At 39.3% G+C, this 104123-nt stretch overlaps 5 protein-coding genes and 2 long non-coding RNA genes across 16 annotated transcripts; 5 read left to right on the forward strand and 2 right to left on the reverse strand.

The window, feature by feature from the left end:
- Window positions 1-2402: 2402 nt before the first annotated feature.
- On the reverse strand, window positions 2403-22647 carry rps6ka5 (ribosomal protein S6 kinase, polypeptide 5). Its single transcript, XM_018663666.2, has 17 exons — window positions 22343-22647; window positions 19012-19083; window positions 18654-18872; window positions 18406-18521; window positions 18190-18291; window positions 17674-17757; window positions 17423-17526; window positions 17177-17327; window positions 16840-17001; window positions 15352-15477; window positions 14148-14281; window positions 13118-13211; window positions 11982-12152; window positions 11458-11649; window positions 9473-9632; window positions 8964-9127; window positions 2403-8249 (listed from the first exon to the last, which is right to left on the reverse strand). Exons 1-17 carry the CDS (start codon window positions 22410-22412, stop codon window positions 7944-7946), a joined length of 2427 nt encoding a protein of 808 aa, XP_018519182.1. The 5' UTR covers window positions 22413-22647; the 3' UTR covers window positions 2403-7943.
- A 1972-nt stretch (window positions 22648-24619) lies between these two features.
- Window positions 24620-32425, forward strand: hadhab (hydroxyacyl-CoA dehydrogenase trifunctional multienzyme complex subunit alpha b). The gene is given in 21 exon segments (XM_018663461.2): window positions 24620-24785; window positions 25541-25582; window positions 25692-25762; window positions 25844-25948; window positions 25950-25978; window positions 26148-26286; window positions 26393-26512; window positions 27030-27132; window positions 27301-27423; window positions 27513-27631; window positions 27967-28023; window positions 28116-28225; window positions 28449-28583; window positions 29538-29709; window positions 29814-29900; window positions 29994-30134; window positions 30383-30451; window positions 30569-30764; window positions 30879-30993; window positions 31214-31359; window positions 31532-32425. Coding segments are annotated over 21 exon segments (2292 nt in total). The 5' UTR covers window positions 24620-24718; the 3' UTR covers window positions 31678-32425.
- Window positions 32426-32561: 136 nt separating this feature from the next.
- On the forward strand, window positions 32562-39021 carry LOC108874896 (kinesin-like protein KIF3B). Its single transcript, XM_018663449.2, is given in 9 exon segments — window positions 32562-34312; window positions 34427-34528; window positions 34730-34852; window positions 35172-35290; window positions 35931-36030; window positions 36032-36048; window positions 36844-36958; window positions 37424-37596; window positions 38148-39021. Coding segments are annotated over 9 exon segments (2301 nt in total). The 5' UTR covers window positions 32562-32911; the 3' UTR covers window positions 38299-39021.
- Window positions 39022-39163: 142 nt separating this feature from the next.
- Window positions 39164-53309, forward strand: asxl2 (ASXL transcriptional regulator 2). The gene is given in 13 exon segments (XM_051078127.1): window positions 39164-39362; window positions 40714-40796; window positions 41854-41962; window positions 42211-42309; window positions 42311-42353; window positions 43601-43719; window positions 44736-44856; window positions 45151-45210; window positions 45968-46128; window positions 46396-46492; window positions 46636-46741; window positions 47530-48262; window positions 48711-53309. Coding segments are annotated over 13 exon segments (3630 nt in total). The 5' UTR covers window positions 39164-39305; the 3' UTR covers window positions 50553-53309.
- Window positions 53310-53332: 23 nt separating this feature from the next.
- dtnbb (dystrobrevin, beta b) lies at window positions 53333-88568 on the forward strand. 10 transcript variants are annotated; one of them, XM_018663456.2, is made up of 21 exons: window positions 53469-53987; window positions 56418-56464; window positions 57998-58065; window positions 58337-58417; window positions 58565-58778; window positions 60639-60724; window positions 61031-61185; window positions 61309-61414; window positions 61986-62152; window positions 64112-64236; window positions 71594-71668; window positions 75454-75544; window positions 77470-77558; window positions 78343-78456; window positions 80645-80741; window positions 81101-81121; window positions 82521-82680; window positions 83650-83739; window positions 83952-84015; window positions 84177-84200; window positions 84697-88568. In XM_018663456.2, the coding sequence occupies exons 3-19, from the start codon at window positions 57999-58001 to the stop codon at window positions 84011-84013; spliced, it is 1800 nt and encodes a 599-aa protein (XP_018518972.1). In that variant the 5' UTR covers window positions 53469-53987; window positions 56418-56464; window position 57998; the 3' UTR covers window positions 84014-84015; window positions 84177-84200; window positions 84697-88568. The 10 variants fall into 10 exon arrangements, with proteins under 10 accessions (XP_018518967.1, XP_018518972.1, XP_018518971.1 ...); XM_018663455.2 differs by having other exon boundaries at window positions 83952-84005; XM_018663451.2 differs by lacking the exons at window positions 53469-53987; window positions 84177-84200 and adding an exon at window positions 53333-53406 and having other exon boundaries at window positions 83952-84005.
- A 3848-nt stretch (window positions 88569-92416) lies between these two features.
- On the forward strand, window positions 92417-99685 carry LOC127143591 (uncharacterized). Its single transcript, XR_007815155.1, has 4 exons — window positions 92417-92708; window positions 93216-93662; window positions 94841-95308; window positions 99477-99685. It is a non-coding gene; the product is annotated as an uncharacterized LOC127143591 (long non-coding RNA).
- Window positions 99143-103887, reverse strand: LOC108901995 (uncharacterized). Its single transcript, XR_001963990.2, has 5 exons — window positions 103609-103887; window positions 102600-102663; window positions 101877-101953; window positions 101080-101141; window positions 99143-99500 (listed from the first exon to the last, which is right to left on the reverse strand). It is a non-coding gene; the product is annotated as an uncharacterized LOC108901995 (long non-coding RNA).
- Window positions 103888-104123: the final 236 nt, after the last annotated feature.

The raw sequence follows: 104123 nt of genomic DNA on the forward strand, positions 1-104123 counted from the left end.
ATCTGTTCAGGTATCTGACTCTTTACCTACCTAGTTAACTGTCCTTCTAGCTAGCAAGTTTCAGGTCTGGGTCTTTTTCTAGTTTGGAGTGGGCCACTTCCAGTCTTGGGAAAACTTAACATCAATGCATGGAACTAACGTTTGCCAAACAGCAGCAATTCCAAATTTGGCCACAAGAGTTACAGTTACAGGAGAAGAATGAATGTAAAAACAGAGTGCAAAGATGGCACAAAAAGACAAGAATCATACAGTCAGAGAGAAAACACAGTGATCTCCAGTACACAGCTATGTCTATCTAAACTTAGCTAACATTAGTCTCATTATCTCATAGTCAAAACAGTTTGACGAAGGCCCTTTCCTTTTATATTCCAGGTCCATGGCCCCCTGAGTTTGATGTAGAAGAGCTGCAGAGAGCCATGACCTCCTCACCAATATACACAGTGAGTGTAAAATAGTTTTGAGTCAAGTCCTCAGTTTGTGATAGCCTGTCTAAATATGTTTTTGTAAAGCTGTTCATTTGCATTCCCAAGGATTCTTATTGATGTCACAATTACACATATTTGCACTACAAATGCCAAAAACCTTCAACAAAACTTTGTTAGAAAATAAGAAGACCAAGAGAGTTTGCGGGTGTGAATATGAAAGAATGTCACTGTCAGATGTCTCTTGGAAATAGTTAAAAGTTAAAAATGAACATGAACCAGAACAAAAGTGAAATGACTTTAGCCTGTTGATGCAGTGCCTTGAAGGACAAAAAAAGGTTTGTGTAAATAGAAAAAAATCTGCTTTGTAGCACTAGAAACAAAGATTCACATTGTTCTGACTTTAATGCTGTTGCTTGAAAAAATAAATGTCAGATTTTCCTATCCTTACATTTAAAAACTGCCTGTGCAATCAGCACATCATTGTAAGTAAGAATTAGAGTCAACTATTAATGTAGGCACCAAAAAAAAAGAAGAAAAGAAAATTAAATCAAATGACCATATCTTAGACTTCCCTTTGAGTCCGCAGCAGGGGATTTTAAAATGTTTGTCTTCCCATGTGCATTTTTGTCTTTCTTGATGTATTAGCTGATGGCCTCCTTCTAAAAATCTCAGTGATGGATTATAGAGTGCAGACCTTCCATCTGGATACTTGACCACAGCATACAACACATTGTTTAGTAATGGATAGCATGTTAGTGCAGAGAGATTTCAAAGAAAAGAGGTATCATGCACACATGTGCACACACAGAGAGGACACACTGAATAATGAGTTTCTCCTGCTGAAGGTCCATATTTGTATCCGTATTGCAAAATTAGCCAGGCGAAAGTGCTCTGTAAGTGCACCATCTCTATTGTTGCAAGTAGTAGCAAGTGGGGTGAAACCACAATAAGTGGACTGAAAGCCATGCATAAAAAATGTGTTTTTGTTTTTTAAATATTGCGCAGCAGCTCTGTATCAACCTGATTGTGGCAGAAGAAGACAGAAAAGCCAACATACGCTTGAAAACATGACCTGTGTGGTAGAAATGAGGTAAAAGTATCACTTAAAAACCCTACAAATTAAATATTAATATTCAGGAAGAGATGCCCTCTGCATCCTCTTCAGATAAAAAGAGCAAATAATTCAGTAACATCTTATCTTAAATTAACTTAGAAACTGAATTTAATGGAAAACTGGATATACACATGGCATGTTTTTGATGCAGCAGAAACACAGATGACCTCTGACTTTATTGATGTATTGATCCAGACTCTCTCTGGTGATTACCTGACCAGGTCTTGATTGGGAAATGACTGATTTGATTTGTGCATATCATCCGATTTTTGTCATTGTAATGGAGTTTCTGTCTGTGTGTCACCTGCTCAACACTTAGGCCTGTTTCTATGTCACTTTTTCACTAGAGCAGATGAATTTGAAAGTAGTCAAACTTCAGCTGACTAAGAGTCAAAGAGCGTCCTCTACTGTTAGTATGTGGTAGTACACAACAGCTAAAATTGCGTGTAGCTTCATTTTGGGAGGGAATTGAGCCATAACGATTAGTCAATTAATTGATTAGTGGATTCAAGACAAGTAATCAGCAGCTAGTTTAATAGTTATCATCATCATTATTATATATATGTATAATATGTATATTATATATATATACATATATGTCAGTTTTGGCTTTGAGAAACTGTAATAAGCATTTTCCCACAATTTTCCAATATTTTGTAGCTCAAACAATTAACTGATTAATTGAGCAAGTAATCTTTAAATTAACTGATAATGATAATAATCAGTAGTTTCAGTCCTAGTGGAGAAGAAATGTAATGGTAACATTTTTTATTGTAACATGACACAAACAGCTCAAGACCCTAAAGCCCTTAACCTCTAAAATAAAGATTTATTCACAGACATGACACTGAACAGGCAAAATCTGCAGGAAAACACAAACAATGTACATTTATTGTTACTCTACAAGTAATCAATAAATCCCTTCTTAGCCATGTTACATGAGTTCATTCAGTTCTTCCACAAAAAGACGATTCCTAAATCTCACAATAGTATATTTACAATCTTAAAAATAGATTGATCTTCAAATTAAAGAGACAGGAAACCTTTTGTCAGGTCAACTGTATGTGACTGTTTTAATCAGAGCATGAAATTAATGAATAATAATGACTGGACATCTACAGTACTTGTAGTTAACTTTTTAAGACACTAATAATCTTAATTTGGTTATAACTGGTTTAATCGACCTGATACATAGACATTAGTCTCTAGTCCTGCTAGACATCATGAAAAATGATCTTTTATGTTTTAAACATATTCAACACAATCGTCTATTTGACTCATTAACAGGTAAAACATAAAGGCTGAGTGGAGTCAATGCTGCACAGGAGACTCTCCTCCTAGTGGTGCTTTATTAAACGCTGCCATCTAGAGACCGACTGCTGAAATAAAGTTTCCATCTATGCTGCTAACATGCTCTTCAAATTAGAATACCATTTTTAAATATGCAAAGGTTTGTACCTAATTTATTAGTCAAGATCAATAAATGAACAAGAAACCGTACATTTATTGTCCTTCTGACAACTCACACAGACAAATCCTGGTATCACAAAATATCTTCAGTAATGATGTAAATACACTTGAAAATACAATGAAAGCCAAGGCTCTATTAAAAGACTCATCATGTTTCAGGTTATTAAATGTACAGATGTATTCAGCCAGCAAGTAAAGCATTTATTGAAGCAAATCAAGTTATTTTTTTCCTCATATCATCAATGGTTTGCCTGAAGACCTGAATGATGATGTTCACAGTGCCCTAAAAAAAGCAGGTATGCACATGGTGTACCCTTGCAATAAGTAAAAGTACTTTCCGGTGTTGAGGTTCGTATTAAGAGAATCATATTGGAAATATTGGACAACAGCCATCAACAGAAACAGACGTCTGAACCTGCACAAAAACAAAGAGGACTTTTTTTTCCTTTACAAAAAAATCAATTGCATGATTTAAAATAACATACAAGTGCAAAGTTTTGCCCTTAAAGCTTGATTGCGTGTTTTGAAACAGTTAAATATCGACCAATCTCAAAGGGATTCATTGCTACAGTACTTTTTGACACGCTTCAGTTAACGATATGAACCAGTGAAGACAGAAAGATCTACAGGAATCAAGCTGTAGCACATGCATGATGGTAGCAGAGGTGACGACGAGGATGATGACGATGATGCCTAAAGTGGCAAAAAGCATCAAGGCAAAAAAACACTAAACTTTTTCATGTAGCATTAACTTCTGTCACCAACATTACATAGATCAATACTGGCTGAGTAAACCTAATAAACTAAACAACACATGTTCAAGTCCCTAGAATTTCCCCATAGAGAAACATTTCACGATCAGTTCACCCAAATTTCCCCCTAAAATCCATATTTTTCACGAAAACCGGTATTTAGCTTTGGTTTTATTAATCCAGGTTGTGACTCTATGATCAGTCTATGAAATGTCAGCTGCCCCACCAGTATAATAGGGGTGAGTGGAACTTAGTTTAAGTGGAACTTAGTCTAAGTTTGATTTAGTAATTTTTGTATTTTAAGCTAGCTCACCCTTTATAGTAGTGAACCAGCACACACATTATTCATTAATCTGGATGTTATTTTACACTATAAATCATATAAAACTGCATAACTTGATCCAGAAATTGTTGATGTTTAGGCTTTGTCGATTTTTCCAGTACATTTTGGTTAAATTCACATTGATAATACCATTTCAAGTGGCACAAACCACTGTGTCCTTTGCAAGCAGTTTTCATATCTGGTAGTTTACTGGAAAGTGTGACATGTTGTATATATACTACATACAAGTTTATAATTCTATTTGTGGATTTATTTTCCTCTTTCACACAAATTCTGTTTTTTGTTTTTCAGTTTGGTTTTTTCCCTTTTTTTTCAAATTGGCTCAGCTACTGCAGTACTCCTGGTTGCGAGTCACTGCTTTAAAGGATCATATTACTAGAACTCTTTGTGGAAAGCTACTTGTTTTTGGCCATTTCAGCACCGTGGACAGCTCCACAGTAAAAGTGACCAAAAATAACACCACCAGTCACATCTGTTCAAAATCACTTTCAAAGACAACTGCATACACCTAGCTAAGTGGCACTGTTTACCATACAAGATGTCACTTTGGCAACCACATCTTGTCTCTTTAGCACGTACATGAAACCTCACACAGAGCCATACAGAGGCATCCCAAGCCTGACCCCTTGACTCTAAAACGTACAACAGCAGTCACTGGTTTATACAAAACAGTTCAGCCCTCTAATTAATGCTGCAAAAAGGTATAAAGGTTTAGCTTAGCTGCTTAGCCAACAAAAAAAGAGGAAGCACTGTAGACAGACAAAGAACTTTGATTCAAATTCCAGGAAATCAACACATTAATGTACCAAAGTCAACAGGACCTCAACTTATATAACTGGTCTCCCTCCCTCTCTCCTCAGAGTGGCATATTGAACATTGATTGTTCATCAAAGGGAGGGAGGAGCTAGTTTGAAAAATCAACCCCAAGAGACACTGGTACTAAACCAACCCTTTCCTGTGATACACAATTATTTTCCCTACAAAGAAAGTGAGCTGGGTCCCACAGAGGCAGTGAGTGGAGTATGGTATTTTCTTTGGAACAAACAGCACTGCAGCACATCAGCTAATAGAGCCTGGCTCCCAGAGGGGAGCTCAATATAGGACACTCTTCCTCTTCCTCCACTTGAGCTATTAATACACCCAAACAAAAGAAAAGAGGCTTAATGAGGCAGCAACGGGGAACTCATGCGAACTAAGTTAGACAAGAGCTTTGTAGTGTTTAGCTCCAAGAATTCCAGCTTTTCATATGGGCAATGGATCCTACTTTGCTATTTCTATTGTGGCTGATGCTGTTTGAGTAACAGTACAGTGTATGTACATCGCGCTGCGCCCTTTTAAGCACTATGTTTGAACCTATTTGGTGAGAGCTTTTTGTAATGGCAAAAGCAACACAACAGCAAAAAAGAGATGCATAGTTCTAAGCATGATAATGTGCTGGATATGGATATTATAGATCCTGTAAAGAATCTCTTAAGGAACACACTTACAAAATTATCTGTTCTAGAGACATCAAACATATTTTCACTATTTGGACAAAACAAACAGAAACCATGATATATGAAGCATTTGCATATTTGCATGAAAGGAAATATCTCATGCAGCTTAGAGCAGCTACCTTGAAGTTAATGCTTTGGTTCAGATTCAGAGTGCATTAAAATGGAAGAAGATGAGGGAGTGTGTTTAAATGCACACAGTAGTCCAACTAAGAATTTGTATCCTAACCGAGCAGGAGAAACTGTTTCTAGGCAACTTCACATACTGATCACAAATACCCCTGTACAACAGAATACAGCGTTTTAACTATTACCATGGATACAGACTAACACATACTTGCAAAAAAAACAATTAACAGAGCATGGCATTTCAATCACCTAACTACTGTATCTGGCTAACACCAGTTTTGTAACAATGGGACATTACAATATTCAGGCTATTGTAAAGGGGGTTTTGGTGTTTACATCCATCACATTTCAAACAGTAAAACTTCAAAGTCCCCAATTAAATCGGGGACAGTCAAAATATGCAAGTAAACAAACTCACAATAAATCAAGTAAGAACTGCCTAAAAAAGAAAAAGAAGAGGCTGATGTTTCGGTTCACATCATGCACTGAGGACTTAATACTAACCAGATATCTGCCTCAAAGTGAGAGCTGTCACACAGTGCAAAGATCACCGTTTCAGTCATGCAGTACAACATGGTAAATAGAGCGAGGGACGGTGTTGAAAGTAAAAGGAGTGTTTTTTTCTTTTCAGGTCTGTCCTCAAAAACTTGATGTTTTCATAAAGGGAAGTAGTTTTAAGACTTAGGGCAGTGACACAAGGGACAACTTTTTGCACTATATTGCCTTAAAACATCCTAATGATAATTCATAATTTTGGCACATGAACCTCTCTTTTTCTGAATTATTTAATCTCATTTAATCTGAAAAAGGAAGCCACATGAAGCTGCCCTTTGGCATCTTGGATATCGGGAAATTCAAACTTCTTGACGCGTTCACCTTGCACTAACCTGATCTGCATATGGGACATTCTGCTCAATCCAATTGGTCATGGTGATAATGAGACAAGCAAGTCTTACACCACACAAATCCACTGCTGGGCTAAATACTAACTTGAGGATCAGACCTATGTGGAACCGAAGCGGTGCCGAGTCTTGAAGTAGTCATACTCCCACATCTGAGGCAAAAATAAGTCTAAATATAGCTCTTCTTGTAGGGTCACATCCCCACAGGCAGCAGTATTCCCCATACAACAATAAAACCACAGATATGGCTGAACAGACTACATCCACATTTGGTTATTTCTACAAAAACATGTTTACACTTTTGCTTCTTTAAATCCTTATACATAAGGAAACTGCCTTTTTTGACCACTGGACACAGCTGCAATTAAACCCCAAAATCCACCAGGCTCCATAAATAATTTCAAAAGTCTGTTATATAAATTCAACACACTGGTTTACAATCATTAACCAGTGGCTAATGGTGTTAATCTCTTCTTGCTTATAATAATCTTACATAACTGTGTCTCCAGAGCTGACTAGAAGCATTGATATCTATGAAGATTACAAAGAGATATGAACAACCATCTGACTACATGAAACAGTCTTTTGAGCTGATAGGGAATAACATACACACATACACAAAATATCTTTTTTTTTTTTAAAAGACTCACTGTATCCATTATTTCTTTTCAGATCAGTCTGAACCATAAATAAGTTAACAATATAGCTTATCATAAATAAATTTCAGTCTGTAAAATTCACATATAAATACCCTGCTCCATCTTGCAGAGACTTCCCAGAAAAGACAAGTGGACCCACGTTACGTGAACGCTGCAGCACACTGCATTTCTTCTCTCCCTTGACAAAAAAATACAAAGCATCCATGGTGTAAACACTACGACTTTCCCTTTAAAACCTCTGGAGGTGTCGACATAGACAGGTAAACGGAGCAAACAGAGCTGTGATTTTATGACGAGACTGAAGGTGTCTCTCCATTGTCTGTCTGGACCTGCGGCAGTAGGGCAGCCCTTTTCATTTTGGACACCGGTGACAACTTCTTCCTGGTCCAGTCCCTGATTGATACAGTCTGTGTGTGAAAGTGAAAGAGAAAGAAAGGGATAGGCTATTGCTAGTGATGATTGACTGATTGATACTGAGGTGACGGTTGCTGCTCCTGCTGCATGCTTGGTTTTGGAGACGTGCGGACGTCCATGCAATTGAGCCAGAGGCAGAGAGCTGCCAGGGACAGAGAAAGAGAAGAGAGCTGTCTCTACACCGGTCTGAGCCTTCCCGCTGTTCGTGAAACTGTCGGAATCTCCCTTTTCCTCTCTCTGTCTCACTGTCCTTCTGAGAAATGAAAAGCTGGAGGCGCCGGTTGGTGCTTAGAGTCTGTTCCAAGGGCCACGGGTGTGTTGACAGGGGTGGTGAGAGGAGTGCTGTTGGAGGGCTGTGGGTTGGCGTCACCCTCGGAAAAAGTCTTCTCCTGAGACTGGGAGGAGGACGACGAGGAATGGGTGCTCTCACTGGAACTGCTGCGGGTCTCTGTGCTGGTACTTGTCTTCTTCATCTTCCTCCTCTTGGCGAGCGGCGCCTTGTCCACCGTCTGCAGACGGAAACCTTCCCGCTTACATTTGTTAAATGCCTGGGACAAAAAAGGGGGGAGGGGGGTGACGGGTGAGCCAGTTAAGAGTTCTCTGAATTATTCTTTTTTTTTTTTTTACAGGGTTCACTGATCTAATTCTATAAGACCACTGGCTGCTGTGACACTAAAAACAGTGACTGAATTAATGTAAGTGATAGAATAAGCACTATATTTTTATAATGACGCTGACAAAGAAACTGTATCTATACGGATTGGTTACATCATAGACGTCAGCCCACTTATGAAGTCAGTATCAGCTCCGATATCATTCCATCGCTATATTTTCCTATCTTTTCTGCACAGTTTTTAAACTATTGCATACATTTTGTTCTATCAAGTGTATTTTTTACAAAAGAAAATACAGATTTAAAGCAGTTCATTGGACAATCTGCATTCCCTTGGTTAATTATGAACTAAGGTAATTGATTGTTAAAATCAGTTTTTCAGTAAAAATACCAAAGTAGTTGCAGATTAATTATCTGTCAGTTGCTTAATGTCAGCTTTACTTGGGACAGATCTCTTCATAATACATGTAAATTCATGTTAATCTCTGTAATTTATCTTTCAGGTTGATCAGTTTAAGAGTGGTACAGGCCATGAGCAGCAGTACGTTGACAGTTTAAACAGCAATTGTTCACCACAACCTCAATTTTTTCCACAGGAAGCAAAAAAGTTGAGAAAGGCCGACCTACATCTAACAGTGTCATTTCTTACATTAAAGGTAGCTTTGACGTAAGTGTGGACAGAGGCAGTGGAGGAGCCGAGAATGTCTGGGGTCATGAGTGGGTTGGAGGACAGCTGGCTGTCGTCCTGGAGCCAGGCATTGTAACGGAGGCCACACATTTTAATCCTCTTGTTTGGGTCCACCGTCAGCAGCTCTACAGGAACAAGACACAGATAATTACCTTTAGTGCTCTTAATGCGCCAGTGAGAAGGTGAGCCATGAGTGACCGACAGAGAGGAAGTGATTTCCTCTTCAGCTAGTTCAACCTTTGTGAGCTACTTTGTGAGTTAAAGGTTCAGTCTGTGATCCATGCTGATGTTCATAACAGAAATATAGTGTATGGGTCATTTTTATGATCAAAACAAGTTTAGTAGCTTTGAGCTAATGTGCACACAACACAAGTTGCAGTCTTAACGTGAAATAACATCTGATCTCTGCTCTTATATAAAACAAAAGTTCTTCATAGTTTAACCCAGCGAGTCACCATTTCCTTCCTTACCTTGTATCAGGTCCTTGGCCTGTTGGGACACATTTCTCCATGCCTCCCCCTCAAAAGAGAAGTCCCCCTGTTTGATTTTCTTCATAATTTCCTCAGCACTAGTGTGGGTCAGACTCTTCTCCTGACACTGAAAAGGCACCTGGCCAGACAGCATGGTGTACTGCAGACAGAGCAAAACCACACAATCTGTTTTCAAAACAACAGGAACACATAGTTTCCAGGATTAAATATCTACAGTGTAAATATAATTTAAATAATTTGTGCAGTCAGTGTGAAACAGAAACTGTTACATGATCGTTTTTGTTTATATCAAGTTGCATCCAATGAACTGGGAGAGTAAGTAGGCATTAGTGTTAAAATGCATCTATTGTTAAACTAACAACAGGCAGTAAAAGAGCTCTTGACCGATCACGACTGTCCACATTTTTCCACTGTTATGCTGTATGTTGTTGACTGTGGTTGAACCAGCACTAAACAGAAGAGCGGTCTGTGCTCAGCTGAATGAACAGGATCCTCTCACCTTGGCCTGCTTACATCTGCCCTCACATTTCTCATTAAAATGACAGTAGTTGGGAACAGCCCTTTTGGCAGTAGAGGATCTGTCGTGCCCCGATCTCTCTCTCCGTCTCTCCCTCCCTCCCTCTCTGTCTCGGCACACTTTGCTTCCAGGCATTGTGCACACAGCTTGTCAGTAGCCATTTCATCAAAGCTCCATGAGGCACACTACTCCCATATCCCCCCAGGGGGCGACAGTGCAAAGCAGCACTACAGAGACCAGGCTCAGTACGAATGACTGGCCAAATACAGAAATCTCTCTCTTAACCCCCCCCCCACGTGCCCTCTCCCTCTCCTTTCTACCTCTCCTTCTAATTTTCCTCCTCTACACAGAAAAAGGTTGAATTAGGATGACATTTCCGCTACCGGGAAGCAAGGTTTCATATGAGTGCAGCCTTTACCAGCTCTGAGAGCCGAGGCTGGTGGCGCCGTCATTCTGTGGTGAACGGTAAACTGTGTCAGCTCACCACAGGATCCTGAAAGTCGTAGCGCCAAACGAGAGCGAGATGAATATCATGCAAAACAGCTTAACCAGATACACATGCATACATATATGTGTGCATGCATACACACAGTGAAACAGCCACAATCAGTTAAAATAACAGCTGATTGCTTAATCAGAATGACCTGCAGCAAAATGTTTAATCCATAAACTGGATAACATCAGCAAATCAACAGAGTATGGAGCTCATGATTAAACATTAATTTGGTTTTAGAAATGTTTCAGTTAAAAGTATTATGAATAACAACTTTAAAATGGAGCTTTGAGCTGTGGATTTTGAAAAGTTTTTTATAAATTATATAATCAGGTCACTTTCCTGGGGCATTGTGGAAGTTGATAGTCTAAAGTACTCCTATACATGTTAAGATTGTGCAGTCACAAATAAGGATGTTCCTGAATAGGGCTAATCAATGATTATTATTATTTAGTCCTTATGTGAGCAGCATCTATGTCATCAAAGTGTTTCCTCCTTGGTATCCTATAACTACTATCCTCATGATATCAAATATTTAATAGTGTGCTCTAAACATTTTGTTTACGGTTTTCAAGAGTTAAAAATATATTGAATTATCTGCTAAGTATTTTCTTTTACAGACTAATCCTGCTAATCTACAAATACACTGCAGGATTTAGAGGTGAAACTGATTCTCCGTACATAAATGTTAGCAAACTGATCACTGACTGATTAATAATTTCAGCCATAGCTTTAATCACCCATTTTCATGCCAAATACGTACAAGTTGTTGTACAATAAATTTCCTTTCCTCTTAATACATTTACTTTTTTTCAAACTGGTGTGAGAAGTGGAAGTGTTGATGTGTTTATTTCCCCTCAGAATAATGTTGAGTTGACTAATCAATTGCAACAGTCCAGCTACCAGTATTTTGTTTTAACCTGAGCATGGTTCTGTCGTCCCACAGCCACTCACCAGAATGACCCCCAGACTCCACAGGTCGCAGGACTCATCGTAGCCATCATATTTGAGTATCTCTGGTGCAGCGTACTGCAGGGTGAAGCAGGGAGTCTTCAGGAGCTGATTGTCTGGTGGTTTGAGGCGAGCAAAGCCAAAGTCTATGATTTTTATCTCAGAGTTCTCACTCTCGTCTGTGAAGAGCAGGTTCTGCGAAGTAATTCGAGACACGGACAGCAATCATTTCTTTCTGCCAAGGAAAACTGGTCCATTCAAGAGCTTGCTAAATTGGACATCCAAGACTTGTCTGACCAGGTACTTTTGACCCATGTTAGGGTGAAAACAATTTTACTCTTGTTTTGTAGAAAATTGCAGAGTCAGAAAGACAATACGACAGCTCATACAAGTTCAAAAAACACAGTAATTCTCTTTCAAAAGCTTATGATCCAGTCTGTCTGTATTTGTCACAAAGAAATGTTGTATTCAGACTGAAAAGAATTTCTACTAACAGTCCTGCTGCTCCCTAAGTATAGGTCCAGTACCTCCGGTTTAAGGTCCCTGTGCACCACTCCTACGTCATGCATGTGACTGACGGCAGACACCAGTCTGCGCATGATGCGGCTGGCCTCTGTTTCACTGAAATGTTGCTTTCTGCGGATCCTCTCCAGCAGCTCACCTCCACCGAGCAGCTCCAGAACCAGGTATGTGTGGAGCTACAGTGAACACACACAGAAACACAAACACACAGAATATATTTACATTTCTCATCAAAGTCTGTTACACCCATTTCCAACCTTTATTCTTTAACTTCTTTAGCTCTGAAATAGTACAGTAAACATTACTAAGAGTTGCATTTGAACAAATATTGACAAGTTTGTGTTAACCAGTCTATCATCAATCTTACTTTCATAGCCTGAACTGCAAGTGAAAAGCAGCTGCATGTTAATATATGAAATGGTGGATATGATTTTTTTTTGGTTGCATAATAAGTACAGCAAAAACAGCCCATCCCCGATCCCACGATGGTGAGATCAAACCATCATGGTATTGAGTAAAAGTGAAAGGAGCCAAACAAAGTGGGAAGGGAATAATGTGTCTGGGCAGCGGGGTAGAGTTTCTCATTAGTGCTGGGTCTGGGGAACAAAGGCAGGACTCGGTTGAGGCGAGGCAAGGCAGTGCCGCTTTGATCTGGGTCACAGGCCTCTGCGATACAGTAATAACCCCACTGAGCTCATCAGGACTAAAGTGGTGCTCCTGGGCCTGAAGGGCCGGGGCTAATGAACCTGTACACAGTCAGACACACGGGACACACCTTCCCAATAACTGAGGTGAAGCCACATTTGGAACATATGCACACTTAGTTTGGGGTTGAGTGTGCGGCTCGATTAGCAACACAAGTGAATCTAGGCTGTGTTTTGTGTTTCAGTATTATAAAATGGGTGTTTGTACAGCTGCAGTTTAAAAATATGTTTGGTGTGAAATATCGAGCACACATAGAGATGTTTATGGGACAATACGTGATGAGATAGAGAAAGACCTTGAGGGCTTCCAGCATCCCCATTAATCTGCCTTGTTCCAGTTCCAGGACTTAATAAGGCTGCAGTCCCCACAGGCTCCACACAGAGCCATGCAAAACAGAATTCGTGGTGGCCAACGTTACTGCTGCTGTGAACCTTACCTGGTCGTGGTAAATTTCATGTAACTTGACAATGTTAGGGTGGCCATCACAGAGCTTCAGGGCTGCTATTTCCCGCTGAGTCTGTGCCTCCATCCTACAGCAAGCACAAGCCAAAAGCCAGAAAACTGTCACAAAATACACAACATAAATACACACATACAAAGCAGAGTGAGAAACTTATCAGAGGGCAGTTTTGTCTCCTTTAACTGCCTTTGCATTACATATTAACAAATGAAGAGTCAGTATAATGTGCCAAGATTTTCTTCAAGCAAAAGCAGGGTTTTAGAAAAAAGAGTAGAGAAGAAAGTATCACAGCTAGTGCATCTATCACTCCTTTTTACTTTTAGTATTTGTACAATAAATTTTTTTGATAGTCCAACAGGTTGTGTAAGGTTGGCCATTTTCTTCTGCTTGGTTTATTCCCCACAAACCACTTTTTAGTTTCAGGGGCATTTCTATAAAAAAAGTGCAGCACTGATTTTTTTACCCCAACATGGACAAATTGCAACTACTGCATGGTTAGAAAACATAATGCTGCTGTGAGTAAACTTTCTAAACATCCCTATCAGGATTTAAGGAACATGTGTTTGTGTCAGGAGGATTGCGCCAGCAAGGCTCACCCTTGTTCGAGCCATAATATTTGGTGCCATACAGTCAGTAGAGACGTGTGGGAGTGTAGTTCACACACATGATCAAAGCTTATTTTGTAGCAGTTGCCAACAAAAACAACCCGGGTTGTGAGCAGAGGTGTAAATTTACATTTATTTCACCAACATCTGGCAACAGAGTAACAGGGCAAAAAAGAAATGTAAGAAATTATGTAATCAGGTCAAATTATGACATTATTTTGCACTCATCATTAATATCATATTTTCTGTCAATTGTTTGTTTAAAGTTGGCCCAATTTCCACCATGGAGAGGAGGAGGGTGGCTGTCTGATGTCTCCAATAAAACTATAAACACCAAACATAGCCAAAAGGATCTATGACGGCAACCACGTCTGAGTGAGCAGCAGGCTGTGAGCTCGTACCTCTTGCTGACAATTTTGACTGCGTACTTCTGTCCAGTCTTCTTGTGTGTGCACCGCCTGCAGATGGAGAAGCTGCCTTCACCCAGCGCGCTGTCCTTCAAGTCCATCTCATAACTCATATAGAAGGGTGAGTCCTGTAAAGGGGAACAGTGGACCAAAAAAAGTTGTCTGGCCAAATATTAATTTTAACTGACACCAACATGTCTGACAACTGCAACTGACCTCAATGTTGTTATATCTTTTTAGTAAAATGTTTTCTTTGGTATGACATATATTGTCTACAGTACACAAGTACAGATTTGATACACTCCTTTATCCCTGGTAATCGCATACATGTACAGAACAAATTAATCCACTGCTTATTTGAACATGATCTCAGCTCTCTTGCTGCCTTTATCTTCTCTTTGGAGAATACTTTAATGTAGGCCAATGGCACTTGGACCCCTGGCAAACAGCTTCATGTTCACGGCAAAAATAGCTACTTACAATATAAACTTAATGTCCTCAATAAATTTTTCTTCAAGTACCATATTCCAGTTCCTTTCTCCCCCTTAAGACACAATTTATGTAGGTGTGTCTCTAGAGGCACATTTCAGCATTTGTATTAAACATCAGTACTAAAATTAATGTTTTAAAAATTACAACAGCCTGAAACCTCCAAGCAAACCTCACTCCTCCTCCACCAACTCTCCTTACTGCCATGTTTCTGCTTATCACCATTACCTTACTATTGTATGAGGAACCCGGTAAAGTTCTCATGTTGTGTAACATTATCAAAATTAATTTTCATTCAAAAAGAGAAAAATGGGAGTGGCAAATATACACAGCAACCTGTGTAAAACAACTGTGATAACAAATCTTGAAAACGGTTAAATTTGTGAAACAGACCTACTTCCTATCGCTAAAATCAACAGAACATATCTACACCAGCAAGAAAAAAGGATGTTGATGAGAAAGCTTGAAACTAAATGACTGCAGAAAAAGCAATGCACTGCTATCTCCTCAAAAAGCATGACATTACACATAGTACACAAGTGCATTCATGAACAAAATTCATTACATAAACCGGATGAAAACTGAATTTGAGTACAGTAGAAAAAAATTCTACTGGAATGGAGAGGAGGGAAAAAAACTCATCTGTCTGTGACAGCAGCCATTAGCTTAAGTGTGTTTGTGCAGGGGGATCCAAGTCCATTTATCTTACCTTCATCATGGCGCTGCGGGCCACCGCAGCAGAGCCTGGCCTCTCAGAGCCCCCACACAGCTGGACAGGGTCGTCCATCACCACATTCCTCTTGAACAGGATGGAGGGGGCCATGAAAGAGTAGCCCTGCACAGAGAAACACATAAACTCTTGATGTTCACATTTTACTAGGACATAAAGTGAGGGTCAGACTATATGGACAGAGGAAAAGGAAACTTCCATTGATCCAGTTCACAGCCTGGGAAAAGACAGCAACATTTTAATATTACAGACATTTACAGACACTTGATGTGTTTTATATATATTTACTGCATAACTTCAGACTGTTGTGAGTTTCTCTTCAAATGTTTCCATGTCAAGCCAGCCTGTCAGCTCCACAATAAGCCCAATTCAGTTAATTTGTGAGTGACAGCGGCTGTCCAGCTGTTCCTATTGTTAGACCTGTCATTGTGAAGCACTGCCTGCATAATTCCAGCTGTGGGGAGCCCAGAGCTTTGAGCTGGCATTAATCTTTCTCTCTCCCTTTTTTCACCGACACACACACAGCTGTGTGGTATGTAGTGACAGCCATGGATGGACGGAAGGATGGATGTTGAATGAATGAGATGCCCTAAATTGCCGGGCTTGAATATTTGATTGCTCTGCTGTGAAATTACATCTTGGCGCTCTTAATGCAATTTTAATTTTGTTTTGTGAGGCACTGTGGGGGAGCAAGTGCACGGTTTAAAATTGGGATTGCTGTCGTTATCTCAGAGATTGCTAGGCTTGCAAATTATAAAGACCACAAAATTTCAGACTATGTGAATGGCAGCTGAGAGCGAAAAAAGCCAAGATGAAGTTGGCAATCAAAGACTGAAGGCGTAACCGAGACAGACGTGGTGATGCTCTCAAAGTGTAACCTTTTATTCCATGAGAGAAGCCCGTTAATGGATCTATTGATCTACCGAGCTCAAGGATCCAGAAGGCAATCAGAGTTGAAATTTCATGCAATACATCAGACAGCCATCAGCTGGCACAGAGTTGTGGGCCATATTATGGTTCAAAGCTACATCAAAAATAGTCATTCACATCTGTTACTTCAATAAGAGCTGCATATGGCAGCAATTACTTCAATAAAAGACCCTTTAGTCAATTTGAATACCAATGCACACAGACAGACTCATGTTGACTTACAGCAACCTTTTGAGGACATTCAAAACTTCACTTGATTACTTCAATTGCTGTGGAGTATGTCAAATATAGTCACAGACAAAAAGTGGATAATGTATAATGCGATTTTTCATCCGTGTCAACATTTCACTCTGCCTGCAACCAAAGCCCAGACAAACATCAGCACAAAACGGATGCAAATATAAATGTTGTCCTGTGCAATGACCTGCAAGGAACACACAGAGTATTCCTGTCTGTACACAACAAAAGCATGAGTCACAACAAAAAAACAGTCTGGTTGGTTTTCTAACATCCCTTCTCTCTCTCCCTCTCTCCCACCTGGAAGATGCGGTCACAGTTCTGAGGCAGAGCCGCAGGGGAGTAGGTGGGGTCCATCTCTGTGAACTCTTCTGCAAAGTTGCTGACGTCCAGCTCATCCCGAATCACTGGCTTGAATGGGGCCGGCACCTTCTTAGCTGCCAAGTCCTCCCAGTTAATTTTCTAAAGTGAGTGTAAAAAAAGAAAAAATATTGTAGTCTGGCCCAACTTGTATTAACAGAGTTTACAGAAGTATTTAGTTTTCCTAAAGCGGCCCCATTATGTATAAGTTACAGCCCACCCTGCTATGTAGTTTTTTAAACACTGTGAAATCTTCACAATAAGCAATGAGATCCACCTGGTAAAAAGGGTGTTTCTTTACATTCTCTGCTCCATTAGGACCTGAGCCTAATCTCGTCTTTGGATCTTTGATGAGGAGTCGCTGGATGAGGTCTTTGGCCAGTGGTCCCATATCTTTGGGGAAAGGAGGATCCTTCTTTGAAATCCTCCTGCGATGAGTGAGACAAATATGGTAAGTGTTGTAGAGTGATCATAACGGAGGGCTAACTAAATACTGTGGCTGGTGATGAGGGAGAATCCATACTTGGCAATGTCTGTGTGTGAGTTCTCATCTCCATCAACTGTGAAGGGTGATCCGCCAGTCAAAAGCTCGTACATCAACACGCCGAGGCTCCACCAGTCCACTGCCTGGAATGCATGAAAGCACCCACCCGAGACTTAGACTTAACAGACTAACAGAAAAAAAAATTTGCTGGAGAGCACACACATTCAGGAGAACAGAGAAGGGAGTTGGATCGAACAGATGACAGCATAAAACATAAAACTACAAATTACCTTGTCATGTCCAGACTCTCCTCCCTCCACAATCTCTGGAGCCATGTATTCAATTGTGCCGCAGACAGAGAAAGCTCTTTCCACCTGTTTTAAACACAAATAGACACATTTTAGAAGCATAATATAACACAAAATATAGAAGACTCTCTGCAAGTTGCAAATGCCTGCAAGTGACCAAGATTATGAAGATTGAGGTCCATCTAAAACCTGGCTTCAAATCTGAAGTGAACATTTAATGATCATCATTTAAAAAGCAACAAAGTTAAAGATCAGGAAAAAAGTTAATATTTATGTTTGATTTATCAAGAATTTACAGAAAACTCAAACACATAATTACAGATTTCTCTAAAATGAAATAATCAAAACTATTGTGGCATAAAATAGTTTAAAAATTGAGTATAATAGCATCCCACTGCACATAGAAAAATGCTGAGAGAAAATATTTTTTAGTGAAAATAGAAAAGCCTCTTTTTTTGATTAAGAAGTTTTAACACACATCATTGAGACATACTGTACCTGATCAAATTCCTTACTGAGGCCAAAGTCTGTGAGAACTATATGTCCATTTGAATCCAATAAAATATTCTCAAGTTTCAGGTCCCGATAGACAATCCCAAGCTGTACCAAGAAAATGACAGAAGGGGGCTGTGACATGTGACAGATAAAGCACGTAAACAGCAACAGATCACTTCAGAACAGACAAGTTAGACTAGTGTTGAACCTGGGGGTTACCTTGTGTAAATGCTCCAGTGCCAGCACAATCTCTCCACTGTACAGAGCTACTTCTTGCTCCTTAAATCGCACCCTCTGCACCAAATGTGTGAAGAGCTCCCCACCATTTACATAATCTGTAACGAAAGATAGCATGTATGTCATGTCTCATCCAAAATAATATAAGCAGAGTTGTTTTTCTACATTCATTAACATTCATTTTACTGTTATAAACATAATACAGAAATGGAAATATGAAAATATCTAACCGAGAATGAGGTGCAGCTTGGTATCTGTCTGGAAGGCATAGTGAAGTGTGACGAGGAATGGAGACTGGCGGATGTGCTCCAGCACCTGCCGCTCTGTCCGTGTGTGCTCAGCAGTCTTTGCCTTTTGTACAATAGTAGCCTTCTTCAAAACCTTCATGGCATACAGCTTTCCTGCATCATGACCACTCACTTTCCTCACCAGGAACACTTTGCCATAGGCTGGTGATTAAAATAAACAAAGCCAGAGAGCAATGTTCGGCGTAAAGCAAAGACCTGAGCAGAAATGACTGGTATGACTGGCATGCACACTATCGTGTGACTGTCATGTTCTTTTCAATGCAGAGACAGTTTTACTCACCTCCTGTGCCCAGCACCTTTAACAGCTCAAAGTTTTCAATGCCCACCCTCTCTACATGGCCCGTCAGGTTGGCTAAAGTCAGAACAGAAATTAAAAAAAAGATTCCTTTTATTATTCAGTTCATATAACAAGACAAAGGTGGCTTGAATGACATACTGTACAGATACTCTAACAAAATTAAATAACAAAATAATGTATCAGCAGATTATATTTATGGCCTTAAAGGTCACTCCACCTCATTGTTCATCTCTACAAAAATATATCATATGAATGAGTAGCTAGACCTGGAAAAGCCCCCATTCCACATGAGGTATTTTACCAGTGATTAACCACCTGAGGCTTATCTGGGACATGGGAAAATTTATGTTTATATTCACTGCACTGACAATAGTGACTAGTGTTTGTGGCTGCAGTTGCTGTTTGCAATTGCATTAGAAATCTCCCGCCTACCATGACTGGTGCCACATTAGACAATTCACTGGAGAATTAGCATGACTTACAAGCCATGATTCACTAATAATGGTGACATACAAGGCATTAAAGATCTGAAGAGGAACAAGTTAAGGCTGCAGACTGGAATATAAAAATGTAGGGTCTGATTCATTAAAAAAAAAAAAAAAAAAAAAATTGGTCTTTAGACCTCCTTTAATCTTGGCGCTCTACAGTACTGCTGTTCCTGCTCCTAAAAGAAAAAGGGTGAAAAAAACCAGTGAGCTAATGAGCTGACATTTCAGCAATAAAAATGGCCTCTGGTTAAAATCAATGAAGACATTCTCATTCAGCAATGTTGAGATAGCCAAGTTGTAAATACATTTGAGGCTGATCATCTGTCCTTAACTATTGTTACTAACAGCTATGGACCTTGCATGGCCACCAGAAGGTACATTACATCAGCTTATAGTCCTCTGTACTTTTTGTTTTGTAACTAGCACCTACTCATTAATAATGTATTGTTATATTATGGTGCAAAGAGACTCTCACTCATGTTGCTTTGAGAAAACTTAGAGCCACTGAAGTCAAACTCTGCAAGGCTAAAAAGGCTGGAGAGGAGAGCTTTAAACTAGAGGATCAGCAATTTAAAACATTGTGCCAGTCAGGAAAGTCTGGGTGGTTACAGTGAATGCATGGCCAACAACAGCACACTGATACAAACGGCATCTTGCAGTGGTGATTTTGCCTAATTGTAAAAATGTGCAAATAATGTAGAGAACACATGCATAATCAATAGACTTCCTTCATGTAAACAAAGATAATTAAAAACAACACAAAAACATGCTAAAAAGCTGACTGACTCTTCCTAGCTTGCGTTTAATTATGCAGCAGTATAAGATAATCTTCCACGCAACTACAAGCAAACATGCTACATTAACCAGCAAAAGGTCATTATCTTCCATCAAAGATCTTCAGTGAATTCAGCACACACTGTCTCACTGACTTCTCATGTCTTTCTAAATCACGGTCTGCCAGTACAGCTGACTGAGCATAGCACGCTTTTAGACATGCATATCCATTGTAGTGAACACATTCCTTCTGTCTCACACTCTGGAAATAGGCTACTGAGCAATTACAGTGGCTGATTTCATCTCTGCATGTTTCTCCTGTTACATGTGAGAAGAAATGCTGCAACTATTAGGCAATTCGAGTGCATACGGTATCATTTCAAAACAACAAGGCTGTCCTTCACTTTTAAGGTCAGAGGTTCAAGTTGCATAACACCCTTGTCAAGCTCACCCTGCCAAGGCCAAGTTTGATTTTGGTGTTTATTAATAGACTGACAGAGGTGTCCAACCAGATGATGCCTTACTGCTAGGCAAGAGGAGCCTCTTCAGTTTCAGGAGGGAAATGTTGCTGTTCCTCAAAATAAGAAATTACAACTGAATTTTAACAAAAGGAAAAATGTACTGACTTTTATTGTTTAGAGCATTGTCTTAATCATGTCTTACATTACTCAGTTTGGGAAACTATAGCAATTATGTCCACTGTAGTATATTTTTACAATTTTGCAAACAAAAATCCTTGATATTTAACAAGGATTAAGACTTGCTATTCCCAATTTGCTTGAGAGAATGAACTTATTTGCAAAACTATGTTTTAAAAAAGTCTGCTCTAGTCTGAATGGACCTCAATGAATGGCTTATCCTTTTATTTTGCTATATTGTCTCCACTGGGTCAAATGCTACAGCAAGGGTGCAAAGCAGGGTTACGTTTATATAGCAGCCAAAATGCTGTATAAAAAAAATGTGTGAAATTTGACACAAAAAATTAGTGCCAGTGACAACTAGACAGACTGCATATTTAGGGCAGGGCAATAAATCGGGGTGCAGCATAGTCATGTTGCAGCCTGAACAGCGGCACTGTGTCATTATAAACCAGTTACAGCTGAGGCAGTGTCCAACTTCATTCAGCAGCCCTCTGCATTGAATCAGCAGACTCACCCCTCTACTCAACAAAACCACCATCACAGAAGTGTCAATTATAAATAACTGAATATTATAACAGCAACTAGAGCTGTATTTGCTGCTGATTCTTTTTGGAGTCATATTTTAAAATGTTGCTGGTACATGTCAATACTACTTATTCTACCTCGTACCATCATTCAGTGAACCGATTCAAACAAAAAACAAAAGCCTGCGAGATTCTGCACAACTGTCACAGTTTCACCTTGTGGATGCTATGAATTGTAAAGTTAGCAAGGTTAGCCAAGAGACAAATACATTTACCTGTCCGTCACTATAACATGTACCAACAGTTGAGGTACACCTCTGTGTAATGTGCAGACTGAAACCAGGCTAACGTTAGCGCTTGTGACTTGACAGCACTGCAGCTGTATCTGCTCTTCAGTGGCTAAGGGGAAGTTAACTGTGACCGCTAACAAATCCAGGCGATAACAGGAAAACCAGCTCATTTAGTAATTATCGTTAAGTTAAGGCGTTGACAAGGGCACCAACTTGGTGAAATATATGTCGATGGTTTAATTTTACCTAGTTACACGTTAACAACTGGGTTAAGCTAATGTTATTACCTGGGTTGACCACGGTTATTAAGTGGCAGTCAGCTAACGTTAGTGTAATGGTTAGGTAACATTAGTTTGCGTGAGTTAGCAGTAACGTTACAAGTAATGAGGGCAGTCGGCTAACGTTAGCCTTCCTCTGCCATTTTTGGACTTGAGTAACGTTAATGTTAACGCTCACTACAAACGCCCATTGACAGTGACAGTTTGCTCCTCCGAGCTAGCCAGCTAACATTTCTCCCTTGACACGTGTCTCCAAAGAGATAAATGCCAAATAAAATGTGCAGCATCAAGAGTTTAACCAGCTCGCAGCTAACTTACCATTTTTCAGCTCATGTTTCACAGTAAACAGGTCACCTTCTCTGGAAGATCCCTCCATCGGGGATGGCATCGTAATTTCGTGCTATCAAAGATGCTTTTCAGACAAGGTTAGGTTCACCTCGCAAAACAGTTTGCAATAAGAACATGTAGAAACTATAAAATATAGCAAGGGAATGAAACGCCTGTGAGATATGCGCCAAACTTGACAGATATAGACAGAATGTTGTGGCCAAACCTAACAGCCAGCTAACCCAAAGGAAACACTTGCTCCCTCCAGCACACCACCACTACCACTACCTTCGCAACCAGGCAGTCCCTCTTCGCTGATTGGTGTTGCTATGTGAAAATCTGATTTCTGATTGGATCTTTTCGCGTTAACGACACACAATCCCGCCTTCCTCAAAAGACTGGTGCTGCCTTCAAATGTGCCTCGTACAACATCACGTCAAAGGTCAGAACTGTATCAAACAATTGTACTTTAAAAGACAATGTCAAATTCAGAATAAAGTAGTAAATATTACAAAACGACGTTTTGTTGTGTTTTTAAAAAAGGCTTGCGTTAAGAACTTTACTGAAGTTCTGTACTTTATTTCAATTTTGAGGTACTTTCATTATACATTACTTCATAGTACTACTCCAGCACATCTCACAGGCAAGTACCACCTCTTTGAGAGATATAGTCACTACTTTGAAGATCAAAACAACAGCAACAAGCATTTGATCAGTTCCTGTTAGGGTGCATACATCTGAGGTCCTAGAGATTAGGATCATGATTCAGTTATGTATTGAAGTGGATTGAGATATTTCCTTTTTTTTTTTTGTCATTTTCAGTCAGTGTTTTCATTTGAGGCAACTGTGAGATATGCCCATGAGTCTTGTAAGCTTTGACCTGCTACAGAAGTAAATGCAAAATAATGTAAAATGCTGCTGGTGATGAATAGCTACATCACTAAAGGAAATGAAGTTTAATTATCAGTGTGCAACTATCCCTGTCCATCCTAAAACCTGAATAAACATCATGGACACTCAACATTAATCAGCTACAGTGCACCATGTATACATGTGAAAGAGCCATTTCCCCAAGAGAGGTCTGTGTAATGTAGTTCACCAATTTGTACACAGGGTGTCACCTATGTGCTGTGATCAATATAGAATATAGGTTAAAGGTTAAAAAAAAAAAAAGTATTAGACAGCAATGGGTCAAAAGAAAACAATCTGAAACGATTAATACGTTTTACAACTCAAATTTTGATTCACTTGTCATACTTTTCTTATATCTTTTTCTGTGAAATACTGGGTGATTTGACCTCTTTCAGACGGGAAATATCTCTGGTAAAACTTCTGACAACACAAAAACGTGAATCATGACAAGTAAAATTTCAGTTATGTGCTTCTGTAATCCACATGAAGTGATAATTTAGTATGAAAAGCTTGAAAGATTTTGAGAGAATCATTTGAATTTGTTTGTTTACTCCCAGCAAATGTAAAATTTGAATGATTTTGAGATAAAAGGAGAGGACCAGCTTGCACTGGGGATAAGTAAAACAGAGGACTAATATATATGCATGTATGTATACAAAATAATAAATAATCTTGTGCTTTATTGTTAAATGTTCAGGTACAGACAGTTTAACACACACACACACAGAATTATGGAAAAAATAGAGTAAACATCCTAAAAATATTAAATAAAATCATTCAAATGATACAAAAATATATGGTGCTGATGACCTTTTCAAACTTTAATTTGTGTGGAAAGTATTTGCTCTGCATCTACCTTACTCCTATTAAAACTTTACTCATCAGTTCAAGCAAAGTCGTATAAGTGAAAGGTGATTTTTTTTTCTTCCGAAATATAGATGAAGGCTTTGTAACAACCGGATGCAGTTACTGTGACATAAAGTAATTTTATTTTCAGTTTGAAGCTGTGGCGTGAAGTCTCATTTCTGCCTCCGCCTTGTGGTAACATGCTGCCATTGCTTTAATTTAGTCTAATAATAATTTTTACAGTACACGTGTGATGACAACAGTGTCTTATATTTGCTTGAAAAATTCTATCTATTATAAAATAATCATTTGATTAACACAGGGAATTCAACACAAACAGGATTTTTCATTTCATTGCAGGTTAAGGAAGTAGCCGAGTTAAGAAGCATCTTGTAGTCCCTGAACGTCCAATGAGCTGCGATTTCCTCAGAGTCAGCCAATGGGATGCGGGTATTTTTAACGAACGCCAATCAGCGTCTGGTCCGATTGATCCGCATTTCAGGAAGTAGGACGGAGTCGCCGATCTTGCTTTCTTACCAATGATAGCACACTGACAGTGGGCTAGTTAGCTTCACTTCAGACAACTGCTGACTGACCTCCGCTCCCAAGATGGCTGGTGTTCGAGCCCTTGGTGTTCTTTCCAGATTGACAGCAAGAAGATATGCTCTCTTCACAGGTAGAAATACGTTTAGTATTTAAAACAGAGAGGATGATATTGAAAATAGTGTATTTGCCTGGTGCCGTAAAGGGGAAATTAGCCCGTTAGAGTAGCTGTTAGCCCCGAAGAATAATGTGCAGAAATGTGCGGTAGTGCATCATAAAACACGGTCGTTACCTCTTTTCAGCCCACATACACCTCAGTGAAAGTTTGCTTAACACATTTATTGAAAGTGAAACTTTTTATTACAGCGAACCAACTTAATGTAAACTTGCTATCTGTGCTAGCTAGCTGGCTGCTAGACACGTAAGTTAACGTAGTGAGGAGCGGTGCCTCCCGAAATAAAGGTTTTGTCTGCTTCCACCTTTGACTGCAAGATGTCCCTGTCACGGCAGTTTAGACGGGGTTTTTACAGCTTAAATAGGGAATTGAATACTTGTGCCATTCATTCGCCATTGTGATGGCCACAGTCTGTTTCAGCGGTAGGCGGGGAATCTAGGTGAAGGGTCATTTTCCACTGGATTGCACAGCATGGCCGAGACGATTTGAGGTCATGGCAATATTGTGTGAACGTCTCGGGTATACATGTCATGTGAATATTACACACGAAAATTTTGTTTAGATACAGTTTTATGGCTTGATATAACGCTTTTAAAATGGATGGTAACATACATTCTGATTATGATTCAATGTGCTGCAGGCTAGGTGAATTATAAAGTATGTTTAGATGATGACTGATTATGTATTGTTTACACTCATTTTTCTTTTTACAGGAACTAATTTTCGCACCTTCTCAGTAGCTCCTGCCATGCTAGGTAATTCCAATCACTGCATATTTAGATAGCATATGTTTAGAAATAGGTCAGCCTCTCAGGTGGCACAATTATTTTCTCACTGTACACTATCTTCCCTCTCTACTTTTAGCCCGTACACATGTGAACTATGAAGTCAAGGGCGATGTTGCTGTCGTACGGATCAACGACCCAAGCTCCAAGGTGTGGGCTCATTAAAAACTCAGTGTGACAATTTTCACTTCTGGAATGAAATGTGAGCCTAATGGTCATTTCTCCTTCCAGGTTAACACCCTGTCAGTACAAATGCAGAAGGAGATGGCAGAAGTAATGAATGAAGTGTGGGCCAACAATGCTGTTCAAAGTGCTGTCCTCATCTCCTCAAAGCCAGGGATGCTTCATTGCAGGAGCTGATATTAAGTGAGAACAAACCTTCTTAAATTCACTGCCTTTTTTGAAAGTGCGTCTAGCACTTCAGGCCTGTAATTATTGTACAGTATAGTTAACCCATCTCTGAATGAAATGTCAAAGAGGGTTGTCGTGTCTTGGATTTCCTGATTTCTTATTATACACTTTACTTCCATTACAGCATGATCCAGGCCTGCAACAGTGCAGAGGAGGTCACCAAACTTTCTCAGGAAGGGCAGAAGATGTTCGAGCTGATTGAAAAATCTCCAAAGCCCATCGTTGCTGCCATCAATGGCTCTTGCTTAGGAGGAGGTCTAGAGGTAAATAATAACAATTTCGGCAACCAACTACATGTTTGACTATAGTGGAATTATTTGACTAGCATGATAATAATGAGTTATCTAATGGGCTCCTTTTGCATTTCAGTTTGCCATTGCCTGCCAGTACAGAGTTGCAACAAAGAGCAAGAAGACAGTTCTTGGTACTCCTGAAGTAATGCTGGGTCTTTTACCTGGAGCTGGTGGTACACAGAGACTCCCCAAAATGGTTAGTACTAAAATTACATACTTATATTACCTCAAGTTGAAGGATATAAGTGCACTGCTGTTTCTTTCCTAGTTCTGCGTACTTTAATTTCTACATTGATATCAGAGTGTTTCGATCACAGGTGGTCTGCCTCAGGTGAAACATTTTCAGTTGAAACATTTTCATGTAAAATATTTGTAATAGTTATAGAGTGGTAAGTTGCATCAGGATAAGATCTCAAATGGCTAGGCTGTAATGCAGAATAGTCTGGTTAATGCTCATAATTGGTTTAAGATGTTAAGGAGTACCTTTAAGACCCTGCAAACAGATTATTCCCCCCTGCCCATCACGTCCAGTTTTCAATACCCCTCCCTGTCCTTCAACGTGCAGGATTATGAGTAACTACAATACAACTCATGCTCATAACTAGAAGAAAATATGGACTGTACACAGCACAACCCTCTCTTCATATTCATGATAGATCAGTTTACATATGTGTTTTTATTTTGTTGTTGTTGTTTTTTTTTTTTACCCCCAGGTTGGTCTACCCAATGCTTTCGACATGATGCTAACAGGAAGAAATATCCGAGCAGATAAAGCCAAGAAGATGGGGCTTGTCCATCAACTCGTAGACCCTCTGGGTAAAAAGCTATATTGACTCAAATATTATTTCGAAAAAGTTCTGAACTGCCTGAACATTTTGTAATCTGTGCACTTTAGTCAGCATGAGTTGGTATTATTAAAATGAATCATTTCATGAATTTGTTATTTGTGAATATGAATGTTATTATTTCTGCCTGTATTCCTAGGACCTGGGCTGAAGAGTCCAGAGGAAAGAACAATAGATTACCTCGAGGAAGTCGCCATCGAATGTGCCAGAGGAATCGTCAACAAGAAGATCCCCCTCCGGAAAGAGAAAGGCACGATGCAGAGTAAGTTGTGCTACATTTATTGAGCATTTGACTCTTTGTACTCACTTGTTTAATCATAAATAAAAATACTTGATGTTCTTTCTCCATAGAAATTCAAGACTACATTATGAGCTTTGGGTTTGTACGGAATCAAATTTACAAAACTGTCCATGGTAAAGTGATGAAGCAGAGCAAGGGACTTTATCCAGCACCCCTGAAAATCATTGAAGTAAGTGAGGTTTCCTTCTAAGCAATAACATTGTGTAGACATGTTTGGAAAAACTGGATGGTACTGGGAGAAATTAGCCTGACTTAATATTTGTAGTAAAAGAAGTGTAGCCACTAGTCTGTGTGCAAATTTACTTTATCTGTGCAGTGTGGGAAATAGTACTTACGTGATTGTTCAATTGACAGAAAAAATATAATGTGAATGATGGGTTTGGGAAATCTTGTAGTAAAGTTCCTGTCTCTTTTGTTTTCCATATCTAGTCAGAATGTTGTAGAAATTGGTTTCATATTTAACATGACTTGAAATTTTCATTTTGTTACCATTTTTCTCCTCAGTGTGTGAAGACTGGAGTAGAGCAAGGCCCTGTTGCTGGATACTTGGCTGAGTCTCAGGTAGGGTTTAGTGGCATATGTCATTGGCAAATTTAGTATTGACATTAGTACCTTGTGTAAGAGAACATCACCAGTTTCCATGTTTGTCTTAGAATTTTGGTCAGTTGGCAAGAACCTCAGAATCAGCGGCCCTGATTGGTCTCTACCACGGCCAAGTTGCGTGCAAGAAGAACCGCTTTGGAGCTCCTGAAAGAGAAGTGAAGTAAGTGTTCGTCACTTTTATGTACAGAGCTTGTGTGTGATGTGGGACAATGAACAAAGAACGGTCTTGTTAGTTCATGTTGACACTCATGTTTACACATCTACTCTGATGTTAAACGGTTATCTTGCATCTTTGCTTTGCCCTAAAGGAATCTTAGGATAAATCCACCTGTCATTTAGTATCTTGTCTGTCTTTGTTTGTTTGTTTGTTTGTACACCACCAGGAGTCTTGCCATCTTGGGAGCAGGTCTGATGGGTGCAGGTATTGCCCAGGTGACTGTGGACAAAGGAGTGCACACAATCCTGAAGGACACAACTGAGGCTGGACTGGCCAGGGGAGAGCAGCAAGTTTACAAAGGGTGAGTTCTCGGCAGATGATTTAGCATTTTACACATTTGAAGATTTGTTTTTTGTCATGGAGAACAGATTAAAGGTCCTATTTTCATGGCAGCAGAACAACCAGCTCAAACAGTGACAGTTTGGTGCTTTTAATGTGCAAACAGGTGGGAGGTTAAGTCAGATGAGGCAGCACAGAGCAAGTTGTTTGTATTTTGGTGGAATCGTGTCTTAGCTGTGTCTCAGTTCGCATATTTCCATACTTACAGTTGATATTTTGAGTACAATATTGTGCTCCCACTGAGAAGTATGGAAACGTGCTGTGCACTCTAAGTACCAGGGACACTTATCACCCATAAGGGCTGCCATTTTGGCTATGTAGAAGAAGGTGAGAAATCACCAGTGTATTTACAAACTTGTGAAAACGGTGGCCAGAGGGCACACACAGGAAAGTAAAACATTTAACTTTTTTTTTTTTTAGTCAAATGAGCAAAGCAGCCTGCAGATATTTTCTGTAGTTAGCGTAGAATGACTGTGTTTGTCTCGAGACAACACGATCCTGTCAAAATTCACACACTACACCAGTGATTATACTGTGTACACAGTGTACTGACTGAAGTATTTAAGAAACAGCAATTGACTTTCTGGCTGAGAATAGGCGTCTGTTTAGCACAGGGTCAATTTGCTCTCACTTTGGTTATTTTATCAAGAGCATGCTAAATACACGTAGCAAATGTAAATCAACCATTTTAACTAATTACTAATTTATTGTGTTTAAGGCAGGAACATTGGTAAATCAGTCTTCTCTTCCATTATCTGACATCAGTATGATTTCTTGAAGAAGCCTCTTTCCATTTGTTTAGTTGTTGTTGTTATGTTTCACTGTGATTGCCACTGCATATTTCTCTCTAAATATGGTACTTAAAAATGTGTGTATGTGTATGCTGATTAATGATTTGAATTTTGTTTCTAACAAGGCTCAATGACAAGACCAAAAAAAAGAACATCACGTCATTTCAGAGAGACTCCATACTCTCCAACTTGACTGGCCAGCTAGACTACAGTGGCTTTGAAAAGGCAGACATGGTTATTGAGGCTGTGTTTGAAGACATTAACATCAAGCATGCAGTCGTGAAGGAGGTGGAAGCTGTAAGTGTAACTGAAGAGAGACTTAGTAAGCCTCTGTTAGGAGGAAAATATACTCATTATAGTTTCATAGTTAAGTGACTTTGAGCTCAAACATTTGCCTGCAGATGGTCCCCCCTCACTGCATATTTGCCAGCAATACATCTGCTCTGCCCATCAAGGATATTGCTGCTGCCAGCAAGAGACCAGACAAGGTTTGTGCCTCAGGAGGCTTGTAATTGTAAACCTTTGTTTACCTCTAAATTAAAAAGAAGCAATTTTGCTGAATAATCTCTCTGTGTCCTTAGGTAATTGGAATGCACTACTTCTCTCCAGTCGATAAGATGCAGCTCCTCGAGATTATAACCACTGATAAGACGTCGAAGGACACAACTGCCTCTGCTGTGGCAGTCGGACTGAAGCAGGGTAAAGTCATCATAGTTGTTGGGGTAAGTTTTAGTGTCATGATTTGTTTTTTCCTGTGTTGTTACAGACCAATGAATACTTTGGAACACCTTTAAATCCTTCATTAAATATTCAACAAATGACCAATAAAGTTGTAAGTGCCTGAAGGTGATGCAGCAAAAATGTGAATCACAGCCGTAGCTTAAAATAATCACCACCATGATTCGTGTGTGGATACATTCTTATTGTAACATTATTTCTCTGCAATAATAAATTACACACGTCTTTTCAGGATGGACCTGGATTCTATACAACAAGGTGTTTGGCTCCAATGTTGGCTGAAGCTGTACGAGTACTTCAGGTTAGTAGTATTACTATTTGTTATGTACCAACACTTTAACAAAGCATATTTATTGCTTTAGGATAGCTGTTAAACATGCCGAACATCCAGTATTAATTTATCCATGTGCATTTACAGGAAGGGGTTGACCCCAAGAAGTTAGATGGCCTCACCACCAGCTTTGGGTTCCCTGTGGGTGCAGCCACCCTGGCTGATGAAGTTGGTATTGATGTAGCTGCCCATGTGGCAGAGGATCTTGGCAAAGCCTTCGGCTCTCGCTTTGGTGGTGGAAATGTGGAGGTTCTGAAGACCATGGTGGACTTGGGATTTAAGGGTATGGGTGTTCACATTCAAGGATTTTGTCTTACTTTTGGTTCAAGTACTGCACTGTTAATTAAATGTAAGCATGTATTGTATAAGTATTTAATTGATTTTATTTCCCTTCAAGGCCGCAAATCAGGAAAGGGTTGCTACGTCTACCAGCCAGGACTCAAAGTCAGAGAGGTCAACCCAGAAATTGGAGATATCCTTGAGAAATACAGGCTGACACCAAATCCTGCTGTGTGAGTTGACAACAACTGCAGAAGTGACAACGCAGCAGTTTTAAGTCCCAATATTTACCTTGTCTTACACAAAATAGATATTGTTCAGCGAGTCCTACAGTACATGCTGTTAACTTTTAATTTTGCCAGTTGTTACTAGTTTTTACTTTTAATATATTACATTATTTAAATTTGTTTAACCATTGAAATACTCTGTTCTTACTTGTGAATGTTTTTACAGTTCATCAGACTCTGATGTGCAGTACAGGCTCGTCTCTCGATTTGTCAACGAGGCCGTGCTGTGTTTGCAGGAGGGTATTTTGAACAGCCCTCTGGAAGGAGACATTGGGGCTGTGTTTGGGCTGGGATTCCCTCCCTGCCTTGGAGGTCAGATTTCAACCTTAGTCATGGTCATCTGAGCAGCTTATGCTCAGTGTCTGTATACTCTCAGTGAAAAGAGCATTATTTCCCTAAAGGGCCTCCTTTTGTTTATGTTTCAGATGAATTTGACAGCCCAGGAGTTTATTCTAACTAATCTAATATATCTTACTGCTTCCAGGACCTTTCCGTTTTGTGGACAGCTTTGGTGCTGACAAACTGGTGGAGAAGATGAGGACGTATGAAGCTATCTATGGAAATCAGTTCACACCATGCCAGCTCCTACTGGATCATGCAAAGGATTCTAGCAAGAAATTTCACAAGTGACCGAATCACCACGTGTGCCAGTAGCTCATAATAACACTCTCGCCTCCCACTAGGATGTGCCTAACATTTATATCCTGAGTGGAGGCAAGCATACTGAAAATACACTCAGTTGTCAGTTTATTAGGTACACCTAGCTAAAACTGGTGTCCTGCAATTTGTGCTACATGAAGGTTATAGTGATTAGTGTTTGTTGAAACAGTTTCAGCTGTATGATCATTTTGAAGGCTGCAGATTGTGCTACTTTATTACATTAACATAGAGGTGTCTGTCAGTTGATATAAATGGGATTCACAAAAGCCTCCAAAGTGATCATACAGATGAATCAGTACCTTCTTTAGAAGAGGTACAGAAAAAATCACTGTAACCTTCATGAAGGAAGCATTCATTGCACAACTTGTATTACAGCATTAGTTTTAACCAAGTCTACCTAATAAACTGTCAACTAACTGTATATTATCAGCAAAAATTGATGAGTTTTTTTTATTGTACTTTAACATTATTGATCTACTTGATGGTGTATAGATTAAGGAGCATTTGAAGCCTGATTATTCACACAGTGCATATGTAAAGGCAGAGGCAAAAAGAATACAATTAAAATATTTTCCAACTCGCAGATTTTTCATTCTTGGTGAATGTATAGCAGTATGCTTCAGCAAGTGTCTTTCTTTTTTGTACATTAAAGATTTCCTGGCCTGGTTTGAACGGTGATGTAAATGTGCTGCTTGAATAAAAAAAAAAAAATTTGTTATTGAATCAAACTTGTTTTATTTTCCTCTCTAGGTGCGTTCACGTGCTAGTTAGAGGGTAATTTATCACGATTACAGAATTAGACCGTAGCTATGGACGATGAGAAGATTTGCTCAAATTCAATTCGTCGCGCAGGTCACATGTCTGTTTTCTATTGTCCGCAGAGCAGGGTGTGTACCGCGGGGAGGGAGGCTGTGTGGGCTGGGCCGGGGCTGGCTGGCTGGCTGGGTGTTTTTCCCTTCAGCAGCATCCTTTAAATATCTTGTGACATCGCATCCTTTCCGAAAGATGCTCAGGGCGGAGGAGACGCTGCTTCATCCGGATGATAAACGCAGCTCCGACTGGCTCACATGAGGTGTGACTGACGCTCTCTGCTGCACCTGTATGGAGAAAGGAAAGGCGCAAAATGTGTGTATGGCCACCGCCCGAGATGACGGCTTTTTAACGTGGTGAGGATAGTGGTGCTTTTTGAAAAATTTTAACCAAAATGTCTAAAACCAAACATTGCGAGGCGGTCAGGGTGGTGGTCCGCTGCCGGCCGTTCAGCAAGAGAGAGAGAGCGGAGTGTGAAAACATTTTGGAGATTGATGACAAACTGGGACAGATCACCATCAGGAACCCGAAGGCACCACCTGATGAGCCGATGAAAGTATTCACGTTTGATTCCGTGTATGGCTGGGATTCAAAACAAAGCGACATTTATGATGATGCGGTGAGACCTCTCGTGGAGTCCGTGCTGCAAGGCTTCAACGGGACTATATTTGCCTACGGGCAAACCGGGACAGGTAAGACACACACCATGCAAGGGATTACAAACGACCCAGAGAGGAGAGGGGTCATACCGAATTCATTTCAGCACATTTTCACACAAATATCCAGAACTCAGAATCAGAAATACCTGGTGAGGTCATCATACCTTGAGATCTACCAGGAGGAAATCAGAGATCTGCTGTGCAAAAACAACAACAAGAAGCTGGAGCTTAAAGAAAATCCAGACTTTGGGGTTTATGTGAAAGACTTGTCTGCTGTGGTGACTAAGAACGCCACTGAAATCGAGCATGTGATGAACATGGGCAACCAGTCCCGGTCTGTGGGGTTCACCAACATGAACGAACGCAGCTCTCGGTCTCATGCGATTTTTGTCATAACTGTGGAGTGCAGCGAAGTGGGGCCAGATGGCGAGGACCACATCCGAGTTGGGAAGCTGAACATGGTCGACCTGGCTGGCAGCGAGCGCCAGAGCAAGACAGGTGCCAAAGGGAAGAGGCTGAAGGAGGCGGCCAAGATCAACCTGTCTCTCTCAGCGCTGGGGAATGTCATCTCAGCTTTGGTGGATGGGAAGAGCACCCACATCCCGTACAGAGACTCCAAACTGACCCGCTTACTCCAGGACTCACTGGGTGGCAACGCAAAGACTGTCATGATAGCTACAGTGGGGCCTTCGCACAAGAACTTTGAAGAATCCCTGGCCACGCTCAGGTACGCCAGCAGGGCCAAGAACATAAAGAACAAACCTCGGATTAACGAGGACCCTAAAGATGCCCTGCTGAGGGAGTTTCAGGAGGAGATTGCACGCTTGAAATCCCAGCTGGAGGAGCAAGGGATGCTTGCAAAGGAGAGGAGGAGGAGAAGGAACAGTAAAAGACTGAGTAAAAGCATGGCTGGGATGGAAGAGGACATCTTTAAAGAGAGCCTCACTGAGGTTTGGAAGGCAGTTCAGGAGGAATCAGAGGTGAAACACTACACGAAAGAGGGAAGCGATGTCCCCAAGAGTCTGACCTGGCAGGGAAGCAGTGAGAAGTTAAAGCCCCTGAATGAGCACAGGAAAAGTATGGAGGACATGCAGTGGGATCAGGATGCTTTGGAGAAGATCATAGAGAAATATAAGGTACTGGTGAAGATCATGCACCTTGTTATTAAACAGCCCAGCGTCTGATAAATGCGACGCTGGTGGAACAAAAGAAATTTGCATAAATAATTTATTGTATGTCTTTGTTCACAGACGATGGAGAGCAAACTGTTAGTGGGAGGGAAGACTATAATTGATCACACCAATGAACAACAAAAAATGCTGGAGCTGAAGAGACAAGAGATTGCAGAACAGGTAATTTGTAGTTCACAAAAACAATAACAATTAAAGTACTTTTTAATATGTTTTTGACCATTTATTAAAGAAATATTAATATTTATAATTTAAGTATAATTGCAGGTTGTCTGAGTACACAGAGATGTTTGGAACCTGACCTGACTCCATTTTTAAAGGGCACAACTTTAATTGAGCTGAATGTTTGTGTTTGATTTGCAGATAAGACGTGAGAGAGAGATCCAGCAGCAGATGATGCTGCAGGATGAGGAGACCTTAGAAATGAAAGAAACATTCTCCTCCCTGCAGCAGGAGGTGGAACTAAAGACAAAGAAGCTGAAGAGGGTAAGATGACTCAACCGCTGATGTGCTCCAATGTCATTATCACAAAAGCAGTTAACTATTATTCAATCAGTTAATCTTATTTGCAAAATAAGGATCCTTTCTCCAAGAAGACATCACCAGGAGAGGTAGCACTTATGAGTGCAGGTTTCTCTGGACAAAGCTCTTACGTTCTGGTGTTTAGGAATAATTAAATTTCCCATTTCTGGTTGGTACAAAACATATTTCCACTTGTGTTTTTATTACAGCTCCACACTGATTCAATATTGTCTGCTACAGCTTCTGGTTGCACTAGTAATTAATATGTCTCTGCTCTGTACAGTTGTATAACAAACTACAGTTTGTGAAGGGGGAGATAAGAGATGTCATTGATGAACACGTCATAACCAGACAGGAGCTCGAACAGACGCAGCATGAGCTCACCAGAGAACTCAAGTACAAGTAAGTGCACCACCCACATTAATACACACACACACACATACACACACAGATACATGATGTTATGTCCTCTGCACATACTCATGCTCACATCCTGGTGTTAGTAGGTAGATTTTATTTTAGATATGTCGATGACTTGCACAATAGTAGAATGTCTCTGTATTCTTTACTGCATTAGTGACATATGGTAACATATTGAATAGCAAACCTTAAAACTTCAAATGCAATCAACGCACACTAAACATATAATTCATGTAATGGTTACAAAAAATAACATATTTAATGTGGCCTTCTTCTGTATTCACAGTGACCAGGTTATATAAGCCTGCTTGTTTGTGTCCAAGATTATATACAGTAAATCACATTGTGACACAGTATACAAGCATATTAGTATTAAAAGCATTTAAACTTTTTAACCTATGTCTACAGAACACTGAAATATTTTTTAAAAAATCAAGAGACACAACTACAAGTATATGAGAGGTTTCTGCCTCATCAGAAGGGAGAGATCTATGTATATTCCATCTAATGTTATTTAATAATGTGTGTAATTCCTTCAGATTTTTTTCTTTTTTTCCCTTGTGGTATTAATAAAATACAATGGGTGACCTCAGCTGACACACACTTGTATTGCATATTGCAGATATCTCTTAATTGAGAATTTTATACCTCCTGAGGAAAAGAACAAGATTATGAACAGGCTCCACTTTGACAGTGAGGAGGATCAGTGGAGACTCCAGCCAGGTCATTCCATCAGAAAGGTCAGTGAATTAATTCCTCAGTGCTCAGAGAGAAAAAATATCCTGAAAACCAACTGTAAACCAGCACTCATAATGTAATGCAGCTGTATGATATACTGTATTTTGTAAAGCTTGCAAATGTTGTTTCATTACAACTGGACAAACATTCACTCTGCTGTAGCTGTTATAGTTCTTTTGACCTCTATATATCACACCTGAATGCACCTGCATATTCCTTCTCTAAGAGCTGTCAGCTGTCAACTTCCTCTGAAACATAGGAAATCAGTAAAAGTATAACACTCACTGAAAGAAAGTGTGCATGGCAAAAAATAAACTCACCAGTCGACCTTCAGTAAAAGTCACAAACAGACGACACAACAGAGTTTACGTTTGTAGAATCTTTATGTGATTATACCATCTGTCAAATTGCTCGAATGCCAAAAAGTTTTTATTACTGTGAGATGCTACCACCAGGGGACGGCAAAGTCTGAATTTTTCCAACCCACAGGAGCCTCACATTATCAGACTCTAACCTTACATGCATAGATAATTTATGTATTCTGCCTTTCCAAGAAACAGATATATTTTAATACAAAGGAAACCAGATACTCTGGCCTCCTTGATTCTTTCTCTGAAACAGCTGAGTGGAACAAGGCACAAGGAAGATAATCGGAGTGATTTTTCTGGTGGGAGCTGATCATTTGATCGTATATGCAGCTTTTGGGGTTCCAGAAGTTTTTCTTCTTAACTGCCAAACAAAGTCTAAGTGTATTTAACTGAGTCCAAATCTTTTCCTCTCCTATGTGTTTATCCCAGTGTACCCACTCAGGTCAAGAGAAGGCCTCTCTCGGCTGTGGGATACAAGAGGCCAATCAGCCAATATGCACAGATGGCTGTTGCCACGGCAACTGGGGCCCCATCTAGATACCAGGTCAGCGCTCGGACATTCACGGGAACAGTTGGGGAAAAGTACAGCAGAGGGAGAGAGAGATGTGAAGTATTGGTCTGTATTTGCATGTTCAAAGACACCTTCTTTGCTGGAGGATGTGAAGATGGTTGTAGTCATGGTAACCATTCACTGCTTAAACTGTTGCATCTTTTGCTTGTGAATAATCAGTGTTAATGTCACAAAGCAGATACTGTAAATTCATAAAGGCAGCAGTCAGATAATAGCAGGGGATGCATAAAGTCCTACCTGTACTATATGGGTTAATTTAATAACATAATAATTATAAGCCATTTTAGCATAATCTGCATTTACAGAAAACCGATGTAACCAAAAATTAACATAGCAAGTAGGAGCAAAGTAGAAAACATGGAGGCATCTAACAAAAAAAATGCATGCAAATGTAGATGTGTTTTAAAACTGCAACTTTACTGTCATCTCTTCTCACAGGCTGAAAATATAATGCTGTTGGAGTTAGATATGTCTCCACCAACCATGTTCACCTTGAACCTTAACGGGGCTCACCTGGAGAGGGCCTTCTCTCCGGGGCTGGTGCGGGATCTTCCAGTGAATATTAGAGAGAGGGCAGGTTCATCATCCCGGGTCAGGAAATCCCAGTCCTGGTGAGAGAACAGCTGAGAAAGGCAGATGTTTTACATGCACACAGATGCTGAAGGTTCCCTTTTTTAAGTGCATTAACTCAGGATAAAACTGAAACTAAAAAACTAAAATTGAGAATTGTATGAAGTTTTCAAGTCATATTAACTTCCAGGGTCAGGTAAATTGTAGTTTCTGAAACATCAGTCATAAGAATGTTTTAATGGTGTCAGTTAAAGGGACGCTGTCTTTTTTTATCTTGTAAATATTTTGAAATTAAATATTTTTGAATTAAATTTAAATTTATCAGTGAGTTTTAAGTTCTACACATGTATTTTTACACATTTTCTTCTTCTTTAACTGCAAACCTAATATACATTTCTCTTGACCAGTTCCCCCCAAAATATCAGTGGTTTTTTTATGCAAATCCACTGTTGTGGACTTCAATGCCACAGCTATCAGCAACTAGTGAAATCCTGTAGATACATTAGGTCATTTTGTGATGTGGTACCCCAACAAAAATCAAATATATGTAATATATTTAATAATAAATCAATCTGTTTTTTATGGTGTGTAGGTATCAGGCACCACAAGCAGCATCTGTCACATCATCGTCATCCTCCACCACTCTGACATCAGGATCTCAGAGCTCCTCTCCCTCTCACAGACAGAGACCATCCTCTGCTGCCTATCTTCCACTGGGAGGTCCAGTTCAGACAAGCCCCTGATATGTGTTGATAGACCTGTATTGTAGGACTTGCCTTAGTTCAAAGGTGGCACCAAGTACTGAGGACTCGCTAAAGGGGTGTTTTGGAGAGGTGGGGGGAAATGTTATGCCTTGATTTTACATTTATTCCATACTTTTCTTTCTCTATTTTTGAGTAAGAATTGCTTTAGTAAGCATGTATTCGGCTTAACCAGAAAGACGAGCATCCTCCGTTCATTTCCAAAGAATGTCTGTCATGTGAATGCAGTGGAGAATCTGTGGAGCTTTTTCAGCTGATCTTGCCCCGTTTGCTGGCTTTTTCCTACTGTTGCCTAAACCATGTAGTTTCTCTTGGCTCACACTGGCCTACCCAAATAGCACAGCTAAAACATGCAGGTTTGACATACAGTAAACTGTTTTAGGGATCTTTTCAGACCATTATTTTTTATTTTTGTTTTGGTTAATGAATTATTTACCAACAGCAACATCTAAGTCTACGTTTTTCTTTATATAAAAGTGGTCTTTGCCTGAACGCTGGGGGGTGACTGCAGAACTGGGGGCCACCCTTGTTTAACCTCTATGCTTGATGAATTGTTGCTTGAATTAGTAGCTAATGTAATTGTGAGCCAAAAAAAATGTGAAGAAAGCTTCCAGTGCTCTCTTGATTAGCTGCCTTATTTTTTCATAGTTGTGAAATCGTGCAAAGTCCATTTGCTTACACATGGAAATAAACAGACTGAAATGATCTTGAGCTGCCTACAGTATTTTTGACGAGAGCTGCGGTTTAGCTGCAGATTTTCCTGTGATCCCGGTCATAATTGCAGTTGACAGCTAAAATAAATATATGTGGGGAAACCTGAGGACTTTGAAATGACAGCTATATACAGTAAGATGACGTTTCCTTCGGAGTCACATGACCCTTTACAGTAAGTCCAACATGGCAGACGGAGTGGATCTTACGCGGTAACTAAAGCAACATTTCAACCGAAACAGACAAATTCAACACTACTCTGCAACAAGACATCCACAATGCGGGAGAGACAGAAGAAAAAGAAGGGGAGGACGTGGGCGGAAGCCGCTAAAACGGTATTCTGGGTGTTATTGCGTGCCGTTTGTTGTGGTTGTTTTCCTTGAACGCTCCCACTTGTACAACTGTGTTTATGAGTTCATGACCTGCTGGTGAAGACGAAATGTTGCGTACGCCGCGCAAGGCCTGTGTTGACGGTTAGACATTTGAGAGCCGCTGTCACTAGCTGTCTAGCTTTTGCCCTGTCTGTCACCGTTGAGAATAAAATAAAAATGCAGCGTGTTGATTCTCAGCCGTGTGCACTCAAGCATGCCTTCAAAACCCTTCTGTGTGTTATGTCTAGACGGCATGGGTGACATGTCTGTCAAGGTTTGAAGTCGAGTAAAGTAACCGTGAAGTAATCACGACAGTGTTGCGCGTTAGCCAGGTTAGCACGCTAGCTCCCGTGCTAACGCAACTCAGTTCGTCAACAAGTTTGTTTGATACCAGTTGCGAAGTGAAATATGGGAAAATGTGCAGTGTCCGTATTAACTTGTTTCCCCGTAAGTTACCATAACCACACAACAGATACACGTTTGTAAATCTAGTACATGCCAACGTCTGGGGAGATATAGAAATAAATGTTGCTAGCATCGTAGCTAGCTGTCTAGCGCAGCATGCTAATGAGTACAAAATAGCAAACTCCCAGCAAGTATTTCATAATGAAAGTGTAACATTATTGTTTGTGTGGATATCAGTTGTCAAGCGATGCATTAGCTCCGAGTTAATTACAGTAAATATTCTGCTCACGTAACGTAGCTAATTCCATAGATTATTAATAATTATTTTTAATACCCATGAAGTCCAGCAGGCATCACAGAAATATACAAGATGGGAGCAAAGTTAAAACGACATTGTTAGCTCGAAATTGGATGTCTTATTTTTAATAATGGAGAGAAAGTTTCTGTGATGTTTCTGTACTGTGACATGCTCTTGCTGACATGTTTTGCCTTTAGTTAATATTAAAGTGTCTGGGATCTTGCTACATGCCCGATTCATGTCATAACAAGAATGACAGTAGCCCCAGCCTTATGTGAACATTACAGCTTAGTAGTTAACCACCTGTTATATATTATCAGCATGTTTCTTTTCGTGCATATGGCCCAGAGAATGGAGCAGCATCATGGAATATTTCAATCTAAATGTAATACAGTCAAAAAGCCACAGTATTTGTACAAGCTTTGTGGTCTTGATTATTCTGAGCATCACAGTCAAGGGAATCAAGATTTTAAAGGATGGCTTCAATATGTGTAATCTCAGGCTTCAGCTTTAAGTTGTGTTAAGGCCACATCATGTTATATAAAGACCACACACGTTTGAACTATAAAACTGTATTGTGTATTTTGTGATCATGATGTTTTGTTATTGTAGGTTTTGGAGAAATACCCTAACACGCCTATGAGCCATAAAGAGATCTTGCAAGTGATCCAAAGAGAAAGGCTTAAAGAAATAAGGTAGGTGTTTTCCCGACATCATATCTTCATTACAGCAAATGCCCTTCTGTAAGGAGACATTTTCATGAGAGAGAGTATTACAGCACTGATTGCCCATGTCATGTACATTCCTTTCTCTTGATCACATAGTCGCAATTATTTTATTCAATTAATGATTGTTTCATTTCTTTTTGTTTCATTGTCACTGTTCTCATCCAGAAGGTAAGAAAAAGCTAGCCCCCCCACCACCACCACCCCTTACCTTAACAAACTCACTGCAATGCCACTTTGTTTGGTTTTACCTTTTGCATGTTATTAACAATAACATGTCCGAGGTTCAGTTGCATAAAGAAGCAGATATACATAGACATCTAAGAGCCACCTGTTGCATAAAAATATTATGTTGAATTTTCCAGTTTCGTCAAATATTTGTTGTTCTAACAAAATAAAGCATGGCAGCTAATGTCTTTACTGATGGGAAAGTTCAATGCTGATACACAATATTATGCAAAAGAATGACAATTTAACGTAATGGTTCTAAATATCTGGCAGATTTTAGCCAGCACTATTTGTAAGCCTAAGCACTGGAAATGAATGAACCACACAGATAACAGTTGTTGGATGTTTGCTAACTCACTGAATTTTATTGCTAAACATTTTGCCTAATCTGTATGTTATATACATGTATGCTACACACAAATGCAAGTTGACAAAAATAATTTCACACTTCTAGAGCTCTTGCATGACTGAGCTGACGTTTGACTGAACTAGTGTTGATTTTTATGCAACAGACATTTTTATGTCAGATCAGTTTAATGTGAGAATATCAGTCCCTTACAATAATTAGATTAGCCATGAATCAATTTTATGCAGCTGATTCCGCATAAAACATAGAGCAAATTTCCTCACAGCTTCACTGATGTGAATCTGAACTGAACTCACACGTGTCCTCCTGATGCATGATAGCAGTTTCTCCCCAGATATCAGACCAGCCTTTACCCCTCCTGCGTCTTTTTCCCAGCTGTCTTGATTTATAGGGGAACAGATGTGTAATTTACGTTTTTCTCCCATGATCCAGTGGAACCTCGCCGCTGGCATGTCTGAATGCAATGCTGCACACAAACTCTCGTGGTGAGGAGGGGATCTTCTACAAAGTTCCAGGCAGAATGGGAGTCTACACATTAAAGGTAAGTTGGACACAGCAGATTTAATCTTTCTGCCCTTCAAGGCCAAAAATGGTGAATGGGCTAATTATGATGTAAAAGATGGTTCTTTTGCTGTTTGAGGTTGACTAGACAAATTCTGAATGCTGTGGGTTAATTATAAGCTTGAGGTGATTGTAAACTCCACATAGTTCTCTGCTTGGCTCTCCCTCTGTTTTATCTATCACATAAAAAAGATACACTGTATGTGTTCTATTTTTTTTTTTTCTTAGAAGGACATCTCAGATGTGGCGAAGGAGCTGTCTGAGGAGGGCTCTGAGGAGAGCAGCGACAACCTCTCTGACTCCCGAAGCACAGAAAACAACAGCAGTAGCCATCACACAAGAGGGCAGGAGAGGAAGGTGGATGCGGAGAGGTATTGTTTACTCTATACGGCATTGTACATCTCTGCATCACTTTAAGTAATTTCTTTGGGAACAGTTTATTGATTACTGTCTCCAAAACCTGATATGTTTATTGGCTTATCCTGAGGTCATTCAATAGTCATCATAATTGGTCTAATATTTATTGGAGACCTATTCATGATTTTAGGAACAAATGCAAGCTTAGATTATTTAAGAGTAAGAACTTCCTCCTTCCAACAGTCATTCAAACTCAAACTTAATAGATAACACAGTAAGTAAGGCTTATTTCTGTGTTCATTAGCTCGTTTTTGCCGATTGGTTACTGAGTTCTATTATGGCAATAAGAGTTGACGCCCCTTCTCAGCCGTTGTTGAAAGTCATTTTCGGAAATACAGGAAACCAGCTGAAGTAGCAGTAGACGAGGCAAGTTGAGGGAAAGTGGCTGCACCACAAACATAAATTACACCATCTCATCACAAAATATTTCCTGGAATTCACTGAGCATCAAACATGATGGTGGCAAAAGGTGGGTTTTATCTTTAAGCAAACATGTTTTGTTCATAATGTCTTCTGTTAACTGTTAGCAGAGGAGCTGCAGGCTGCACATGACGATGGCATCACAGCGGTTTTTGCTCTTTTGTTTGGCTGTGGGGTCAAATCATTGCTTTACTGTCAATTGCACACCTGATTGTGCCTGATTGCAACTTCGGAGAATGAGCTTTTCGTCAAGTGCCAATTATTTTGTTTTCCTCAGGCTGTGCTCTCACTGACTCTCATTATTTTTTTCTGCCGCTTGAATATTTTAAGTGACTGTTAAAACAGGAAACTGTATTTTTTCAGTATGACCCGTGACCACTTCCTGATTATGCACAAGTTAGAAACTGCCAAGCGAGTGGGAGGACTCCAATATTGGTTTATTTTTGAACTAATCAATGCAACGAACGAACGAACGAACTACAGAGTCAAATGCAAATTAAGCTGCAGCGAAAGAGAAACAAGTGAAAGTGCTATGGTATGTAGAAAGATGTTTTATGAGCAATAGACAAAGGTGGGGGGGGTTATTCTGAACAATCTTCCTATTGAAATGTTCAGCCCTTTTTTAGTAATATGATATTTTAGCAAAGAAATGTAATCTGCTTCTTTGTGCATTGTGTTGGTTTCAGTTTCGTCAAAACAAAAGCATGATGCGATAAAGTCTGTCCACCACCCTCAGGAAGTGTATTTTGTAACATCTGTTGTGTGCTTTTGTATTTCATAGTTCCCTCCAAGCTGCAGTCGCAGCCGTCGTCTCCGCAGCCTCGATGTTCGTCGCCTTCTGTCCCCACCAGCAAGCTCATCTCTCCCTCGCAGAAACACAGCAAGAAAGCTCTGAAACAGGTACTGGAAAAGGCTCTGTATTTATATATTTTTTTTATTTTACATGCATTTAAGTTATTTATTAACATAGTTAATATATCAGTTACTTGTGTAAGCACACACTTCAAATGTTATACAAGTTCCTGCCACACCCTCATAGTCACATACACCCATAAAAATCCCTGCCACCCTGATACATTCACATGACCTACATTACAATGTTTTCGCGCATTTCATCTTTCAGTGATATACTGAGTGCATATTTTTTATATGATTTTTTTCTGGTCCATGTCATACTTTTCTGCATATTTCACTGCATTTATCTAAACTTTTTGCTGAAGCTTTTAACCTGTAAATAAACCATATTGGTATTCCAGCATGTGCTTATTATCCTTCCATTCTCTGTCTGTTTAGCATCTTGTGCTGATTATTTAAAAACAATGAGGCGTCAGGGAAGAATGCCTATAGCTGGTTTTACAGTATTAATGTTCTCATAATCCACCCCTTCAACATTTTCCTATTGGCTGCTTTGTGCCTTTTGTGTTCCATTTAATTAGATTTCACTTGATTGCACAGATTGTAATTCACTCCATCTGTGCTGGTGTGGAATTTTCAGCTCTGTAAGACCAATTTGTATTCATTTACAGGGCGTAGGCAACACTAGAACATGGCAGTTTGGTTAAAATATTAGTGTTTGAAAGATCTATTGTGTATTTTCCTTCTGTGATTTCCTCTATATTTCAATCAGATGAACTGAAAAACAAGCACTCAGTGGACTGTCTCAGATTGTTTCTTTAATCTGTTGACATTGTGTTTCTGAGGTGATCAGACTTCTTGACAGATTTACAACAAGGAGGTGATTTATGCTTGTGTTATGCAAGCTATGTTTCATTGCTGCGCTGTTATTTAGCTGTTATTTAACCAGGCAAGTGGCCCTGGGGGAGTAGTTGCAGGGAAACAGAGGGTTACACACAATCACACTCTCGTTTTCTCATAATGCTGGCTATTTGTTCCTTCCTTATTTTGCTCGTTTTCAGGCCTTGAAGCAGCAGCAGCAGAGAAACCAGCGCAGACAGGGGGGGATGCCAACCACCTCCAGTCCCAGACTGCTTCTGAAAACCATCAAAGATATGGCTGACAACATTACTACAAAGACTGGTAGGTGGCAGCTATTATATTGTCAAATACAGTATATAATGAGCAACTGAGATGTCATTTTCATTCAGTTTGGATATTTTATCAGTGTTCATTGCATGATATTAAACACAGTTTGAAGATAAATGACTGATATTAATGCAGCTCTTAGTTATTGTCCTGTTGCAGGTTTTCATAAGTAAGACAACAAAACATATTCATGTTGGCTACTTTAGTGTGGAAACCGAAAACAGTCAGATCTCTGTCCTGCAGTTTCTCAGAGCTTTTCTTTCTGCTCCTCTTCCTCTGTCCAAACAGATTTATGCCACCCAGTCGTACCCAGGAAGGTTTCCCAGAGGGCTGGTCGCCTTAGTGCAGGTAAGTCAGACGTCTGCTTTGATTTAATGGAGTGGTTTTGAAATTGTAAGGGAAAGAGCTGGTGATGTTTTACATTTTTTTAGTGTCAACAAATCACATGAAAAGAATAAAACCAATAATGAATTTGTCCTACTATCAGGTATTGCCTGTGTTTTCAAAGCCTTCTGTAGCCTATTCCTCTTTGCCATTGCTATCCAAAGACTATTACAAACCACAGCATTGCACTGGATGAGATGTTCTTTCATTACAATTATCACAGACACTGCAGGTATATTTTGAGTCAATCCCACATGCGCATACATCTTGCTGCCATAAGTATTCACTGGAGCCCCAAATGTGTATTAATCCATGGCTGAAAATAGACCCCAACAAGTGCACCTCTTTCTCTGTTTTAGTGGCATTTATTAAAAACTACAGCGTCAAGCTGTTTTAGAAAATTAGCATTTTTAAACATTTAGGTCATCAGTAGGAACTATTCTGCTTTGAGCTTTGTGCCCTTAACAAGATTAGGAAAGTGAGATAATGATATGATAAGAAAATGTAGAACAACACCAGTTTTTTCCTTTAAACTGTTTGGTGCAAACTCGTACATGCCTGCTTCCTTATACCTAGATGTAGTTAAATGCATTATTTCTAGAGGTCTAGGAACAGGTGAAGTAAAACAAATATGACTAAATTGCAAGCATCGTAAGTTGACATTTATTTTTGCACAGCTGAATCTGTCTTGGTTTACATCTGTTTCTTTTTTGTGTTTCAGGGCAGATCAAACGTACTAAATGTAAAATAGATGTGGAGACTCCAGACTCTATTTTGGTTAACACCAACCTGCGGGCGATCATCAACAAGCACACCTTCTCTGTCCTGCCCCCCGACTGCCAACAGAGGCTGCTCAAACTTCTACCTGAAGTTGACCGGCAGGTGGCTCTAAAATTATACATACTTTTAATGTTTCTTTTGCGTTATCTAGCACTAACTGTAGAGTGCGCATTTGATTTCCTTCAGTCATTATTTGATATATTGAACTATCTCATAAAATAGTTTAATATCTCATAAAAAAGTCTTTAAAAACTGTTCTCGTGTTGAGTGATTCTAGATGTTCAGCTCTGTATCCTATATGTCAATGTGCTGATGCAGTGATGGTGATTATGATGATATTACTCCTAACATTGCGCTTCCTCTCCCCAGGCTTGCATGGACGGCCTTCTCAAGGTCACTAGTTCTGCCTTAAACAATGAGTTCTTTACATCAGCAGCACAGTCTTGGAAAGAGAGACTGGCTGAGGGTTAGTACAACTGCTTCCAACTGATAATAACAGCATTCACTTCATATTCAATGAAACATTATGTCACCAAGGTCCAGTGTGAATTCACTGAACAAGTATGATGTAATATCTCTTTAAAATTATCTAACTTTTTTTCTTCACAGGGGAGTTTACTCCTGAATTGCAGCTACGAATGCGTCAAGAAGTTGAGAAGGAAAAGAAAGTTGAGCACTGGAAGGAGGCCTTCTTTGAAAACTATTATGGTGAAAAGTAGGTTCTCCTTTATGACTTATTGTTGTGATTCTTTTCAATTTAAAACCCCCCTATTTATAAGACCTAAAAACACTAGAATGGCAGTTTCTTCCCAGTTTTTCTTCATTTCATTAGCAAACTTGAATATCTTATTTCAGGAATATATTGTAATTAAACAGTAGCGTGTTTGAAAGGATTATTTAGAACCGAATGAGATTACAAACAGGATCTAAACACCATGCTCAGCTCCCTCTCACATTACAGGAGTAGGTGAATACCTGGTTTAATTTCTTCTTAGAGACGTATAACTGCTATTTGCAGAATTACAGTGGAAATGTTTAAACTGTTGCATCACATTTTATTGACTTGGTTTGTATCCAGCAACATCATATTGCTTCAAGACAAGGCTAAATCAAATTAAATCGACCTGTTGGCTGCTTAAAAAAGTATATAGATCTGAAGGCTCATTGATTGTGTATCAAGGTGCCAGTTGAAGCAGTCAGTCAGTCTGGGTGAGATGCAAGAGACTGGCTGGATGATTACCAATTACCATACTCACCTTATCTCATACATCATACAATACGAGGCCACCCATTAGTCAGCCAGAGAATATGTTTTATTTATTTAAAAAATACACAACTTTGTATGTTCAGACCAACTTGGCATGCCAGAATGATCCCAGATGTAGGGAATCTTTAACTGAACAGTCGCTTTTAAAAGCTCAGTGTTTCTTAAGAAAGAAAACTGTTGATTTATGGGTTTATTTCTTTGTCTGTCTTTTTGCTCCCCTTTTTTTCTCTGTATAGTTCTGGGCTCAGCTACGAGGAATCCAAAGAGCTGACAAAGGCTGATCTGAATCAGGAGTCTGTCAGGCCCCAGTCTCCCCCTCATCAGACAGGACCTGCCGCTCAAGCACCAGAGGAAACCAAGGGCACACAGGACAGCAGCCAGACTGATGCTGCTGCGAAAGACGTGAAGCCAACACAGACATCATCGCAGGAGCCTTTGAGGGCACCGCCTGCTCAAAAAGAGCCAGTCTCCACCACAGAGCCCATGAAGACACGGCGCTCGCAGCACACTGAGGATCGTAGGTTGAGCACAACGTCTCAGACTGAGCCAACACCTGCAGTGAGAACACCAGAGGTGGAGAGACGGAATGAACGGGGTGCAGCAGGTCCACTAACTGATAAGGAGCATAAAGAGGAAGTGAAGGAGGAGAAAACTGAACTCCCCCTGTCGCCTGTGAAGAAGAGCCCTCCACCAAAGGCTGGTTCAGAGTTAAAAGAGGATCAATCGACATCTGTGGTTAAGCCTGCTGAGGAGAGTGAAGAGGTCACCTCTGAGCCCGGGGGCCCCTCAGAGCCTCTAAAAAGAAAATCCCTCAGTGAGATGGAGGGTGAACTGACACCAGAGAAAAGGCCCCGTATGTCCTCAGTTTCCTCAGTATCTTCAGTCTCCTCCGTATCTCCCCCAGCATCATCCATATCCAGCCCTGCTACGCCAACGTCAACAACAAATCAGAGGGTTCCACCACTGAAGGTAGGAAAGTTAAAGTCTCCTCTGATCTGTTTGTCTTTTGAGAATCAAAAACTCACCACTTGTAGGCTTGAAAGGTGGCTCTGACAAGTTTGTAGCTTGCTTCTCTGCAGATAGAAGCAGTTGTAGTCAGCTTGGATTCTCATCAGAGTGGATTTCAATGACAGCCAAGAGTCATGGCAAAAAAATGTGTTAAAATGATCAAAATATCCATAGAGACCTCTCCTGCAGTATAATCCATGTCTCCAGCATTGATCTCCAGGCTCATTATGTTCCAAATAGTGTTAGTTTCCCCAGTAAATCCCTATTTTTTTTTACTTCCAGCAGGGTTTTGTACTTGTGAAGAGGTCATTATGTGACACAAAAGTAGTTTATCAAGCTGTGTTGTGGATTTCTCATATATGCATATTCGGAAATAATTCCCTAACATCTCTTTCTTTCCACTTTGCAGATCCCAGTGTCACGAATTCTTCCCGTTCCTGTGTCACCCAGCCAAGTCTCACCCAGGACTCCCCTCCCTGCCCCGCTGAGCAGCCCAGGCCGCACTGGTGCTCGCACATTGGCTGACATCAAAGCTAAAGCTCAGCTCGCCCGAGCACAGAGAGCAGCGGCTGCTGCAGTATCATCTGCATCTAAGGGAGCAGTGCCAGGCCCGGGCCCAGGAGGAGGCAGCGGTGAGCAGACACAGCCATCGCCAAGCCCCAGCCCAACATCCCCACAGGCATCAACCAGGTTACCAGCCACCAGCAACAGCAGCAGCAGTCAGAGCAGTACACCTCCTTCTCACCCACAGGACCCCTTTGGTCAGCTTAGCCCAAACGGGTCGCAGATGTCTTATTCCAGCAAACCCAAACCTGATGACATACAGAAAGGTCATTCTGCTGTAACTTTCAGTGCAGGGCATCGTAGCATCCTCAAGAGTTCAAACTCATCAGCACAATCTTTATCTGTGCACGCTCTGAAGGGACAGGAAAACTCATCTCCTATTGGATCATCAACCAGGACCAGCTCCTGCATCCCTGCAAACAACCCGCTGGTCACTCAGCTTCTGCAGGGCAAAGAGGTTCCACTGGAGCAAATCCTCCCAAAACCGCTGTCCAAGGTGGAAGTAAAGATGTCAACCTTACCCTCTGGTAGTAAGGGAAAGACGTCACACTCCGCTGAGCACAGGGCTGATAAGCAGATGTCCCACCAGTTCAATACAACAGGACGGGCTGGAGTTTTCTCAGAATACTCTAGACATCACAGGGAACTTCCTGACAAGGAGACTCAGGAACAGATCGTACAGGCTCTGATGCAGAGGAAAGTCCAGCATAGCCAGCCCTATGGAGGTCTGGGGCCTCAGCACCCACAGTTCAAAGCCCATCAACTGGTGCATGCAGAAGAGCATCAGGACCAATCCAGGATCTGTGTAGGCTTTTTGGGTCGTAAGAGGATGCCCAGACCTGCCATGACAGGACATTACCTGCTCAATGTGTCCACATATGGCCGAGGACCAGAGAGTAAAAGACTGCACCAGTCTGCCATCCCAAACACGTCTTTGTTTGGTTTAAAAAGGGAAAGCACAGAAGGAGAGGAGGCGGCTAAGGAAGAGGAACCAGCCAAGAAAGTTTTCTTTCCCATTTCTGGGGTTAAAACAGAGCAGCAGGGATGCTCATTGACCAAGTCTGATGAAGCAGCGAGCTTTCAGCATTGCTCCAACGTAAAGACTGAGCCTGGATCAGAGGACAGTGCCGCTGGTGCCGATAACAACAGCGCCAGGGCGACAGCCAAAGACACCAGCCCTTTTTCTCAGTCACACCGAAGGCACCTCGAACTCTGCAATAGTAATCAAGGAAACTCCGAGCCATATCTTACCCAAGTGGACCCCAGTCACCAGCGGCCGTCTGCCTTTCAAACCCAGAGAACGCTCGATAATCAGGAACCTGTGGTAGCGTCGTGCTTCGGTGGCACTATCAGCATGTCCGTACCTCACACTTTGAACCATAGCACTGCAGGCACCAGCTCTTCCACGTCCTCATCGGAGACCGACGGCAGCGGCGTTCACGGGAGCGTCATGTCCTTCTCGGTGACCGTCACCACCATACCTGCCGGTCACTCGTTAGACCACGGCAACCAGGGCGAGCCCTCACCTGAACAGTCGTTCATCGAGGGCTCCAACATGGAGGATGTCCAGTCTAAATGCTACTGCCGACTGAAGGCGATGATCATGTGCAAAGGGTGCGGAGCCTTTTGCCATGACGACTGCATCGGCCCCTCGAAACTATGTGTCTCGTGTTTAGTGGTACGATGATATGAAATTAAGAACAAGAAGACATCACGGTTTGATTTACTGAATCAAGGCACAAAGCAGAAGCAGGTCAGTCAGCACCAGTGTGGAGCGGGGTGAAGCATATTAGCCATGCTCCAGACACAACAGCCAGCATTTATGTGGTCGCTGTTAGAAAGGCAAGGATTAACACTGGATGGTCTTTTGTTTCATCAACATCTAAAATAAGTTGTTTTGTGCAATTGTTTTGGTAGAAATGTCGATCAGTTTTCAATCAGATCAGTAGTCTGTCAGATGTGTGACAAATATAACATCTGATAATGTTTGCACTCGGCTAGGATTAGCGTTATATATTTTTTTAAATATATATGTGTGTGTGTGTGTGAGAGAGAGTGTGTGTGTGTATGTGTGTAGTTTTTAAAAAAGGAGGGAAAATGAATGTTGCTATTTTTGTAGAACATAATGACTGTTGTTGTGTTTTAGACTGACACTTTTTATTATTGGGCCTAATCAGTCGTGGTTTAAAGGCAAAAAAAAAAAAGGGCGCTAATGATAATCATTGGTTGTAGAGTACCTCCTATTTGGCATTTATGCACGCTTGGCAGGGAAGTGCAACTTACAGTAACTATTTTATATAAAAACTGTACATTTATAACTGAACACACTCAGATTTAAGAACTAGAAAGAACATGTATAGTTTTAGAAAGAGAATTTAAAAGGAATTTTGAATGATACTTTATAAAAAAAAATCAACTTGTGAGGAATGCACATCACATCATGCTTTTGACTAACAGTTACAGGGCAAAGCACTTGAAAACCACCTGGAGATATAATAGTAACTGTGTACAGCACTTAAATCCAAACACAGGGAAAAGAAGAATCATTTATATATAAAAATACCTTTATGTTCCTTTTGGCAAATTGAGATCTTCTCCATTCCAGGTTAAGGTCTTAAGTCACTTCCTACTGTGTGAACCTGCATTTTTCTCCCCCAAAAGCTGGTTTGTTGTAGATATTGTCTCCCTCGAAGTGGGTTTTCTTGTGCTTGTATATCTGTATAGATAGATCAGCAGTGGCACAGTAAAAAAAAAAGAAATCAAAAACACTCAAGGCAGTGTTTTTTCACTGTAAATATTTGCTCATTATAAGATATATGCCTAGATGTAGAAATTTATTTTATTTTATTCGTGCAGCACACGTTGCTTGAGCATATCCAGCTGTTTATAATAAAATGATTTTTACTGTGGAAAGAAAATAGAGAAGAACAGTAAATTATGCGAAAACGCTAAATGCTTAATCATGTAATGATTCAGCATAGCATGCTTCAGTTTGACAAAATGATTTGGAGGTACAATATGACACCGATTAACAGGCAGGTGTAACACTTCACTTTTAAATGGCCTTTTTGCAGCATAGTGAGTGAATTCTCCTCTATATCAATGTGGTATGAAGTATTGTAAGCACAAAATAACACTGTATAATGTTTGTGTAATGTGCGTATGTGATGCACAAGCTTTGTTGTTACAACCTTGTAAGTGCTTTATGATGACGTTAACACAACATTAATGCTTACTTTACCACATATTTACATGCAAAAGGGCCGATGTGGAGCTTTACATCAGCAGGTTTTTTGTTTTTTTTCTGGTGCTCATGCTGATTTGCAAGTAAAGACGCATCATTTATATTTTGAAAATCTCCTGGAGGTGCAAAGTAGGCCTGTTTTATAGCAATTATTTCCAAGGTAATAAGCCAAAGTCACCTTAAGAAAACAAAATAATCAGAACTTGTTTTTAAATGTCTGACTAGTTAATCAAAGTAATATATTTTAATTAATATATTTTAATATAAAAAAATCTATTTGCTAATTGTTTTTGACAAATCAACAGGGTATTTACTATAATAATATATTGGCTGTCCGTTTTTCCTATAATTTTGCTCAGACTGGACAGACACCATACAGAGAATAACTTGACTTTTGTAATTCAAATTGCCCAGGTATCTGATGCTCTGTATGGCCCAAGTTTTTCAAAGGATCCGTTCGTTTGTATTTTTCCATAGAGATGTTGTCTAATGTGTGTATCCTTTTAGCTGTCTTCAATTTGTGTCATTATAAAAATGAAAACAGGAAAATGTTTTCAAAGCACCATTTTTAGGTCAGTGGATTAATCCCAAGTCAATTTTTAAATGTATTTGCTATTAAAAGGGGGGAGGTTGTGTCTTGTGGAAAATTGGTTTTAAGATTGTAGGGCTAGAATCTGGAGAGATTTCCAGCGTAGTCGTTTCACTATAACTGGTTTACCAGTGTTTAACACAAATCTGATTTACCACCCTTGCAAAAATATTTAGGTCTTATCTTGGTTGAATGTGATGTTAGAATGCTGTATTTACTCACATAGAGTTGGGGACTGGACTGCACTGCAGAAAACATTCAATCACAACCTGAAAGGCAGCTGAAATCTTTGTTAATGAGGACTGAAACATGAGTCAGGCAGCAGTCCCCTCTGTCACTGAAGTTACCTGTTGTGTGCATGTGTGTGTGTGTGTGTATGTGTGTGTGTGTGCGTGTGCACTTAGAGGAACAGTTCATATACGTAGAATTGGCGATGGGGGAAAACTGTCACGGGCAAAATCACCACCATTTTTAAAATGTCACGTTTGTCACTAGGTGAATTTGTTTAATATGTCTCCGGGTGAATGTAATATAGTAATCAGCACTTGTAAACAAAGTGTATTTTATCAAAAGTTATAGACTATTATGAATAAATAATGAAAAGAAAAGCATTCTGTGTGTTTTTTGTCTTTTACAGGTGCACAGAGGTGTGTGAAGGCCACCTGAAGTTCAATTTACTCTTCACAATGAGGACTAGAGTCTGTGAAGGTGAGGCTCATGGGTATTGTAGTATTTTAACTGTCATACAAATGGACACAAGATTAAACTGGTCATTGTAACATGAACCTACAGGGTCATCTCGGTGTCTCTGCTGCATCAATTCTGACCATCTATTTTTTTAAACCTGTCTCTTGTGAGTCACTTGACTTTATGAAAGAGCAGAACTAAAAAGATGGAGTGCCCCTTTAAATTAAATTCAATCTGTGTTTCTTGTTTCATCTCCACTGTACTATGCCGAGGATCATAATTCAGAGTAACAGCAGCAATAGTAGTAGCGCGCCTTTAACCAGAGTGCGTGCGCACATGCGTAAACTGTAGTAGGTGTCCGCGCATGGCATCTCGGAGCCTGCTCGCGTTCTGCTCTGCCGTCCTCTGCCGCTGGGTCGCTGATGATGCCGAGCAGAGCGGGGCGCTCGTACGTTTCTATGTGCGGCTACAACCGCAGTTCCCAAGACTGAAGTCGAATGAAACGGGAGAGGAGGTTGAGATGCGATGATGGATGGTCCGAGTCGTTCCTCATCGCTCGGAGAGCTGTAACGTCGGCGGACACACGCGTGAATTCATCAAAGGTGAGAGTGCGGCTGTGAATCACGGAGGAAATATCCTCCTTATTCACCCTGGACCACTTATCCTCCCCATCTGATGCTGATGCTGCTGCCTCTGCCGATGATGATGATGATGATGATGCTCTAAACGCAACCTGCGTGATTTTTCCTCCGGTAAAGGCCAGTTCCCTGCTATGCCTCTTTATTCGACTGTCGAGGCACCAGAGAGAATTGAAAAGATACAGGTTTGCTATTGTTTCTCATTCAAAAAAAGAAAAAAAATTACGGGCATCACGACACATCATTCCCATTGCGGAAATAAGGTAAATAGGCAGTTAAATCAGCAATATGGCTGCGTTTGTGCTCTGCCGTCGCTTCAGAAGTGTATTTTAAGTGTTGCAGGATTGCTCAGTGTGAGAATTGAGGCTTGTACAAACGGAGAAGTGAATGATGTCAGCGGAAGGGAGATACTGCAGTAACCGAGTCCTTATGTTGACTCGCGTCAAAGGATGTTGTCATTACCTCGAAGCTGAAGGTGCGGTTACAGTAAAATGCACCTTTACAGGCCTGTAATGATCACTGCTCAGTCTTACTGTGGCATAAAAAAGCCTGACATTAAAAATACCACAAGCTTATGATCATTTATGTGGAAATGAGTGAATGCAGCTGACTAAAAATCCCATTAATTCAGACCTTTATCACACTGATTCTGGTCTGTACCTTTGACTGTGCTCTCATCTGTGAAATCATTCTGTCCATGAATTATGAAGAACTTCTGCCTTTTCCCTTAATCTTCTAGAAAATAATAAATGTATCTATTAAATAGCCGTTTGCTGTCATGCACAGCTCGCAGCTCCTCTGCACAGTGCCTGCCAAACCAAGGCCTGAGTTGCCTACTCATGAATTTCTGCAGTTACTTCACAGCTTGAATATTTACAATGAACCATTGTGTTATTTTGCTGACATGTGTCTGTTGGGTTTCCCACTGCATAGGAAATGTTTTCTAGCCTTCCACACACACCCCCACACAGTGCATTAGTGCTTCTCTGACTTATCGCCCCTTAAACTGCCCAGTTTGTTGCCTGTTTAAGACCCCATTCTGTATGCAATTAGGCTGACCAAGTTTTTCCCAACTGCCTTTGGGGGCTTATGAACCCTTAATCCTGACTGGGTTTGGAGTCATGAATCGCCCATCGAGCTACAAAGAGCCACGATACACTTTCAAAGCACTAAAGTAACTGTTTGATTTGGCGCCAAGTGCTTTATTCCAGCCTCAAAATGCAACCACATCTGGTGGTTGTGAGATCGGTTATCATAATCAGAGCTGAAACACTGAGTCAATTCATCGATCAGACGCTCAATGAAAAATTAATTGGCACCTATTTTGATCATCACCTCAAGGTTCCTGTCATTTTATTTTTTTGGAGAAACATGCCAAACGTTCTCTGGTTTCAGTTTCTCAAAAGTGAAGATTTTCCACTTTTCTTTGTTTTCTGTCACTGCTAATTGAATTTAATTGGGTTTTTGACTGGTTGTTCAGACAAAACAAGACAGTAGAAGACGTCACCTTGAGCTCTGGGAGACGGTGATCATCAATTTTGCTATTTCTTGACAGTTAATGGAGAAAATAATGATACGCTAATGTAAATAATCATTAGTTGCAGCCCTGATCATATCTATTCTTTGAACTAATGAATGGGGTAATGCTGTAATTGAATAACACAGTGTTTCAGTGGAGGACACCCTTTCAAAGACCCATGCTGGTGCCTGTTCAGAGGGATAAAAGCCGACTCAACACAAGCCAGAGTTGCTAGTTGTTGACTGGAAAGAGGCTCTGTCATAACACCAGAGATCAGCGTGAGAAGAAGGGTGTCTGTAAAAAAGCAAACCCTCCCTGTCTGCTGACTTCCTGAGGGTAGCAGAACCTCGGATTCGTTGCTTACGCTCTGTTGGTCAGCTGATCCCCACCCATCCACCCCCAGTCAGCACCCTGTGAACATGCATGTGATCAAGACATGTCTTGGGTGCTCTGCCCCATGGTCCGAGGCTGCCCAGGGACGCCTCAGCGCCCATCAGTCATTGGTCGGCCGTAATGTGCTCCGTGTCCATCATCATTAAGTGGCTCCTTTGCGGCTCAGTCGGTGTCATTAGCCCACAGGATGCAGTCACTGCTGAGCGGGATGTCATGGAGAATTATCATTTGCACAGACCACGGGTGCTGGAGTGTTCCCCAGCCAGCTCACCAATATCTCTACAGGAGGAGAGAGAGGGGAAACAAAAGCACAAATTGAGAGTTAATGAAGTCCTTGAAGGAGGGAGAGAGGGGAGGTGTTAATTACTTATTTAAAAGTCAGCCACATTTTGTCAGCGAGGAATAGCTTATCTCTCATAGTAACAGTCCTATCGAGAAGAAAGACACCCGCACTAACTCTTAATTTGGCTTTTTCTTCACAGGCTCGACGTTTAGGGTTTCACTTTGTTTGACATTCAGCCAGCGACAGGTAAATACTTTTTTTTATAAAATCAGATACACGATGCTGAGGTTTGATTATTATTATTATTAGACATTCAATTTCCCTGTACATCAGACCACAAATGTGTGCCACTAATGTACTGATATTACTATGAGATATCTTCATTTCATGATAACTCAGGGTAATATTATTGTTAAAGAGCAATTAAAGACATCTCTTTCAAATTAAAACGTCCACTGTTCAAGAATAAATAACACCGACGCTGAAGTAATGACTGACGCCACCACAATAAAAGCCCTGATGGCACTTTTTGTAAAATAACAGGAAGGAGTGAAATAATGAAACCTGTGTTGTTTCAAAGGGAATTTGTCTTCAACACAAGTTCTAGCAAAAAAAAAGGAAGAAAAAAGGCCCCATCCCTTTTGAACTGAGCCAGCACTGAAGTTGAGTCAGGCATCATCACAGGTTAAAATTCAGTAGATGTTGAGATGTTGTAAATATTTCTGAAAGAGATGAGCAGTCTTTTTGTTCTTCCACATATCATCTGATACCTGCACAAAGATTGTCAGCACACTTCAGCTGACTGGTTCGACATTTTGGGAAAGGTGCTAATTGTATTTCTGTCTGGTCAGCTTAGTGTAGCACAAGATTAGCCCAGAAATAATGAGGCACATAACCCCACCCCACCCCCACCCATAAAACCACAACTTGTCAGTTTTACATTTCTGATTTTTGTACAGATTAAACAAATGAGATATAACATGTTAATTAGAGAGCTTTACAGAGGGTGATTTTGTCACAGTTTAGCAGAATCAGGTGAGCTGTTTCCCCCCTTTTCTTTGGGCTAAGCGGCACTTACATTTGTTCAACTGTGCCACGATTTGTACCTTTAGAAACACTTAATAAATTATCATTTATTCTGGTTTTCTCTGTCCTGAAGTGCTGCCCACATCTCCATTTTTTCATTGATTTTAATAGCAAATTAAACAAAATGGCAATTCAGACTGGTCATTAGTTAAGGTTTTCAAATTGATTAAATTAAGGTGTGCTGATCATGAAACTCTTAATTTAATTTCATCTCTATAACTGGTTGCATCATCTATTAAAAACCTGACCAAAGCCACATAATCTATATATTTGACAAAGCCAGAGAGATGACTAACACAGTCCTTGAAAGGGTAAATAGTGAAAGAACATATTGTATCCTCTTAGTACACCAGTGTTCAGGAGCTCATCTGTACATTTCAGCCACATAGCAAGATCACGTAACACATCACTTATCTGTTTGCGTCCTCTGATGATGCGCACAGAAAGACCAGACCTTCTAAATATTAATTTATAAGGTTTAGGTAAACGCTCCCTTTTTGTGTTGTCAGACAACAAATCTTATTTTCTGGAAACATTTTCTTCAGTCGTATGCATGATTTGTATGTAAATCCCACTCACTTGCGTGGTATCTGAGTGATTTTGGACACTGAACGGAGCTGTGTGTTGCATTTATTACCATGCTGCTGTCTGAACAGTAAAACGCTGCATGCTCTGCTGTTTGATGTGCCACAGAATGATCGAGGAAGGCAGTAAACGGGGCAAGGCCATGGTGGAGAAGAGACAGCTCTTCATGGAAATGAGTGAGTGGAGTCGACTGAGAAGAAATCTCTTTTCACTATTCATAGTCAGCACCGGCTCATGTAATTCTTTGACTGGCTCGAAGTTGCGCAGGAGATGCGTGGTCCCTCACACGTACATTATAATTCCTCCCACACAAAGACAGTGATAGTGTTTAAATGTATCATCAGTGGGCCTGATTGTGTTTGTAAAATGGTTAATTTTATTTCATTTAGCTGCACAGGCATTTTGTGAGAAATACGTTGAGACTTTCATTGTGCATTTCTCTTTTAGGAGCTCAAAACTTCGATGTTATCAGACTGTCGACTTACAGGACCGCCTGCAAACTCCGGTTTGTGCAAAAGAGATGCAACCGTAAGAGCATGTAGATTCTTAAAGATTTCCCCTTTTTCCTCTCCTCTCAGCTGTTATGACACCGTGTAACCAAGAGAAACATTTGTTCCAACATGAATACAGGCGTAATTGATCACATCTGTCTGTTGCCCCCCCCCCTTCTCACAGTTCATCTGGTGGATGTCTGGAACATGATCGAAGCCTTTCGTGACAACGGGCTCAACACATTGGACCACAATGCTGAAATCAATGTGTCGCGGCTGGAGACTATCCTGTCTTCCATCTACTACCAGCTCAACAAGCGGCTGCCCACCACCCACCAGATCAATGTGGAACAGTCCATTGGGCTGCTGCTCAACTTCATGGTGGCCACCTACGACAGGTATGATGCAAGTGGACGGAGCATAGGAGCACAAGTCTCTGTTGTTCACCAGAATCACTGTATCACATCAAACCCCTGTACCTTAGAGGTTAATAGACAACAAACCACATAAGATGTTAGAGCAGTGGGCCTGAAACTTTTAACCTTGTGACCCATAAAAATGAAGCTAACCTTCATCACTGGTTAAAAAGGCAAAGATAAAGGGCAAAACTTTTTGTTCTGTTTGCTTGTGATATGGCACTTTAAAAGTTCTCTATTATTTGGATTTTTCAGACATCATGTAATTAGTAAAATGTTCTATTACATTTTCTGCAAGTTTAATTCAAATGAAGCAGTTCAAGGAGATTTCTTTCAACTAATTAACTAAAACATTCCAGTCATTTATCAAGCTAAAAAGCTTTTTTACTGTGTGGATTCACTGCTCTGTCTTTAGTAAATGAAATATCTTTGGGATTTGGTCTGTTGTTTGGACAAAAACAAGACATTTTGAGTTGTTATGTTAGTTTCTGGGAAATTGTGAAGGGTATTTTTTCCCTCTATCTTCTGCTATTTTTATAAACTGAACAATTAATGCTCAGCCCTGTTTTGAATAAAATAACTGCCTCAGAACATTTTCTGTTTTCTCTATAATTAGTACCAAATTACACTGTTCTTTCTTTCCAGGAAACTTCCTGCACAATTGTTTGGAAATTACAGACCCATAAAATATAGCACTAGTGCATTTTATTTCCCAGAACAAAGGTATAAAATGCTGTTTTAAAGCCCTATCCACACAGCCAGAGATAAACTCCAAGTTAAGAAATACAGAATTTGTGAATTTGACCTCACTGTACAAACCAACCATCAAGTCAGGATTTAGGCCTCTGATATCTTGGCAGTAAGCTGACTGACTCTCCATCACATACAAAGCCGTGCTGCGTAAGAAAAAAGGCCCTATCAGCTGAGGTATCCCTGGTGATGTTTTAGTGTACATCCTTCCTCCTCTTAATGTCTGCTCTGCGCTCAAGGCCCTGACACTGTGTATCCTGGAGCACCGAGGTTTATTATTGACTGTAAAACTCTCTGTCTCATTATTGTACCTTGTGTGCATCAAATTGATTGGCTGCTTGCCCTGTCCATTCATGGGCCCATTCAATTGGTTTACTTTTATCTGTGGAGGCCACTCTGGTCCCGCTCCGTTATTATTCATGCTGCCGTATCTCTGAGAAACTTCGTGGAAATGACTGTCTGCGATCACAGGAAGCGGTTTCGCTATCTGTCCCTGAGGTCCAAACTGAATTAGGCAGAAGAGCTTTCATGTACCTCTGCTCGGAAGTCAGAGCTAAATGAATCTGAAATGAAAGAGCTGGTCTCTCTTGGCAAGTTAAAAAGATTTTAAAGGGTCTTGAGGCAGACTAATAATGACCTGCATATAGCATGTTAAGCTGTGATTTAAGGCTTAACTCATGATATGTGACGTTTAAGGTCCTAATGGATGCAACATAAAGAGTACACACACACACACATTTCAATTATGTTTGCATTATTTTCAGGCAAAATGGAGGTTCTGCACAAAATGGAATAAAATAAAACAGATCCTACTTTTCACTGTAGCCTAATTTTTGATTTGAATGCTCATAAATGTGTGATATTTCTCTGCAAACATTACATTATCTTTTATTACAGTGGCCACTGTGGCCAAAGTGACAATTATGGGAGAATGTGACATGCTAAAACAATTTTAGCTAACGTCAGCAGCAGAAGTCACAGTTATGGCAAAGTGAAGCAGCAAAACCCCTGAACAAGGCTGAATTTTATTGCTTTTAATAAAATTTTTATCTCACTTTAATGTACTAATGAAACATTTCTGTCTCCACACAGTGAAAGCCACGGGAAGTTGACCGTTTTCTCAATGAAAGCAATGCTAGCAACAATGTGTGGAGGGAAAATTGTGGATAAACTCCGCTGTAAGTACATATTTGACTTCCTTACACAGAACGTGTCTGAGGATTCAGATGTATATTTGATGACCTGGTTAGCTGTGCATGCACTGTTTTCCACAGTCCTGGGACAGCTTCATGTAGTTACTCAAATTAAACACATGGGGGCACTGTTGGAACGCACATGCAGAATTCATTTACTGCTCATGTGTTAACTCTGCTGACTGTATGCACTGTGGATCAGTAGTGCGTGCACATAAGAATCAGAAGACCTGTTTGCACTGTTTTTTTTTTTGTTGCCAAGAATAAAGTCTGACATTTCCCGTCTCTCAGATATTTTCTCACAGATCTCTGACTCGAGTGGAGTCATGGTGTTTGCTAAGTTTGATCAGTTTCTCCGGGAGGTGCTCAAATTGCCCACAGCTGTGTTCGAGGGCCCTTCATTCGGCTACACAGAGCATTCGGTGCGGACGTGCTTCCCTCAGCAGGTAGGGTATATCAGCACCTCATTCTCTGCTTCCTCTCCTTCTCCTGCTCTGATCTGTCTTCTTTGAAATTTGTAATAATGTACACCTCTCACTGGATACACATATGTTTGTGTTTGTATCTAGAAGAAGATCATGCTGAACACATTTTTGGATGTGTTGATGGCAGATCCTCCTCCACAGTGTCTTGTTTGGCTGCCACTCATGCACCGACTTGCTAATGTTGAAAATGGTAAGATCTGGACTAAATGTGGGCTGATTTAGTAGAAGATATGTACTTCAGTTACTAGTATCTATGTTGGAATTTAGTTAAAAACAATATATGTCTCTATACTCATGCTTAAGAGGAAACACAGTTTATATTATAGATTGGTGTGAGGTTAATCTTTATTGTCACCATAACAAATAAACTACAGTACCACGTGTTTAAATGTGACAAGGAGCCTCAGCTAGATGTGTTTTTGTAAGGAGATACAGTAACCTCTGATTTGTTGTATTTCATAAGCTTTTCATGTTGTTTTATGTAAAATGTTCATCTGTTACAAAAGTTATATCTGTCAAATAAATGTAGTGGTGTAAAAGGCCAGTGTTACTTCTGAAATGTAGAAGAATAAAGAAACATAAAAAGGATTCACATCACTTCAAAATTGGACTTAAGTACATTTCTGGAGTAAATCTACTCCGTTACTTTCCACACACTGATTGTGAGGTACATCAGATATAAAAGTTTGGAAGAGAAGAGAGATGTCACAGCTCTGACCTGAAAATCCTGTGTTTCTTTGTTGTCTTTCTTCACCATTCAGTCTTCCATCCAGTGGAATGTTCATATTGCCGGAGCGAGAGCATGATGGGTTTCCGGTACCGGTGCCAACAGTGCCATGGCTACCAGCTTTGTCAGAGCTGCTTCTGGCGTGGCCATGCCAATGGTCCCCATAGCAACCAGCACCAGATGAAGGAGCACTCATCTTGGGTAAGGCGGAAACCCTGATCACTCTCAATTTAACATTGTGTTGTTCCCTCTTCTAAACAACTCAAAAGTCAATATCTCTCTGAGTGTGGAATGATTTTACAACGTAGCGGACGATTCAACCGTCCTGCTACATTTCCTGTCCTCTTGAAGCAATCTGAGTGGGATTTTATGGGGTTTTACTCTTTTGGCAAATTAAATTGTATTGATTGAATTCGCAGTGTTGCCGCATTCCCCCAAAGCGCGATCATTACGTTATAAATCGAAAAAAGGGGGTTCAAAGCGCCGGATCCCAAATCCAATTCCCGTCCCACTCAGGTTTTATACAGAGAAGAATGACCGTTCATGAAGCCTCAGGACCGGAATGAGTTCCCTGAGTGAAAAATAAAAAACACAAAGACATTTATGATGAAGGTTATGTTAAATCTGATCTGGATGTTTTCCTTCTTTTCAGGACAAATTGGTGTAAATCACATATCATTGAAACACATCTGTGACATTGGTCAACATGTCATTTGGTTTCCAGTTCTCAAAGTCATTTTGGCATATGGTAGCGTTTTCAGTTCACCTCTATTCTGATTATCTGGCAGTGTTACTGAATGTTCCTGCCTGTGACAGAAAATGTGACTGCTCATTTAGGCGTCCATTGCTGTGTCACTTCCAATCTGCAACCGAGGTCACTATTTGCACTGTATAGGCAAGGCAATTCATTTCTATTGTGCTTTTCACAGCAAGTAAATTCAATGTGTTTTACATTCAGATTCATACAACACACATAGAAGAATATAATAGATAATGGACATGGAGATCATGAACTAGACACAAGTGAGAAACCGATCCAGAATATTCTCAAAAAGTCATACAAAAGATGAAAAATGTGTTAATGACATTTATACAACAGCACACCTCACAGTGATTTCACTAAATACTGTGTTTCAAAGTCTCAACTCACTGCTCGTTCAGACATGGCTCACTGCTAACCTTTAGGATACAGCTCATCTCCTTTAGCACACAATCTGCAATATACAATTTTTCCTACTGTGACATTTCACTTAGAAGCAGTTTTCTTGCTTTTTCATCATTGTAAAAAATAAGTTCAGTCAGCACTTACGTAGTAAAATTGAGCAGTTCCTGTTTTTTTCAATACCAGACGTCCATTAACTTTACAAAGCCTTTTCCCCCTTGACAACAGATGTGTAAATCATTTAAAATCATGCTTGAACCGTTCATTTCTTGCATGTTTTTTCCTAAGTAGCAGAACATGCTACACTGATCATTCTACTGGTAAGGAACTGCAATCCTGCAATTTATCCAAAATTAACAGATTAGTCTGACTTTTCTGTGTTAGAGGTCGTTTCAAAGGCTTTTCTAACCTTCTGAGAACAACATGACAGTGGTCAGATTTGAAGATAAACAGTATCACTCACCAGTAACTAGCATTAGTGATACTAGAACAGAACATCCAAACTGTAATTACTACTTGGAAATGTAGATTTTTTCCTGAAAGCTCTGATATATCTGACCTGGTATTTAATAAGTTGGAAGTGCTTAAACCTAACTGTGATGGACATGGTGTTATATTGTCAGTGCAGAGAACCCTAACAGGAATGACTCTGTGATCATACAACCATCTGATGTTGGAACACCCATATGTCCCATGTGCATTGAATGCAACATCATGGCCAAGTTGCATTGCAGTTTTAGGTCTGTAGGCCAGTCTGGATTACAGCAGCCAACAAAACCGCCTTTGAAGTCTCAGATACAAGCCCATCCTGAGTTTGCACAAACTGCTGCTGATCCTCACTTTTGACACAGTAAACAAAACTGTTGACCTAGTTATGTAAATGACTTCTGAAGCAGCTTAAAAATGTGTCTGCTGCTCCGACACGATGACAGCAGCGGGTACAACAGACAAGGTGACAATACTTTGTTGTTGTTTTTTTCCCCCTGCCCTCCTCACAGAAGTCTCCAGCCAAAAAGCTGAGCCATGCAATCAGTAAATCTCTAGGCTGCGTCCCCATCGGAGAACCACCGCATCCTGTGTTCCCCGAGCAGGCTGAGAGACCACAGGAACTCACCCACACTGTGTAAGTCCCATTCCCAAGGCATTTGTTACTGCAATTTGTGTCATTAATGAGAGATCCCCAACAGATTTGTTGATTAACAGCCCAGCGAGGCTCAGTGTGCTGAATGATCTATAGTCTGTTCTTGTCATGCAACTGCCTCCATCTTTTCCATTTCGCTCCCTCCACATGACTGATAGAGTGCCATCTCGCTAAGATGTCAAGCCCCTGATTATTTGCTAACGTGGAAATGCTGATGTACTACGCAGGCTCCAATGCCACCGCCGCTAACTGCACAGTCGTCCTCATCAGTCTGTTGGCAATGAAACGGGAGGACGATGGTATAAATCTCACACTCCAGGCTTTGAAGCTCCTCGAAGTCATTATAGGAAATGCATTATATTCTGCTGCTGTCTTAAACCCTGCGCATTCATTTACATTTCAGCTGAAAAATTGTACGATTTCCATAATCAGTTTCACCACAGAGATGCACCCGCAGTCGTCCACACATCGCTAAGGTCACTTCATATTTTTCTCATCATTGTTGCACCCAAACTCCGATGCTTTTGGCCTCCACCTAGACACAATCTAATAATGTTTCAGATTAAAAAAGTGATTTATGGTTTCAGTTGTTTGTGGCATTAATAGGATCACAGGAAATCTCTCAACTTTCTTCATTCAAGCTTTCAACATTTCTCATGGCACATTTCATAACAACATCCTGTTTTCATATTCCAGTCACGACCATAAATCTAAGCTGTCTGTATATGCTTTTGCTGCTGGCAAGTGTCAGTGAGTAATTGATAGTGAGCTACATCATCGGGGGAGAAAGCAGCTCAGGGAATGCCAAGAAAAATAGACACAACGTAAATACATCAGCATGATTTCCTGTTTTACTGCGTGATAGATACCATCATCTCTGAATCAGTTCTCACAGCCCAGGCTCTGCCCACTGGCTGCAGAGATTTTTCTGCATTGTGCCCAAACTTATGCATTTAAGATGAAGTTTACATTTGCATAAATTTACAATTCATCACGACGTGGAGAATCAAACTGTCGACCCGGATGTTTTCTTCCAAACTGAGAGATGAGGCGATTGGATTAGCCCCGCGCGGTATAGGCTGTCTAGCATGAAATTACATCACACAAGTAGATTAATATTGATTAAAATAAAATTTGTGGCTAAAACTATTTTGGATTATGTCTCTCCAGTGCCCTCAGCGAGCAGTAATCCATGTCATTTTTTTCTCTTTTTTTTACGATGTTGATTATTTTAGATGATGGAGGCCCCGAGAATATTGAGCTCTGTCCATTTGGGACTCTTGGTTGTAAAGGATTTTGTAGCACAAAGGCCTTTCGCTGTAATTCTTTCTCTATGAGTGATTTTTCCATGAACTGAAGGGTCGTGTTTGAGTTTCTTTTTTTATTACTGTTAGTTATTTGCAATGGTGGAAAGCACTTTTACTCAATTACTGTATATATATATGTATTTGAGGTAGTTGTAGTAGTTTCATTTTATGCTACACGACAATTATCTGACAGCTATGGATATTAGTTACTTTTCAAAATAAGATTTTACATTAAAAAAACCCACATGAGAAGCCTATATAAAAATCAATGCATTGTCAAGGAGTTAATCAGTGATTCCCAACCAATTTGGCTTGTGACCCCTTTAAAAAATGCCCCTGTCACATTTCAGATATCTGTGGGCTATTAGCAGATATTTCTCCTTTTAAACTTCTCAGATGGTTTCATTTAAATAACTACTAGTGTCCCAAATAGGTCAAATGATCTGATTTTAAACCAAAAAAAGCAAAGATTACAGAAGAGAGCAGGAAACAGAAGAGTACAAAACACTATAAATTTTACAAAAAGCTATAAAGATAAAATGTATATGGTTGAGCTTTATCTCAGCTTTTGGATACATCTCGTGTCTATTGCACACAGTGTGGAATGTACATTTTTCCTACTGTGATATTAGAGTTAGGTGCAGTTTTCAGACGTGTTTCTATCTAAATATTTCCTCCTCTAACGGTTATTTAACAGACAATATACATGTTTATCTCTGTTTTGCTTCTAAAATGGAAGTTTTTTTTTTTTGGTAGAACTTCGAGAAAATTCTTGTTACGTTCTCCTTTAAGACTTTAATGGACTAAGTGCATTCTCATGCTCTCGCAAATGGCATTTCAAGGTTGGTGGCACTGTGTTTGTGTGTTCACTGACTTTTAGGATAATGGATGTGACTGTTGACCCCTGAGACTTGTTTGTATGTCCCTCCATCTCTATTGTTATGTCTGACGCAGGGAAGCTGTCTACCAAAAGTCTGCGTCTTTGATGATGTCAAGAAAAGGCTATTTGCGGTTCCAGATGGATTCATGTTTCTTATTTGTGTGTGGTGATTAAGTGGTGCCTCTCATCAACCGTGCAATGAAAAGATGGTTTTAACCTGACAGCCTTTCAAAATATGTATTCATCAGAGACTGCTGTTCTCAATTTTGGTTCCATATTTAACTGTGTGTGTCCTCACAATGAGGAACAGATAAATTGGCAAATCATTTTCAAAGAATATGTGTATCTGCAGCAGAATACACACACAGGTGCAAGTGTACAGATTTCATTTTTTGGTAGTTCAGAATATTACACATAATATGAGACTGTTGCATTTAAAGGATGAGAGGATAAATACCACTGAAGCTTCAACCAGCATAAACACTTTAAACAAGGGGGAAACTGTTTGCCTGGCTCTGTCAAACAGTGATAAAAACCAACCAACAAGCGCCTCTAAAGCTCACTAATTAGCATCTTACAGTATACCAGTATACCTACAGTCTGTTTTATATGGGGGTTTGATGAGAAGATCAGTACAAAATACTCTCACAACCAAATGTCTCTCCATTAGATATATAACGACTGTCAGGAAACATTAGCTTAGTTTAGTGTAAACAGGGGAAAAAGCCAGCAAAAGTAACAAAATCTGCCTCCCAACACCTCTTAAGATAACTAGCTTTCTAATTTAAATGTTATATCCCAGTTGTTTAGTAAACTATACCAAAAGTAAAGTGTAAAAACTATAAATGCCTGTTAAATGCTTGGGCACTTCTGCAAAGAAGCCCTCTTAAATCAATAATATGTTGTTTTTACAGTATGGATTTTGTACAGATTAAACAACCAACATATAAGCTGGCAGGTGGATTTTGTTACCTTGAACCAGTGCTCGTGTCTGACTCGAGTCCTGATTCTCAGGACTTGTAACTCAACTTTGAGCACTGACCACATTCATATTCAGAAGATGGAGACAGCATTAATACTGTAACATGATTCAGTTTCATGTAAGGCCAGGTAAGTGTACTCACCAACCTGTGTGTGGATTCATGTGCGTACCATTAGTAACAGTTAGTGCTAAGACTCAACCCTGATGACTCAGACTCTGAGTCAGGTAATAGGGACTCAACTCTGGCTCTTCTTTGATGACTCAGACTTGGACTCAGACTCGAACTCTGGGGACTTGAGACTCGACTCCTGCTTGACGTTTACTGATGCGACTGCAACTTCAAACAGTACCAGGCTAGCCGTTCCCCCTTGTTTCCAGTCTTTACACCGAGCCATCCTAATTGGCTGCCAGCTGTGGCTACAGTTTTATCTTATTTCTGAGGGTGGCATCAATCCTCTTATCTATCTGTCTCTGAGAGCAAATGAGCATAGTTCATTAAAAGGTGAACTATTTCTTTAAATCCAACTGTAAATCTTCTGCAGTCTTTGTAGCCGTGAGGCATAAGGCAGAAAAACTGGCACTAATGGAATAATTCCCATTTGTTAACGGTCGATTTCAGAGAAATTATGGGTGAATACAGTAATTATCTGCCTACCGTTCCCATGTTGATTTCCCTGCTGGCTACAGAAATCTTCCCTCAAAACTGGATCCCTCACATCATTAGTCACAGGAAAACTGCCAAAGCTCAAATTTTATTCTACATTGACTCCATTTTATTGATGATACATAACAGAGAGAGACAGAAATGTATTGTTGGTGTTCTAAAACTAGTGCAGCTCGTTGCCAATCCTGATGAATGCTGTCTGCGCAGAGGTGTTATTTCATGTTGTACACCAGGAGACATCCATCAACGTGGTCTCTCAGGTGTGTGTTTGTTTATGTGAGGGCCGACTAAGCGCCTGTGAGTGAGTAATAATGGCAGATTCGGGCTGGAGCGTCAGGTTTGATCAAAACTCCCAAATCGAACGGACATGAGTCTCCCAGTTGTCCAACCTCCTCGCGTCGTCTTCAGACAAAGTGCAGCTATTCTGATACTGTTTTGAAATATTTACCTGCATCTGAAAGCGAAGACTAACAGCGAACTGAGCTGTAGGTTTTTCTCTCCCTCCACTCAAACTGTCAGCGAGATTCTTGGGGATTTGTGTTTTGGAGGGGAGTTATAGGTTCGGGATGCACCGTCTGTCTCAGGAACTTTAAATCTATGATACGGCTTCTTACCTTCAGACTTAGCACCGCTTCTGCCAAAAGACGGAAATAGTCTAAAGAGTTGAAAATATGCACCCTACCTTACTTTGCATTAATTTGGAACACACACTCTGGCGTCAGATTCTCAGTGCCATGTTTAATATTTAGCAACCAATTTTCCACTCTCTATATAATCCCCAGAAATCCCTTAACATTTTAAAATGCCTTCCTCTGTTTCACATCTTTTTTATTCTCCGGGTCAATGCAAATTCCATCAGTGTCTTTAAAATTGGAGAGAGCAGGCATGTAATTCACTTTTCTGTGAGCATGATCCATTGGGTTTTTATGGCCAAGGTACTGACAAGCCTCACAGGGAACCAGGAGCACCGCTGCCAGCAGGAGAGGATGCTTCATGTTTGTGTATTATTTTTAGCCGGCTGAGGGCGATTGAAAGCAGCCATGCATCCGTCGTTGTCAGAAATAAGGTGAATGCGTGTGTACGAAGGCACCTCCAGACTTAATTTTCGCTGAACCTCTGCCAACTGCCAAGTGCAAGGAAAGGGTGGTGCATTTTCATTCACTGCACGCAGGTGGAACGAGGCTTAGCGCATTGCAGACTTTGATCTCTTACTTCTTAAATGTTATGTCAATTCACTCCCGTTTGACCTCTAGGACACTGGCTGAATCTCTCTCTCTCTCTCTCTCTCTCTCTCTCTCTCTCTCTCTCTCTCTCTCTCTCTCTCTCTCTCTCTCTCTCTCTCTCTCTCTGTGTGTGTGTGTGTCCTTAATCAACATTTCCTCAGTCAGTGAACCACAGGGGCTGCAGATACTGATGTGAATGAGTTAGGACGCCTGTTAGAGTTAATCCAAATTTTTAGAGGGAAATGAAATACGGCTACTCTGAGGCTTTTACGTAAGAAGGAGCTCTTTTTTATTGCTCCCTGCTGTTCCACAGGAGTGGTGTTGGTGTACTTGGAAAGGACTGATGATTATTTATAGAACGATGGCTGTGAAGAGCTTTGACTTATGTGACTCGCTGAAGGTAAAGGGAGGAGATACAGTGTGTAAATGCAGTTATAGTATAGACTGTAGAGGCCAGTTTATTACTCATTTTTCTCCTGAAGGGATGAGAGTAGATCTGTGTCTTTTTTTAGAGCTCGCAATAGAGGTATTTTGAGTAAATGGCATTTCCCTAATTTCCAGCAAGTGTGATAGAGAGAGGTGAAAAGACAGAGTCAGAGCAGAGAGCTTCAGAGGAGAGGGAGAGTGAAAGTGTGTGTGTGTGTGTGTGTGTGTGTGAGAGAGAGAGAGAGAGAGAAAATCTACGTCGTCATAAAGTCACGTGACCGCCGAGTTTCCTTGGAGACAGCAGCAGTGTAGTACATTGAGATGCTCGCCTGCTCAGTTGAGGGCAGGTTAGGCATCTGGCAACAGCAGCAGTTGGATGTATTTTGCCAGCCAGGCAGGTGCTTTCTCTCCTCACAGAGGTAAGTGTCATGCCTCGCGTCTCGTCTTCTGTCTGGATCTCACCTCCGGGGTGGATTACTGTCACATAATGAGCCCTTTTTCACATGGTACTGGGTTTTAACTTGGGAGTATTTGCTTCTGAAGGAGAGTTACAGGGCAACATGTGCAGGGTTGAGTGACAGTTGCTTTTTTCCTTTTCCTGTTATTATCTTATTGCATGAAACATAAGAATTAGCAGGACTGTGCTTGTGCAGATTGCCTTAGGAACTAAAAATTAGAACTGATGAATTACTTATGGACGACCGTCCATGGTTTTCTTTTGAATCTGTTAGGCTAGTCTAGAGGGAAATTTAAATGTATGAATCAATAATTGCAGCACGTCTTTAAAAAGAACATGCAAACCCCCTCGAGCATCCACATTAATGCAGGGAATATGTACTTAAGTTTGTGAACAAATAACGTTGTGAATTATCTGAATACAATTAGCAATCCAGAAATTGTGCAGTTTTCCCTGCTCTGATTTCTGTTTTGTTTTTAGGAGCACAATAAGATACAGACAAAAAACTATGTGTGCTGTTGAGGCACTTTGTGGCACCGTAGGAAAAAATGCTCTGTGCTTCATGCTGATAACAGTACTCTGCACAATGTGGATATAAATAGTTTGATTTGGCCAAAAAAAGAAAAAAAGCTGATTGGACAAATAAGTATTATAGGACACAATGCAATGCTGCTCAGTGCTTTGCCTTTTATGTGATAATGAGAGCTTTAAATAAAACAGTCACTTACAATAGAATCAAGGCTGATAATTACAGAGAGATACTATGTGCAGATTTAGTGGATGCAACTACAGAGACATGGAAATGAAGTGCAATCGTGAGAGGCTGCCGTTCTGTTTTTTTTCCGTGCTGGCTGAAGTGTGAAGCTGAGAGCACCTGAGATGTGCAGCGTGATATTCTGATCCGTTAATGAGACTCTGTGGTCCAGGCTCTGGCGAGCTCGTCGGGGGCCACTGATTCAGCCGCCAGATGGACCCCATCGCTTTGTTTACTCGCACAAATTACCTCCCACAATGTCACCTTTCCCCGTTTTTCACAGACTTCCAGTTTAATTAGATTTCTTGTCTGCTGCTGTTGCGTTTGCTCATGTTAATTAGGTTGAAGCTAATAGCCTAAAAACATCTAAATAGCTGTTCCCGGAAAAGTCAATTATTTCACAAACAATTTTAAGTTAACTCGAGTACAACGTGTTGCCCATTTTGTGCACCACGCTCAGTAGTTTGCAGTGATCACCACCCGCACTCCCCTCTTACCCTCCTTTGTAAGGTTGGATTAAATTGAAGTCAGGATCGCTGATTTATGAATATTAATAAAATGCAAATGCCCTCTCCTCCATTCCCTGGTGACAAGCACCACAGGCCTCTGCAGTGTAGCATTAAAGACCTCTAATCTTGTCTTTTAGTCAGCCGAAACCAGTGGCCAACAACATGAACGACACAATGCTCATGTCCTCTGGGGCACCTACTCCCACCAAAAGGTAAGCACCCCCAGGCATAATGTCTTTTTGAAGTTATTATTCAGATTATTCCTCAGAACTAGGTTAACTTTTGTGATTATTATCCCTAATGTATTCCTTACAAAAGACAAAAATGTCAGTTTAAGTCACACACACACACACACACACACAAAACAAGTCCTTTTAATCACACAGAACTCCGTCTGTGCTCAGAATAGGTGACATATTCTCACTCATCAGTGGAAATAACAAGAGTAGCGCAACAAATCTACAGATGTTATTTGTTCCCTCACACTTGACACACATTTTTTTTGCATTTGAGCAGCATGCCCTTGTGAGTGTATTTTTAGAGGAAAATTTGTTACGCTGTCATGAAGGATATGTGAGCACTCCTACTTAAAGGGCTGATTTGACAAATAGATTATGATAGAATTGGAGCCTTATCATGTAAACAGATAAGAGGCGAGGGCCCCGTGAAAGCAGCCTTAATTGTCCTCTCATTTGAGCTCCTCTCAGTTAAAGGCCACCTCTATTATTATTTACTCAGAGTGGTAATGAACCATTGTGATCGTGAATTTGATAATGGAGAACACTCTGAGGGAGCTGTAATGTATCTGCACTTTGTCCCGCAGGTCTGTGCTGGGTGAATTTTTCTTTTGTGTACTGTATCGCTCTATCACATCTTTCTGGCAAATTGTGTTTGCAAGATAGGACTGCTCAGAGACCCAGGGCTTCCCACAACACATTAGAAGGGAAGAGACGTCACAGTCCACAGTAGAGGTATAATAGAGGTGTGACCATTCACCCTGTTTAAGATCAGGGTTTTTGTTTGGAATCCAGACAAAGGCTTTGGTGGAGGATTCAGAAAGAGCTTGAATGGCTGTTTTTTCCACTTGTGCTCCTCTGGGCTGGGTTATTATACGCTGGTACACCAAGGACCCAGGCAGCCGAAGGGCAGCACGCACACTGCAAAAAATGTCCATCGCAGCAAGAAAGAGTATTAAAATGTGAAGTTTTAATCATAAAAATCTTGCAAAGGGATGAAGTCATGCCATTATTCTCTTACGTCACGCTAGAACATTTTGGATAAAGTGTAATCATCTAATGTTGCTGGCAGTTTTCCTCTTCGTATTTAGAAAAATGAGATGCTAACAATCAATACTAGATGAAGTTTCTCTCACAGATGAACATTTTGTGCAGTGCAGCCTCGTCTCCGTAGGGCTGACAGCATCAAGATTAGAGCAGGTTTGGAGGAAGCTGACAAGATAGGGACACCCGAGGCGGTAAACGATGCCTCGCGTCCAGATCTCGTGGAGGTCAGTGGAAGACATCACGTGTTGTGGCGTGTACAAAGCGGGAGGCGACGCTCTCCTGAGGTTTGTTTCACTGTGGCAGTAATGAAGAAGCCTGATAACCTTTGTCTTGACATTTTGCTCTGTGAGTCAGAACTGCTTCGGGAGGATGTCATGCACTGAGGATGCTGTTGCCTTGGGGGGGCATAACAACTACAAAGCTGCCATATTTAGGGCAGAAATTGCTGCGTTAAGCCACCGTGACGCTTCCAAAATAGTCTGCGTTGGATACGAGTAGATAAGGTGTTGAATGAGGAGGGAAGGAGCAGGTTTCACTTAGGTTTGGTTGTAGAGAACAGGAGGCTACCAGGGTCTCTCTCTGTGTCACATTTGGTTTGTAAATGTTAATCTATTGTAATAATTACCCTGCACTGGCCTTCCTGCGTTCACATGAAGGGCCTATGAGTCAAACATGCCACTGCTGAATAATGCAAAGCTCCTTGTGGCTCTGCCTCAGTTCAAGAGCCCCACACTGAAAGGCAGCACCAGTGCCGTCCTTGTTTGTTGACCCTTTCATATTCCACTTTTTATCAAAGGGAAAGAAAAAAAAATACAGTACATGATTGTGTGTCAGAGCAGAATTGAAACTGAATGCACTCTGTCTGGGAAACCGTGCATGTTGTGCTTCCAGCCTCCATCACAGTCTGCTCTCTGATACTGTCTGCTCTGCTGACATGGCATCTGCTCCCTCCCACCTCGCTCTCGCTCGTAGACAATCGCTCACCACTGGCTGGTCCTCCAAGGGCGAACCAACACCGCGGTATTTATTACCTGTTAGTCATGCAGAACCACGGCGGCAGAAGATAAAATTTAATAAAAAAGAGAATGCTGTCTTGAGCTTGATGAGATAGAGGGGATGATTTTTGTGCAGGTGAAACACAGATAATGTTTTGACAGAGACTGTATTTAATGTGGATCTGTCACATCATGGCCAATACACATAATAAGGTCAATTCTGGGGCTGATACTGTTCTGGCAGATTGGGTCTGTGCATGCAAGAGAGAAATTCAGTATACCATAGATTTATATAAAAATAATATTATGAACCAGTCTGGTTTAAAAGTGAACATTTGCCTGAATGCTGCAGTTAGAAACAAAATGTTTCACCTCTCCAACATTCAGATCTCTGCCCTCTCAAAGTTTTGACCTTTAGTTAAAGTGTCGTAAGGCCGGTCAGAACACAGCGTTCAAGAGCATCGTGTACCCACTTTTAACAGAAATAGGACCAGTGGTGTCTGGGATATTGTGTCTGAGTAGAGGGAAAAAAAAACTTCACATGTGCGACAAAAATAAAAATACCTGGGAAAGATGCCAGCTCAGGAGGGCTTCAAGGCAGTTCATGCATCTTTGTCCAAAACCTGGCACCGATCATCAGGTGTTGCCAGGAAAACTCCCTGAAGAAGCAGAGCCAGGAGCGGCTTCTTGTAGACTGATAGCCTGAAGATCCAGACGTGGGGTCCAACTCCAAAAGAACATGTAGGGTCACATCTTCTCCTGAGCCAACCCGAGCAGCTCCTTGATGTTTGTTAACGTACTTTTAATCCTGCGAGAAACCTCAGGCTCTGTCTTCTGCTTCAGCCTGAGGACAAGACGGTAAATTATTTAGAAAGTGTTCTATTTAAAAAGACATTTTTTGACATCCTCCTCACAGCAAGTGCTTGTGACTTCCTGGTGCAGATCAGCTGGGCTTTTCATGAGTCAGGTGACATTATCTTGAAACAAGTCTAATGATCTGCGGAGTATTTTAAGATATCATCGCTGAAATAAGAAAACCCTTGAAACAAGCGAGGTAGGAGCCGGGGCAGCTAAAATTATCTCATCACACTGGCAGCTTTTTTTTTTAATCTTGCTTTGAGAAAGATAAGACTTTAATACAAATGTTGATTAAAAGGCTGGTTTGCAGTGTTTTTTTTGGGGCCCGGGTAGTGAACCCTGCAGGGTCTATGGCTGCTGATGCAGTGTGTTTGAAGCCAGATTGTGTTTAATGGTCTTAATCATCGCTCACTCTCCAGTCCAGAGTTAGATAGCACCCAGCACCATTTCAGCTCTCCTTCACTCCTCATTTCAGGCCGCCTGTCGAGAAAGGACAGCATATGTTCTGTCATCTGTCCGCGCCATATGCCACGCCCATGATCATTTAAAGTCTCGTGCCGTATTTGACATTTCCAGTCAATGATGAAATGGCCAGAGCGGGCATTGGCACAGTCACAAATGCATTTGGCATGCTGCATTCTCTCTTATCCATCTCACTTCATTGTTACGACCAATTATCTCAGATTGTCCATCAACACCAGAGTCAAAGCCAAGTGCCATATATTAAGGTCACCTCAATTATAAAGGTTTTTTTTCATGCAAATTCTTTTATATAATCACTTTGACTATACAAACTTTTCCTTCTACTTATATAAGATGTATGTGTGTGTGATGTAGCTCTCTGTCTTTGACTTTGGGCAGTGTCTTGGAGAGTCCCAGTCGGCTAGACGAAGAGCACCGCCTCATCGCTCGCTACGCTGCCCGCCTGGCAGCCGAGGCAGGCAACTCCACAGTGAGTGTCTCTCGCAGAATGCCCCGTGGTGGACTTCAGTCAACCTGCATTTCACATTTAATGCTTTGACAAGTTATTGTTATTCACTTCATTGTGACTGGAGTTTAAAGACCTACTCACTACTCACAAGTCGAACTGTGTCAGCACTCAGCCATAAAAAGTGAGGATGGGAAAGATGATGTAACTTATTTTCCAGAAGTTTTACTTTTTTGATCATTTTTCAACAGGAAGTACAGTTTACACTCCTTAAAACAACATTATGTAACTATTTTACCCTAAAAATAACAGCTTCAAAATCATTTTGATCATACGCTGGCTTGTAATAGGAAGATTAGAGCCTCTGTCATTCCCACTCTGCACCTTGAACACCTGTTTTTGCATTGTGTAACTTTGGTGAGCAGGTACAATCTCCCTGAGTCATAGTCAGTGGCTTAAACTCCTCACCCAACAAGTTCAAGAGTAATGCTGGACTGTAGATCAGTTAAAAAGTCATTAAAAACCAGCGTTCATCTCTGATATCCAGCGAGGAAACTTTGTAAATATCAAGAATTCTAAAGGGAGTGTGGTGTGTTTGTCGAATAAACACCGCTCTGTCATGTTTCAGCTCAGTGAGTGGGACTTTGCAGTTTACGCTGCCCGCCTGGCAGCCGAGGCAGGCAACTCCACAGTGAGTGTCTCTCGCAGAATGCCCGTGGTGGACTTCAGTCAACCTGCATTTCACATTTAATGCTTTGACAAGTTATTGTTATTCACTTCATTGTGGCTGGAGTTTAAAGACCACTCACACTCACAAGTCGAACTGTGCAGCACTCAGCCATAAAAAGTGGGGGATGGGAAAGATGATGTAACTTATTTTCCAGAAGTTTTACTTTTTTGATCATTTTTCAACAGGAAGTACAGTTTACACTCCTTAAAACAACATTATGTAACTATTTTACCCTAAAAATAACAGCTTCAAAATCATTTTGATCGTACGCTGGCTTGTAATAGGAAGATTAGAGCCTCTGTCATTCCCACTCTGCACCTTGAACACCTGTTTTTGCATTGTGTAACTTTGGTGAGCAGGTACAATCTCCCTGAGTCATAGTCAGTGGCTTAAACTCCTCACCCAACAAGTTCAAGAGTAATGCTGGACTGTAGATCAGTTAAAAAGTCATTAAAAACCAGCGTTCATCTCTGATATCCAGCGAGGAAACTTTGTAAATATCAAGAATTCTAAAGGGAGTGTGGTGTGTTTGTCGAATAAACACCGCTCTGTCATGTTTCAGCTCAGTGAGTGGGACTTTGCAGTTTGGGCTCTGGTCAAGCAATTGATAGCTTTTCTTTTCTGTACATGAAAACTGCTTAACCACTCAGACTCAGAGCCCAACAGAATTAATAACCACTGGTGGCTGCAGAGGCTGCTGCTGCTCAGCAAAGTCACATTTTGTTGCTTTAAGCAGCTGCGTTATCAGAAATACAGCAGAGGAGCACCTGGCGTATTTGTGTACAGTGCATCTAAACAAAATCACATTGTTTTAATAAAGAAGTTAGTCAGTATTAACTGTTTCCCTTGCTGAGGAGTTGTTTTTGTAAATTTTGTAAATGTTATTGTAAATACATTGAGTGGCTTGGGGAGACAAACATCCCAACCACAAATACTGTGTTTCTCTGTAACAATATGTATTTTTTGATTCTAGGGGATGAAAGAGTTTGTGTGGGGTTACTTCAGGTATGATTGGATTTCTACTTTGCAGTCTAAGTGTAATGTGGGAGGATAAAGGGAAGCTGCGCTGACCTAAAATGGCTCCCTGTTTATGCAGAAACACAATCAGTCTCCAGCAGAGTGTCATTACTGCTCACTGTGGTCAGAAGGTAGCTGTTGGTGTTTTACTTTTGTTTGCGCACCATTGTTAATGCTGTTCTATGATAATTTTGTTTTTCAGCAACAATGTCCTCCAACAGATCTGAGCTTCAATTTCGATGCCAATAAGCAGCAGAGACAGCTGATTGCAGAGCTGGAGAACAAAAACAGGTACAATCCAGGACTGTACTATAGCTACTACTACTACTACTACCACTACTACTACTACTACTACTACTACTGTAGCTACTCATCGAAATATTGGACCTTTTACTCCCCTGCATTTTTCTGACAGCTGTACTTAGTGGTTACTTTGCAAATTCTGCATGTTAAACATGTGATCTTAGAAAATATAGACATAGAAATACAGATTCAACAACCAAGCACAATATTGAACAGTAAAAGGAACAGGAACATCTTGGGAAATACACTTATTTGCTTTCCTGAGAGTAAGACCACCCTGATATTTGTCTGGTAAATATAAGGCTATAACCAGCAGTTGGTTAGCTTAGCTTAGTGTAAACACTTAGCCCGGCTCTGACCAAAATCAACTTACCAGTACCTCTGAAGTTCACTAATTAACGGTTTATCTTGTTTGTTTAACAAGCTGTGGTTTTATGGATGGTCACATATCATTATGAGGTTGCCAGGCAACCAGTGAACTGGAGACTAACGCTATAAAAAGTGAAGAAGCTTATTTCCCAAAACGTTGAACTATTTTGTTGAACTCCTTTAAAATTATATTAAGATCTGTTTTCCTACTAAATGTTAGTGCAAACAGTAATAATAATAATAACCCGGCAGTTTAATTTCTATAATAAAGTACTCTGAAACTCTGAGTTTACTTGCTTCTGCGTATTTTTACATTACTGTATCACTGCTTCAGTTTAATTAAAGAATCTCAGTACGTCCTCCACCACTGCTGAATACTTAACTAGTTGTCTGACTTACTCAGGGAGATCCTCCAGGAGATCCAGAGGCTGCGTTTGGAGCATGAACAGGCCTCTCAGCCAACTCCAGAAAAAGCCCAGCAGAACCCCACACTCCTGACTGAACTGCGGCTCCTCAGGTATCATCCCTGCTACCGCCACTACACCACTCAAAAGAGAGCCGTCGTCTTCTGCTTCCCAATGAAAGGAAGACAGAGCGATATATTACTGAAAATCAAGTCATAAAACCACTGCAGGGCTGGTGTATTAATGTAGGCTGAACTCATTCTTCAAGTAGAAATAATGTCTCCCTAATTCAAGGGGGTGTTTTTGAATTAGCAGCATGGACATTTATCATGCTGGCAGGACGCTGAGACCCTTGGGTTCAGTTCTTGGAAGAGACTCACCCTGTGAGGACTTGTTACAGCACTTGATGCCCTGAATGACTCCTTGTTTGTCTGGTCTGCCCTAAATAATGAATCAGCAGTAAGGTTTAAGGTCAGCAATCGTGTCAAAATTTTATGTTCATCTAATCATTCATAACATAATTTATATGCTACCCATCAATATATAGTTAAAGCAGATGGATTTAATATTTTTTATTTCAGCATCCTCACATTAACTCTTTGACATGTTGAAGAAACTAATTAAAAACAGAGTAATTCAACAGTAAAATAAACTGATTCATATGACTGGAGGACACATTTATTCCAGTTATTATTCCTCCCAGTTTTAATTTAAACATATTTGGAAGCATTATTAAGCTTATTAAGTCTGTTCGTATGGAAGCCCTGAGAGGCGAGAGAGAAAAAAATTCAGATGATCCATTTTCTCAGTCTGATCTAAACTGGTTTCTCTCCTGTGTTTACGACTTAGGAACAGGTGAAAAAAGCCAGGGTCATTTTTCTAAGTTACCTTTTTATTCATCTGTGGAAACAGGTGAAAAGAAAAAAGTTTTTCCAGGTGGAAAAAAAAAGTTTTGCAAGGATAATTTTTCTAAGTTACTGTGTCCCTGTTCACAGGCTTTAGACCAGGATATTATCAAGTCATGACTATTTTATCACAGCCTGTGGACTGCGTTTGGAGCCTGGCTGGATGTCTCTGATATTGCCTTTATCCAGCTCGGGGATGCAGAACAGAGCAGAGATGTTTACAGTCTGCAGATGTTTGTGAGTTTCTGATAGGACGACTCCAGACAGACAGACGATCGCTACGCTTCTTTGAGGCTTTTTCAAAATGTAGTTACACACTATGAACACCAGAGGGTGATAAAATGCCAGAATCATCACCAGACCACATACTAAACCACCTCACAGGATCTCAGACTCTGATGACCAAGTTTTTCTCTCCTAGAGGAACCAGTTGGACATTCACTAAAATGCAAAATCCTTTTTTTTTTTTTTCAATCAGTACATTTGAATTTAATGCAGTTTGAAGCCGAGCAACTAGTCTCTCCCTCTCCTCTCCCTTGTACCTGTCAGACTGTTCTGCATATGCATAAGTGAAAAGTAATTAATTAATTGTGAATCTCTCTTTAAACTGTCCAGGTCATTGTTGTATGTTCTTTAAGAGATATTTTGGTGCACCACAGTAAATCAGAGTTCAGCTGGTCTAACGTGAAGCGTTTATGTTGACCAGTAATTCAACTGGGTTCATTTAGCAGCTTGCTGAATTTTAAATCTGGTGGAAAAAAGATGTTTTTATGCTCCAGTGTTGCAGGCTTGCTAAACAAAGGACAAAAGTAAGTGACAACTATAAAATAAAAGGCTGGAGCTGCACTCCTGGGAGTTTGATGCTCCTACTTTAAGGGGACCAGGTGTGGAGTAAACTTCACATTTTTCAGTAGTGGCAGTGAATGTATTTGTGGCAGTAACACTGGTGCAGGTATTCTAGAGAGATATTTTAACATTGGAATTAAAGCATCAGGAGTAACCAGTGCAGTGCAGAGGCATGATGTAAATGCTACATGACTCCACACCTTTATGTACATTCAACACTCAGTATCTGCTGCTGATCATTGAATTTGGCTCACAGACACAAAGTAAGCACTTCCTATCTGCAGGTATTTGCAAAAGGATTTATCAGAAAATACATGTACAGTTGAAATAATTTGCAACCTTGTGTCCCCAAACTGTTCTCGTACAAGGAATAGATTCACCACACAATCAAGGCACACAGCTTAATTAAAGCACAAATGTTTTTTGCAAGCCCTATTATGTCAACCCGGGCATCAGGAGCACCTGCTCTGTGATTTATTACTGTCACATTCAAGTAGCACCTTGTATCCTTTTTTTAAATGGATCCTTCAACTCTTTCCCTCTGCCACAGACACAGGAAGGACGAGCTGGAGAGGCGCATGTCAGCCCTGCAGGAGAGCAGGCGGGAGCTGATGGTGCAGCTGGAGGGGCTCATGAGGCTGCTAAAGGTGAGGCAATCACCTTTGCTTAGGAGACTTATCTGTTTAAGTGGGATGACACAGCCTCTTAATCAGTATTAATATCCTAAGATGGTGCATACACGGTAAATGTAGATCTGCTGCTCTTTGCTAATACATCTAACACAACTTGGTTTTTTCTTTTCTCGGTGGCATGTTTGATGAAATGAGATGCTGACATGTTTAATTAAACAAGATGTTGCAGCAATCTTAAGTTATGTTAATGTGCCATATGGTGCATGCAGAAATCCCTTTCTTCTTCTTCTTTCACTGCTTTAATTCTGTTGCTCTCACTCTTCTTGCTCTCTCTCTCTCTCTCTCTCTCTCTGCTTACCTTTGCTGGCTGATAGGATGAGGAGCAGAAGCAGGCTGTAAGTTGCCCTTAATTCAGTTTGCTAGGCTCAATACCTGGCCCTAGTCACAGCACTTACATTAGTTTAATGCCTCTGTACCCCCCCCCCCCCCTTCACACAGATGTGATTGAAGGAAGTTTTTGTAATAGATTTTAAGAGGGATGTTAGGAAAGATGATAGGATTCCTCTATCTAACAGTGTTACACTGATCTGGTCCTCTCATCCAGGCTACGGCATCACTTCTTCGCTAGCAATATTAGAGAGCTCAAAGCCATAGGCAGAGACACAATCTTTAAAACCAGGTTTCTTGTGTCCATGGTCCAAACAAGTTGAGAGAACTGTGTTTTTCTTAGTCCAAATGTCAGGGACCTGTTCCTTTTATCGGCACTAACAACCTCCCGTCTAATGTGACTGCAGTCTGGCTGGCCATCTGCTGCCTGGCTCCGAGCCATCGACCTGGGCCTGCACTAGTCTCAGAGACACACAGTGATCCTTTCTCTGTGAGATATAGCTCCCGACTCAGCACAGGCCCCAGTCGCTCACCCACACATGGTTCTCATTACCCCCTCGATGCAGTAAAGGTGCACTATAGAGACACAGAGTATAGCCAGCCAGTATAGGATTACCAGGAGGTTTTCTTGCCTTTATACCGCTGTTTTTGTTTGTTCTCCCTAAAAGGATTAAGATCTTTTGGTCACATCTGTGTCTGTGTTTGTTTTAATGAAGTCACCTTTAATAGCAAAAAGGGCATCTCTTCTCAAAGCTGCAATCTGTGATTGCAATATGCCATCTTCCACTGAAACGCAGTTGTTCCAGAACTGGCTTTGTTGATGAAAAGATTAATTGAATTTAAGCTTTTATCAGAATCTGAGATTCACTAAAGGTTTGCCCTTGGAAGAGTATCCAATATGTAAAATAAATAAAACCAGATATTAACTTTGATGACAGAATATCTGCAAATATAACAGATAAATGCTTAAAAACACTGGTTAACTAGTCTCTTTGCACCATATTAATAATATAAATCAAGATCATAAACATGTTTGAGGCCACTTACACTCAAATTACTGTGAGACTTTTAAACAAAAAAGTCATGAAAACAGGTATATTGCCTTTTAGCTCAGTATGAAGCTACATCCAGCAGTCAGTTAGTGTAGCTTAGCATAAAGACTGGAAACAGGGGGAAACTGCTAGCCTGGCTCTGAGTGCCAGTGGTATAGTTCCTCTCATCTAACTCTCAACAAGAAACATATTCCCAAAAATGTTGAGCTATCTCTGAAACATCTGTTCCCAGACTCTCAGAACTGACAGATTAAATAGGTCAGTAAACAAAACTTAAACTAAATGTCAAGGAGTAAAGTAAATATCAGAGTTTGTTGATGATACCCTGACTATCATGGGTGTTTTTATCTTGTAGTCCCAGTCTGGAGGCTCCCCTCATTCTTCCCCCAGTCACGGTGCGGGCTGCTCCATGCCCATGCCCATACGCTCCACCTCGGCTGGGTCCACCCCAACTCACACACCACAGGACTGCCTGGCAGGGGTGGGAGGGGATGTGCTGGAGGCCTTTGCTCAGGGTGAGTCTAAACCAACACCTGAAAAAAAGAGACAAAGAAAAGAAAAGAAACAATAATGCATTTAATGAGAAAAAGAAAATCAACTCTGATTTACTGTGTTTTTCATAATGATTTGAGCTAATGATTAGAATAAGAGAGAATGTTATGATTTGATATTCTTCAATAGTAATTTTCATACTAATTTTGAGTAATTCACATACAAAAATTTCCTCAATGCTATTTTTAATCAACTTGGTAATGTACTCTTGTTTGAATCATCCTAACTAAATCTTAAGGTTAATAAATAATAGTGATTTGAGTAATGGTAATTAGTGAGCATAGAATGCTCAAAGGGGGAAATTGTATTGGAAATTCTCAAATGATTCATGATAATTGTGATTTATTAATGATCTGTATCAATAATCTGTACTTGTATAATTGTGCCTTATAAAATATCATATGCTCAGTACTTTTCCACATCAATAAGCTCACAGGGCACCTCACCCCATCAAGGACGGGGCCCGATACAGAGTTGCATAACTGTGTAATCTCTGACGCCTTTCTCTCAGAGCTGCACTGTTGTGTAGTCTTCAGAAGATGTTTTCCTTTTCGTCTCCGAACGTAACCTTGCTTCTTTTCCATTTAACCTGTAATCTATTGTACTCGGTACTCATTGTGCGTCTCATGCTTGAGGAGTACAGTGGGTCCGTTTGCAAATGTAAGAATTAAACCTACAGAAAGACAACCGTTGACTCTGTGCTTTACTGAACAGAAGATTCCCATAACAATACATTACGAACTCATGGAAAATGTGTAACATACTGAGTAATTAATGTTAGCGTGGAAATAAATCTCATTGTAGAAACTTGTCAAAGACCTCATACAATATAGTGCACACTTCAGCTGCCTTTGTATGCCTATGTACTATTTCATATATGAATTAGCAACTGCATGTGTTTTTAATGTGTTTTTAAATGTCTGTGTTTCCAGGTGTACCTAGAAATCTTCGGAATGATCTGTTAGTTGCTGCTGATTCAATCACAAACACCATGTCATCACTGGTCAAAGAGCTCCACTCAGGTTAGTCCATAACACATGTTCTACGATATAAATCTGTTTTACCATCTGGATTTTGTTTCCCTTCATTTCCTGGGTTTGGGTCTTTATTAAAAAACTAATCTTCCTCTGAATTTTTGTCATTCTTACACCTGCTCCTGATATGTTTCCTTCTACGTTTTTGAGTTTTTACATCAGAACCAAAAACATTGTGGTCTGTGGTTTTACTTTTTAAGTTGATGACGGGGGAGAGGAAGAGGAGACCAACATGAGGAACGGTGGGGACAGAGGTCAGTAAAGGTACATGCCAATACAGTAGTTGCCTCATTGAATCTTTCAAAACCAGTCGTACTATATTAAACATACAGTATGCCACTCAAAAACAGAACGCAGAATTATTTATGATGATCATTAAATTAAGCCAAAACATAAACATGCAATATTTCCTTTCTTTTTTTCAGCTGAAGCAGAATGAAGAACAAAAAGTAGGAACTATAATTAATTAATATTTTAATTAATACAGCATTGTTGTCTCAAGATAACAAGATAATTAACCATTATCACAAGAAAATTACTGATATTATGAGATTAGAGGATAATTAACTCATGACCTTGAGATAATGTGATAACATGAAATTACTGCAATCATGGTCGTTCTTGGCTTTTATAGAAACAAGTTGCCTGAGGTACATTAATTTAGAAAATTAGTAGCTATAACTAATATCGACTGCACTGTTTTCTTCATTTTTTGGTCTGTAGTTGGCTGCAGCAGAATATTTGCATGGCACTTTAGCAGCCAATAATATACTTGTTTGGCTCTTTATAATGGGCTGCTGCTGCAACCCTCCATCCAAAAGTAGCAAAGCAATGTGGCACATTGCCACAGAGTCATTTATACTTTTTTTTTTTTTTTTAACTAATTCATCCAGGCTGTGCAGGCTGTCAGCAACACTAAATTTGCTCTGCTGTGTGTGTATCCAGGCACAGTGAGAGTACAGAAGCACTGAGGGAGAGAACAACATCCCATCCCATAAGGACATACAGTCATCAACTGGGAAGACTCCGTAACAACAACAACAACAACCCCCCTGGCATTAGCACGTAGAGTAATGCATGCTGTAATCTAACAGGATTTCACTATGTGAAAAAATTGTTTCTTCACACCTTGCAGGTAGCAAGATGTGTCTAATTAGCGAGTGTGTGTGTTGTCCTGTAAACAAAAACTGCTGTAATTACCCAATGATTTCCCTCATGACTGCTAAGGAATGGCTTGCTGTGCTTTCTCCCCCAACTGTTCCATTGCAGCAGGTCATTCTGTATATAAAAATACTGTAAACACATGACCTTGGGGACACCCCGACATGGAGCTGACCTCCTGTCACAACATGTTCCCTGTCATTGCTTTTGTATGATTAGCGCTAGTATTTCTTTAGTTCCTTTTTTTAATTATTTTTATTTTTGCATGAACTTGCACTCATGTCTGGGTTTAGGTACTGTACCATGCTATGCCAGCTCTTTGTGGGTTTATGATGACAGCTGGGGTGTCAGAAGTGTCCTGCCTCAGAGTTCATGCTGAGTGTGTTTACTGCTCATCCACTTTCTGATGCTGAAGTTTGAGGTTAGTCAGGACATGCTGCAGTCTCAGTTAAAGGAACAGTTCAACATTTTTATTCATTTAGATGAGAAGATCAATACAATTCTCATGTCTGTCCATTAAACAGTGAGCTAGGGCCAAGACATAGTTGGCTTTAATTAGTGTAGAGACTGGAAACAAGGGGGAAACAGCTAGCTTGGCTCTGTTAGAAGATCAGAGAGTTTTTTTAACACAGACGTAAAATATTAATAAGTGCGCTTTAGAGGTGCTGATAGGTTGATTTTTAACCCTTAAACTAGCTGTTTCCCTGTTTTGAGCATTAAAGCTATGCCCCTGTTTGTCCCAGGGTTGTTTTTTTAAACTAATTTTCTTTTTAAGGGACCATGTACAACATACAATATATGTCGCCATTTGATATATTTTAAGCAGAGTTAGTTTAAACAAAAAATCTAATTTTTTTTAAAACCACTTTATGAAGTTTTATAGATTTAAAAAAAAAAATACATTTTTAATCAATTTTTAAAAAGTTTGTTTAGCTTAGCACAAAGACTGGAAACCAGGGAAAACAGCTAGCCTGGTTCTGCCCAAAGTCAATAAAATCTATGTTAGCACCACTAAAGCACAATAATTAACAAGTTATATCTTAAATCTGTACAAAGGTTGCCAGTCAGGCAAGATAACCGCCCGTAAAACCACAATCTGTTGTTTCTACACTTCATTTTATGATCAGATAAACGAAATATAGCCAGCCCCAGCTTCAGTCTGTATGCTAAACTAAGCTAACCGGCTGCTGGCTGTTGTCTCACATTGACCTTACAGACATGAGAGTGGTATTGATCTTCTCATCTAACTCTGCAAGATAACAAATAAGCGTGACTGCTTGATATTATGTCTATTCTTGTGTCCAACTGAATCTATTACTGCAGTATGACAACACAAACCAACATCTGATCCCAATACTGACTTTAAAATATGAGCCTGTTTCCAGAATACAATGAGCATGTAAACACACTCAGTGAGTCACATACTGTACTGCTGCTACTGTGCTCTCAGAGAGCCACCCTTGCAAATAAGAGGGCTGTGCGGTTAAGAGAAACCAAGGGGCTACTCTAAACACAATAATGAGCCAAGCCTCATTGTTTTCCTCCAATGAAAACTTAACTGAACCACCTGAAGGGCATTGTAACACTCAACGCAGCACGGTGCCTCCTTCCAAAATACACAGACTAGCTGGTAGCCTCAGTATTTATTGTTTCAAGTGTAGGGAAGCACCTCAGGATGTTTAATAGTAATGAATTAGGCACTGAGTTTTAGTTGTGAGTCACAAAATGAACACTTGTACAGTATGTGAGGATGTAAGGTAGTTGTAAGCAAGTAGTAAATGCTTTGATAGCTTTATTTAGTTAAGAAAGGAATATTGAAAATGTTTATGTGCAATGATGGTAGGTGCTCAGGGACTGCAGAGCTACTCTAGGAAAAATGTGGTGGTAATGTCCTTTAATCATTAGAAATCATTGCCACAGACAGAAAGGTTAAAGGTCAGTAATGATTTAAAATGAAGGATTTCATTCTAAAATTTCCATATCATGTGGGCAAGATTGTAAGATTTGTTGTGAGGTTTTGTCTCCATCTCAGCAGTCAATTTGTCTCATTTTAGAATGAAACTCTTTAAATATTCAGAGGAAAACAACAGCAAGTGTTTAAATTCCGGGTAAAGAATGTGGATTATAAGAAGGGGAGAAGTTTTTCTGAAGTGCTATTTGGTGAAGCATGTTGTTGGGTATAGTTTGTCTGTATGTGAATTTGTGTCTTTCATGGGAAAAGCAAAGGTGATTTGTCTGTTACAGAGGTAGCTGTCGACCAGAGGAAGTTTATTTTGAGTCAGACAGAGATCAGGTCTAAGTTACCTTTACATTTTTGTCTTCTGATTCAATGTCTTGTCCTTCAGGGTAGCTGTTCATCTCAAATTAAAAATGAGCTATGTCTGGTTTTTAGTAAATGCAATGTGATAAAGGTCTGGGAGCAGTTTCAGGTGGAAGTAAAAGGTCAAATCTGACAGGAAGTGTGAAGTTTTTGTTTAGAGATTTGTACAGTAAGCCTATCATATAAGCTAAGTATAAGGTTTCAGCAACCTGTTACACTGTGTCAAGAAAAAGAACAAAAAGAGGCTCCTCTGTTATTGTTGTTCTAAATGTGATGTTTTCATTCAGTTCTCTGTTCTGCTCTATGTTATCATTATTGTTCTTATTCTGGTTTACAGTATTAGTGGAGTATAGTCATTGTAATGAGTTTGTCAAAGCGCAGATTCACATGCACACTTACATTTGCATAGTTGCCCAAATATTAATTCATATAAAGCAGCTGTAAAAACTGACATATGAACCGTTTATAATTCTGTGACCACTGCTGTCAAAAAAGTTTATTTTATTCAGCTGAAAAGGTCCAGAAATGATTGAAATGCAGAGGTAAAAATTTAAGGAATTACTGTCTTCCCCTTCCTTCTGGCCATTGCATTTGAATGCAAAACTTAGCTTTCTTTTTGTTCTTTCAGTTTGTGCCTGTAGCTGTTCTGTAAAGTGCTGTATAAAGTAAACATTCAGCAAATAAGACGATCTGTCAGCCTTTATGTCGGCGTTTTAGTCTGTGACTTTGTAGAGATTTTATTCAGTTATTTAATGTGTTCTGGGGGAAACTTATGCTCAGCCTTTACATTTGTGCCAAACTGTTTGCAGACATTGTGTGTCATACAAATTACAGGTATATATCAAAGTATATCTGCATTAGTATGTTGTTGTTGCCCATAGTTTATTCACAGAATGCCTGGAGATGTTCACATTTAACAGTTTCCACTGCTGGAATCTGCTGGAAAAAAACTTGCATTTAATAGTCAATAAAGATAGTAAACATTCCAGATCTACTGATAGACAGTCACTGATGTCATTTTAATCAATGCGGAGGCAATACTGTATACCCTGTCAGACCAAACTCGGGGTAATACAAATAAAACACAGCCGGTCATACAGAGGTGCATACATTGTGATCCTTTTATTGTTTGCAGAGAGACAATGTGCAAAGAGGACAAACCTCGACAACAATGCTCCCCTGATGTTATTTATCTATGTATGTGTTCTGTATGGTTATGCTTCTGGTACATATTTGTTTCTCATGTTGATTTTACAAAACATAGTTTTATGTCACAAAGCCACTGTCTTTTGTAAATAAATCAAATGTGAGATATATTAAAAAGATTTAAAATATGTCTTTGACTAGTTGTGCCATGATTAGTGTTGTGTTTCTCTTTATTAATCATAACCAAACACTTATCCAAGTACTGTAAGTACATTTCACAAAACAAAAACCTTTCAGAGAACATAACATTTCAGTAAATACTACAGCTTTTCACAAGAAAAAAAATCAGATTACAAAAAGGGTGGGACAACAGCTCTTGTTTGTGGTTGGACAGTACCCAAGTCAATAGTTTGGTTGCATATGGAGGTTTGGAAGTGATTCTTTGCTTGGGAAGCACTATAACTGGCTCTCAAAATGCCTACTGTTTGCATCATTTATGGTTTTATTACTAAATTCAGTGGCTCTTTTAACAGAACACTTTCTGACCTTCTTTTCTTCTCAGATGAGGGCATGCTTTCCTAACCAAAACTGAGTGTCCCTACCTCATCTGTTCTGGAGACTAAACCCTGTCTTCAGATAAGAATTAATAGGAGGATGTGGCGGATGAAATCTAAAATGCCTGCATGAACAATATGGCAATTAAAATTCTCACTGGCCAATCTAATAATCTAACACACCATTTCATACATACATTTTAAGTTTTATGCTTATTATTTTTTGCAGCTGCATTGTAGAAAAATACTAATTAATATTAAATTTGTTCCGTGTTTTAAACCGTAAAAGGATCAGTTGAGATAATGATAGAGGCAGACTGATAAGAATTAAAGGTGTTTACAGCTGTTTAAAGGTGGTGAAGATTCACGAGTTGTCAGCGCATGCGAATGCCATTTCGTCATAGATCATGTGCTTTTCTCAAAGCGGTCTGTCGTCCGGCACGCATTTTCACACTACACGACTCGGCCTCAAACGTCTCATCAGTAGTTGTTATTTTATAAACTTAATAAGCACAGGTGCAGCTCACAGCCCTCGGATACATTAGTGGCAGTGATTTGTTTTCCTCCTGCCTTCACGTCCACTGTGAGATAAGTAAGATAGTGTCTAAGAGGAGGCAGTTTTCAGGAGCTTTAGCTAATAAGTTAGCTCCGCTTAGCTTAAATTTGTACAACGTTTATTCATCGTGGCGTGTTTTATTTGAACCTATCATTCCACGTTAGCATTACACATGATTACTGGACCTGTGATCACACTGAATCATCGGCAATGTATTTCAACTTGACAGTGAAGGCAGATGGATATTTAAGTTGGCGTCATGGCGTCCCGTGACTGCTGCCAAGATGCATCACGGAGGACTGGCAGTTGAGGATACGTTTAAGTGTTTTTAAGGTGAGTAAAGTCGGTTACAACAACAAACAGTCTATCATGTCGTTGCCATCGTTTTGTCTCTCTCCTCTCTCTGGTCGTTTTGTATCATATTGCTTCTACCTGGATGTCAGCGTTACCATTAGCGACGAGCATTAGCATTAGCCATATCTTTTAAGGATGCATTAGGGGGTTTGTCCTGCTTGTCGTCGTTTTTATTCGGCATGAGTGGTGTTCAAGGTAACTGTTTAGTATTCTGTCTGTCTGATTATCATGTCGTTGTGATCATTTTGCGTCTTTACTTCTTTTACATCTATTTACGGTTGTTCTTACTGCGGTTCTGTAGTTCTGTGTCCAGTCCTGATCATTTCTTGATGGCATTTTTTGTCTTATTTTGGCAGTTAAGCATCTCATTGTGATTGTTTTGCGTCTCATTTTTTTTGTCTGTCGTTTTTGTTTGTAGATTTGTGGCAGCAATCTGTCCATAGCTACCTATTGATCCACCATTGTATATATTAGTGATGAGATACTTGATTGAGCTCAGTTATATGTTAAATTCAAGCTTGAAAAGTTTAACTCTTTGCTCCTTCACAAGTGTGAGCCTCAAACATTTTAGTTACTTTGTTGTTGGTTCTTAAGGACGTGATGCTTTTTCCTGTCATGTGCCAGTAAGCAGCTCATTTTCTGAAACAGTCCTAATGGAGTTCTAATTGGAGAATGTTCTGGTTCAGCTATAATGATTAATATCTATTAGAGGTGTGATGATACAGTCAGCTCACAAGAATGATTTTTATTTTTAAGAAACTTGATGTAACTGGAAAGAGTCTTTTATTTGACTAAAAGTCACATAATGCAACACAATGCAGGTGCATTGTGAAATGTCTTGTGAGTGCTTCATAAGTGTGTTAATTTTAACTGTTGGTCAGAGGATGGTTTTAAAAATATCTTTACAGTATTTAACAACCAGTTCTACATTTATTTACTTAAATATTTTCACATAAGCTACTGTTAAGACCATGGTAAATTTGGTTGTTATGCATCAAGCGAAAACAATACAAAACAAAGACATTTCAAATATGTGTTAATAAGAAAAGGGTCTGTATGTGACTGACTGTGGTGGAAGAAATACTCAGACTTTTTATCAAAGTATAATAAATAACACAAGTTAAAATCCTGCATTCAGAAATTTACTTAACTGATAGTGTTTATTATTGCTGTGCAGTTCGCAGTAACATACATGTTTGCTTCAGTGATTAGTTGATAAGACACACATTTAATAATCTCTTTACTTTCCCCCAAATATTTGTTGTTGTTGGTTCTTCAGGATGTGATGACAGTCAACTGCTCATTTTCTGAAACAGCTTTCTGTTTGTTAAATGTTCTGGTTCAGCTGTAATGTTGAATATTTATGTGTTTTCATGGTTAAACTGTTGATGAGGAATAGGTAGGTAGTGTATTGATCATTTTCCTTTGTATGTTTCTCTTTGATTTCCTCCAGGTGTCACCACTTTGTCCAAGACATCGTCCACGCTCACAGAGATGTCGTCCACAATCGCTGAGACATGGTCCATGATCGGAGAGACATTGTTGAGGATGAGGGAGACATCGTCAATGATCAAAGACATTGTCCGTGATTGCAGAGACCTTGTCAAAGACGAGAGAGACGTTGTCCATGATCAGAGACATTGTCCCATGCTTCGTAGAGACCTTGCGATAGAATCGGCGGAGACGGGGGTCACCGATTTGACGGCATTGCCCGCGATCATGGAGACATTGTCGATGATCACAGAGACACCGTCTATGATCTCAGAGACATCGTCCACGATCACAAAGACATTGTGCACGATCACAGAGACTTTGTCCATAATCTCAGAGACATTGTCCGCGATCACAGAGAGTCTTCATACAATGAAGAAGTTCTTTCAGACAAAGACAGAGGCCTCCAGGTAATTCACAAACAGCTTTATATCAACTGTCCAACACAGAGCACTCTTTAGTAAGGCCTCAAAAACTGTCACAAAAATGTCATACCATAGTAAACTGTCAAAGGTTGAAGTATGAAATAATGATTCTGTATGTGACCTGCCTCTGGTGGAAGAAATACTCAGACTTTACTGAAGTATAATAAACAACACAAGTTAAAATCCTGCATTCAAAGAGTTACTTAACTGACAGTGTTTATTATTGTTGTGCAGTTCTCAGTAACACCATTGCTCCGGTGATTAGTTGATAGACACACAATTAATAATCATTTTACATTTTCCCAAGTATTTGTTGTTGGTTCCTCATTAGGTCAATTGTTCATTTTCTGAAACAGCCCTCCAATGTTTGGAAAATGTTCTGGTTCAGCTGTAATGTTGAATATTTGTGTTTTCAAGTTTAAACTGTTGATGAGAAATAGGTAGTGATGTATTGATCATTTTCCTTTGTATGTTTCTCTTTGATTTCCTCCAGGTGTCGACACTTTGTCCAAGACATCGTCCACGATCACAGAGATGTCGTCCACGATCGCAGAGACTTCGTCCATGATCGGAGAGACATTGTTGAGGATGAGGGAGACATCGTCCACGATCAGAGACATTGTCCGTGATCCAGGACTCAGATGAGAGACGTTGTCCATGATCAGAGACATTGTCCCATGCTTCGTAGAGACCTTGCGATAGAATCGGCGGAGACGGGGGTCACCGATTTGACGGCATTGCCCGCGATCATGGAGACATTGTTGATGATCACAGAGACAGCGTCTATGATCTCAGAGACATCGTCCACGATCACAAAGTCATTGTCCATGATCACAGAGACTTTGTCCATAATCTCAGAGACACTGTCCGCGATCACAGAGACGTAGTCCACGATCACAGAGTCTTTGTACACTGAAGAAGTTCTTTGAGACCGGGACAGAGGCCTCCAGGTAATTCACAAACAGCTTTATATCAACTGTCCAAGACAGAGCAGTGACATTAAATTGTTTCTGTTGAGTTTTCAGTATATCAAAAAAGTGTAATGATAGAAGTAATCTGCAATATAAAAATAATGTATAAGCAATATATATTAATAGAAGAAATGTAAAAGTAATTAGCAATATCAGAAGTAAGATGTAACAGTCAATGTAATCTATTACTAGATGTAGTTTGTAAGGCATAAAAATGTCAAAAAATGTCATAGCATAGAATATACAATAGTATGTCATTAAAAAAGTACAACAGTATGTCCTTAAAAATGTCATTGAAAAAGGCCATGATATGTTTCTTATTATACTAAAATGTCATGGTATAGTAAGGCATGTAAAGCCATCAAATGTTCTGGTTCAGCTGTAATGTTGAATATTTATGTGTTTTCATGTTTAAACTGTTGATGAAAAATAGGTAGCAGTGTATTGATCATTTTCCTTTATATGTCTCTCTTTGATTTCCTCCAGGTGTCACCACTTTGTCAACGACATCATCCACGATTGCAGAGACTTCGTCCATGATCGGAGAGACATTGTTGAGGATGAGGGAGACATCGTCAATGATCAAAAACATTGTCCATGATCACAGAGACCTTGTCAAAGACGAGAGAGACGTTGTCCATGATCAGAGACATTGTCCCATGCTTCGTAGAGACCTTGCGATAGAATCGGCGGAGACGGGGGTCACCGATTTGACGGCATTGCCCGCGATCATGGAGACATTGTCGATGATCACAGAGACAGCGTCTATGATCTCAGAGACATCATCCACGATCACAAAGTCATTGTCCATGATCACAGAGACTTTGTCCATAATCTCAGAGACATTGTCCGCGATCACAGAGACGTAGTCCTCTATCGCAGGAGTCTTTGTACAATGAAGAAGTTCTTTGAGACCAGGACAGAGGCCTCCAGGTAATTCACAAACAGCTTTACATCAACTGTCCAACACAGAGCACTGACATTAAACTGTTTATGTTCAGTATTCAGTATATCAGAAGTGTGCAATATAAGAATAACATACAAGTAATCCTCATTAATAGAAGTAATGTAAAAGTAATGAGCAATATTAGAAGTAAGATGTAATAGTCAAAGTAATCTCTTACTAGATGTAATTTGCAACAGTAAAAGTTATCTGTAAATTTAGAAGTAATATGTAATAAGAAAAGTATTATGTAATGGTAACAGTAACGTAATGCAAGAGGTAACAGTAAAAGTAATCAGTAATATAAAAGCAATGCAGAAGTAATAGTAATCCAAAATAGCAGTAAAAATGACTTGTTATAGTAAGACGTCAAAAATGGCATAGTATAGAAAGGCATAAAAATGTGAAATGTTATTTGTTAAGGATCAGTCAAAATGGGATTGAAAAATATCTTCAGTTTGATCCTACATGATCAGAAATTCTTAATTGTGTGTATGTGCTAGACACATTAGATTACACCATACAAAACTTTCAATTCTGCAATAAAATATTGGGAGTGAGTTGTTCATAAGGGTGTTCATTTTAACTGTTGGTCAGGGGGTGATTTTAAAAAATATCTTCACAGTTTATAACAACCTTATTTACTGAAAGGTTTTCACATAAGCTGCTGTTAAGACCTTTATAGATTTGGTTGTTATTCGTTAAATGAAAACAACACAAAACAAAGACATTTTAAATACGTGTTAATAAGAAGAAGGTTGAAATGTGAAATAATGATTCTGTATATGTCTGTGGTGGAAGAAATACTCAGACTTTTTACTGAGGTATAATAACACAAGTTAAAATCCTGCATTCAAAAAATAACTGATAGTGTTTATTATTGTTGTGCAGTTCACAGTAACACACATTGCCTAAGTGATTAGTTGATAGACACATAATCAATAATCATTTGAATTTTTCCCAAATATTTGTTGTTGTTGGTTCTTCAGGAGGTGATGACAGTCAACTGTTGATTTTCTGAAACAGCCTCTAATGTTTGTTCCTCTAATGTTCTGGTTCAGCTGTAATGTTGAATATTTATGTGTTTTCATGGTTAAACTGTTAATGAGGAATAGGTAGTAGTGTATTGATCATTTTCCTTTGTATGTTTCTCTTTGATTTCCTCCAGGTGTCACCACTTTGTCCAAGACATTGTCCACGCTCACAGAGATGTCGTCCACAATCGCTGAGACATGGTCCATGATCGGAGAGACATTGTTGAGGATGAGGGAGACATCGTCAATGATCAAAAACATTGTCCGTGATTGCAGAGACCTTGTCAAAGACGAGAGAGACGTTGTCCATGATCAGAGACATTGTCCCATGCTTCGTAGAGACCTTGCGATAGAATCGGCGGAGACGGGGGTCACCGATTTGACGGCATTGCCCGCGATCATGGAGACATTGCCGATGATCACAGAGACAGTGTCTATGATCTCAGAGACATCGTCCACGATCACAAAGTCATTGTCCATGATCACAGAGACTTTGTCCATAATCTCAGAGACATTGTCCGCGATCACAGAGACGTAGTCCACGATTGCAGGAGTCTTTGTACAATGAAGAAGTTCTTTGAGACCAGGACAGAGGCCTCCAGGTAATTCACAAACAACTTTACATCAACTGTCCAACACAGAGCAGTGACATTAAACTGTTTATGTTCAGTATTCAGTATATCAGAAGTGTAAAAATAGAAGTAATGTGCAATATAAAAATAATGTTTAAGTAATTTGTATTAATAGAAGTAATGTAAAAGTAATGACCAATATCAGAAGTAAGATGTAATAGTCAATGTAATCTGTTACTGAATGTAGTTCCAATAGTAGAAGTTATCTGCGCTATACAAACAAAATAGATTTGAATTGAATTGAATTGAATCTGTAAATTTTGAAGTAAAATGTAACAAGAAAGTAGTAAGTTTTATGTAATGCTAAAAGTAATGTAATACTACAGGTAAGAGTAAAACTAATCAATAAATCAGTAAAAGCTATGCAGAAATAATAGTAATCCAAATTAGAAGTAAAAATATGACATGAAAATGGTCAAAAAATGTCATGGTATATAGTAAGGGGTCAAAAAACACCAAAAAATGTCATAGTATAGTAAGGTATGAAAATTACTCAAAAAATGTCATAATATAGTATGGCGTCAAAAACGGTCAAAAAATGTCATAGATTAGTATGGTGTCAAAAAATGTCATAGTATAGTATGGCTTCAAAAATCATAAAAAAATGTCATAGTATAGTAAGGCATGAAAATGGTCAAAAAATGTCATAGTATATTAACGTATGAAAATTACTCAAAAAATGTCATAGTATAGTAAAGGGTCAAAAACGGTCAAAAAATGTCATAGTATAGTATGGCATCAAAAACGGTCAAAAAATGTCATAGTATAGTAAGGCATGAAAATTGCTCAAAAAATGTCATAGATTAGTAAGGTGTCAAAAATCATCAAAAAATGTCATAGATATAGTAAGGTGTCAAAAAATGTCATAGTATAGTAAGGTGTCAAAATGTCAAAAAATGTCATAGTATAGTAAGGTGTCAAAAATGCATAGTATAGTAAGTTCAAAAATCAAAAAATGTCATAGTATAGTAAGATGAAAATGTCAAAAAATGTCATAGTATAGTAAGTCTGCAAAAATCATCAAAAAATGTCATAGATATAGTAAGGTGTCAAAAATCATCAAAAAATGTCATAGTATAGTAAGGTGTCAAAAAATGTCATAGTATAGTAAGGCATGAAAATCATCAAAAAATGTCATAGATTAGTAAGGTGTCAAAAATCATCAAAAAATGTCATAGATAGTAAAAAAAAAATAGATAAAGTGTCAAAAAATGTCATAGTATAGTAAGGTGTCAAAAATAAAAAGTCAAAAAAAAAAATGTCATAGTATAGTAAGTCTTCAAAAATCATCAAAAAATGTCATAGTATAGTAAGGTTCAAAAAATCATAAAAAAAAAAAAAAAAATCATAGTATAGTAAGGTGTCAAAAAATCTCAAAAAATGTCATAGTATAGTAAGTCTTCAAAAATCATCAAAAAATGTCATAGTATAGTAAGTCTTCAAAAATCATCAAAAAATGTCATAGTAAAAAAATCAAAAAATGTCATAGTATAGTAAGTGTCAAAAATCATCAAAAAATGTCATAGTATAGTAAAAAGTGTCAAAAAATGTCATAGTATAGTAAGTCTTCAAAAATCATCAAAAAAGTATAGTATAAAGTCAAAAAATGTCATAGTATAGTAAGGTGTCATGTAAAGTAATGTCAAAAATGTAATGTCATAGTATAGTAAGTGTTGTCAAAAAATGTCATAGTATAGTAAGGTCTTCAAAAAATCATGTCAAAAAATGTCATAGTATAGTAAGTCTTCAAAAATCATCAAAAAATGTCATAGTATAGTAAGTCTGTCAAAAATGCATCAAAAAATGTCATAGTATAGTAAGGTGTCAAAAATCATCAAAAAATGTCATAGTATAGTAAGGTCATGTCAAAAATGCATGTCAAAAAATGTCATAGTATAGTAAGTCTTCAAAAATCATCAAAAAATGTCATAGTATAGTAAGGTCGTCAAAAAATGTCATAGTATAGTAAGGTCAAAAAATGTCAAAAAATGTCATAGTATAGTAAGTGTCAATTCAAAAATGTCAAAAATTCAAAAAATGTCATAGTATAGTAAGGTGTCAAAAAATGTCAAAAAATGTCATAGTATAGTAAGCGTGTCAAAAATGTCATCAAAAAATGTCATAGTATTAGTAAGGTGTCAAAAATCATCAAAAAATGTCATAGTATAGTAAGTCCAAAAATCATCAAAAAATGTCATAGTATAGTAAGGTGTCAAAAAATGTCATAGTATAGTAAGGTGTCAAAAAATGTCAAAAAATGTCATAGTATAGTAAGTCTTCAAAAATCATCAAAAAATGTCATAGTATAGTAAGGTGTCAAAAATCATCAAAAAATGTCATAGTATAGTAAGGTGTCAAAAAATGTCAAAAATGTCATAGTATAAAGTCAAAAAAATATCAAAAAAATGTCATAGTATAGTAAGTCTTCAAAAATCATCAAAAAAATGTCATAGTATAGTAAGTCTTCAAAAATCATCAAAAAATGTCATAGTATAGTAAGGTGTCAAAAAATGTCATAGTATAGTAAGTGTCAAAAATGTCAAAAAATGTCATAGTATAGTAAGTGTCAAAAAATGTCAAAAAATGTCATAGTATAGTAAGTCTTCAAAAAATCATCAAAAAATGTCATAGTATAGTAAGTCTTCAAAAATCATCAAAAAATGTCATAGTATAGTAAGTCTTCAAAAATCATCAAAAAATGTCATAGTATAGTAAAGGTGTCAAAAAATGTCATAGTATAGTAAGGTGTCAAAAAATGTCAAAAAATGTCATAGTATAGTAAGGTGTCAAAAAATGTCAAAAAATGTCATAGTATAGTAAGCTCAAAATGTCAAAAAATGTCATAGTATAGTAAGTCTTCAAAATCATCAAAAAATGTCATAGTATAGTAAGTCTTCAAAAATCATCAAAAAATGTCATAGTATAGTAAGTCTTCAAAAGATGTCAAAAATCATCAAAAAATGTCATAGTATAGTAAGTCAAGGTGTCAAAAATATCAAAAAATGTCATAGTATAGTAAGGTGTCAAAAACATAAAAATGTCATAGATAGTAAGATTCAAAATCAAAAATGTCATAGTATAGTAAGTCTTCAAAAATCATCAAAAAAAAATGTCATAGTATAGTAAGGTGTCAAAAATTCAAATAAGTAATCAAAAAATGTCATAGATTAGTAAGGTGTCAAAAAATGTCATAGTATAGTAAGTTCAAAAATCATCAAAAAATGTCATAGATAGTAAGTTCAAAATGTCAAAAAATGTCATAGTATAGTAAGGTGTCAAAAAATGTCATAGATATTAGTAAGCATGAAAATGGTCAAAAAATGTCATAGTATAGTAAGTCTTCAAAAATCATCAAAAAATGTCATAGTATAGTAAGTCTTCAAAAATCATCAAAAAATGTCATAGATTAGTAAGGTGTCAAAAAATGTCATAGTATAGTAAGTCTTCAAAAATCATCAAAAAATGTCATAGTATAGTAAGTCTTCAAAAATCATCAAAAAATGTCATAGTATTAGTAAGGTGTCAAAAAATGTCATAGTATAGTAAGTCTTCAAAAATCATCAAAAAATGTCATAGATTAGTAAGGTGTCAAAAAATGTCATAGATTATTAGTAAGGCATGAAAATGGTCAAAAAATGTCATAGTATACCATCAGAACATCACAGTATCACTTTTGAGTTGAGCTTCTCTATATTTGACTACTACTAAAAGCCATAACCCTAACCCTAACCCTAACCTCTGGCTAGAAATATTCACTTTCATACAATATTAAACAGACCAGCCAAATATCCAGTGTTCAGAAGTATTTATTTGAGTAAGCTGTTGCAACATAGTATAGTAGAAAAGGGCATTATATATATATAAAAAAAGACAAGATCTAAAACAATATGTAATAATATATACAAGTTATACTAATATACTACAGTTTGTACTAATATGTACAGTATAAACAGGACTATGTACACAGTAGTAGATTGGATTTGAGTACTGGTATTGCACTGTTTTGAAATAGCAAAATATCCAAACGAAAATCTAACCTAACCTACAAAGCATAAAAACATCGAAAAATGTCAGGACAGTCTCTCATATAAATATGTAGATTTACTGATCAGTTTCTGTGACGTTCTTGTCTCTGCAGGAGAAGATGAGAGCAGCTGAAGACCTGAAGTGGATGAAAGAAAACAAAAGTGTTAAGAAGCTGTTAATTAGATAAAAGACCTCCACCATCTAACTGCTATAAACAAACAGTTATTGTTCAAGTGGAAACACTTTGTTTTTCTCTACAATTTGTAATGTAGTCATGGGCACATTTTCAAAAGACTTAATTAAACACCTTTAAGAACGTTCAATGGATTATGATACAACTATTTAATATTTGTATCCTAAGTAGTTAAATGATCACAAACATGCTTTGTAGACATCTTTGGAAATTGTGCTCATAACTACATTAAATCTAACTGTAACCAGCTCTAGTGTTTCCTTGTGGTCAAATGTCTGTCATTACCTTTGCTGTGATTCGTTAAATCTGTTTAAAATGTTGGTCTGGAATAAAATGATTCACTCTCTAAACCTGTAAACCTGCTAAAAAATTAATCATTCTCATGTTTTAATTTTTAGACCTGTTTTGGGTTTTTTTGATTAATTTTCAAGAAGTTTCATATTTATGTTTTACTACACTATATTTTTTAAAGGTTTTAACTAAATATTTAAAGGCTTTATACTTGTTTTTTTAGACTACTTAACTTTAACTGTACTTAACTTTTTATGGGTTTAATACTTTTTGTTTAGACATTTTTTAAGATTCTAAATTTATTATGTACAGGTTTCATACTTAATAACCTATTTTTAAAGGTTTTTGATATATTTACTTTTCAAATCTGTGTAAAGCAGTTACATTAATAGCGTTCTGAGTTAGTCACACCACAGTAAAATGTGCAATTGACCACACAGCTAAATTTGAATGGTTTAAAAAATTAGCAAATATATAAAATTATGTTTCAAAATTATGAAGAAATAAGGAGCTGAAACCACACCCACTCAGTGACAGTTAGCATCCTGTTAGCTCCCTGCTAGCATCCTATTTCGTACATGTTTGAGCCACTGGAGCTTTTTGTTTTTGATCAAATGTCCTGTCTTCAAGAACTCAAGAAACAAGTTGCATTGTTTATGCAGTCATATTACTGAAGTTTCTTAAAACATCAACTAGTATGCTGTTATGGCAATAAGTGTGTGACTGCTTCACTTAAACCAGTATTTTCTAACATAAATAATGCTTTTATAGACAAATCTCTGAATTAACTGACTTAAAAGGTTGAACATTTAAAGGTTTTAACCTTATTTTTAGACCTATTCCTTTAGGGTTTGAGATGTTACTGTTAATTTAAGGATGTATTTAAATGTATTTTTAAAGGTTTTAAATTTATTTTTTATACAATTTTTTTGAAAGCTGGTTTTATACTTAATATTTAAATGATTTCCACTTCAAATTATTTCAAAGTTCTATACTTATTTCTAACTATTTATTAAAAGGGTTTGTATTCTAAACTAAGTTTTATATTTTCTGTTTTCCATATTTTCTTAATTTATTTTTGGCAGCTAAATTGTTGAAAAATACTAATTAATACTAATCACAATGGATAAATTACAGAAGCTTTAATTTGTTGCTAATTGTTCCAGACAAGAGTCAAACTACAGCTGAGATAATGACAGAGTCAGATTGAAAAGAATAAACTAACACTGACCTTCTAGAAATGTCTTCACATCTGTCTCTTCTTGCTGTGATTTAATGGTTCAAGTTTGAGTCCTGTGGAGAAAAACACAACAAACATGAATATAAAGATGTGACTTTTAACACAACAAAATAAAAGCGCACAAAGTTTCTGGGTATTGAACTTCAAACAGTCTAAAGATAGTAAGTAAAAGACATGGAATCTACAAAGAAACCAGAGTGGGGACAAACTGGTTGGAGTTAAATTTGCTTTATACCCAAAGACAGAAGAAGCTGCTCTGACTGGAGAACTGACTCCAGCAGCTCCTGATATTCACACAACAGTGGATAGAAATGTTTTTCCCTCCAAAGTCAGTCAAAATTTGGGGTAAATTTGGTTGATAGAAGCTAAAATTAAGCAAAATAACAGAGTGTAATTGTGTTGGTCTCTCAGCACATCACACTATAAAAACAAAACTGTGAAATCTGATATTATTTGTCGTCATGTGTGTGGTCTCTCACATTTTCTACTTCTGGCAAGATTTTAAAAATCTGTTGGTGTGAGCCAGGCTTAAGAGAGCGAGGGAGAAAGACGGAGAGAGAAAGAGGGAGAAGGAGCAAGTGCAAAGGAGAGGGAGACCGAGAGCTGACATTTAAATTCTTTATTTTCTTTGAACTGTATATTCAAGAACTATGCAAATAAATTTTAATAATGAATGAGGTCTTTTGTGACAAATCAAACTCTTCCGACTGAAGATTGATTACTGACCATAAACAGTTTAATATCAGTGCTCCGTGTTGGACAGTTAATGTAAACCGTTTGTGAATTACCTGGATGCCTCTGTCCTGGTCTCAAAGAACTTCTTCATTGTACGAAGACTCTTTGATTGTGGATGAAATGGTGACAACTGGAGGAAATAAAAAGAGAAATATAGAAAGGAGAAAGTTCAATACACTATGACCTATTCCTCAACAACAGTTTAACCATGAAAACAGAGATAAATATTCAACATTACAGCTGAACCAGAACATTTTCCAAACATTAGAGGAGTGTCTCAGAAAATAGGCTGTTTACTGTCACATATGACAAGAAAAAGCATCACATCTTTAAGAATCAATAACAATAAATATTTGGGAAAAAATCACTAGAATGATTATCTTAAATCTTACATTTCTATATGAATTGTCTGTCAACTAATCACTGGAGGAATCATGTATATTACCGTTATGTATATTAATAATGTATATTATTAATAATAACTTTCACCTATGTAAATTTTTGAAAGCAGGGTTTTAACTTGTACTTTTAAGTATACTTCAGTCCACAGGCAGAAAATTAACTCAAAACTATTTTGAGATTTAAAAATTATCATAACTAGTACTATTTTCTGACAATTTGTAAACATGATTAATCAATTATTATTATATTCAATAGTAAAGTCATTAAATACCAAGGATTTAAACAATATCACTACTACTAACATTAATAATTCAGCTCATGGACACATTTTTTTTTTTTTTTTTTCAAACTGGGTAAATCTTTAGGACACATACCTGTTTGGTTTGTTTGCTGAGATCTGGTGTTTCTGTCCAGGCTGCAGCAGCTGAACCAGTAAACCTGGAAAACAAGTACAGCACAACACAAATAACTTAATTAATAACTAAATTAAGAGAATAGTTCAACTACAAGTGTTGTAGGTCTCTGAAAAATCATAGGTGGACAGACGTCAACCCCAGACGTCGGAAAAGTCAGAACAAAATATCAGCGTTTTATTTTTCTTTTTTAATTCTAAAAAGAGTTGTTATAATAATTTCTAACAATCTCAGCTCATACATTGTGGCCTACTCTTGAGGCTTAAAACTTGAGGGGGAACACAAAGTTAAAATGTAGTTTTCAAACTTGTATGTAACACCAAACCGAGCTCGATAAAATCTCAAGTCACCACAAACTGTTTTCTAATCAATAATATTCACGACAGAGGATCAATGGATGGCTATGGATAGATTACTGCCAAAAAGTTCCAAAGACACACAAAAATGACAAAGAGTCCCAAAATGATCACAATGAGGTGCTTAACTGCCACACTGAAACACAAAATGGCCACAAAGAAATGTTAAATGACCTGGAATGGGCACAAAACTCTGCAATACCACCATGTAGAGACACAAATGACTAAACAGAATGTCCTCTGGGATAAATAACGCCGAATCTGAATCTGAAAATGACCACATCGACATGATAATCCGCCATACATTTACTTAAAATGACCATGCTGGAGCACAAAATTACAAAGCCATAAAATGTCTGTAAAGTAATTGTAAAGAGATGCAAACGGAATTGGAAACGGACAAACAGATAACTAAACAGTTCCCACCCTCGACAACTCACGTCAGGGACGCTTTAGTCACACAAACACGAACACACTCTCACCCACGCGATATAAATGACCGAAATGGAATTTTAAAAAATCATTACAGGTAATGCTCATGCTAACGCTCGTTGCTAATGCTAACACTCTCCGATAACGTTGATGCTAACGCTACCGCTAACTGTCTGCCTTACCTTCGCGCCGTAGGTGTGTTCAGCGTCCAGTCTCAATCGTGTTCGACGAAAAAACAGCTCCAGAGTTTGTTTTAGCATCCAAACCTCTTCATAAACGACAAAAAGCCGCTCCAGAGTTTGTTTTAGCATCCAGGCCTCCACGGTACCAACGTTTCCACACAGTACTGGCAAACAGAGGTAACGGCTCAAACTTGGTTAAAATAGGTTTTCCTACTTCGTTTCTCCGCCCCTCGGCGCTCCTCCCAACAAGGTAGTGGCCAATGACGAGACACGTCGCAACCAATGACGACCTACGTCAGCAAACATTTGAAAAACACTGATTGGCAGGGCCATCCTGGTCCGCCTAGCAACCGCCTCTGATTGGTCTTAAAATTCCTCCACCATAAACACGGAGAGAAGATCTGGTGAACAGACATGCGCTAGAGGCATAATTAGTGCACAAAATCTGAAGGTGAAACTTCTTAATATGTGACTGTTTTATGACGAAGTGGACATGAGCCACGTTTTGTAATCTT

This window comes from Lates calcarifer, linkage group LG19 (genome assembly GCF_001640805.2).
Source record: "Lates calcarifer isolate ASB-BC8 linkage group LG19, TLL_Latcal_v3, whole genome shotgun sequence".
NCBI lineage: Eukaryota > Metazoa > Chordata > Actinopteri > Centropomidae > Lates > Lates calcarifer.

What these genes read in the sequence shown, in the direction of transcription:
- rps6ka5 (XM_018663666.2), bottom strand. Translation starts at nt 22,412, where the DNA reads ATGCCATCCCCGATGGAGGGATCTTCCAGAGAAGGTGACCTGTTTACT. An exon ending in TCAGTAAGGAATTTGATCAG is followed by an intron (nt 17,758 to 18,189) that starts GTACAGTATGTC and finishes TGTTTAAAACAG; the next exon opens with GTGGAAAGAGCTTTCTCTGT. An exon ending in ACTGTGACCGCATCTTCCAG is followed by an intron (nt 15,478 to 16,839) that starts GTGGGAGAGAGG and finishes TTCTCTGTGCAG; the next exon opens with GGCTACTCTTTCATGGCCCC.
- dtnbb (XM_018663451.2), top strand. Translation starts at nt 57,999, where the DNA reads ATGATCGAGGAAGGCAGTAAACGGGGCAAGGCCATGGTGGAGAAGAGA. An exon ending in ACAGCTCTTCATGGAAATGA is followed by an intron (nt 58,066 to 58,336) that starts GTGAGTGGAGTC and finishes TTTCTCTTTTAG; the next exon opens with GAGCTCAAAACTTCGATGTT. An exon ending in GCACCTACTCCCACCAAAAG is followed by an intron (nt 71,669 to 75,453) that starts GTAAGCACCCCC and finishes GACTTTGGGCAG; the next exon opens with TGTCTTGGAGAGTCCCAGTC.